Source organism: Oncorhynchus mykiss, chromosome 18, assembly GCF_057628025.1.
Source record: "Oncorhynchus mykiss isolate SJ-2025 chromosome 18, ASM5762802v1, whole genome shotgun sequence".
In the NCBI taxonomy this organism is placed as follows: domain Eukaryota; kingdom Metazoa; phylum Chordata; class Actinopteri; order Salmoniformes; family Salmonidae; genus Oncorhynchus; species Oncorhynchus mykiss.
In genome coordinates, this window is record NC_143039.1 from 66,401,039 (window position 1) to 66,543,638 (window position 142,600).

The following is a 142,600-nucleotide window of genomic DNA, read 5'->3' on the forward strand; positions in this document are numbered from 1 at the left end:
CTGATCCCTTTGTGGTTTCAGGGTGGGTGAAAACAGAGTTGGGTGCTGTGGAATCATTGGTGAGGGTAACCAAAAGTTTTCTTGTGATAATTTGTGTTTCTGCTGGTCAGACGGAGAAGGTGCTCTGCGTTAAACGAATGGGGGCATGAAATGTGAAAGGAGTGATTACTGGGGTAGCAGTAAATGTAAAAGTTGACCAACTGAAGGGGAAGATTCCCAGTGTTTGATGCAACACAGACAGTGTGGCCTGAGTGGTGAAAAAGAATAGTCATTTTCTGTTCTTTTGAGTTTTGATGTTGAGTCGTTGCCCGACAAATTGATTTTAGGATATATAAGTTATCCTGTACAAGCTTTTGTGCCAAATACATCACATTTTTGCAGGTGTCAAGCTTATGGGCATGTGGCAGCAGTGTGTAGGAGGGAGGTTCCTAGGTGTGAGAAGTGTGCAAAGGGCATGAGACAAAGGAATGTGTAACATTGAGGAAAGTAGTGGTATGTGTTAATTCTAGGGGTGCCTATGGGGCTGGGGATCAGAAATGTCCTGTGCAAGAGAGCCAGGTTGAGGTTTCAGGGTTAGAGTAGTGCAGAAGTTGTCATACGCTGAGGCAGTGAAGAAAGTAGAGGAAGATGGGTCAAGGGGTAGGGATTCTGAGAGAAGTGGTGTGAGTAGTAGATCTGTACCAGTACAGAGGGATAGTTCAACAAGTAAATATGTTTCAGTGAGATTGGATTTTTAGCATTTATAGCAATGGTTATTAACTGTACTGCAGGGATGGAACTGAAGTCGCAGAAAATGGAGGTGGTGGTGGCAGCTGCAGAGGTATGAGTGTGCGAGACATCAGAAGAGTGTTATGTGGTAGTTCCATTATTTCAGGTTGTTGGCCTGAGGTAGGACTAATTAGATTTAAATAGTGGAGTAGGGTGGTGTTTTTTTGTTGTGAGTGTTGTGTTAGATGGTAGGGTATTTGTTTATTTTTTTTCATGCAAAGTATAAGGGAGTTGTACTCCAATCTAGTAGGTGGCATTAATGCAACATTTATTGATGCCAACCACCGTTAAACCTCAACGAAGAAGACGCACCCAAGCTGTTGTGAGGCCAGAGCGCTCGGATCAACCCTACTCCTCATCCAGTGTGTGCTCTGAATTTACAAAACGAACAATCTAACAATGTACTGAATTTTTACAAATGCCCAGAGCACACTACACTAATTTACAAACGCACCCAGTGTACCAAGCAAAATGTGCAAAGAATGACCTTAGAATTCAGACATACATTTCTAAACATGATAACAGGCAGACACCAAAGTTGGAGGTAGATGTTTTTAAATATTATTTCTAAAAAGTGTTACATGCTTTTTTTAAATTCAAAACTGCATTATTTACAATGGTAATTCTTAATAAATATGCTCTCCCTAATTTTCATTGAGGGGTGAAACACCATTTTGTCAGCATCCCAAAAGGAGGACATTCTATGAATCCACCCATCTCCATTGCCCACCTAATGTGGCCAAACCCTCACATCTAAAGAAAAGATGAATTAAGAATGTTAACTGAAGTATAGTACTATAATATCAAATGTACTCAAATGAGAAACAAAATCATAGATAAACACATTTCATTCACTAGAGTGTTTCAACATGATCATCAATAAGGGTGCATTACAGGTAGGCCTTAACTATTTTAAGGCCCACCTGTCCATTAACTGTTTCAACTTGAGTTAACTGAACATCCATTGCCAGGAATAACCTGTACACAAGTTATTGGAGTGCCTCAGAGTGCAGATGAGGCACAGCAACACTGTATTTCACAAATTTAGCAGTTCATTTTCATCTCAAAATGTTATTTCCATCCCTTTATCAAAGTTTTGGCTGACCGAACTTCTTAAACACACCCCAGGTCACTTTATTACATGTTGTATTTCAAATATCTTGTCTTCATATAAAGTGATTTTTAAAGGGTACAGACTCACACCGGGCCTTGTGTTGGAATGAAAACAGTCCTATGTCCTGTAGATGCTAGAACACAGGCTGATACCACATTGACTCAGTGTCGGTACCCCCTGTATATAGTCTCATTATTTTACTGTTTTACTTCTTTATTTATTTACTTTAGTTTATTTAGTAAATCTTTTCTTAAAACTGCACTGTTGGTTAAGGGCTTGTAAGTAAAACATTTTACGGTAAGGTCTACACCTGGTGTATTCGGCGCGTGTGACAAATCAAATTTGATATGAGTAGTCTTAACACAGTGCCCCGTCACTCAGGCTAGAGAACTACAACTCAACTAGGCATCTCACTGAACAGGAGGACCCCACTGGGCCACAGCACTGGACACAGCCAAGAGTCTAGGTCAGAGTTCAAAGGATAAGACAGACAAGTACTGTACCAGAGATGGAGGAAGACAGATATTATTCCATTGAATAGTACAGACCACAAACAGAGACGATGATCTCTGAGACGTGTAGCGAGAGAGGAAGGGATAGTACAATGATATAAGAAAGGTGAGAACAGTCCTGGATGATGGGTAGATTAGGAGGAGTGTAAGAAGCGATTGAAGGCGTTGTAGGCTGACTCCAGGTCAAACAGCATCTGGCGAACCTGGGAGTCATCCAGCTCATCAGAGGCTGACATGCTGCTGAGAGTGGTCAACCTGAAGAGGAAAACATGCAACTCTTTACCTTCGGAATTACTATACTATTTTAGTGTTACACCTACTGTCATTGTTAGACAATAAGGGCCATTTTCCCAGGCACAGATTAAGCCTGGTCATATATTAAAAAGTATGGTCAATGAGGATTCTCCATTGAAAGTGCTTCTTAGTCCAAGACTAGGATCAAACTGTGTCTGGGAAACCAGCCCTAAATGTGTGTAAGTGAGGTATATCTTTACCAGAGGGTGACTTTGTCCTTGGCCTCATTGTCTGGGGGCATGTTGCTCATTCTGTTCATGGTCTCCATCAGCTCTCTCAAGTCTGGTTGGATCTGATAAATTCACACCACCCCATCAGTCAATGAAACATAGAAACAATACCGGACCCTAACCACTTTACCCGACAGGTTATATGGCTGCGTTTACACAGGCAGCCCAATTCTGATCTTTTGCCCAATTATTCATCTTCTGACCAATCAAATCAGATATTTTGCTAAAAAAAACAGCAAAATATCCAAATTGTCCTATGTAGCCTATAAATAGGGCCTCTGAGGCTTTCCAAGCCCTAATTACTTTAGAGGTGATATGTTGATGTTCATTGTCACTTGACCTCAGTCGGATCTATTTACCTCATCCATCGCCCGGATTTCCAGACGTAGCTTGTCCATCACCGTGATAAAGAGCTGGGGATAAGAGAGGAGAAACAGAAACGAAGGACAATAATGTGTAAGCTTAACTGACAATTTCACTGTCTGTCAGAAACCTGAAATTTACTGCAGAACAATCACACATTTTCAAATGTGTGGTCTGGCAAGGTAAAAATCTGTCCTTCTGCCCCTGAGCAAGGCAGTTAACCCACTGTTCACCGGGCGCCGATGAAGTGGATGTCGATTAAGGCAACCCCCCGCACCTCTCTGATTCAGAGGGGGTTAAATGTGGAAGACACAATTCAGTTTAAATCATTCATTGTACAACTGACTAGGTATCCCCCTTTCCTTTCCTACCAGTCTGATCTTATGAAAGAGTTTGAATTTGTGTGTTATATCTCTCCTATGCTGTTCCTCTCTGTTCAGCGGCCCTGCTGGATCTTGGCAGGGTTGATGTGGGATGCAATTTGCTGTGGCACTTAAGGGGGCACCAACAGCGTTCTGGGATGAGCCAGAACATGCGTAAAATTAAGAAAAAGACAGTGCCAGAACAGAACGCACTTTATTATTAAATCGATATTGGACCGCAAATGCTTCAATGTTGGCAAAAAATGTTGGTGATCCCAGCGTCTGAAATCACTTAAGTGTTTAATGTCATGAGCATAGCGAAGAGACCTACCGATACGATATCAGCAATGCAGCGATTCAGGTTGCCCTTGTCATCCTTGATGGTGATTGGTCGATCCTCTTTGATTCTCTCCATAGCTAGCGGACAGTCAAGCTGATATACAAGAGAAGGGAGAGGAGAACAATATGAAATACAAACCAATGTATTCATATTCAGATATTGTTCTCAAGTTCGGCAGCCAGCAGATGGCTAAAGCACGTACACATCTGGGATCAGCCACTTTACGTTACAGTGAGTGGATTCCATTAACTGCAAAAGCTGCACTCCACTCAAAGCAGTGTGACTGATATAAACTCACTCTGTACTTCCTACAGAAGTCGTCGATAGAACCCACGTCAGATCCCTGGACCTGTTTGAAAGCAGCCTTGTACTGCACCAGTAGCCTGGAGCAAGCAGCCGTGTACCTGATGGAAACACACAGTAATGGATCTCATTCTCTAATGTTGAAGCAACCTCATACAGTACTTTCAGAAAGTATTCATACGCCTTGACTTTTTCACATTTTATTGTGTTGCAGCCTGAATTTAAAATATAATTTGTGTCACTGGCCTACACACAATACCCCATAATGTCAAAGTGGAATTGTTTTTAGACATTTGTACAAATTAAAACTGAAAAGCTGAAATGTCGAGTCAATCCCTTTATTATGGCAAGCCCAAATCAGTTCAGTAGTATACATATGATCCTCTTAAGGATCCACCCCTTTTTTCAATTTTCACCTAAAATGACATACCCAAATATGCCTGTAGCTCAGGACCTGAAGCAAGGATATGCATATTCTTGATACAATTTCAAAGGAAACACTTTTTTTTTGTGGAAAGTAGGACAATATAACACATTAGATCTGGTAAAAGATAACAAAGAAAAACACCTTTTTGTACCATCATCTTTGAAATGCAAGAGAAAGGCCATAATGTCTTATTCCAGCCCAGACACATTTTAGATTTTGGCCACTCGATGGCAGCAGTGTATGTGCAAAGTTTTACACTGATCCAATGAGCCATTGCATATCTGTTAAAAATGTTGTATCAAGACTGCCCAAATGTGCCTAAATTGGTTAATTAATACATTTCCAAGTTCATAATTGTGCACTCTCCTCAAACAATAGCATGGTATTCTTTCACTGTAATAGCTACTGTAAATTGGACATTGCAGTTAGATTAACAAGAATTTAAGCTTTCGGCCTCCCGGGTGGCGCAGTGGTTAAGGGCGCTGTACTGCAGCGCCAGCTGTGTCATCGCCAGCTGGGTTCGCGCCCAGGCTCTGTCGTAACCGGCCGCGACCGGGAGGTCCGTGGGGCGACGCACAATTGGCCTAGCGTCGCCCGGGTTAGGGAGGGCTTGGTCGGTAGGGGTGTCCTTGTCTCATCGCGCACCAGCGACTCCTGTGGCGGGCTGGGCGCAGTGTACGCTAGCCAAGGTGGCCAGGTGCACGGTGTTTCCTCCGGCGCATTGGTGCGGCTGGCTTCCGGGTTGGATGTGCGCTGTGTTAAAGAAGCAGCGGCTTGGTTGGTTGTGTATCGGAGGACGCATGACTTTCAACCTTCGTCTCTCCCGAGCCCGTACGGGAGTTGTAGATGAGACAAGATAGTAGCTACTAACAATTGGATACTACGAAATTGGGGAGAAAAAGGGGTAAAATTCAAAAAAAAAATAAAAAGAAAAAAAAGAATTTAAGCTTTCTGCCCATATCAGATATGTCCATGTCCTGGGATTTTTTGTTTGTTACTTACAACCTCATGCTAATCACATTAGCCTACCTTAGCTCAACTCTCCCGCGGGGGGGGGGGGGGGGGGGACAACAACGATCTCGTAGAGGTTAACAAGTCACCAAAAAGTTTCATGGACTCACTGTGTGCAATAATACTGCAAAAATCACTGAAGCTGGAGACTCATATCTCCCTCACTAACTTTAAGCACCAGCTATCAGAGCAGCTCACAGATCACCGCACCTATACATAGCCCATCTGTAAATAGCCCATCCAACTACCTCATCCCCATACTGTTATTTATTTTATTAATTTAGCCTTTGCACCCCAGTATCTCTACTTGCACATTCATCTTCTGCACATCTATCACTCTAGTGTTTAATTGCTATATTGTAATTATTTTGCCACTATGGCCTTACCTCCCTTATCCTACCTCATTTGCACACACTGTATATATACTTTTTCTAGTGTATGTTTGTTTATTCTATGTGTAACACTGTGTTGTTGTTTGTGATGCACTGCTTTGCTTTATATTGGCCAGGTCACAGTTGTAAATGAGAACTTGTTCTCAACTAGCTTACCTGGTGAAATAAAGTTTTTTTTTTTTTTTTAATGGTGTTTAACGTGATTTTTGAATTACTACCTAATGTCTGTACCCCACACATACAATTAATTATCTGTTAGGTCCCTCAGTTGAGCAGTGCATTTGAAGCACAGATTCAACCGCAAAAATCAGGGAGGTTTTCCCAATTCCTTGCAAAGTGAGATAAAACAAATATTTTAAAAAGCAGACATTGAATATTCATTACACTTTGGATGGTTTATTAATTCACTCAGTCACTACAAAGACACAGGCGTGCTTCCTAACTCAGTTGCTTGAGAGGAAGGAAATCACTCAGGGATTTCACCATGAGGCCAATGGTGACTTTAAAAAATGTACAGTTTAATGGCTGTGATGGGAGAAAACTGAGGATGGGTCAACAACATTCTAGTTATACCGCAACACTAACCTAAATGACAGAGTGAAAAGAAGGAAGCCTGTACAGAATAAGGAAGCCTGTACAGAATAAAAATATTACAAAACATGCATCCCGTTTGCAATAAGGCAGTAAAGTAAAATAAATCTACTTCATGTCCTGAATAGAAAGTGTTATGTTTGGGGCAAATCCAACAAATGACTGAGAATCAACTCTTCATATTGTCAAGCATGGTGGTGGCTGCATCATGTTATGGGTATGTTTATCATTGGCAGATTAGGGAGATTTTTCAGATAAAAATAAACATTGATCTAATTAAAGGCAAAATCCTTGAGGAAACCCTGGATCAGTCTGCTTTCCAACAGACACTGGGACACAAATTCACCTTTCAGCAGGACAATAACCTAAAACACAAGGCCAGGTAGCCTAGTGATTAGAGCGTTGGACTAGTAACAGCAAGGTTGCAAGTTAAAATCCCCAAGCTGACAAGGTACAAATCTGACATTCTGCCCCTGAACAGGCAGTTAAACCCACTGTTCCTAGGCCGTCATTGAAAATAAGAATTTGTTATTAACTGACATGCCTAGTTAAATAAAGGTTAAAAAGTTTTAAAAAATTCAACATGTTTTTTATTTTTACAAAAGGATAGATTTGGAGTCACATAAACTTGGATTTTTGAGCAGGTACATATGCAGGATGCTACCCTCTACAGCATGGCCTTTTCTCCAGATCAAAACTCCAAACCTACAACTTAATTCTGACAAAAACCAGAGAGATTACTGCTTCCAAGGTATTATTTTCCCAAGCTATACAGAGGGTGCTGTAGCAAACAAACAGCAGAGACCTGAGGACAGCATTCCAACCTGGAACTGAGCCAGATTCAATTAACACTAAGGTGTGAAGTAAAAGGCCTTTGGCCCAACAAGTGTCGGGAGTCTTTGAAGCGTCCTCTGAAGCCCCCTCCTGCTGTTCAAAGACCATTCCCTGGCATTTTCTACAAGAAATAAGAAATAAAAGAAATAAAAGCTTCTACCAAGTGGGTGTGACACCTACTCCCGTTGCCTGCTGCACTGCTGCTTGGATTCCACCTGGTGATCTGTTCACCGTCTGCCCTGGCCTGTCTGCTACAGGTACCTCCACCACACTCCCCCCTCTCTGTTCAATGTCTGCCCTGGCCTGTCTCCCCCTGTCTGCTACAGGTACCTCCACCACACTCCCCCCTCTCTGTTCACTGTCTGCCCTGGCCTGTCTCCCCCTGTCTGCTACAGGTACCTCCACCACACTCCCCCCTCTCTGTTCAATGTCTGCTCTGGCCTGTCTCCCCCTGTCTGCTACAGGTACCTCCACCACACTCACCCCTCTCTGTTCACTGTCTGCCCTGGCCTGTCTCCCCCTGTCTGCTACAGGTACCTCCACCACACTCACCCCTCTCTGTTCAATGTCTGCCCTGGCCTGTCTCCCCCTGTCTGCTACAGGTACCTCCTCCACCACACTCACCTCTCCGTTCACTGTCTGCCCTGGCCTGTCTCCCCCTGTCTGCTACAAGTACCTCCACCGCCACACTCACCCCTCTCTGTTCACTGTCTGCCCTGGCCTGTCTCCCCCTGTCTGCTATAGGTACCTCCACCACACTCACCCCTCTCTGTTCACTGTCTGCCCTGGCCTGTCTCCCCCTGTCTGCTACAGGTACCTCCTCCACCACACTCACCTCTCCGTTCACTGTCTGCCCTGGCCTGTCTCCCCCTGTCTGCTACAGGTACCTCCTCCACCACACTCACCCCTCTCTGTTCACTGTCTGCCCTGGCCGGTCTCCCCCTGTCTGCTACAAGTACCTCCTCCACCACACTCACCCCTCTCTCCCGAGCTTTCGCTTGCCTCCAGCACACACACACACTGTTGGGTCGAGTGACTCTGAACTTACAATGGCTAGCCCCAAGTAGTTATATATTTAATATTTTTCTTGTGCATTTTGCCTCATGACTCCGGCATACTTTGTTGACTACAAACTTTCTTTACCCAACCGTGGGACAGGCTGTTTGTTCCCACACTCGGGACTTTGACTCTCTATTGGTGACACAGACTTTTGGCCTCCCATCCTATTCCATCCACCTCTCACCATTCATGTTACCTGATGAAATTGCTGTACAATATGATCTTGTTGCCACCTGATGCACATTCAGATGTCATAAATCAGCACTGCAGAGCTCTCCCTGTACTATACCGTGCTTCGATTGTATTACTGTGTATTACTGTTGATGATATCTGGAAATGTGCATGTACACCCTGGCCCATCATCTACAGTTGCTAGCCCCAATCCTGACTTGTGCTCTGATATCTGCATCACTGATTTCTGCTCTCTTAAAAGCCAGGGTTTTCTGCACGTTAACACGAGAAGCTTATTACCTAAAAATGGATCAATTGAAAGTGTGGGTTCACAGCTCCAATCCAGATGTGTTGGTCATTACTGAGACGTGGTTAAGAAAGAGTGTTTAGAATACTAATGTTAACCTTTCTCAGCAAGACAGATCTTCCAAAGTTGGAGGAGTGGCAATCTTTACCTAGGATCACCCTCAGTGCTCGGTTGTCTCCACCAAGTCTGTCCCCAAACAATTTGCTGGTTTTAAGCATTAAACTTTCAAATAGCTCTTTGTTGTCTGTTGTTGGGTGCTATCGTCCTTCATCAGCACCGGCCTGTACCCTACCTGCCTTAAGCGCTCTCCTGGCCCCTTACACTAAGTCTGAATTTGTCCTGCTAGGTGACCTAAATTGGAACATGCTTAAACCACCTGACCACGTCCTAAAGCAATGGAATTCCCTAAACCTTTCTCAGATTATCCCCAATCCCATAAGGTATGACTCCAAACACCCAGAAAAGGCTACTCGCCTCAATGTTATCCTCACAAATAATCCTGGTAGGTATCAGTCTGGTGTTTTCTGTAATGACCTTAGTGATCACTGTTTTACAGCCTGTGTTCTTAATGGCTGCTCAGTGAAACGACCTGTCCTGATTTGTCATAGATGCTTGCTGAAAAACTTTAATGATCAAGCCCTCCATCATGAACTGGCCTCTGTAAAACGGTATAGAATCAGCTTGATCACCTCTGTCGAAGACACTTGGACCTTCTTTTTTGATATTTTCAGTGGTATTGTTAACAAACACTTCCCCATAAAGAAAATGAGAATTAAAACAGGTTCAGCCCCTGGTTCGGGGGGCTGAGCATGGCTGAGCTCTTTAAATCACCACTTCATTAAGTCAGGATTCCTATCTGCCTCAGCCATGCCTCCTTGCCCATCCAATATTTTCTCCCACCCCTTCTAATGCGACCCCGATACTTCTCCCTCTTTTTCCCATGCCCCGCAACAAAGTTTCTCCCTGCAGGCAGTCACTGAGCCTGAGGTGCTAAAGGAGGTCCTTAAACTTGACCCCCAAAAAAACATCTGGGTCAGATGGTTTAGACCCTTTCTTCTTTAAGGTTGTTGCCCCTTTCATCGCCAAGCCAGTCTCTCCTTTCTGGGGAGTTTCCCATTGCTTGGAAGGGAAATGCTATTTTTATTGACTTTGCCAAAGCTTTTGATACGGTAGACTGTTCCATTCTTGTGGGCTGGTTAAGGAGTATTGGTGTCTCTGATGGGTCTTTGGCCTGGTTTGCTAACTACCTCTCTCAAAGAGTGCAGTGTATAAAGTCAGAAAAGCTGCTGTCTCAGCCACTGCCTGTCACCAAGTGAGTACCCCAAGGCTCGATCCTAGGCCTCACGCTCTTCTCAATTTACATCAACAACATAGCTCAGGCAGTAGGAAGCTCTCTTATCCATTCATATGCAGAGAATACAGTCTTATACTCAACTGGCCCCTGCCCGGATATTGTGTTAAATGCTCTACAACAATGCTTTCTAAGTGTCCAACAAGCTTTCTCTGCCGTTAACCTTGTTCTGAACACCTCCAAAACAAAGGTCATATCACGGGGCTTCCAAGTGGCGCAGGGGTCTAAGACACTACACTACAGACAACCTGGTTCGAATCCAGACTGTATCACAACCTGCCGGGATTGGGAGTCCCAATTGGCCCAGCGTCGTTAGTTTGGCCGGTGTAGGCTGTCATTGTAATTAAGAATTTGTTCTTAATTGACTTGCCTAGTTGAATAAAGGTTTAAAAAAAAAAATTATAATTTAAATAAATGTGGGTTGGTAAGAAGAATGCCGCTCTCCCCACATGTGCGATTACTACCTCTGATGGTTTAGAGCTTGAGGTAGTCACCTCATACAAGTATTTGCTAGTATGTAGTACTAGACGGTACACTGTCCTTCTTTCAGCACATATCAAAGCTGCAGGCTAAAGTTAAATCTAGACTTGGTCTCATAATTGTTCCTCTTTCACCTCAGCTACCAAACTAAGCCTGATTCAGATGACCATCCTACCCATGCTAGATTACAGAGACATAATTTAGAGATTGGCAGGTAAGGGTGCTCTCGAGCGGGCTAAATGTTCTTTACCCTTTGGCCATCAGATTTTCCACCAATGCTCCTTATAGGACACATCACTGCACTCTATACTCCTCTGTAAACTGGTCATCTCTATATACCCGTCAGAAGACACACTGGTTGATGCTCATTTATAAAACCCTCTTAGGATTCACCCCCTCCCCATCTGAGATATCTACTGCAGCCCTCATCCTCCACATACAACACCCGTTCTGCCAGTCACATTCTGGTCCCCAAAGCATACACATCCCTGGGTCTCTCCTCTTTTCAGTTCGCTGCAGCTAGCGACTGGAACAAGCTGCAACAAACACTCAAAGTGGACTGTTTTATCTCAATCTCTTCATTCAAAGACTCAATCATGGACACTCTTACTGACAGTTGTGGCTGCTTTGTGCGATGTATTGTTGTCTCTACCTTCTTGCCCTTTGTGCTGTTGACTGTGCCCAATAATGTTTGTACCATGTTTGTGCTGCTACCATGTTGTGTTGCTACCATGTTGTTATGTTGTGTTGCTACCATGCTGTGTTGTCATGTGTTGCTGCCTTGCTATGTTGTTGTCTTAGGTCTCTCTTTATGTAGTGTTGTCTCTCATTGTGATGTGTGTTTTGTCCTATATTTATATTGTATTTATTATTTTAATCCCAGGCCCCGTCCCCGCAGGAGGCCTTTTGCCTTTTGGTAGGTCGTCATTGTAAATAAGAATTTGTTCTTAACTCACATGCCTAGTTAAATAAAGGTTAAATAAAAAATATATATATTCAGTCAAGATTTTTAGTACACACACACACCTTTATTTTACAGTTTTTGACAGTGTTTCCCAACCCTGGTCCTTGAGTACCCCGAACAGTACACATTTTTGTTGTAGCCCTGGACAAACACGCCTCATTCAATGCTTAATGATTAGTTGACAAGTTGAATCAGGTGTGCTTGTCCAGGGTTACAATAAAAAAATGTGGGGATACTTGAGGACCAGGGTTGGGAAACACTGGTCTATGACAGACGTGCACACACACACAACCAGTCAGAGTATATAAACTCACTCATTAGGAGTCACACAGTCTTTGATGTAAGCTTTCTCCAGGGCCTGAAGGGTCTTCACCACAGCAAACAGCTCTGCCATGTTGTCAAACCTTGATAAATACAAGCACAACGCTCAATGTTAACATCTCACCTACATGGTTTGTGAATAGCGTTTATCATGAATTTACAGTCAATGTTCACTTACTTCTCTCTCTCTCTGGCATTCTTGTACAATTTTACTTCCTAAAAAACAAACTGCATTATTTCTTATTTTGGATTTTTTAAAACCTGGTAACAATGCGGGAAACTCAAAGCCAGAGCTCCACCAAATATGCCATAAATATGCCATTAAATTATGCAAACCCTACAAAACCCCACTTACCTCATACAATTCAGGTTTATTGACAGGAGCTATAATGAAGAGAAGTATAAAGGCATAACAGAGATGCTTTATAAGACCACATCTCTTTGATGATCACGTCTATAAGAGTTCTCTAAAAAAGCATGGGTCTTCTTACTTTCTTGTATTCTTCTTATTTCTATTTCTCGTGTGTTTTTTGTTCTACCTAGTGCTTCATTGATATTGATTGCTGCATTGTTAGTTTGGAGCTTGAAAGATAGGCATTTCACTGTACTTGAGCACGTGACATTAAAACTTGAAACTTGAGTACATTTGTGACTGTCAGGTAAAACTTACCTCCTCCCATACCTCCTGCGACAGGTATTCCGTGAAACATGGTGACTGCTGCCGTTTCACAACTTTATCTATTAAAAGTAATACATGTTACAGATGCCTTTCAAATATTTTAGCTATAACATCAAAGTTAATTAATTGACTGTAAACTGTGGCGATCTGTCACGTTAGTTAGCTAGCAAAGAGAAAATACAAGCAGGAAGTCCTCAATTGGCTAGCAAGTACGAAATGTAGCTTATCTAGCTAGCTACACTTTGATGAATTCACCACTCGTTGAACTAATTACAAAGGTTGGTAAGGGAAATTATTTGATAAATAGATGTCAACAACAACATTCAAAGATGATGACATTAGCTACTGTAGATATTTTATGAAAAATAAGCTAGTTAGCTAGCTAGCATTTCCTTTGTGATTTATCTAACCAAAACAATCACCCATTTGGCACAATATATTGGCTGGATAAGTTAGGCCACTTCACAATACACTACTATTACGTAAATTGAAATAATATACACATGTTATTCGACCAATACTTCAATAATAAATCAAAATGTTCTGGAAATATTTAACTCACCCCCTTGGCAAACTGAAGTGACGTCAGTGTAAACACACCCCTCGCGGAACCAAAGGACCCACAGACGTCGCAAAACATAAGGTGCCCTTCTGTGCCCCACTTAAAATAAGCAAAATTCTAAATAAGTGTTAAAATACTATTTAGAAACGTGTTACCACACGAGGAAATGTATATTTGAATTATATTTCGTACTGATACTTTTATAAAGTGAGTGGAGTTTCATGTGCAATATCTGGCAAGTGGAAGCCAAATTATTTTCTGGCGCGCGAGACTCAAAAAAGACACAACATCGCTTGGCTACATGGTAAGACTGAAAATTGAATTAGATAGCTTGTATTTTAGCTCAAATATGAAAAAGCTCTCACCTAGTACCGCTACAAAATATATCTGATATACTAACTAAAGCAGGTTTATGTTTTGACAAATGGCATGGTTGAAGCTCAGCTTGTTACATGACGGTAATTGTTTTGTCATCCAAAGCAACCGGGGGGTTTCAATGTAAATCGAAGGAGGCTAATTTCCAAACGTATCATTCGCAAGCCTGTCCTACATTACCATGAAAACCTCCAAAGCGCCATCTCAGGCTTCAACACAGGAGGAGTGTGGGGTTTGGCTGGACACTGTAGACCTCAAAGAAAAGGCTAAACAGGTACTGTGCTTTGGAAAATGTCGGACTCATTGGTTCTGACCCAGCTGAGTTTGTCATGAAAACAAGATGGTCCACTACTATGATTCTTTATCATAATATGCTATATGTTTTCCTTGCTCTGAACTTGTGGAGACAATGACTGAATACATTCCCTAATTGTCATTTTTTTAAACTGTTAATTTCTCATTCCAGAGAAGGCCATTGCGACCCATCTCAAAACAACTGAATCCTCTGGCTCGGTCTGGAGGTTACAGCTTAGCAGTGGCGCTGAATTTTACACAAACAAAAATCCAGATTCCTGTAAACAAACAGAGCTCTATATCCTCATTCTTTACCCCGCAGCGCAAAGGTAAGCTCAGGTGCAGAGGAAATGCTGCTTCGGGATTAAGCTGTACTTCAACAAATGTAATCATGTCAGCAATTGTTATTTACAGTAATTCATGTGTTGTTAGTGTAATATCCCAATAATGTTTTAGAGGCTCCCCATGTCACTCTCTTACAGTGGCCCAAAAGGCACCTGCGTCTCCAGAGCCAAGTACACCCTCCACCAGATGTGCCTCAACTTCACTCAGGCGTGTTAACATTGGGAGCGGAACCAAACGGAAACGTGCAGCGCGTTTAGAGTCAGGGGCACAGAGTACAGGAGCTCAACCCACCACCCTACAGATGAGCCCAGAGGGAGAGAATGCTACAGGCTATGAGTGGGACAGGCAGAGCTTCAGGGAAAGAGCATATTGGGAGGTTTCCCATATGCCCCATCTTAAAATGGACCGTCAGTCGGATGAGATGGAGGAACCAGACAAGAAGAGAAGGCTCTCTGTGAATTCCTCTCCCCCAGTAGAGACTGATACTCACGAGGAGGAGTGCAGTCAGGACCAATGGAGTGCCTGTAGCAGCCCACGGTATAGTGAAGATCTAAGTGAGCCAGATTCTGAGGGGCAGTGTGTTCTGACACACCAGGAACTCTTTGATGGAGTAAGACAGGCCAGGGACTCAGGCACTGCTTTCCCAGAGAGCCTGCAGAGTGAAGGTGGATTCAGGGCTTGGCTGGGTGCACAGGATAGAACCTCCACCCAGAAAAGGGCTGTCCCTTCTCATTTGATATCACAGCAGGTAGAAGGGAAAGAGAACGACTTACCACGATCAATGTCTTTGCCATCCCCAAACAAGATGTTTCCTCCTCTCAGCCCTGTTTCCACTCACAGATGGACGAAACCACATCTTCCATCACCACAGATACATGTTCTAGAACAACCATTGAGAGAGTGTGAGGGAGACACTCTTGCCATGCTGTTCACACAGGACTCTGAGGGCTTCAGGGTGATTGCACACCGTGCTCTGGTATCAAGAAGCCCAATAAAAGACCAGACTAATGTATTAGCTAGTGGTAGAGACAGTATATTTGCTGCTGATAAAACGCTGCTAGGAGAGGAGTTGCTCTTCACCCAAGACTCTCAGGGAAACAAGGTTATCAAACACTGACAATGTATGTATAATGGTGAAAACTAATGAATGAAATTAAGAACATTTTAGATGTTTTGTGTGTTGTAAATTGTATTGCAGGTTAAGGTTTCTAATCACTTGTTTGAAAACCACTTATGATCTTTACTTGAACACTTACAGTACCTGGATTGAAAATGTATCCAGTTTCTGGACATTTCTCTTTTCCATCTTTATGGCACTGAATAAAATGTAACACAAATAAGAGATTCTCAAGTCCAAATTAATGTCAAGGCATCACACAAGCACTAAAGTTTAGATTTTATTTTGAAAAACGATACATTTATGTACACTAAATTCACTGCTGTGTATGAATAAAGACATGTGAAAAGCACTAACAGTATTAACCCCATCTAAATGCATTAAAGAAATGAAGATGCTTAATTTAAGGTTACAGTGGTGTATTCAGACTAACAGGTATGCATATTGACAATAGTTCAGTAGACATTGAACATTATGAAAAACATTTCTCTATCTTGATTTGTATCTAAGCATATTAAGGCTTATGCAGTGCTGGTGACAGCAATCTATTGGTGATGCTACAACCATATATTTGGGTTAGGAAAAGTAATAAGATAACTAGTTTAAGATATATCTTGCTATTATCTTTCACTTTGTCAATTAAGTCTGCTGTCAATGCAATATAGGCTAGTATATATATATTTAAACGTGTTTTTAAAAACCCACTCCATCCTAATTCAGTGCTACCCCAGCTAGCACAAAGTTCTGAGAACCATTAGTTTGTTAAAGCTTGGCTTTAAACACTTGGAGTGTTGTTGCCCTATGGTTATTTTGCATACAACCTTCTCACAACATTCTAGGAATGGAGCAGGATACCCAGCTCACACATTTTTTGAGAGCTATATGTTTCTGTGGTGGGAAATGTAGTACTTTCAGCTCCATCCTGGTGGCGTAGTGGAATAATTCCATGGATAAAGAAGAGAAGATAATAGTTTTGAATTTCACTGACGCCATACCACAATAAAAAATACAATTGTATGATTAATGCCTAAGCAAATACATTTGAATTTGTTCTGTGTTTGGAGTTCAAACCAGTTAAACTAAGCTAGCGGTGTTATTAGAAGTCTTATTGAAACATGTTCTCAGAACATTATTTAATTACCTTCAAATTACATTACCATTCTCAGAACATTAATAAAACCTTTCCAGGAAAACTTTCAGGGAACCATAGTAAAATGTTCTCAGAACCTCACTGCAACCTAAAAATGTAAGTTCCCAGAACAGGCAACATTTTTACTTCCGTTCACAGAATGTTACAAAAAAAAAAATCAGTTCTACTGGTCAGGAAACTTATGGCTTCCTTCCCAGAAATGTGGAATCAAAAACATACGCTCCCACAACTTCCAAGGAACCAAATGTGCTAGCTGGGAGAACACTACCATGCAGTATAAACATGATACAACTGTTAACTGAACAGCTAGATGTGAATAGTTTAGTATCGCAGAGTATTAAAGCAAACCAAAACAGTATATGCTTCAGCATCTTGTGGAACATACTCTACAACTCCCTCTCAACTGACCATATAGTTTCAAACTGGCCATTCAATTTTATCCGTGGAACATTCTCTTCATCCTACATATCATACAAATCAAAAGTCAACTCGACCTCATTCTTCAATACTTTCTGCCTCTCAAATCAAGTCACAACAAAGCATAAAGCATAAAACAACAACATTACAATGCCAGTATGGAATCTGAAGGTTCTCTCCAATCAAAAGACACATCCATAATATATCCTAATACAAGGTTTGCCTTATCAGGGTAGGTCTTTCAGCTGTTAACTTGTAAAGAAGTAATTATGTTGTACACATAGCCTACTTGCATAAACACCTTTTATGTTATGGCACACACAAGTAAGTGCCAGATACTTGTTTGAGAGTCTTTACCTTATTTTGCATAAACAGATTTAACAGATTAACATAAAGGCTACACTTCCTCACTATTCCTCATTTTAATGCAACTTTATTTGCCAAACACAGAAGTTCTACACGAAGAAACCTGACAAAAATACTGCATGTTTAAATAGTAAGCTTACCATAACTCTGTGGATAGTACAGTAGTTTTGTGAAGGAGAGTGCTCTGCAACAAATAAGCTGAACAAACAGTTCAAGGACAATCTACAATTTCAAAGTGCAGAGGAAACAATATAATGTAATCTTAATGCATACAATCAGGCGTACAATCAACTGACCTACAGCACTACTAGCCAGTCAGTTACACTGTCTGGTTTGTGTGGTACAGGATCCCTTTTATTACCAGCCTATAAGGTTTGTGAAACCTCTGACGGAGAGGGAAAATAGATGAGGAATAAATGGGGGTGATAAGAGATCATCTCGATGAGGAGGAAGTATCAGCAATCAGCCAGCGATCTCTGTGGGTTCTGTCACCAGTTTGGACCCGTCCCAAACGGTCTTGAACTGCTCAGGAACTGGGAACTCCCTCTGTTAAACAGACAATGTTAAAAACAAAACCACACTCAGACATACTCTCACTAAGTCTCATCCTTACACTCTCTCTCACAGACAGACAGGCAGACAGACAGACAGGCAGACAGGCAGGCACGTTGGAAATGCAAGCCCTCAACACACACTTTAACACACACTCACATAGTCGTCATCCTGTGGTACCAGGATGTTCATCTCAGAGCTCTTGGCGCTGACGATCTCACAGTCCAGAGCGTCCTTACTCAGATAGACTTGGCATCCCTCTGTCTTGTTGATGGAGATGGTAGGAACTCTACTCATCACCTGGACAAAAGTGGGGCAGATACTTCCATCTTATAACTAGTCTAGGGACAGTCATTTTTCATGTCCGCGTCACCTGAAAAGTACAAAAAAAACTCATGGCCCTAACTCAGAGGCACCTAACTCATGGCCCAACATAACATATACAACTAAATGTGCCAGTACTATACATCTATGATAGGGTTATTGCAGGTACATTGAAGCTGAACTTCAGATGCCGAGAGGAAAGAGAACACATAATGTATGTTATCTGCTTGAACATGTATGAAATTTGAGCTGACCTGTAACTGAATGTCCTTTGAGTTGATTATTTCCACAATGCCAACGATGTTGTCAAACACCAGACCAAGCTTCTTACAGTTATCTGTCAGAGGTGAACGTCATAGGAAAGCATGAAATACGTGAGTGAGAGAGATACGGGAACGATGCTGTCAAAGATGACAAAGAAATTGTCCACTGTGTATTGCCACTCCTTTGTAAATGACGTCGCAGTATAAATGATCAAACCTTACTAACAGAAATACAGTATGATCAACTCAGAAGTAATACAACAGATGGCTGAACTCACCCACAATGATGGAGTTGATCTTTCCCTCTATATGTAGAGTAGAGTTGCTGCAGCAGAAGACATAGGCCACCTGTCTCAGCTCTGTCTCCTTGATAACCAGGTCATGAGCCTGGTCAAAGTACTCCTGTGGGGAGAAACAACAAACAAGACCTGTGACCGTCTGACCCTTCACCTTTGTATGACCTCATTGGGTGCAGCACCAGACATCACCATCGCCTCCGAAAGTGTACTGTCACACACTAACAGCAGTCTTGGTCATTGAATATGTGAGAAGCACCAAAATGTTCCTGACTCACTAGACATTCTTTAAGATCCTCCATGTCCTCCATTTTGATGATAGCAAAACTTAGAAGCCTGGCAGGCGAGGCAAGACACTAGGTAACGTACCACCCTCCATTTCTTCCCCTCCAGCTCCAGCAGTGGGGGTCGTTTCTGGGGAAGCGCTAGGTTGGAGGAGCTGCCAGGGTTCCGGCTCTTGGATGGGGAGGCGTGATTCTCACCTCCCTGGGAGCGAAGGGCGGGATTCTTATGGGTCATCTGGTCCTTTGAGACGTGCTTTAATGCTAGTGAACAGAGAGAGGATACTTCATTGTAATAAGTTATTGTTTTAGTACAAAAATGTATAAAAAAAATGACCTATCAAAAAATCTCAATTTGAGAAACTTTGACCCTAACTGTTGTTTAATAAACACAGCATAGAAATATAATGACTATTTCTATGTCCTCAACACAGCAACTCATCAATTCTCCCTCACTTTCTCCTTCTGTTTCTCCCCCTCCTTCTTCCTCGTCTTCTCTCCTGTCTTGGCTACCTTTGGATCCCTGGTTCAACTGGGCAAACAAGGCTGAGTGCTGGGCAGTGGTGCTTTCAGAACTCTGTAACTGTCGCTCCTTCTCGCTCCCTTTCTTCTCCTGTTTCTACTTCTTTTCCCTCCCTCCCTCCCCCCCTGCAGTTGGATCAGAGCTCTTCAACCCCTGGGTGACGGTGGCTTGGCTACCTTTAGTGATTGCTTCTCCTTGGTTCAGCTGGGCGAAGAGAGCCGAGTGCTGTGCCGTGGTGCTGTCGGCCTGTGGCAGTTCGCCTGTGAAGACTGGTGGGGGTCCAGGGGGTGGGGTTGGTGGAAGGGGGCTGGGACCGCCAGGGGCAGGAGCGAACAGAGAGGGAGGAGCAATGGGACCCTGTGTTGAGAGATAGAGAGAGGAGTGTTACTCTCTGTGAATCAAGACTAGATGATGGTGAAGAAGTCTGGAACTACAGTCCCCCTCTGTCGAAGATGCTTGGACCTTCTTTTTTATATATTTTCAGTGGTATTGTTAACAGACACGCCCCCAAAAAGAAAATGAGAGCTAAAAACAGGTTGAGCCCCTGGTTCGACCATGATCTTGCTGAGTTACTCCACCTCAAGAATTGCATTTGGCAAAAGGCTCGGCACACGCATACTCAGGCTGACTGGCACTCGGTTAGGCAAATGAGAAATAAGTGCACTCAGGCTATCTGGAAGGCCAAAGTTAGTTACTTTAAGGAGCAGTTCTCTCTCTGTGGGTCTAACGCCAAGAAGTTCTGGAAAATGGTTAAAAATCTGAAGAATAAACCCTCCTCCTCACAGCTGCCCATGTCCCTTAATGTTGTTGGTATGGTTGTTACTGACAATAAGCACATGGTTGAGCTCTTTAAATCACCACTTCATTAAGTCAGGATTCCTATTTCACTCAGCCATGCCTCCTTGCCCGTCCAACATTTCCTCATCTCCCACCCCTTCTAATGACTATTCCCGATACTTCTCCCTCTTTTTCCCCTGACCCGCAACAAAGTTTCTCCCTGCAGGCAGACACAGAGTCCGAGGTGCTAAAGGAGCTCCTGGAACTTGACCCCCAAAAAACATCTGGGTCAGATGGTTTAGACCCTTTCTTCTTTAAGGTTGCTGCCCCTATCAACGCCAAGCCTGTCTCTCCTTTCTGGGTAGTTTCCCATTGCTTGGAAGGCAGCCACGGTTCGTTCAAGCTTTTCCGAACTGTTACAGACCTATTTCTATTTTTCCCTGTTTATCAAAAGTGTTGGAAAAACTTGTCAAAAAATCAACTGACTGTCTTTCTTGATGTCTATAGTATTCTCTCTGGTATGCAATCTGGTTTCCGCTTAGGTTATGGATGTGTCACTGACACGCCCTTGATTCTAAGCAATATTGTGCTATTTTTATTGACTTGGCCAAAGCTTTTGATATGGTCGACCATTCCATTCTTGTGGGCCGGCTAAGGAGTATTGGTGTCTCTGAGGGGTCTTTGGCCTGGTTTGCTAACTACCTCTCTCAAAGAGTGCAGTGTATAAAGTCAGAAAATCTGCTGTCTCAGCCACTGCCTGTCAAGGCTCGATCCTAGGCCCCACACTCTTCTCAATTTACATCAACACAGCTCAGGCAGGCAGTAGGAAGCTCTCTCATCCATTTATATGCATATTATACAGTCTTATACTCAGCTGACCCTCCCCGGATTTTGTGTTAAATGCTCTACAACAACGCTTTCATAGTGTCCAACAAGCTTTCTCTACCCTTACCTTGTTCTGATCACCTCCAAAACAAGTGTCATGTAGTGTGGTAAGAAGAATGCCCCTCTCCCCTCAGGTGTGATTACTACCGCTGAGGGTTTAGAGCTTGAGGTAAGTCACCTCATACAAGTCCTTGGGAGTATGGCTAGATGATACACTGTCCTTCTCTCAGCACATATCAAAGCTGCAGGCTAAAGTTAAATCTAGACTTGGTATCCACTATCGTAAATCGGTCCTCTTTCACCCCAGCTGCCAAACTAACCCTGATTCAGATGACCATCATACCCATGCTAGATTACGGAGACATAATTTAGAGATTGGCAGGACATATCACTGCACTCCTTTTTGGACACATCACTGCACTCTATACTCCTCTGTAAACTGGTCATCTCTGTAAACCCGTCACAAGACCCACTGGTTGATGCTTATTTATAAAACCCTCTTAGGCCTCACCCCCCTATCTGAGATATCTACTGCAGCCCTCATCCTCCACATACAACACCCATTCTGCGAGTCACATTCTGTTAAAGGTCATCAAAGCATGCACATCCCTGGGTCGCTCCTCTTTTCAGTTCACTGTGGCTAGCGACTGGAACAAGCTGCAACAAACACTCAAACTGGACAGTTTTATCTCAATCTCTTCATTCAAAGCCTCAATCATGGATACTCTTACTGACAGTTGTGGTTGCTTCACGTGATGTATTGTTGTCTCTACCTTCTTGCCCTTTGTGCTGTTGTCTGTGCCCAATAATGTTTGTACCATGTTTTGTGCTGCTACCATGTTGTTGTCATGCTGTGTTGTCATGTGTTGCTGCCTTGCTATATTGTTGTCTTAGGTCTCTATGTAGTGTTGTCTCTCTTGTCGTGATGTGTGTACTTAAACATTTAAAAATGTTTCATCCCAGCCCCGCAGGAGGCCTTTTGCCTTTTGGTAGGCCATCATTGTAAATAATAATTTGTTCTTCACTGACTTACCTAGTTAAATAAAGGTTAAATCAAATAAAATACAGTTGTTGGCCGGCAGGTGGAGTATAGGACAAATAGTTGAGGGTCTTCATATTCAACTGGTTTCTTGTAGCAGATGTGGCCAACGTCAAAGCTGGGTTGGAACAAACGCCTGCAAACACTATCCCTCCAGCTCTCCAGGACCAGAGTGGTCCACCCTTGGCAAATAGGATCCTTAACTACCACTGTGTGCTGTTCTTGACATTTATATATGCATATGGTGAAAAGTGGAGACCTAAGGCAGGGATTCAATCCGACTGTATGTTGTGACAATGCAGCTTTTAAAGGCAATGTTCCCGCATTGATCATTCATGGTAAACGCTGCATATGTGGGGTCAATCAGAAATTACCTTTAATGTCAAGCGTGCTATAACACGGATCTAAGGCAGATTGGATTGAATCCCGGCCTAAGTCCTGCTGCGACAGGGACTCTGGTCAACCTTTACTCTAAATGCATTTTTTCTCACTGAGAGCCTTACTTACCAAGCTAATGAGCAGATGAATGTAGAGCCCCATGCACGCCAACTCCAGAAAAGACAGACAGAGAGAGAGAGAGAGAGAGTCTGTCTGTCTGTCTGACTGACTCTGACGACACAGCTGCCAAGGACAGTTACCCATGGTCCCCCTTCTACACTCAAACATGCCACAGCAACTGTACAACCCCCCCCCCCCCTCCCCTCCCTCCACACACACGCAGGCACACGCACGAACGCACACGCACACACACACCACGCAAGTACCGCTGCAGCCAGTGTGAGACTGATGTACTGGTGATTGGTGTTGCAGTTCATTGGGGGTTTAGCAGTCTATGAGGTCCAGCTGACAGTACTCAACCTCTGACCTGTGACACGTGTGGTACATATCATTACAAAACAACACAGTTGTATTAGTTGTCAGTTTAGCAAATGCCCAATGATTAAAGCTGAGTGCAATGAAATTAAGGGCTGGATTCACTCCATATCATGAAAGATCCGCATAAAAATTGAAAGGTAATTTCCGATTGAGCCTACATATGCAGCGTATACCGCGAACGTGGGAACGCAGTCTCCACGAACATTGCCTTTACATTTTAATCGAGCTATAACGCAGATTTTCCGTGATACTTCTGGGATACGGACTGAATCCAGAGCTGTGTGTGTGTAGTTTGTGTGAATACACAACGTGTGTGTGTCTGCATGTGTGACAGTGTGTCCCTGCCCCTCTGAACAGAAGCAGACAGATTAGATGAGAGAAAAGCCTGGTAATTTAAAGTAGGTTGTGGGGTGTGTTGGAGCAGGTGTGTAGGGCCTGAACTTCACAGGGCTTTGTTGCGGCTTTCTTTGGTGAAGAAAACCTCCATTCAAGTCCACCCTGAGGACCACCTGTCCAAGCCACACACTCCTTAACTCACACACACACAAACACACACACAAAACCCTGACACCTAACGGCAGGAGGGACACACACTCTCGCATGTGCACACACACGAGCACACACCTTCAGTCCACCAAATTGTGTGACAGTCTATATGCCTCAAAGGACCACACAGAGGATTCTGGAAGATCACTGAAACAGACAGTGGCCTTGAACTGAGTTCAACACTCTTTAGAGAAACGTGAAGTCTAAGGAGTTTTACTTTCAGTTATATTGTCATGTAAAAAGATAAACAAATAAACGTATCACTTCCACTGGATGCAGGAATATGATTTCTGATTGGAAACCTGCCAGAGAGAAAGGGAGAATGAGAAGGGGGAAGGGAGAGGGAGAAGGGGGGAAGGGAGAATGAGAAGGGGGGAAGGGAGAATGAGAAGGGGGGAAGGGAGAAGGGGGAAAGGGAGAATGAGAAGGGGGGAAGGGAGAAGGGGGAAGGGGGGAAGGGAGAAGGGGGGAAGGGAGAAAGGGGAAGGGGGGAAGGGAGAAGGGGGGAAGGGAGGAAAGGGAGAATGAGAAGGGGGGAAGGGAGAGGGAGGGAAGGGAGAGGGAGGGAAGGGAGAGGGAGGGAAGGGAGAAGGGGGGAAGGGAGAATGAGAAGGGGGGAAGGGAGAATGAGAAGGGGGGAAGGGAGAATGAGAAGGGGGGAAGGGAGAGGAAAAGGGGGAAGGGAGAGGAAGAAGGGAGAAGGGGGAAGGGAGAATGAGAAGGGGGGATGGGAAAGGGAGAAGGGGGGAAGGGAGAATGAGAAGGGGGAAGGGAGAATGAGAAGGGGGAAGGGAGAATGAGAAGGGGGGAAGGAAGAAGGGAGAAGGGAGAATGAGAAGGGGGGAAGGGAGAGGGAGAAGGGAGAAGGGGGGAAGGGAGAATGAGAAGGGGGGAAGGGAGAATGAGAAGGGGGGAAGGGAGAGGGAGAAGGGGGGAGGGAGAGAGAGAAGGGGGAAGGGAGAGGGTGAAGGGAGAAGGGGGGAAGGGAGAGAGAGAAGGGGGAAAGGGAGAATGAGAAGGGGGAAAGGGAAAGGGAGAGGGAGAAGGGAGAAGGGAGAAGGGAGAGAGAGAAGGGGGGAGGGAGAGAGAGAAGGGGGAAGGGAGAGAGAGAAGGGGGAAGGGAGAATGAGAAGGGGGAAGGGAGAGGGAGAAGGGAGAAGGGGGGAAGGGAGAATGAGAAGGGGGGAAGGGAGAATGAGAAGGGGGGAAGGGAGAATGAGAAGGGGGAAGGAAGAAGGGGGAAGGGAGAATGAGAAGGGGGGAAGGGAGAAGGGAGAAGGGAGAGGGGGGAAGGGAGAGGGAGAAGGGGGGGAAGGGAGAGGGAGAAGGGAGAAGGGGGAAGGGAGAGAGAGAAGGGGGAAGGAGAATGAGAAGGGGGAAGGGAGAATGAGAAGGGGGGAAGGGAGAATGAGAAGGGGGGAAGGGAGAATGAGAAGGGGGGAAGGGGAGAATGAGAAGGGGGGAAGGGAGAAGGGAGAAGGGGGGAAGGGAGAAGGGAGAAGGGGAGAAGGGAGAAGGGAGAAGGGAGAAGGGAGAAAGGGAGAATGAGAAGGGGGAAGGGAGAAGGGAGAAAGGGAGAATGAGAAGGGAGAAGGGAGAAGGGAGAAAGGGAGAATGAGAAGGGGGAAGGGAGAGGGAGGGAAGGGAGAGGGAGGGAAGGAGAGGGAGGGAAGGGAGAGGGGAAGGGGGAAGGAGAGGGAGAAGGGGGGAAGGGAGAATGAGAAGGGGGGAAGGGAGAATGAGAAGGGGGAAGGGAGAATGAGAAGGGGGAAGGGGAGAATGAGAAGGGGGGAAGGGAGAATGAGAAGGGGGGAAGGGAGAAGGGAGAAGGGGGGAAGGGAGAAGGGAGAAGGGGGGAAGGGAGAGGGAGAAGGGAGAAGGGGGGAAGGGAGAATGAGAAGGGGGGAAGGGAGAATGAGAAGGGGGGAAGGGAGAATGAGAAGGGGGGAAGGGAGAGGGAGAAGGGGGGAAGGGAGAGGGAGAAGGGGGGAAGGGAGAATGAGAAGGGGGGAAGGGAGAATGAGAAGGGGGGAAGGGAGAGGGAGAAGGGAGAAGGGGGGAAGGGAGAAGGGGGGAAGGGAGAGGGAGGGAAGGGAGAGGGAGGGAAGGGAGAGGGAGAAGGGGGGAAGGGAGAATGAGAAGGGGGGAAGGGAGAGGGGGAAGGGAGAGGGAGAAGGGAGAATGAGAAGGGGGGAAGGGAGAATGAGAAGGGGGAAGGGAGAATGAGAAGGGGGGAAGGGAGAGGGAGAAGGGGGGAAGGGAGAATGAGAAGGGGAGAAAGGAAAGGGAGAAGGGGGGAAGGGAGAATGAGAAGGGGGGATGGGAGAATGAGAAGGGGGGATGGGAGAATGAGAAGGGGGGAAGGGAGAATGAGAAGGGGGGAAGGGAGAATGAGAAGGGGGGAAGGAAGAAGGGGGAAGGGAGAATGAGAAGGGGGGAAGGGAGAGGGAGAAGGGAGAAGGGGGGGAAGGGAGAGAGAGAAGGGGGAAGGGAGAATGAGAAGGGGGGGAGAATGAGAAGGGGGGAGGGAGAGAGAGAAGGGGGGAGGGAGAGAGTGAAGGGGGAAGGGAGAGGGAGGGAAGGGAGAATGAGAAGGGAGAAGGGGGAGGGAGAAGGGAGAAGGGGGAAGGGAGAATGAGAAGGGGGAAGGGAGAATGAGAAGGGGAAGGGAGAATGAGAAGGGGGGAAGGGAGAATGAGAAGGGGGGAAGGAAGAAGGGGGAAGGGAGAATGAGAAGGGGGGAAGGGAGAGGGAGAAGGGAGAAGGGGGGAAGGGAGAGAGAGAAGGGGGGAAGGGAGAATGAGAAGGGGGGAAGGGAGAAGGGTCGAAGGGAGAAGGGTCGAAGGGAGAGGGAGAAGGGAGAAAGGGAGAAAGGGAGAAAGGGAGAATGAGAAGGGGGGAAGGGAGAGGGAGGGAAGGGAGAGGGAGAAGGGGGGAAGGGAGAATGAGAAGGGGGGAAGGGAGAATGAGAAGGGGGAAGGGAGAATGAGAAGGGGGGAAGGGAGAATGAGAAGGGGGGGAAGGGAGAGGGAGAAGGGGGGAAGGGAGAGGGAGAAGGGGGGAAGGGAGAGGGAGAAGGGGGGAAGGGAGAGGGAGAAGGGGGAAGGGAGAGGGCGAAGGGGGAAGGGAGAGGGCGAAGGGGGGAAGGGAGAGGGCGAAGGGGGAAGGGAGAGGGCGAAGGGGGGAAGGCGAAGGGGGGAAGGGAGAGGGCGAAGGGGGGAAGGCGAAGGGGGGAAGGGAGAGGGCGAAGGGGGGAAGAGAGAGGGAGAAGGGGGGAAGGGAGAGGGAGAAGGGGGGAAGGGAGAGGGAGAAGGGGGAAGGGAGAGGGAGAAGGGGGAAGGGAGAGGGAGAAGGGGGTAAGGGAGAATGAGAAGGGGGGAAGGGAGAGGGAGAAGGTGGAAAGGGTAAAAGCGAGAAGGGTGGAAGCGACAAGGGTGGAAGAGAGAGAAGACAGGCAATGTGCACACTGCCCACAAAATGAGGTGGAAACTAAAGTGCACTTCCTAACCTCCTGACAAATGTATGACCATATTAGAGACACATATTTCCCTCAGATTACACTGATCCACAAAGAATTCGAAAACAAAACCAATTTCGATAAATTCGATAAATTGGTGAAATACGTCAGTGTGCCATCACAGCAGCTAGATGTGTGACCTGTTGCTATAAGAAAAGGGCAACCAGTGAAGAACAAACACCATTGTAAATACAACCCATATTTTAGTTTATTTATTTTCCCTTTTGTACTTTAACTATTTGCATATCGCGACAACACTGTATATAGACATTTTAAATATATTCATTATTTTGAATGTAATGTTTACTGTTCATTTTTATTGTTTATTTCACTTTTGTTTATTATCTATTTCACTTGCTTTGGCAATGTTAACAAATGTTTCCCATGCCAATAAAGCCCTTGAATTGAACTGAGAGGGTGAAGGGGGAAGGGAGAAGGGAGAGAGAGGGAGAGAGAGGGAGAAGGGGGGAAGGAGAGAGAGTGAGAAGGGGGAAGGGAGAAGGGGGGAAGGGAGAGAGAGGGATAAGGGGGAAAGGGGGGAAGGGAGAGAGAGGGAGAAGGGGGAAGGAGAAGGGGGGAATGAGAGAAGGAGAAGGGGGGGGCGAGAGAGAGAGGGAGAAGGGGAAAGGGAGAAGGAGAAGGGGGGAATGAGAGAGGGAGAAGGGAGAGAGAGGGAGAAGGGGGGAAGGGAGAGAGAGGGAGAAGGGGGGAAGGGAGAGAGAGGGAGAAGGGGGGAAGGGAGAGAGAGGGAGAAGGGGGAAGGGAGAGAGAGGGAGAAGGGGGAAGGGAGAGAGAGGGAGAAGGGGGAAGGGAGAGAGAGGGAGAAGAGAGGAAGGGAGAAGGAGAAGGGGGAATGAGAGAGGGAGAAGGGGGGAATGAGAGAGGGAGAAGGGGGGAAGGGAGAGAGAGGGGGAAGGGGGGAAGGGAGAGGGAGAAGGGGGAAGGGGGAATGAGAGAAAGAGAAGGGGGGAATGAGAGAGGGAGAAGGGGGGAATGAGAGAGGGAGAAGGGGGGAAAGAGAGAGGGAGAAGGGGGGAAGAGAGAGGGAGAAGGGGGAAGAGAGAGGGAGAAGGGGGGAAGAGAGAGGGAGGGAGAAGGGGGAAAGGGAGAGGGAGGGAGAAGGGGGGATGGAGAGGGAGGGAGAAGGGGGAAGGGAGAGAGAGGGAGAAGGGGGAAGGGAGAGAGAGGGAGAAGGGGGAAGGGAGAGAGAGGGAGAAGGGGGAAGGGAGAGAGAGGGAGAAGAGAGGAAGGGAGAAGGAGAAAAGGAGAAGGGGGAATGAGAGAGGGAGAAGGGGGGAAGGGAGAGAGAGGGGGAAGGGGGGAAGGGAGAGGGAGAAGGGGGGAAGGGGGAATGAGAAGGGGGGAAGGGGGAATGAGAGAAAGAGAAGGGGGGAATGAGAGAGGGAGAAGGGGGGAATGAGAGAGGGAGAAGGGGGGAATGAGAGAGGGAGAAGGGGGGAAGAGAGAGGAAGAAGGGGGAAGAGAGAGGGAGAAGGGGGGAAGAGAGAGGGAGAATGGGGGAAGAGAGAGGGAGAAGGGGGGAAGAGAGAAGGAGAAGGGGGGAAGAGAGAGGGAGAAGGGGGGAAGAGAGAGGGAGAAGGGGGAAGAGAGAGGGAGAAGGGGGGAAGAGAGAGGGAGAAGGGGGGAAGAGAGAGGGGAGAAGGGGGGAAGAGAGAGGGAGAAGGGGGGAAGAGAGAGGGAGAAGGGGGGAAGAGAGAGGGAGAAGGGGGAAGAGAGAGGGAGAAGGGGGGAAGAGAGAGGGAGAAGGGGGGAAGAGAGAGGGAGAAGGGGGAAGAGAGAAGGAGAAGGGGGAAGAGAGAGGGAGAAGGGGGGAAGAGAGAGGGAGAAGGGGGGAAGAGAGAGGGAGAAGGGGGGAAGAGAGAGAGAGAAGGGGGGAAGGGAGAGAGAGGGAGAAGAGGGAAAGAGAGAGGGAGGGAGAAGGGGGGAAGGGAGAGGGAGGGAGAAGGGGGGATGGGAGAGGGAGGGAGAAGGGGGGAAGGGAGAGAGAGGGAGAAGGGGGAAGGGAGAGAGAGGGAGAAGGGGGAAGGGAGAGAGAGGGAGAAGAGAGGAAGGGAGAAGGAGAAGGGGGAATGAGAGAAGGAGAAGGGGGAATGAGAGAGGGAGAAGGGGGGAAGGGAGAGAGAGGGGGAAGGGGGAAGGGAGAGGGAGAAGGGGGGAAGGGGGAATGAGAAGGGGGGAAGGGGGAATGAGAGAAAGAGAAGGGGGGAATGAGAGAGGGAGAAGGGGGGAATGAGAGAGGGAGAAGGGGGGAATGAGAGAGGAGAAGGGGGGAAGAGAGAGGAAGAAGGGGGGAAGAGAGAGGAAGAAGGGGGGAAGAGAGAGGGAGAAGGGGGGAAGAGAGAGGGAGAAGGGGGGAAGAGAGAGGGAGAAGGGGGGAAGAGAGAAGGAGAAGGGGGGAAGAGAGATGGAGAAGGGGGGAAGAGAGATGGAGAAGGGGGGAAGAGAGAAGGAGAAGGGGGAAGAGAGAAGGAGAAGGGGGGAAGAGAGAGGGAGAAGGGGGGAAGAGAGAGGGAGAAGGGGGGAAGAGAGAGGGAGAAGGGGGGAAGAGAGAGGGAGAAGGGGGGAAGAGAGAGGGAGAAGGGGGGAAGAGAGAGGGAGAAGGGGGAAGAGAGAGGGAGAAGGGGGGAAGAGAGAGGGAGAAGGGGGGAAGAGAGAGGGAGAAGGGGGGAAGAGAGAGGGAGAAGGGGGGAAGAGAGAGGGAGAAGGGGGGAAGAGAGAGGGAGAATGGGGGAAGAGAGAGGGAGAAGGGGGGAAGAGAGAAGGAGAAGGGGGGAAGAGAGATGGAGAAGGGGGGAAGAGAGATGGAGAAGGGGGGAAGAGAGAGGGAGAAGGGGGAAGAGAGAAGGAGAAGGGGGGAAGAGAGAGGGAGAAGGGGGGAAGAGAGAGGGAGAAGGGGGGAAGAGAGAGAGAGAAGGGGGAAGGGAGAGAGAGGGAGAAGAGGGGAAGAGAGAGGGAGAAGAGGGGAAGGGAGAAGGAGAAGGGGGAAGAGAGAAGAAGGGGGAAGAGAGAAGAGAGAGGGAGAAGGGGGGAAGGGAGAGGGAGAAGGGGGGAAGGGAGAGGGAGAAGGGGGGAAGAGAGAATGAGAAGGGGGAAGGGAGAAGGAGAAGGGGGGAAGGGAGAGAGAGGGAGAAGGGAGGAAGAGAGAAGGAGAAGGGGGGAAGAGAAAAGGACAAAGAGTAGTAGAGGAAGAAAACAGAAAGCAGACGATAGAAGAAGAGCATGAATTCCCAGCAAACTCTACAATTGCTCAATTGAGAACCACAAAGCAGCCACCAGTACACCAGGGACCAAGTCATTCATACAAGCTGGTCCTTAAGCAACCAGCTGCCTGCCTGCATAACTACACATAAAAATATACACTGTGGGGTAATTAACATGAGAACGACATCCCAACTGGCACCATATTCCCTATATAGTGCACTACGTTTGGCCAGACCCTATGGGCTCCATGTAAGTAATATGGTGCCATTTGGACAGCAGCCCTGTACCACTGTAAAAAATAAGGAAACAGAAAACAACATCTGAGGCTCTGCTGCAGATGAAAACAACTGACTCCAACAGAGTCAGAGACAATTATTTCTCGAGGCGAGCTGTAATTCATTCAGTCTTGTTCCTGCCTGTTCAAACCTGCATGGCAAGCAAGGTTATAGTTCATCCATAGGGCCAGGAGCGTTTCCTGACCGTGTGACCTGATCACGGAAAAAGCCATGAATTCTGGGCCTATTTATCCAACCTCAGATGAAAGTCCTGAGAAGTCAGGCAGTGGTAACCAAGTTGTTCCTTCTCAGGTCACAGAGTCATGAAAAACTCCTGGCTCAGGGAGGAGCAGTGTTCAGGGCAGTGTTGAGGAGGTTGGATCAGGTTTTGCTGCTGTAACACATGGATAATAGAATGTGGAGGGAATGCCCCACTGGACGTTAGCTAGCTAGAGGACCGGAGTGCTGCTGAAGTGCTGTAGTATAAGACATTAAATATCCATTATATGTCTCATGTAACTGTTTTACAGGACAGCTACAACATGATGATGGTATACAGTGGAGTACGAAATGATTGATACCCTTAATACAGATGAGCAAAATGACTGTATAAAATACATCATACAAATATTTTTGCAATGGCCATCTCAGTCTCCAGACTTGAACCCTATTGAAAACCTGTGGTTTGAACCAAAGATCTGGAAGGATTCTGTATGGAGGAATGGTCTAAAATCCTCATAAAACATTGTAGAAAAAGTCTCAGTGTTATCTGTTATTATCCTAATGTGAGGTATTGAAAAGAGGGGTGTCAATCATTTGAACCATACCTTTAAAAAAAATGTATTACTTGTTAAACAAAATGTATTTCTCTGAGCAATTGTATTAGTATAAAATAATATAATTTCCAAATTTTTGTTGTTTTGTTCCATTTACTTCCGTTTAAGAAAAGTTTTTCAACAGAATCGGCAGAATGAATACACCCCTGATCACGCATAAACACAGTTCATTTTCATAGCACATTGTATTCCTTCTCGCATTTATGCGCTCTTCTCCTCTCACCTTTTCCCTTCGCTTGTGGACTTCAATGCACAACACATCAGCTGTATGTGACCAGGCGAAAAAACCTTTCCAAGCCAAACCGCTACACACGGCCTACATCGTTGTCATCGTATTGGACAAAGTAACATCATAGTCAACATAGCAAATAGAACTAACGCGTTAGTAAATCCGCCATTATCATGCAGTAACATTACAGTGTACAGTCAGTAAGCAGTTTGGCACTTAACCCAGCGGGCCCCGGTTGAAATAAATTAGTCAAACCAAAAGCTTGCCTTGACTTGGAAGAGTTCCAGTGTTGTGTTGGATAGACATAGCCAGCTAGCTAACATAGCATCCCTCTATTTGAGCAGGCTAAACTAGCTAGCTGCATTTGCTAGCTAAGTAAGCAAAACTGAAAGTTATTTTTTTAAACGAAATCTCTTACTTCTCCTTCATTTTGGAAGAAATTAATTTATTCAAAACTGTTCAACTAGTCTTTCTCTCTCTTCGAGTTTATTTTTTTTATTTTTTTTTATTTCACCTTTATTTAACCAGGTAGGCTAGTTGAGAACAAGTTCTCATTTGCAACTGCGACCTGGCCAAGATAAGGCATAGCAGTGTGAACAGACAACACAGAGTTACACATGGAGTAAACAATTAACAAGTCAATAACACAGTAGAAAAAAGGGGAGTCTATATATACATTGTGTGCAAAAGGCATGAGAAGGTAGGCAAATAATTACAATTATGCAGATTAACACTGGAGTGATAAATGATCAGATGGTTATGTACAGGTAGAGATATTGGTGTGCAAAAGAGCAGAAAAATAAATAAATAAAAACAGTATGGGGATGAGGTAGGTGAAAATGGGTGGGCTATTTACCAATAGACTATGTACAGCTGCAGCGATCGGTTAGCTGCTCAGATAGCAGATGTTTGAAGTTGGTGAGGGAGATAAAAGTCTCCAACTTCAGCGATTTTTGCAATTCGTTCCAGTCACAGGCAGCAGAGAACTGGAACGAAAGGCGGCCAAATGAGGTGTTGGCTTTAGGGATGATCAGTGAGATACACCTGCTGGAGCGTGTGCTACGGATGGGTGTTGCCATCGTAACCAGTGAACTGAGATAAGGCGGAGCTTTACCTAGCATGGACTTGTAGATGACCTGGAGCCAGTGGGTCTGGCGACGAATATGTAGCGAGGGCCAGCCGACTAGAGCATACAAGTCGCAGTGGTGGGTGGTATAAGGTGCTTTAGTGACAAAACGGATGGCACTGGGATAAACTGCATCCAGTTTGCTGAGTAGAGTGTTGGAAGCAATTTTGTAGATGACATCGCCGAAGTCGAGGATCGGTAGGATAGTCAGTTTTACTAGGGTAAGTTTGGCGGCGTGAGTGAAGGAGGCTTTGTTGCGGAATAGAAAGCCGACTCTTGATTTGATTTTCGATTGGAGATGTTTGATATGGGTCTGGAAGGAGAGTTTAGAGTCTAGCCAGACACCTAGGTACTTATAGATGTCCACATATTCAAGGTCGGAACCATCCAGGGTGGTGATGCTGGTCAGGCGTGCGGGTGCAGGCAGCGAACGGTTGAAAAGCATGCATTTGGTTTTACTAGCGTTTAAGAGCAGTTGGAGGCCACGGAAGGAGTGCTGTATGGCATTGAAGCTCGTTTGGAGGTTAAATAGCACAGTGTCCAAGGACGGGCCGGAAGTATATAGAATGGTGTCGTCTGCGTAGAGGTGGATCAGGGAATCGCCCGCAGCATGAGAAACATCATTGATATATACAGAGAAAAGAGTCGGCCCGAGAATTGAACCCTGTGGCACCCCCATAGAGACTGCCAGAGGACCGGACAGCATGCCCTCCGATTTGACACACTGAACTCTGTCTGCAAAGTAATTGGTGAACCAGGCAAGGCAGTCATCCGAAAAACCGAGGCTACTGAGTCTGCCGATAAGAATACGGTGATTGACAGAGTCGAAAGCCTTGGCAAGGTCTATGAAGACGGCTGCACAGTACTGTCTTTTATCGATGGCGGTTATGATATCGTTTAGTACCTTGAGCGTGGCTGAGGTACACCCGTGACCGGCTCGGAAACCAGATTGCACAGCGGAGAAGGTACGGTGGGATTCAAGATGGTCAGTGACCTGTTTGTTGACTTGGCTTTCGAAGACCTTAGATAGGCAGGGCAGGATGGATATAGGTCTGTAACAGTTTGGGTCCAGGGTGTCGCCCCCTTTGAAGAGGGGGATGACTGCGGCAGCTTTCCAATCCTTGGGGATCTCAGACGATATGAAAGAGAGGTTGAACAGGCTGGTAATAGGGGTTGCGACAATGGCGGCGGAAAGTTTCAGGAATAGAGGGTCCAGATTGTCAAGCCCAGCTGATTTGTACGGGTCCAGGTTTTGCAGCTCTTTCAGAACATCTGCTATCTGGATTTGGGTAAAGGAGAACCTGGAGAGGCTTGGGCGAGTAGCTGCGGGGGGGGGGAGCTGTTGGCCGAGGTTGGAGTAGCCAGGCGGAAGGCATGGCCAGCCGTTGAGAAATGCTTGTTGAAGTTTTCGATAATCATGGATTTATCGGTGGTGACCGTGTTACCTAGCCTCAGTGCAGTGGGCAGCTGGGAGGAGGTGCTCTTGTTCTCCATGGACTTCACAGTGTCCCAGAACTTTTTGGAGTTGGAGCTACAGGATGCAAACTTCTGCCTGAAGAAGTTGACTTTAGCTTTCCTGACTGACTGTGTGTATTGGTTCCTGACTTCCCTGAACAGTTGCATATCGCGGGGACTATTCGATGTTAGTGCAGTCCGCCACAGGATGTTTTTGTGCTGGTCGAGGGCAGTCAGGTCTGGAGTGAACCAGGGGCTATATCTGTTCTTAGTTCTGCATTTTTTGAACGGAGCATGCTTATCTAAAATGGTGAGGAAGTTACTTTTAAAGAAAGACCAGGCATCCTCAACTGACGGGATGAGGTCAATGTCCTTCCAGGATACCCGGGCCAGGTCGATTAGAAAGGCCTGCTCACAGAAGTGTTTTAGGGAGCGTTTGACAGTGATGAGGGGTGGTCGTTTGACTGCGGCTCCGTAGCAGATACAGGCAATGAGGCAGTGATCGCTGAGATCCTGGTTGTAGACAGCGGAGGTGTATTTGGAGGGCCAGTTGGTCAGGATGACGTCAATGAGGGTGCCCTTGTTTACAGAGTTAGGGTTGTACCTGGTGGGTTCCTTGATGATTTGAGTGAGATTGAGGGCATCTAGCTTAGATTGTAGGACTGCCGGGGTGTTAAGCATATCCCAGTTTAGGTCACCTAACAGAACAAACTCTGAAGCTAGATGGGGGGCGATCAATTCACAAATGGTGTCCAGGGCACAGCTGGGAGCTGAGGGGGGTCGGTAGCAGGCGGCAACAGTGAGAGACTTATTTCTGGAGAGAGTAATTTTCAAAATTAGTAGTTCGAACTGTTTGGGTATGGACCTGGAAAGTATGACATTACTTTGCAGGCTAACTCCTCCCCCTTTGGCAGTTCTATCTTGACGGAAGATGTTATAGTTGGGTATGGAAATCTCAGAATTTTTGGTGGCCTTCCTGAGCCAGGATTCAGACACGGCAAGGACATCAGGGTTAGCAGAGTGTGCTAGAGCAGTGAGTAAGACACACTTAGGGAGGAGGCTTCTGATGTTGACATGCATGAAACCAAGGCTTTTTCGATCACAGAAGTCAACAAATGAGGGTGCCTGGGGACATGCAGGGCCTGGGTTTACCTCCACATCACCCGCGGAACAGAGAAGGAGTAGTATGAGGGTGCGGCTGAAGGCTATCAAAACTGGTCGCCTAGGGCGTTGGGGACAGAGAATAAGAGGAGCAGGTTTCTGGGCATGGTAGAATATATTCAGGGCATAATGCGCAAACAGGGGTATGGTGGGGTGCGGGTACAGCGGAGGTAAGCCCAGGCACTGGGTGATGATGAGAGAGGTTGTATCTCTGGACATGCTGGTTGTAATGGGTGAGGTCACTGCATGTGTGGGGGGTGGGACAAAGGAGGTATCAGGGGTATAAAGAGTGGAACTAGGGGCTCCATTGTAAACTAAAACAATGATAACTAACCTGCACAACAGTATACAAGGCATATTGACATTTGAGAGAGACATACAGCGAGGCATACAGTGATCACAGGTGTTGAATTGGGAGAGCTAGCTAAAACAGTAGGTGAGACAACAACAGCTAATCAGCTAGCACAACAACAGCAGGTAGAATGGCGATTGATTAGGCAGAGAGGGTCGGATTAACTACACACAGAGCCTAAGTGCGGCTGGGGCCGACAGATAAAACATAAACAAGCAGAATGGATTACCGTGATTAATGGACAGTCCAGCATGCATCAGCTATGTAGCCAAGTGATCAGTGCCCAAGGGGCAGCGGTGGATGGGGCAGGGAAGCTGGACTGGCGAGTGTTATCCAGGTTAGAAAACTAACAATGACTAAATAGCTTGTAGCCAGTTAGCTGGTTAGCTTCTGGAGGTTCTTGAGTGTGTTCTAAAAATGTAAAGATAATAGCGGTTCCGTATCACATTGGGTGAGGCAGGTTACCGGAAGGTATAAACAAATTAAAAATCGAAAAGGGATAGAAAGTAAATATGGGTTCAGTGAGTGTTTGGGACGCGGCGATTCAGACGGTTAGCAGGCCTGTGCTAACAAGCTAACAGTTAGTAGACGGTGCTAAGCACGGTAGCAGTTAGCGGACCGGGCTAAACAAGCTAGCAGTTAGCAGGCCGAATTTGCAAGCAAGGAGATAGCAAGGGCTAGAGAGTTAGCCTTTGGGGACGTCGCGATGGGGGGAGTCTGTTTATTCCTCTTCATGCGGTGACATCGATGGACCGGTCGTGGGTCTGGATATTGTAGCCCAGGAGCTCAAAATGTTCCGTTTGCGATGGGAATCCGGGGATGAAAAATAAAAATAAAATATTAAATAGGTCCGTTATGCTCTGGTTAGAGTCGCGTTGTTCGAACTGGCGAGAGCTTTCCGAGCTAAAGGTTAGCTGATGACCGGTTAGCTGAAGACCGCTAGCAATGTTTTGCTGAAGCTGGTAGTTAGTTGGCTAGTTGGCTAGCTTCAGTTGAGGGGTTCCAGATCCGAAGTAAATATAAATACTTTAGGAAAAATAGCTACGTTGGGTGAGGCGGGTTGCAGGAGAGTATTTAGAAGAAGTTGAGGTTCAGCAAAAAGTTTTAAAGATATGTGAAGAAAAAAAAAAACGAAAACAAACGATATATACAAGGGACACGACACGACAACACGTCCTACTGCTACGCCATCTATAGCTGAGTCAACTACTCACTACATTTTGTGCTAGCTAGCTTATGCTTTCAGTACTAGATTCACTCTCTGATCCTTTGATTGGGTGGACAACGTCAGTTCATGCTGCAAGATATCTGATAGGTTGGATGACGCCCTCCGGAAGTTGTCATAATTACTGTGTAGGTCTGTGGAAGGGGGTGAGAACCATGAGCTCACTAGGTTTTGTATTGAAGTCAATGTACCCAGAGGAGGACAGAGGAGGACGGAAGCGAGCTGTCCTCCGGCTACACCATTGTGCTACCCTACAGAGCGATGCCGAGGCTACTGTAGACCTTCATTGCAAAATAGGGGTGACGTTTTGGGGTGACGTGATTATATTTAGTATGGTTTCATCTAAAAAGGATAACTTTTTTCATGTTTAAACATTTAAAAAAATATGAAATTCACAGAGGAGGATGGCCCTCCCCCTTCTCTTCTGAGGAGCCTCTGCTGGACTAGGTGATTATTTTTGTAAATCTTAAGTGTCGCTGCTACTCACAATCTTGCTCCAGACTAGGCCTGTTGTGTGATGCTGTTTGATGAAGGCCTGAAGCTCAGTCCAGATGGATAGGTAGGACCCCACCCACTCCACATGACGCTTGTCTCTATAGAGAAAGAGATCAACAGACAGACGGAGAGAAGGGGAGAGAGAGAGGGTGACAAGGAAAAAGGGGGATGGATTAGGACGAATACACAGAGAGAGAAAAAGACACAGACAGTTATTTTTACATACCAATAATAATCTGCAAAGTATCTAATAAGCTAAAGTTGATGTAATATACTAGCAGTCATACTCACAAGTCTTTATAGTCTTTCAGAACTCTGTTAGTGTAGAAAATGGCAGCATCATTCATCTCCTTCACATAGGGAACTGGCTTCTGGCTCTGGAAGAGAGAAGGAGCGAGAGAAAGAGAAAAAGAGAGAGAGAGAGGTAGTTAAACAAAGCTGACCCTATGTATGAATTTAGACATCTCTGCTCTGCATTCACAGAAACACAGTGAAGAAGATGTGAATGAGTGAGTTTTGTCTCCTCACCACGGCAACCCAGCCCAGTGCTGGGATGCTCTCGCTGACAGCTGATAGGTGGTTGAATTGGCTGCTGCCACGGTTACATTCCCGAAAGTTCTGAATCTCCTGGATTTTCTCTGAGATAGGCTTCAGCAGGTCAGACAGCTCCATCTGGGAGGGAGAGACAGGGGGAGGAGAGAAAGAGAGGGAAAATGAAAGAGAGAGAAAGATAGTGAGAGAGAGAATGCTTGTCAACAAAAACTGAACAATCTCACAGGTAGTGTCTTTTCTATATGACCGACAATATGCAAATAGCATTTATCAATGACTTAAGTATAACTCAACACCCATACATTCATCTGTAATAGTGCTCTGAGCAGCTCTCACAGTGCTCTCCAGAACCTGAGTGAGAGCACCAGTCTCAATGGGCCAGTTACCTCATGCTACCCGTTATATAGCAGTTTCACTTACTGCCTTGCCCACAAGCAACTCTGCCATGCATGCCAGCTAGTCGAAGGCACTGTGATTTTATAACTGGCCAACTGGAATTTTATTAGAAGGATCCATTTTCCATTGGAACTTCCAGATCCCTGCTAGCTTCCATCCCTCTTTCCCTCCCTCCTCCCTCTCCTCCCAGCATTCCTCTGTTCATTGGGAGATCCCTCTGGCCTTGTAAGGCACTGAGCAGGTCTAATGTTTACAGTTTACCTTCACACAACTGGGTAAAGGAACACATTGTTTCCCTAGTGACACTGTAGTACAGTTCTCTTATTTTGACCTGTACATAAGCCAATGTTGCTATGACATTTTAACTAAATATCGCAGTGTCGATATGCTGTGGGAAAGATAAATAAATATAATAATTTCTGTTTATTTATTTAGCTTTATTTTGAGAAAGGATGTGATTATTCTTCCATTGCTATGGCAACTGATTTAATTGCATTATGGGTTAAATACAGTGCATTCGGAAAGTAATCAGACCCCCGGACTTTTTACACATTTTGTTACGTTACAGCCTTATTCTAAAATGTATTAAATAAAAAATGTTCCTCTTCAATCTACACACAATACCCCATAATGACAAAGCAAAACCATGTTTTAGACATTTTTGCAAATGCATTAAAAATAAAAAACAGAAATACCAAAGGGTCTGAATACATAAGTTCAGACCCTTTGCTATGAGACTAAAAATTTAGCTCAGGTGCAACCTGTTTCCATTGATCATCCTTGAGATGTTTCTACATGTCACACCCTGATCTGTTTCACCTGTCCTTGTTATGGTCTCCACCCCCTCCAGGTGTTGCTCGTTTTCCACAGTGTATTTATCCCTGTGCTTGTATGTTCAAGTCAACCAGCGTTTTTTTCCCGTTCTCCTGCTTTTGAATTTCTCCTTTCTCTAGTCCTCCTGGTTTTGAACCTTGCCTGTTTCTGGACTGTGTACCCGCCTGCCTGACCACGAGCCTGTCTGCCACTCTGTACCTCCTGGACTCTGATCTGGTTTTGACCTTTTGCCTGTCCACGACCATTCTCCTGCCTACTCCTTTGGATTATTAAACATCTAAGATGTTAGATCATTAGTACACATTTTAAATGGCTTTTACAGATTTGATGTTTTTACAAGGAAAGTACTTTTATCCATGGTTGTTTTCATTGGTTTTAACAACATGTGCTTTTTAACAAATTTAAATGTAACTTTCAAATGCTGTGTTTTATGCTTTGTTGCCGTTTTTATGTGTATCAATGATGTAAAAAATGTATGAGCTGTTTTTAAAGGAAATGTGTCAATAAAACTTTTCCACAAAAAAAATAAAATAAATAAAAATTAAACATCTAAGACTCCAACCATCTGCATCTGGGTCTCGCCTTGAGTTATGATACTACAACTTTGTTGGAGTCCAACTGTGGTAAATTCAATTAATTGGACATGATTTGGAAAGGCACACACCTGTCAATATAAGGTCCCAAAGTTGACAGTGCATGTCAGAGCAAAAACCAAGTCATGAGATCAAAGGAATTGTCCGTAGAAACAGGATTGTGTCAAGGCACAAATCTGGGAAAGGGTACCAAAAAATGTCTGCAGCATTGAAGGTCCCCAAGAACACAGTGGCCTCCATCATTCTTAAATGGAAGAAGTTAAGAAGCACCAAGACTCTTCCTAGAGCTGGCCGCCCGGCCAAACTGAGCAATCGGGGGAGAAGGGCCTTGGTCAAAGAGGTGACCAAGAACCCAATGGTCACTCTGACAGAGCTCCAGAGTTCCTCTGTGGAGATGGGAGAACCTTCAAGAAGAACAGCAATCTTTGCAGCACTCTATCAATCAGGCCTTTATGGTAGAGTGGCCAGATGGAAGCCACTCCTCAGTAAAAGGCACAACAGCCCGCTTGGAATTCGCCAAAAAGCACCGTTAAGGACTGTCAAATTATGAGAAACATGATTCTCTGGTCTGATGAAACCAATATTGAACTCTTTGGCCTGAATGCCAAGCATCACATCTGAAGGAACCCTGGCACATTCCCTAGAATGAAGCATGGTGGTGGTGGCAGCATCATGCTGTGTGGATGTTTTTCAGTGGCAGGGACTGGGAGACTAATCAGGAGAGAGAAAGATGAACGGAGCAAAGTACAGAGAGATCCTTGATGAAAACAAGCTCCAGAGCGCTCAGGACTTCAGACTAGCGCGAAGGTTCACCTTCCAACAGGATAATGACCCTAAGCACACAGCCAAGACAACGCAGGAGTGGCTTTGGGACAAGTCTCTGAATGTCCTTGAGTGGCCCAGCTAGAGCCTGGACTTGAACAGCACACATTTTTGTTGTATCCCCGGACAATCATGCTTGATTCAACTCATTGAGGGCCTGATTATTAATTGACAAGTTGAATCAGGTGTGCTTGTCTGTGACTACAATAAAAATGCGTACTGTTGGGGGTACTCAAGGTCTGGAGTTGGGAACTACTTTCTTAGGTCATCCAATCAGTGGCTTAAATCCTCAAAGAGAGCCTCTCCTAGAAAATGTTTACAGGTGTGGAGAGGATGAAATGGTCAGAAGTACTATACAGCTCTATTCCTAAGTGTATCGGTTTGATTTGAATAAGAATCTTATACACTCCGACATAGTTTGCTGCATTTTACATACTACAGTTTCTCCTTGTGTGTCAGAGGGAGAGACAGAAAGAGCTAACTATTTTTTTTTTTAGCAAATTCTTGCCCAAATCAGATGCACATGATTTTCATAACATGAGATAGACAGTCCTTTCATAGGGAGGACCAACCTCGACTGTCTTACTTTCACTCTCTCCAGATCCCATCGAAAATAATTTGCCTGCTAGAGCATCCTTAAAAGAAAACAACTTCTCCATGAAATGGAGGAAATACCCACTGAGATAAAGTGATGCTATGACCAATTTATCTGTGATGATGATCTCCTGGGCCTAGTGACGATTAATCTGTGAGTTGTACATATCTTTCAGGCTAAAGATCTTCCTCCCTCCCTCCCCTCAACTCTTTCAGTTACTGTACCAGGGGTATCTGATGGCCCAAATCTTTTATTTCAGCCACATTGGTAAGACAGGAGCCCCAAATACCCCCCTCTCAATCATCCTCCACTTCCAATGAAGAGAGACATAAATAGCCAGGATATCTCCAGGCTATGAGTGGGTCAGGGGCCTACATTACACACCATTCACTGAGAAAGAATGTGTAATGAGAGAGAGACGGTAGAGAGACGGTAGAGAGAGTTAGAAAGAGAGGGAGAGAGACAGTAGAGAGAGTTAGAAAGAGAGGGAGAGAGACGGTAGAGAGAGTTAGACAGAAAGACGGAGAGAGATGGTAGAGAGAGTTAGACAGAAAGACGGAGAGAGACGGTAGAGAGAGTTAGACAGAAAAACAGGGAGAGAGACGGTAGAGAGAGTTAGAAAGAGAGGGAGAGAGACAGTAGAGAGAGTTAGACAGAAAGACAGAGAGACGGTAGAGAGAGTTAGACAAAGACAGGGAGAGAGACGGTAGAGAGAGTTAGACAGAAAGACAGGGAGAGAGATGGTAGAGAGAGTTAGACAGAAAGACAGGGAGAGAGACGGTAGAGAGTTAGACAGAAAGACAGGGAGAGAGACGGTAGAGAGAGTTAGACAGAGAGACGCTAGAGAGAGTTAGACAGAAAGACAGGGAGAGAGATGGCAGAGAGAGTTAGACAAAGACGGAGAGAGACGGTAGAGAGAGTTAGACAGAAAGACAGGGAGAGAGATGGTAGAGAGAGTTAGACAAAGACATGGAGAGAGACGGTAGAGAGAGTTAGACAAAGACATGGAGAAAGATGGTAGAGAGAGTTAGACAGAGAGACGGTAGAGAGAGTTAGACAGAAAGACAGGGAGAGAGATGGTAGAGAGTGTTAGACAGAGAGACGGTAGAGAGAGTTAGACAAAGACAGGGAGAGAGATGGTAGAGAGAGTTAGACAGAAAGACGGTAGAGAGAGTTAGACAAAGACAGGGAGAGAGACGGTAGAGAGAGTTAGACAAAGACAGGGAGAGAGATGGTAGAGAGAGAGGGAGAGAGAAAGTAGAAGAGAAAAAAAGGAACAAAGAGCAGCATCAAGTTATTTGATCTGTACCGTACAAGCACACTATCTGATACCATGGCTTGGCGTCCACTATGTTGATATTCACTGACTGGCCACGTCTGAGCTATAATGACCAGACTATGAGCTATAACGACCAGGCTATGAGTTATAATGCAAAACATGAGATCAAAGCTCCCAGTGGAAAGTGACCAAGGAGAAACCAACAGTGTGATTCTACAGTGTAAAGCCTCACAGAAGCGCAGAGGGCTGTCGAGGCGAGACAGCTATAGCGTGAGACACACACACACAGACACAGAGTGAAAAGCCTCACGTGAGCCCAGCATCACACACACACACACACACACACACACACACACACACAGAGGAGCAGGAGCAGCTCAAATATAGAACATGCCCATAAAAAGCCACAGAGCACAACTCCGGGCCGGAGCGGCGGAGAGAAAAGCCAGAGGTTTACCGGCGGCTCTGGGGTCCCTATGGGAGAGATGTACAGGGTCACAATCCCTGTTCCACCAAAGGCTGCTCCAAATGGAAGACAAAGGCCATGATTGAGGTTAATATAAAACTACTTATAAAACTACTGTGCCTTCAGAAACTATTCTGACCCCTTGACTTTTTCAACATTTTGTTACGTTACAGCCTTATTCTAAAATTGATTAAATAAAACATTATTCTCAGCAATCTACACACAATACCCCATAACGACAAAGTGAAAACAGGTTTTTAGAAATGTTTGCACATTTATTTAAAAAAAACTGAAATACCTTTTTTACATAACTATTCAGACCCGTTGCTAGGTGACTCGAAATTGAGCTCAGGTGCATCCTGTTCCCATTGACCATCCTTGAGATGTTTCTACAACTTGATTGGAGTCCACTTGTGGAAAATTGATTTGACATGATTTGGAAAGGCACACACCTGTATATATAAGGTCCCACAGTTGACAGTGTCAGAGCAAAAACCAAGCCACGAGGTCGAAGGAATTGTCCGTAGAGCTCTGAGACAGGATTGTGTCGAGGCACAGATCTGGGGAAGGGTACCAAAATATGTCTGCAGTATTGAAGGTTCACAAGAACACAGTGGCCTCCATCATTCTTAAATGGAAGAAGTTTGGAACCACCAAGACTCTTCCTAGAGCTGCCCGCCTGGCCAAACTGAGCAATCGGTGGAGAAGGACCTTGGTCAGGGAGGTGAACAAGAACTTGATGGTCACTCTGACAGAGCTCTAGAGTTCCTCTGTGGAGATGGGAGAACCTTCCAGAAAGACAACCATCTCCGCAGCACTCCACCAATCAGGCCTTTATGGTAGAGTGGCCAGACGGAAGCCACTCCTCAGTAAAACGCCCATGACAGCCCACTTGGAGTTTGCAAAAAGGCACCAAAAGGACTCTCAGACCCTGAGAAACCAGATGATCTGTTCTGATGAAACCAAGATTGAACTCGTTGGCCTGAATGCCACGTGTCACGTCTGGAGGAAACCTGGCACCATCCCTACGGTAAAGCATGGTGGTGGCAGCATCATGCTGCAGGGATGTTTTTCAGCGGCAGGGACTGGGAGACGAGTCAGGATCGAGGCAAAGATGAACGGAGGAAACTACAGAGAGATCCTTGATGAAAACCTGCTCCAGATCGCTCAGGACCTCAGATTGAGGCGAAGGTTCACCTTCCAACAGGACAACGACCCTAAGCACACAGCCAAGACAACGCAGGAGTGGCTTCGGGACAAGTCTCTGAATGTCCTTGAGTGGTCCAGCCAGAGCCCAGACTTGAACCCCATCGAACATCTCTGGAGAGACCTAAAAATAACTGTGCAGGAACGCCCCATCCAACATCTCAACAGGCTACAGTGTATCTACAGGATCTCTACCGGCTCTCTACAGGCTACAGGCTCTCTACAGGCTACAGGCTCTCTACAGGCTACAGTCTCTACAGGCTACAGTCTCTCTACAGGCTACAGTCTCTCTACAGGCTACAGTCTCTCTACAGGCTACAGTCTCTCTACAGGCTACAGTCTCTCTACAGGCTACAGTCTCTCTACAGGCTACAGTCTCTCTACAGGCTACAGTCTCTCTACAGGCTACAGTCTCTCTACAGGCTACAGTCTCTCTACAGGCTACAGTCTCTACAGGCTACAGTCTCTACAGGCTACAGGCTCTACAGGCTACAGGCTACAGGCTCTACAGGCTACAGGCTCTCTACAGGCTACAGGCTCTCTACAGGCTACAGGTTCTCTACAGGCTACAGGTTCTCTACAGGCTACAGGTTCTCTACAGGCTACAGGTTCTCTACAGGCTACAGCCTCTACATGCTAAAGTCTCTACAGGCTACAGTCTCTCTACAGGCTCTCTACAGGCTACAGTCTCTGCAGGCTACAGTCTCTACAGGCTACAGTCTCTACAGGCTACAGTCTCTCTACAGGCTCTCTACAGGCTACAGTCTCTACAGGCTACAGTCTCTACAGGCTACAGTCTCTACAGGCTACAGTCTCTACAGGCTATAGTCTCTACAGGCTATAGTCTCTCCAGGCTACAGGCTCTCTACAGCCTACAGTCTCTACAGGCTACAGTCTCTACAGGCTACAGGAAAGATACAGGACATGTCATTCCTCTCCCCTCCCCTTCTTTCCTCTCTTCCTCCACTATCTCTTATTCCCTTACTCTCCCTTCCCTCCCTCCGTTTAAACCCTTCTTCCTTGTTTGTTTATCAGACAATTGGTGAATTCTCTCTCACTGCCACTTGACCAATGACCTGCGAGATAGGAGTTAATCACTTCCTGTACAGCTCTGAGCTCCCGCCTGGTTCAATACAAACTGAAGGCTGACGGGATGATAACAGGTTAACCCCTCTTCCTCTCCTCTCTCTTCCCCCCCCCTTTTCCCCCCTCCCTTCCCCATACATGAATGCATTGGGAATGTGTTGTATTAGCGTTCTTTTTTAAAAGGGGTAATCCTATGTGAACAGAGCTCCGGGGCACCGCATGGCTGCCCACTGGCCCAGCAGCACAGGGAAACACAGAGAGGAAAGGTCTGCCACTAGAACTCTGGAAAAGGTGTTCCTGAAATGGCCGATACTGAAAAGGGCAATACTGAAATGAGTGATACTGAAATGGGCGATACTGAAATGGGCAATACTGAAATGGGCGATACTATGGTGTTGAATTCAAAATTCAAAATGATTCCATTCAAAATTTATAACTTCACCAATTTGGCCACTTGGGTACATTTGGGCTACTTCTGTGGGACACCTGGGTGACTTCATGATAAATGTCATGTAGCACACTCATTTTGGAAGTTATCATTCTGAAACTTTGCACAAGTACTGTTGCCCTATTATGTTTTTCACTGAAATTGTCCCCATCCTCCTATCTGAATGTTTGTTTTGTCTTGTTCATTTTAAAGATGATGATACAACAATAAAAATGAAAAAAACTTATGGTTTTTTCATTGTATTATCTAAACCAGATCTATTGTGTTATATTCTGCATATCCTTGGTCCTGGGCCTGAGCTACAGGCAGTTAGATTTGGGTATGTCTTCAGGCGGAAATTGAAAAACAGTAGGGGGGTAGCAGTAAGAGGTTTTAATAAATGGATCACTAGTCACTTTATACAATGCACTCTAAATACTGCCACTTTAATAAATGTTGACATATCTTACATTACTCATATCACATCTATATACTGTATTTTATACCATCTATTGCACCTTGCCTATGCCCCTCGGCCATTGCTCATCCATATACTTACATATTCTCATTCACCCCTTTAGATTTGTGTGTATTAGGTAGTTGTTGGGGAATTGTTAGATTACTTGTTAGATATTATTGCACTGTCAGGAGGTTGAATAAATGTGGCTTGTCACCTAAAACCCTCAAACTTTTACAGATGCACAAAAATTGAGAGCATCCTGTCGGGCTGTATCACCGCCTGGTACGGCAACTGCACCGCCAGAAACCGCAAGGCTCTCCAGAGGGTGGTGCGGTCTACACAATATATCAGCAGGGGCAATCTACCTGCCCTCCAGGACACCTGCAGCACCCAATGTCACAGGAAGGCCAAAAAGATCATCAAGGACAACAACCACCCGAGCCACTGCCTGTTCACATCGCTACCATCCAGAAGGCGAGGTCAGTACAGATGCATCAAAGCTGAGACCGAGAGACTGAAAAACAGCTTCTATCTCAAGGCCATTTTACTGTTAAACAGCCATCACCAACACAGAGAGGCTGCTGTCTACATACAGACTCAATCATTGGCCACTTTAATAAATGGATGACTAGTCACTTTAAATAATGCCACTTTAATAATGTTTACATATCTTACATACTCATCTCATATGTATATACTGTACCATCTATTGCATCTTGCCAATGCTGCTCGGCCATCGCTCAATAATATATTTTTATGTACATATTCTTAGTCCATCCCTTTACATTGCGTGTATAAGGCAGTTGTTGTGGAATTCCTAGATAACTTGTTAGATATTACTGCACTGTCAGAACTAGAAGCACAAGCATTTCGATACACTCGCATTAACATCTGCTAACCATGTGTTTGTGAAGAATAAAATTTGATTTGATTTGAGTATTTGCATTCAGAACAGTCCTCCAAGCCATTGCACATATCATCCTTACCTGAGCAGGCTCCTGGTGTGTGGTGGCCATTTTGAGGAAGCTTCTCTGAAGCTGTAGAGCGTTGTTCACCATCTCCGCCTGTCAAGCACAGCGGGAAAAGGTTAAAAGGCCAAATCTGAGGGCATTATAAGCCACATTTCCCTCTCTAACGAAACCTGCACTGCATCATGCTGATATAAAACTCTGCATTAGTCAGGTCCCATGAGGCATGTCCCATGTTTGGGAAAAGACCTCCAGAGGAACCCATAAAAGGAGCTTTCCTAACATAAAAACCCCTACCTCTAACCCAAATACCCCCTCCTCCTCTTCCCTCCTTCACTGTGATGGGAGAAGGAGATTCAGTGAATGTTGTCTTACGAGGGAAAGAACTGTGAAGGAATATCCTCGCCCTGTCCCCCAGTCCCATTTTCACCACAGATTGGGTCTATTTCTCTGTCATTCTGCTTTAACACGTACTCAGTTATTTCATTCCCATTGGTAATCATGTCTCCCTTGAGAAAGGGATTTTTTCAAATTGGACATCCTGTCAGTGCCTGGTATGAATAAAGGTAAAAAAAACATGTGTGCTCTATTTTGGGAGTCAAAAGAGAATTCATCAATGTGGTTGCCAACATGATTACTAGCCACAAACTACGCCCCATCTCTTTGTGGAAAACGGCCTGACATCAGGGAGGAAAAGGTGCTTGTGTTGCAGTTTAATATTGGAACTCAGGGTTAAAGTTCAAACACACTCCCGCCATTGGCTTTGTAGGGAACAGGAAACAGACTGTCATTTAAATCACTCTTCCTCTTCCCAGCTCTGGTGGTTTTCCCTGGCCAGCTCCCAAGCCAGGCAGACCTATAAGAGATAAAACAAGGGGAATCCTCCATGTCTTTATATAAAACTAGTCCCAATAACAGACAGCTGGCAGGGAAGTGAAGTGGTCACTAAGTGCTCAACATTCATCCATCCCTATGGTCACTGGTAGATCTAGAGAGAATCTCACTGTGTTAGAGAGAAATTACTATTACATGTTAGTGACGTTAGAGTTGGCTGTGTGACAACATATACATCAGGGATCATCAACTAGATTCCGCCGCGGAACAATTTTTTCTTGAGCGGATGGTCAGGGGACCGGTACATAATGACAAATAATCTGTAGACTTCAAATTGACCACAACAAGAACATATATACTATTTTAAACCTAGCTTACATTTGGATTCGATCACATGTCTCTCTATTATACGTGGGTATATACTTTGAAACAGATTTGATGGTGTTTTTACAGTCTTTTATGTCCAACAATAACATTTTGCTCAGAAAACTTGGGAGGGCAAATAAAATCACCCGTGGAACCCTGATATACAGTATCATGAATTAAAGTTACACACAGAGTTTCTCTCAATGGAAGTAGAATAGTAGCCTGTGAGAACAGAGTAGAAGTAGAATAGTAGCCTGTGAGAACAGAGTAGAAGTAGAATAGCAGCCTGTGAGAACAGAGTAGAAGTAGAATAGTAGCCTGTGAGAACAGAGTAGAAGTAGAATAGCAGCCTGTGAGAACAGAGTAGAAGTAGAATAGCAGCCTGTGAGAACAGAGTAGAAGTAGAATAGCAGCCTGTGAGAACAGAGTAGAAGTAGAATAGTAGCCTGTGAGAACAGAGTAGAAGTAGAATAGCAGCCTGTGAGAACAGAGTAGAAGTAGAATAGTAGCCTGTGAGAACAGAGTAGAAGTAGAATAGCAGCCTGTGAGAACAGAGTAGAAGTAGAATAGCAGCCTGTGAGAACAGAGTAGAAGTAGAATAGTAGCGTGTGAAAACAGAGTAGAAGTAGAATAGTAGCCTGTGAGAACAGAGTAGAAGTAGAATAGCAGCCTGTGAGAACAGAGTAGAAGTAGAATAGTAGAGTGTGAGAACAGAGTAGAAGTAGAATAGTAGCCTGTGAGAACAGAGTAGATGTAGAATAGTAGAGTGTGAGAACAGAGTAGATGTAGAATAGTAGAGTGTGAGAACAGAGTAGAAGTAGAATAGTAGCCTGTGAGAACAGAGTAGAAGTAGAATAGTAGAGTGTGAGAACAGAGTAGATGTAGAATAGTAGAGTGTGAGAACAGAGAGAGTAGAAGTAGAATAGTAGCCTGTGAGAACAGAGTAGAAGTAGAATAGTAGCCTGTGAGAACAGAATATAAGTAGAATAGCATCCTGTGAGAACAGAGTAGAAGTAGAATAGTAGAGTGTGAGAACAGAGTAGAAGTAGAATAGTAGCCTGTGAGAACAAGGTAGGTGACTTTCTTAGTTTCATATTTATTTATTTATATCATTCTGTGGTGATCTGTTCTTTCCTTCAACTCCCTTTCTTTACTTTTAGATGTTCTTGTCTCTCAGTTTATTGATTTAACTGTGTTTAACTGTGTTTCCTGGTATGTGCTATGGAATGTGCTAATGCTGTTCAGCTTGTAGCTGCCATAGTACCTTAAATAAAACTCAACTCAATTCAAATCCTAATGATCTTTTTTGTGTATTCTCAGCGCCTACTCTGTTACAAATATCACATACTTTGAGTTTCTGTCCGTTTTATTTTTATTTTACCTTTATTTAACCAGGCAGACCAGTTGAGAACAAGTTCTCATTTACAACTGCAACCTGGCCAAGATAAAGCAAAGCAGTGTGACAAAAACAACAACACAGAGTTACACATAAACAAACGTGCAGTCAATAACACAATAGAAAAGAAAAATAGAAAAATATATGTACAGTGTGTGCAAATGTAGAAGAGTCGGGAGATGTAGGTAACAAATAGGCCATAGAGGCAAAATAATTGATCATTAATACTGGAGTGATAGATGTGCAGATGATGATGTGCAAGTAGAGACACTGGCGTGCAAAAGAGCAAGAGCAAGAGCAAGTAATAATATGGGGATGAGGTAGGGTGTGCTATTTACACATCGGCTGTGTACAGGTACAGTAAGCTGCTCTGACAGATTAAACTTAGAGAGGGAGATACAAGGCTTCAGCCTTAGAGATTTTTGCAATTCGTTCCAGTCATTGGCAGCAGAGAATTGGAAGGAAAGGCAGCCAAAGGAAGTGTTGGCTTTGGGGGTGACCAGTGAAATATATCTGCTGGAGAGCGTGCTACCGGTGGGTGTTGCTATGGTGACCAGTGAGCTGAGATAAGGTGGAGCTTTACCTAGCAAAGACTTGTAGATGACCTGGAGCCAGTGGGTTTGGCAATGGATATGTAGTGAGGGCCAGCCAACGAGAGCATACAGGTCTCAGTGGTGGGTAGTATATGGGGCGTTTGTGACAAAACAGATGGCACTGTGATAGACTGCATCCAGTTTGCTGAGTAGAGTGTTGGAGGCTATTTTGTAAATGACATCGCCGAAGTCAAGGATCGGCAGGATAGTCCGTTTTACGGGGGTATGTTTGGCAACATGAGTGAAGGAGGCTTTGTTGCGAAATAGGAAGCCGATTCTAGATTTAATTTTTAGATTGGAGACGCTTAATGTGAGTCTGGAAGGAGAGTTTACAGTCTAGACAGACACCCAGGTATTTGTAGTTGTCCACATATTCTAGTAAAGGGAAAGGGACTGCTTCGTTTCACTTACTCTAGACTAACATTTTCAGATAAAGCCCAAATATAACACCAGTGTGTTAACCAAGACAGCAGCTGCGGACAGCCCCCTGTCTGAGACAGCTGGTGTGTGTGAGTGTGTTTGTGTAAGTGAGAACGTTTGAGGGATTTGGGGATTGAGGAGAAGACTTTGTGCTCTTAATGGCGCAGAGCCATTTCTCATTTGCAGCCTTTGCAAGACGCCACTCAAATACACTTAAGGAGAATCAGTCACACGCACACACACGCGCGCACGTACACACCACTCACATGGTTCTCCACATCGTCTCCTATGGCTCTGCTATTCTTCAGGTACTCTGACACTGGCCCCAACAGCAGCAGGTCAAAGGCATCCATACACTGGGACAGACCTGTAGAGACAGGAGGAGAGGAAGAAGCAGGATAAAACAATGACTATACTCTACTTTTACATACAGTATTATATGTTCAGAAATGTTCATTGCATAAAGTAGTTCCCAGTTGAACCTAGAACCTTAAACATTGAACCTCCTGGTTACTTTGCCTCACTAGCCAATGCTAAACACCGCTGTCGTAACCTGGACCATGAGAATTCTACTACTCACCTCCGTTGATCCCGTTACAGTCCCCGTTGGCCATGCCATTGGACACCTGCATGTTGACGGACACCTGCTCTAAGCGAATCACGGCCTGCTCCAGCCTCTGAACTAATTTTTCCATGGTGGCGGCCCTAGAAGGAAGTGGAGAAAGTCAGTCTGGGGCTGTAACCATGGCTGGTCCAATCAAAGAGACTTGAGCTGTAACCATGGTTGGTCCAATCAAAGAGACTTGAGCTGTAACCATGGCTGGTCCAATCAAAGAGACTTGAGCTGTAACCATGGCTGATCCTGTCAAAGAGCCTGGGGCTGTAACCATGGCTGATCCTGTCAAAGAGCCTGGGGCTGTAACCATGGCTGATCCTGTCAAAGAGCCTGGGGCTGTAACCATGGCTGGTCCAATCAAAGAGCCTGGGGCTGTAACCATGGCTGGTTCTGTCAAAGAGCCTGGGGCTGTAACCATGGCTGATCCTGTCAAAGAGCCTGGGGCTGTAACCATGGCTGGTCCAATCAAAGAGCCTGGGGCTATAACCATGGCTGATCCTGTCAAAGAACCTGGGGCTGTAACCATGGCTGATCCTGTCAAAGAGCCTGGGGCTGTAACCATGGCTGATCCTGTCAAAGAGCCTGGGGCTGTAACCATGGCTTCTCCAATCAAAGAGCCTGGGGCTGTAACCATGGCTGGTTCTGTCAAAGAGCCTGGGGCTGTAACCATGGCTGATCCTGTCAAAGAGCCTGGGGCTGTAACCATGGCTGATCCTGTCAAAGAGCCTGGGGCTGTAACCATGGCTGGTCCAATCAAAGAGCCTGGGGCTATAACCATGGCTGATCCTGTCAAAGAGCCTGGGGCTGTAACCATGGCTGATCCTGTCAAAGAGCCTGGGGCTGTAACCATGGCTGATCCTGTCAAAGAGCCTGGGGCTGTAACCATGGCTTCTCCAATCAAAGAGCCTGGGGCTGTAACCATGGCTGGTTCTGTCAAAGAGCCTGGGGCTGTAACCATGGCTAATCCTGTCAAAGAGCCTGGGGCTGTAGCCATGGCTGATCCTGTCAAAGAGCCTGGGGCTGTAACCATGGCTGATCCAATCAAAGAGCCTGGGGCTGTAACCATGGCTGGTCCAATCAAAGAGCCTGGGGCTGTAACCATGGCTGGTCCAACTAGCCTGGGGCTGTAACCATGGCTGATCCTGTCAAAGAGCCTGGGGCTGTAACCATGGATGGTTCAATCAAAGAGCCTGGGGCTGTAACCATGGCTGGTCCAATCAAAGACCCTGGGGCTGTAACCATGGCTGGTCCAATCAAAGAGCCTGGGGCTGTAACCATGGCTGGTCCAATCAAAGAGCCTGGGGCTGTAACCATGGCTGGTCCAATCAAAGAGCCTGGGGCTGTAACCATGGCTGATCCTGTCAAAGAGCCTGGGGCTGTAACCATGGCTGGTCCAATCAAAGAGCCTGGGGCTGTAGCCATGGCTGATCCTGTCAAAGAGCCTGGGGCTGTAACCATGGCAGGTCCAATCAAAGAGCCTGGGGCTGTAACCATGGCTGGTCCAATCAAAGAGCCTGGGGCTGTAACCATGGCTGGTCCAATCAAAGAGCCTGGGGCTGTAGCCATGGCTGATCCTGTCAAAGAGCCTGGGGCTGTAACCATGGCAGGTCCAATCAAAGAGCCTGGGGCTGTAACCATGGCTGGTCCAATCAAAGAGCCTGGGGCTGTAGCCATGGCTGGTCCTGTCAAAGAGCGTTAATATGTCCATCAGTGGGCCTGTAGACAGGCCTGGTCAATCAATCAATCAAATCAACAACATTTTATTTGCTTCGTAAACACCAGGTTTAGAACAAGAGTGAAAGGCTTACTTATTGGCCCTTCCCAACAATGCAGAGAGAAAAATAATTGAAATAATTGAAAAGTAAAACACAAATTAATAAAATAATAATAAATACACAATGAGTAACGATAACATGGCTATATACACACTACCGGTCAAACGGTTTAGAACACCTACTCATTCAAGGGTTTCTATATTGTAGAATAATAGTGGAGACAACAAAACTATGAAATAACACATCTAGAATCATGTAGTAACCAAAACATTGATAAACAAGTCAAAATATGTGTTATATTTGAGATCCTTCAAAATAGCCACCTTGATGCCAGCTTTGCACAGTCTTGGCATTCTCTCAACCAGCTTCATGGAGGTAATCACCTGGAATGCTTTTCAATTAAACAGGTGTGCCTTGTTAAAAGTACATTTGTGGAATTTCTTTCCTTCTTAATGTGTTTGAGCCAATCAGTTGTGTTGTGACAAGGTAGGGGTGGTATACAGAAGATAACCCTATTTGGTAAAAGTCCAAGTCTATATTTAGTCAAGAACAGGTCAAATAATCAAAGAGAAACAGTCCATTACTTTAAGACATGAAGGTCAGTCAATACGCAAAATTTCAAGAACTTTGAAAGTTTCTTCAAGTGCAGTCACAAAAACCATCAAGCACTAGGATGAAACTGGCTCTCATGAGGACCGCCACAGGAATGGAAGACCCAGAGGTATCTCTGCTGCAGAGGATAAGTTCATTAGAGTTACCAGCCTCAGAAATTGCAGCCCAAATAAATGCTTCACAGAGTTCAAGTAAGAGACACATCTCAACATCAACTGTTCAGATGAGACTGTGTGAATCAGGCCTTCATGGTCAAATTGCTGCAAAGATACCACTAACACCACTACTAAAGGACAACAATAATAAGAAGAGACTTGCTTGGGGCATTAGACCAGTGGAAATCTGTCCTTTGGTCTGGAGTCCAAATTTGAGATTTTTGGTTCAAACTGTTGTGTCTTTGTGAGACGAGGTGTGGGTGAACGGATGACCTCTGCATGTGTATTTCCCACCGCAAAGCATGGAGGAGGAGGTGTTACGGTGTGTGTGTGGGGGGGGGGGGGGTGGCTCTGATGATACTGTCTGTGATTTATTTAAAATTCAAGGCACACTTAACCAGCATGGCTACCACAGCATTCTGCAGCGATACACCATCCCATCACTTGTTTTTCAACAGGACAATGACACAACACACCTCCAGGCTGTGTAAGGGCTATTTGACAAATAAGGAGAGTGATGGAGTGCTGCATCAGACAACCTGGCCTCCACAATCCCCCAAACTCAACCCAATTGAGATGATTTAGGATGAGTCGGACCGCAGAGTGAAGGAAATGCAGCCAACAAGTGCTCAGCATATGTGGAAACTCCTTCAAGACTATTGGAAAAGCATTCCAGGTGAAGCTGGTTGAGAGAATACAAAGAGTGTGCGAAGCTGTCAACAATGCAAAAGGTTATTTGAAGAATCTCAAATATAAAATATATTTTATACACTTTTTTTTGGTTACTACATGATTCAATGTTATTTCATAGTTTTGATGTCTTCACTATTATTCTACAATGTAGAAAATAGTAAAAATAAAGAAATACCCTTGAATGAGTAGGTGTTCTAAAACTGTTGACCGGTAGTGTACATGGGGTATCAGTACCGAGTTGATGTGCAGGGGTACGTGGAAATTGAGGTAGATATTTATATATAACTAGGAATAAAGTGACTAGGCAAGAGGATAGATACTAAAAACAGTTAGAGCAGCGTATGTGATGAGTCAAAAAAGTTAGTACAAAAAGGGTCAATGCAAATAACCAAATAGCTACCCGGACTATTTAACTAACTAACTATTTAGCAGTCTTATGGCTTGGGGTTAGAAGCTGAAGGGTCCTGTTGGTTCCAGACTTGGTGTATCGGCTTGCCGTGTAGTAGCAGAGAAAACAGTCTATGACTTGGGTCGCTGGAGCTTTTTACTATTTTTAGGGCCTTCCTCTAACACCACCTGGTATGGAGGTCCTGGATGGCAGGGAGCTTGGCCCCAGTGATGTACTGGGCCTTACGCACTACCCTCTGTAGCACCTTGTGGTCGGATACCAAGCAGTTGACATACCAAGCGGTGATGCAGCCAGTCAATGGTGCAGCTGTAGAACTTTGAGGATCTGAGGGCCCATGACTAATCTTTTCAGCCACCTGCTGGGGATGAGGCATTGGCGTGCCCTCTTCACGACTATGTTGGTGTGTTTGAACCATGATAGATCCTTAGTGATGTGGACATCGAGGAACTTAAAGCCCGTCGATGTGAATGGGGCATGCTTGGCTCTCCGTTTCCTGTAGTGCACGATCAGCTCCTTTGCCTTGTTGACGTTGGTCCTGTCAATGAGCCTTGATCAATTCAGCACTGGAGCTGTAGCCAGGCCTGGTCCTGTCAATGATCCTTGATGTGTCCAGCACTGGAGCTGTTGCCAGGCCTGGTCCTGTCAATGAGCCTTGATGTGTCCAGCACTGGAGCTGTAGCCAGGCCTGGTCCTGTCAATGATCCTTGATAAATTCAGCACTGGAGCTGTAGCCAGGCCTGGTCCTGTCAATGATCCTTGATGTGTCCAGCACTGGAGCTGTAGCCAGGCCTGGTCCTGTCAATGAGCCTTGATGTGTCCAGCACTGGAGCTGTAGCCAGGCCTGGTCCTGTCAATGATCCTTGATGTGTCCAGCACTGGAGCTGTAGCCAGGCCTGGTCCTGTCAATGATCCTTGATAAATTTAGCACTGGAGCTGTAGCCAGGCCTGGTCCTGTCAATGATCCTTGATGTGTCCAGCACTGGAGCTGTAGCCAGGCCTGGTCCTGTCAATGATCCTTGATGTGTCCAGCACTGGAGCTGTAGCCAGGCCTGGTCCTGTCAATGAGCCTTGATGTGTCCAGCACTGGAGCTGTAGCCAGGCCTGGTCCTGTCAATGATCCTTGATAAATTCAGCACTGGAGCTGTAGCCAGGCCTGGTCCTTTCAATGAGCCTTATAAAGGAAATAAATTGAGAACCATTTGGGATGTAGTCAGAGTTTATCTTGGACTTCAAATTCTGCTACCCATCAATCATATCACATCATGCATACCATACCATAGGTGTATCATGACCAATGGTGGAAAACGTACCCAATTGTCATACTTGAGTAAAAGTTTAAAAAAACTTCATTTCAAATTCCTTATATTAAGCAAACCAGACAACACAATTTTCTTGTTTTTTTAAATTGACAGATGTACTCTCCAACACTCAAGACATAAATTACAAACAAAGCACCCCCTAAAAAATAAATATATATTTGTTTCAAATAAAGAAATATAAGAAAGTTATAATTACAAAAAAATAAAAAATAAAAATATTTTTAAAGCATTAGTGAGTCTGCCAGATCAGAGGCAGTAGGGATGACCAGGGATTTTCTCTTGATAAGTGCTTGACATGGACCATTTTCCTGTCCTGCTAAGCATTCAAAATGTAACGAGTACTTTTGGGTGTCAGGGAAAATGTATGGAGTAAAAAGTACATTATTTTATTTAGGAATGTAGTGAAGTAAAAGTAAACGTTGTCAAAAATATAAATAGTAAAGTAAAGTACAGATACCCCAAAAACTACATAGTCGTACTTTAGAGTATATTTACTTAAGTACTTTACACCACTGATCATGACATGGGTCATGGGTCATGGCTGAATCATGTTGATTGAGTATGCCTGAGTTAATGAACCAATATAATAGTAGCCTGTAAACTCCACCTATCCGGTACTCCAGGCAGGCTAGAGCAACAAACTCTCAAAAGTATTTGAAAGATTTCGAATAGAATTTGCACCCAGGTCTGAAGGAGGGTCAGTTCAGTTGTCAGGCCCCCAGCCACAGAGCCACACCTTCAGCTGGATGCTGCTCCATCTACTGGAATGTCACTAGCTATTAGATTATTCAGGGACAGGAACAAAGGCAGCGCTAAGATATCTGTTAGAGGGGTTCTGAAGAAATGAGAATCCCATTCCACTCGAGGTGTTTTATTCCAAACTTGTGTCATTCTCCAAGACTCAAGATGTTATAAATCAGGCATTGACCCCACTACAATAGGCTACACACAAAGGACAGCATTAAAAGCTGTGTGTGCTGTTCTGTTCTGTCTGTTTCAGCCTCACTGCTTTACGTAATCGATTGAATACATCAAGAGCTATTTCTAGTGCAGTTGACTCCATCCACGTCATTATTCATCAGAATGATATAATGCTCACAGAAACATATGATTTGTACAGATACAGAAGAGTGTTTGGGGTCAGGTTTTAGTGGAGAGCTAGGGTAAGGGTTTACTTTATTCTAAGGATGTAGCCATCTATCTGAACATTGTGTACATTACAAATATACGAGCCTTGTCCTAAATGGTAACCTGGTCAAAAGTAGTGCATTATACAGGTAGTAGGGAACCATTTGGGACACAGACAAAGATAAGGTAGAGGGAGATTGACAGGAGGCCAAGTGTAGAAGATGGATCTGTGACTTGATAGAATTGTTCAGCCAGCCCTGTCCAATTTACTTCTCCGCTGTATCAGTTTTCTGGATGAACAGGGGAAGTAAAAACTACGGTACACATTACTTCATCTTTCATTTCATTCTCTACTTTCATTCATTCAGGCTTCAAACACCAGTGATCAAGGAAGGTTAGAAGGAAAGAAGGATATAAGGAAAGAAGGGTGCATTTCAAGCGTTCTCAATCTATTACGTAAAGCAGTGAGGCTGAAATAAACAGAATATAACAGCACACACAGCTTTTAATAGTTTGTGTAGCCTACCGTAGTGGGGTAGTAGTGGGGTCTATGCTAGATGTATATAGTGCACTATTTTTGACCAGAACTCTATGGTCAAAAGTAGTGCACTATACAGGGGTCTGGGGATAGGGTGCCATTTGGGACTCATAGAAGTTCTTCCCTCTCTTGGTCGGGGAGAAACATTATCAAATTGGTCACCTGATCTGGTTGTTATCGGTGTAGATTGACCTCACTGGCCAGGCCATTCGCCTGACTGCGGTAGGAAGCCATCCCCATGCAGGGATCTGCACCAGTGATGTCACTGTCACACAGACTGGATTATTAGCCCTTCTAACACACACACAGACACACAGGGACACGAATGGAAGGACACATGCACGAGCACATGAACAAAGACAATTGCAAATACACACATTTCAAATCCAAATGTTATTTATCACATGCTTCATAAACAAGAGGGGTAGACTAACAGTGAAATGCTTACTTATGGGCCCTTCCCAACAATGCAGAGAGAAAAATAATATAAATAATAGAAAAAGAATAACACAAAGAATAACTACACAATGAGTAACGATAACTTGGCTATATACACAAGAGGCACCAGTACTGAGTTGATGATAACTTGGCTGTATACACGAGGCACCAGTACTGAGTTGATGATAACTTGGCTGTATACACGAGGCACCAGTACTGAGTTGATGATAACTTGGCTGTATACACGAGGTACCAGTACTGAGTTGATGATAACTTGGCTATATACACGAGGTACCAGTACAGTGTTGATGTGCAGGGGTATGAGGTAATTGAGGTAGATACACCACATGACCAAAAGTATGTGGACACCTGATAGATCATGGGCATTAATATGGAGTTGGTCCCCACTTTGCTGCTGTAACAGCCTCCACTCTTCAGGGAAGGCTTTCCACTAGATTTTGGAACATTCCTGCGGTGATATGCTCCATTCAGCCACAAGAGCATTAGTGAGGTCGGGCATTGATTGTGATTAGGCCTGGCTCGCAGTCAGCATTCCAATTCATCCCAAAGGTGTTCGGTGGGGATGAGGTCAGTGCTCTTTGCAGGCCAGTCAAGTTCTTCCACACCGATCTCGACAAACCATTTCTGTATGGACCTCGCTTTGTGCACTGGGACATTGTCAGGCTGAAACAGGAAAGGCCCTTCCCCAAACTGTTGTCACAAAGTTGGAAGCACAGAATCGTTTAGAATGTCATTCTATGCTGTAGCATCAAGCTTTTCCTTCACTGGAACTAAGGGGCCTAGCCCGAACCATGAAAAACAGCCCCAGACCATTATTCCTCCTCCACCAAATTTTACAGTTGGCACTATGGATTGGGGCAAGTAGCGTTCTCCTGGATTACGCCAAACCCCAATTTGTCCGTCGGACTGCCAGATGGTGACTATGGAGCGTTTCCACTGCTCCATAGTCTTTACACCACTCCAGGCAACGCTTGGCATTGCGCATGGTGAACTTAGGCTTGTGTGAGTGTTGCAACCGAGGACATATGATTTTTATGCGCTTCAGCACTTGGCGGTCCCTTTCTGTGAACTTGTGTGGCCTACTACTTCATGGCTGAGCGTTGTTGCTCCTAGATGTTTCCACTTCACAATAACAGCACTTACAGTTGACTGGGGCAGCTCTAGCAGGGCAGATATTTGACAAACTTACTGTTTGGAAAGGTGGCATCCTATGACGGTGCCACGTTAAAAGTCACTGAGCACTTCAGTAAGGCCATTCTACTGCCAATGTTTGTCTATGGAGATTGCATGGCTGTGTGCTCGATTTTATACACCTGTCAGCAACAGGTGTGGCTGAAATAGCCGAATCCACTAATTATGGGGTGTTCACACACTTTTGTTTATATAGAGCATGTATATATAGGATAAAGTGACTGACTAGGCAACAGGATAGATAATAAATTGTAGCAGCAGTGTATGTGATGAGTCAAAAGAGTTTGTGCAAAAATGGTCAATGCACACACAACAGAATGACAGACACACAAACACTCACACTTCGACACTTGTCACAGGACAGTCAAGTTCAGTCCAGATGAGCAAAGAAGGAGCTGTGCTGTGTCTCCCGACATCACCTGCACTTCAACATATTAACATCCCTCACCGGTACTTAAATAAGAAGCAGAACAGGGTTTTAGACCATAGTCTCGGCCTTCCTCCTAGCTAAAATCAAATCGTATTGGTCACATACATGTTGAGCAGATGCTCTTGCGGGTGTAGCAAAATGCTTGCGGTCCTAGCTCCAACAGTACAGTAATATCTAACAATACACAACGATACACACAAATTTAAAAGTAAAATAAAGAAATATTAGGACATCTGCTACAGTAGGACCTAGCGTTCATCAGTTTCTTTTACCTTTATTTACATTTACTTAATTTTGCACGCCCAATTTTTCAGTTTTTGATTTGTTAAAAAAGTTTGAAATATCCAATAAATGTTGTTCCACTTCATGATTGTGTCCCACTTCATGATTGTGTCCCACTTCTTGTTGATTTTTCACAAAAAAATACAGTTTTATATCTTTGCCTGAAATGTGGCAAAAGGTCGCAAAGTTCAAGGGGGCCGAATACTTTCGCAAGGAAAGTATATAGGAAAGTCAGTTAAGAACAAATTCTTATTTTCAATGACAGCCTAGGAACAGTGCCTTAGTCAGGGGCAGAGTGACAGATGTGTGTGCTTGATTTTATACACCTGTATTGTCAGCTTGGAGATTTGAACTTGCAACCTTTCGTTTACTAGTCCAACGCTCTAACCACTAGGCTACGCTGCCGCCCTATCAGTGAGCCTGCAGCAGGACTCAAACCGGCAGTCCTGTGAGTTCACGAACTCATTGGTGGTGGATGGGAGGTGCAGCCTGGGCGTAATCTGTTAATTACACTAGAGAATTCTCTCAGCAGTGCCAAATGTCTGACATGGGCTTCACTGTATATTTATGTGGGCTGCCAGACAGTACAGGGCCCAAAAGAGTCTGTTTAAGATTTGGTTTGAGGTCTTCAAACTGGATGTTTGAGAGATATTCATACACCCTTGGAAGACAGTGTAAATTGAAAGATATATATATATATGAAATAATCTGTTGTTATAGCAGCAAAGGGGGACACATTCGTTTTTTAACAAATATATATATATATATAACTATATATATTTGTTAAAAACAAATGTGTTATGGCAATGTACCTTCATCAAAGTGACTCCTTAAAATATACAGTTGAAGTCGGAAGTTTACATACACTTAGGTTGGAGTCATTAAAACTTGTTTTTCAACCACTCCACAAATTTCTTGTTAACAAACTATAGTTTTGGCAAGTCGGTTAGGTCATCTACTTTGTGCACGACACAAGTAATTTTTCCAAAAATTGTTTACAGACAGATTATTTCACTTATAATTCACTGTGTCACAATTCCAGTGGGTCAGAGGTTTACATACAATAAGTTGACTGTGCCTTTAAACAGCTTGGAAAATGTCAGAGAATGATGTCATGCCTTTATAAGCTTCTGATAGGCTAATTGACATTGTTTGAGTCAATTGGACGTGTATCTGTGGATGTATTTCAAGGCCTACCTTCAAACTCTGTGCCTCTTTGCTTGACATCATGGGAAAATCAAAAGAAATCAGCCAAGACCTCAGAAAAAAACTTGTATACCTCCACAAGTCTGGTTCATCCTTGGGAGCAATTTCCAAACACCTGAAGGTACCACGTTCATCTGTACAAACAATAGTACGCAAGTATAAACACCATGGGACCACGCAGGCGTCATACCGCTCAGGAAGGAGACACATTCTGTCTCCTAGAGATGAACGTACTTTGGTGAGAAAAGTGCAAATCAATCCCAGAACAACAGCAAAGGACCTCGTGAAGATGCTGGAGGAAACGGGTACAAAGGTATCTATATCCACAGTAAAATGAGTCCTATATCGACATAACCTGAAAGGCCGCTCAGCAAGGAAGAAGCCACTGCTCCAAAACCGCCATAAAAAAAGCCAGACTGTGGTTTGCAACTGGGGACATGGGGACAAAGATCGTACTTTTTGGAGAAATTTCCTCTGGTCTGAACTGTTTGGCCATAATGACTATTGTTATGTTTGGAGGAAAAAGGGGGAGGCTTGCAAGCCAAAAAACACCATCCCAAATGTGAAGCACAGGGTGGCAGCATCATGTTGTGGGGGTGCTTTGCTGCCGGAGGGACTGGTGCACTTCACAAAATAGCTGGCATCATGTGTAATAAAAATTATGTGGATATATTGAAGCAACATCTCAAGACATCAGTCAGTTAAAGCTTGGTCACAAATGGGTCTTCCAAATGGACAATGACCCAAAGCAAACTTCCAAAGTTGTGGCAAAATGGCTTAAGGTCATCAAAGTCAAGGTATTGGAGTGGCCATCACAAAGCCCTGACCTCAAACCTATAGAAAATTTGTGGGCAGAACTTAAAAAGCGTGTGCGAGAAAGGAGGCCTACAAACCTGACTCAGTTATACCAGCTCTCAGGAGATATGGGCCAAAATTCACCCAACTTATTGTGGGAAGCTTGTGGAAGGCTACCCAAAACGTTTGACCCAAGTTAAACAATTTGAAGGCAATGCTACCAAATATTAATTGAGTGTATGTAAACTTCTGACCCACTGGGAATGTGATGAAATAAATAAAAGCTGAAATAAATCACTCTCTCTCCTATTATTCTGACATTTCACATTCTTAAAATAAAGTGTGGATCTTAACTGACCTAGACAGGGAATTTTTACCAAGATTAAATGTCAGGAATTGTGAACCTGAGTTTAAATGTATTTAGCTAAGGTGTATGTAAACTTCCGACTTCAACTGTGTATATATATGGACTGTGTAGGGTAATGACTGATAGGTGGAGATGTTCTAAGTACTGATCTTGAGTCCGTTGTTGTGCTTGTGTTCCAATGGGTGAGATAAGGTCAAATGTAGGGAAAGCTGATCTTAGACCAGTGCTCACTGGCATACATAACACTGATCAAAGAGTGTACAGATGTAAGCTCTTAATTTAATGGACCATTTTCTCACATCAGGAAAATAATCCTTCAGCAACAGGAAATGTGAATTATGGATATTTGTTTAGGGGTTGACACGTTTATTGTTAGAGCAAATTAAGTTATACTTTTTTTTAAAGCTTAAAAACACTACAAGTTTGCACTTCTTGCAACAACATGGTGATCAAATTAAAATCCTATTTATTCCAAAATATCAAGATGTGCTTTGTTTTAAATAAAAACATTTGACAAGCCTTGCAACGTGCTATTGAACAGAGTACAGTCTGACACTCTTTTCCCAAGCCCTATTCATAATTAGTTTTCCCTGGAAGATATGTTGAAAACATTCAAATTGAAAATTGAGTGAAAGCAACAGCTAGAATCTGGCACAGTATGACTTGATTAGCATCTCTTCACCACTGTGAGTTGGCTAAAGAATCCATGGCGATCGAAATTGCATGGGAATGACATGTTTAGCTCTTTCGCTGTTGGACTCCAGCTATACAGTGTTACAATATGTTATTTGTATACAGTGATTGAGGGAGGAGAGCCAGCACAGAATTTGAACCCGCAACCCTGAGGTTAGAGATTTATAGAATTATATACTGGAGGCACCGTAAGGAATATTGTTTTCATAGCAAACAAAGCACCTAACAATTGTCTGACCAATGGGGTGGGATTTAGACCCAACAGCTGTGAAAGCAGACATTGGGGATGTGTTATTATTCTACTGAAATGAGAATGGCATTTTACTTCCAGATCCCCATGGGGTCTCATAACTCTATGCCCTGCATATCTGATCTCAGAGCTATATTGGGCCCCTGCTTCAAGTGAGTGGTGGTGATATACTGTCATCTATTCTAAGTCTGAAGGTTCTATGGTTGGTGCTTGATAGGCCCCAAAGGTCTCTGGGATAAGGACCATCTATTTCTTAGACATGATGATGGGCCTTCTACCTGGAGATCTGGAAACTCGTATAGTTATAGGGCTTATGAATAGTACATGTGAGAATATGAAAATAATCAGAAAGGCTTACATGTGAGAATTGAAAAATGGTCAATCAGTGAAATAATATTTCTAGACATCAATCTTTGTGAAGCTCATACTGTTTTGGACAGCATTAAACTGTGTCAACATTCATTGTGTTCCCGAAAAGGTTCATTCAAGGTTGTTGGTGTGACACAGGTGCACTGATTCTGTGTGAGAAGTATAGTATGGTGTGTTTATGTGTCCTCACATCACATAGAAAGTAGGTATGACATTAGCATCACCTAACATAGGCATACTAAAAGCGATTATGGACTCGGCGCCACACATTACACCATAATAATAATACAACTATGTTGATATGTCATCTTTCCAGTTTCATCCTGCGTCATTGGCATGCTACATTGTATAAGCTACCGTTGTCATCACATACACCAATTGCAATGACATCGACAAACATTTATGAAATAAAGTTAGAAATTATTATAGTCTTAACAGTAACGGTAGCCTATTTGACACCTCACCGGTTTTCTGGAAAACACTGAAACGCCGCGAATACGCAATGATGTAACTAGCCATAAAAAAAACACAAACACAAGACACACAGACCGCACACAAAGAATATGAAAAGGGCGATTGTTCAGACCTTTGTGGTTATCGGTGTCTTCTTTTCTCCTGCCAACACAGCGAATAGAATAACCGCACGCGTTTCAATGAGGCTGAGCCAGCTACAAACGTACTGCCCTGGCCCCCACCTCCCTCCCGTTCCCATCTCGTCAAAAACATTACAGTCGGTTGAAAACAAACTAACCAACAAAGTGACATATTTACCTTCGACTAGTCCCTATCAGATCCTGGCGTAGTGTTTTCTTTCGCTTTTGTAATATCCCGGCAAGATTTGTCCCTGGGTATTCCGCTGTACCCAGCCTCCCTGTCAGTCAATCGCGCAGCTAACTCTTGAGTTTCCGGGACTTCCAAATTAAGTAACATTGGTGAACCTGAGAAAACAGTGGATTAAGTGGACCAATGGCAAAGTACCAGTTGGTGACACCAATCTTTCCCTGCCCCACTGCCCGGTCTTGAGAAGCAGTAATGGGAGCCCCAGACACCTAAATATGGAATGTCTAATTGAAGTCTAATGTTGTGTAGGCAGGCTAACAATGGACTTGCCCATGACTCAAGGGAGAAAGCACTATAGCCTAGTTTCTCCATAGTGCTGGGTGGACAATCAAATTCTAAAAGCTTGTCATCATCATCACCACCACCACTACCATCATCATCACCACAACCACCACCGACGCCATCATCATTATCACCACAACCACCACCGACACCACCACCACTACCATCGTCATCATCATCACCACAACCACCACCAACACATCATCATCATCATCACCACAACCATCACCACCCCCACTACCATCGTCATCATCACCACAACCACCACCACTACTATAATCATCATTAGCACCACCACTACTATCATCATCACCACATCCACCACCACCACCATCATCATCACCACCACAACCCCAACTGACACCCTCATCATCACCACAACCCCAACTGACATCATCAACACCACAACAACCACCACCGACACCATCATCATCACCACCACCACTACTATCATAATCATCACCACCACCACTACTATCATCATCACCATATCCACCACCGACACCACCATCATCATCATCACCACAACCACCACCGACAACATCATCATCATCACCACCACAACCACCACCGACACCATCATCATTATCACCACAACCACCACCGACAACATCATCATCACCACAACCACCACCGACACATCATCATCACCACCACCACTACTATCATCATCACCACCACAACCACCACCGACACATCATCATCACCACAACCACCACCGACATCATCATCATCACCACCACCACCACCGACAACATCATCATCACCACCACCACCACCGACACATCATCATCACCACAACCACCACGACACATCATCATCACCACCACCACAACCGACAACATCATCATCACCACCACCACCACCGACAACATCATCATCATCACCACAACCACCACCGACATCATCATCATCACCACCACCACCACCACCGACACATCATCATCACCACAACCACCACGACACATCATCATCACCACCACCACAACCGACAACATCATCATCACCACCACCACCACCGACAACATCATCATCATCACCACAACCACCACCGACATCATCATCATCACCACCACCACCACCGACAACATCATCATCATCACCACAACCACCACCGACATCATCATCATCACCACCACCACTACTATCATCATCATCATCACCACAACCACCACCGACAACATCATCATCATCACCACAACCACCACCGACATCATCATCATCACCACCACCACCACCGACAACATCATCATCATCACCACAACCACCACCGACATCATCATCATCACCACCACCGACAACATCATCATAATGACCACCACAACCACCACCGACACATCATCATCACCACCACCACTACTATCATCATCACCACCACAACCACCACCGACACATCATCATCACCACCACCACTACTATCATCATCACCACCACAACCACCACATCATCATCACCACCACCACTACTATCATCATCACCACCACAACCACCACATCATCATCACCACCACCACTACTATCATCATCACCACAACCACCACCGACACATCATCATCACCACAACCACCACCGACATCATCATCACCACCACCACTACTATCATCATCACCACAACCACCACCGACACATCATCATCACCACCACCACTACTATCATCATCACCACCACAACCACCACCGACAACATCATCACCACCACAAACACCACCGACATCATCATCATCACCACCACCACCACCGACATCATCATCACCACCACCACTACTATCATCATCATCATCACCACAACCACCACCGACACATTATCATCACCACCACCATTACTATCATCATCACCACCACAACCACCACCGACACATCATCATCACCACAACCACCACCGACATCATCATCATCACCACAACCACCACCGACACATTATCATCACCACCACCATTACTATCATCATCACCACCACAACCACCACCGACACATCATCATCACCACAACCACCACCGACATCATCATCACCACCACAACCACCACCGACACATCATCATCACCACAACCACCACCGACACATCATCATCACCACAACCACCACCGACATCATCATCATCACCACAACCACCACCGACACATTATCATCACCACCACAACCACCACCGACATCATCATCATCACCACAACCACCACCGACATCATCATCATCACCACAACCACCACCGACAACATCATCATCACCACCACCATTACTATCATCATCACCACCACAACCACCACCGACACATCATCATCACCACAACCACCACCGACATCATCATCATCACCACAACCACCACCGACACATCATCATCACCACAACCACCACCGACAACATCATCATCACCACAACCACCACCGACAACATCATCACCACAACCACCACTACTACTATCATCATTACCACCACCATCATCATCGCCTCCAAAATCATAAGGCCGGGGATCATTCTGCACTGATATAATCAATGGTTATAGCTAGTTTGGTATTTGTTATTTTATTAGGATCCCCATTAGCTGTAGCAAAAGCTTCCTGGGGTCCACACAAAACATGAAACAATCACATAGAACAGAACATTAATAAACAACAACAGCTCAAGGACAGACCTACATACATTTTTTTAAAGGCACATGTAGCCTACATATCAATACATACACACAAACCATCTAGGTCAAATATGGGAGAGGCGTTGTGAGGTGTTGCTTTATCTGTTTTTTTAAACCAGGTTTGCTTTTTATTCGAGTAATATGAGATGGAACAGAGTTCCATGCAATAACGTCTCTATATAAGACTGTACTCTTTATTGAATTTGTTCTGGATTTGGGAACTGTGAAAAGACCCTTGGTGGTATGTTTGGTGGGGTAATTGTGTGTGTCAGAGCTGTGTGTAAATTGACTATGCAAACTATTTGGAATTTTCAAAACATTAATGTTTCTTATTAAAAGAAGTGATGCAGTCAGTCTCTCCTCAACTCTTAGCCAAGAGAGACTGGCATGCATAGTATTTATATCAGCCCTCTGATTACAATGAATAGCAAGACATGCCACTCTGTTCTGGGTCAGCTGCAGCTTAACTAGGTCTTTCCTTGCAGCACTGGACCCACGACGATAATCAAGTTTAGACAAAACCAGAGCCTTCTGAACTTGCTTTTTGGTGTGGTGTTAAAAAAGCAGAGCATCTCTTTATTACAGACAGACTTCTCCCCATCTTTACAACCATTGAATCTATATGTTTTGACCATGACAGTTTACAATCTAAGGTAACGCCAAGTAATTTAGTCTCCTCAACTTGTTCAACAGCCACACCATTAGTTCACATCAACCAAAATAAAAGTGAGAAGGAAATTTCAACAGGGCAATTCACCGTGACCCTGATCATGTTAACGGCTCCTTCTACTCCCTGACTGTCATATCCCAATTCACAACCTGCCTCTGAATTCCATCATGGCGGACGTCAGATGCCATGGAAGCCGTAGTGATGTCATGTGAAAGGCCTATCTCTGCTGTGTCATGGCAGCTGCCTGGGCCAGGCTGTCTGGCCAGCATCTAGTTACACTGCAGGCTGAAATAGACCATTTGTGTTCCAAATGGCAGCCTGTTCCCTATGCAGTGCACTACTTTGGTCAGGGCCCAATGGGACACAGCCCATGCTGCCTCCATGCTAGGTTAGGGGAGGAGAGGGTAGGGAGGCTTGGCAGCCAGCATCCAGGTCTCTTGGCATCTTTTATTGATTAGAAAGCCTCTGAATGATTCATTTGCTTTCCCAGAGGACTCCATTCTCTAACTCTCTGCTTCCAGACAGGTTTGTTTGAGTGTGAGGTCAATGCTTGTCCCATGTCATCGACGGCCCGGCTAAAATGGTGGAGAGGCCTTGGGTGACAGTGTTAGACAATGAAGAGCAGCAACACACCAGGCAGCGGACACCCGGCGGACATTTTGTGTGTAATCCCATAAGGCTCCTGACTACCTACTGGCCGCTCTGTGGTCACTCGCACGCACAACCACCCACACAGTGAAATGTACTCAGCTATCTAAACCAACTAAACTAAGAACATTGTTTTTAAACACCAGTCCCCCAAAAGGTTTTACAACCATATTAACAACTTTGGTTATGCTTTATGTTTATGTTTGCACAAAAAAACAGCAAGTCTGTTTATAGGTGTTTAATAGACATCAACAGCTTTGGCAGCTTCATACCTAATTTGCTCTGCAGACTATCAATGGTCTCAGGCCTCCATACGAAGGCCCACAAAAAGACACCCAACCTGAAGACAACATCAATTCAACATCAATTTAACATCAATTTGACATCAACTTAACATCAATTCAACATCCATCTTAAAAAAAACAACAGTATTCTTTTTAAATATAGAACCTTTTATTTCAATTTAGAGTAAATAGTGTTGAAATTCTGAAATACGGTTTTACTACCAACAGGACCTTTGCATTTAAATATAGTAAATAACACTGTACATGCCTTAATCCAGTGACAATAAAAAGCTTCCTTAAAATGTTTTTTTTTGTCATTTATTTTTCATATTTTCCCTTGTAAGAAATAGTTCAAGTATAAAAATTCCCAACAGTGTAAAATAGCTCATCTGATGTATATTAAAAGCAATAGAAGCACAACTATCCGAACCATGACAATAACTATACATTCTAATGTATAAAGCAGCAATTAGCTCATTTTTGTCAGGATTTTGTTTGTCTTTTCCAACCGTTCTAAACACAAAAGAGACAGAGTAACAGTCTGCACGCAAACAGGCCTGCATTTAAATAAGGTTTCATAGAAAAGGCATTCAACTAACCAATATTTATTCTAAGATTTCAAAAGGCAAAAAGTATAATTGTACAGTGCACATACAGAATTGTATCTTGTATAAATCCTACATTAACATTTTTGGTTGAGTATGTTAATAATAATTATAATACAACTAAATCTACCCAATAACTTATATACCTTGAGATGAATACATAATAAAATGAATACAGTACCACCACTAATTCTCTGTCCTTAGAGCGCATAGAACATAGTCCAATCTGAAAATAAATATTTTAAATAGTAGATCTCCTTTCTTACTCTCTTAAATAGTAGATCTCCTTTCTTACTCTCTTAAATAGTAGATCTCCTTTCTTACTCTCTTAAATAGTAGATCTCCTTTCTTACTCTCTTAAATAGCAATACAAATGTAAGGCACACTAAGAACCCATAGATTCATATGTCAAGCGCCTGCAGCCCCCCCCTTCTCTACATCCCCCATCACCACCCCAGGGTACAGGGCCAGGGGGTTGGTGAGGCTGTGAGGAGTGGGTACAGGGCCAGGGGATTGGTGAGGCTGTGAGGAGTGGGTACAGGGCCAGGGGGTTGGTGAGGCTGTGAGGAGTGGGTACAGGGCCAGGGGGTTGGTGAGGCTGTGAGGAGTGGGTACAGGGCCAGGGGATTGGTGAGGCTGTGAGGAGTGGGTACAGGGCCAGGGTACAGGGCCAGGGGATTGGTGAGGCTGTGAGGAGTGGGTACAGGGCCAGGGTACAGGGTCAGGGGGTTGGTGAGGCTGTGAGGAGTGGGTACAGGGCCAGGGGATTGGTGAGGCTGTGATGAGTGGGTACAGGGCCAGGGTACAGGGCCAGGGGATTGGTGAGGCTGTGAGGAGTGGGTACAGGGCCAGGGGATTGGTGAGGCTGTGAGGAGTGGGTACAGGGCCAGGGTACAGGGTCAGGGGGTTGGTGAGGCTGTGAGGAGTGGGTAGAGGGCCAGGGGATTGGTGAGGCTGTGATGAGTGGGTACAGGGCCAGGGTACAGGGCCAGGGGATTGGTGAGGCTGTGAGGAGTGGGTACAGGGCCAGGGGGTTGGTGAGGCTGTGAGGAGTGGGTACAGGGTCAGGGGGTTGGTGAGGCTGTGAGGAGTGGGTACATGGCCAGGGTACAGGGCCAGGGGATTGGTGAGGCTGTGAGGAGTGGGTACAGGGCCAGGGGGTTGGTGAGGGTTAGCATAGGAGGGAAGTGTGTGTGTACCTGACACCAGCCCAGCCGGTCGGCTCTAGGACAGAGGACAGAGGATAGAGGACAGAGGTGGAAGTGCTGACAGGGCCAGGCAGGCAGGACAGAGAAGAGACAGTTCCCAAATGGGCCCCGGGATTAAAATGTGACAGCTCAACAAATGAGGACAAGTGATGCGTTATTTCCAGAGTGATCCGTCTGTGTGGCGCTGGGCGAACTGTGCCAGCCCCCTCCTCAGCTGCTCCCTCTCTCTCTCTCCCTCTCCCTCCCTCTCTCTTTCTCTCTGACTAGATCCCATTGCACAGAGGCAGAGAGCACGACTGGTCCCATTGACCTTTACCACTATGTACGCAACTGTGTATGCGTGTGTGTGTGTGCGTGTGTTTGCATGCAGCCATGTGTTTGAGACTAACTGATTTGGTGCTTCTCATTGTCTGAAAACATGCTTTTCTTTCTCTCTCTGCGAGTTGCCTTCATATTGTTAGTGATGCCCTTTGAAGAGTTGACGGCATTTTCGGTTATTCCTGCAGTTTTTTTGTCTCCTGGTAAATTGTTTGCTTTGCATAGGTCAAGAGGTCAAGATACAGAGTCAAAAAAGGGACATTCAGCATCAGGAAGTTAAAAAGGTAGTTCTTAACGTGTGACACGAGCTACAAATCTTCTCCTTTTCTCCACAGTTATTTCAACTACTCCCTGACATGCAGAGGTTGTCTTTACTAACACACTGGAAACTGATACATTTCCCTGATTATCAGACAATTTACTTCAATGCACTTGAAAAGACAGAAGGACAAGAGCCCTCGAAATGTGATAGTAAATATAGGTTGCAAGGGCACTTCGGGACACGTCTAAGTGTCCCATAAAGAGAACGCTCTCTCTCTCCTATGTTAATGACAGCAATGGAACATAAAGTCATGTTTTACACCAAGCTACAACCACTGTGATTAGTTGTTGCATTTCTCCTCTAGAAATAAATACTCTACTACAATTATAATGATAGTAATAATTATATTAATAACAACAATAATAATCATAAGGATAAATCCACCTTCCTTACTTAGTTTTGTGAATTTATAAAGTTTTTGGTTTAAACACAGCAAGTTGGAAAGCTACTGTATGGAGTTCCCACCTCACCATCATCATCATCATCTTCACCCTCTTACCGACACGGCCCCTCTCTCTTCCTCTTCATCGTCCTCTCCTCTTCACAGCCAATCAGCCGAGGCCGGCCGCGGGCCTCCCATCCCATTGTGTCCAATGGCTGCAGTGGCTGCTATTGCATGCGGTCTGCTTGCAGCTGCTGAGGCTGGTACTGACCGAAGGCTGCGGCCGCAGCGACGGCTGAACCCGGTGCGGCCGTAGCCAGGGGCTGCTGAACATAGCCATATCCGGCTGCGGTTAGGTACCCGGCCGCCGCAGGGGAGGCGGCGTAGGGATACTGCTCGTAGGCTGCGGCGGCAGCAGCGCTAGCCGCGGCGGCAGAGTACTGAGCGTAGGCTGCTCCGGTGTAGTCGATGTACGGGGAGGAGGCGGTGGAGGCAGAGGCGGCACTGGGCTGCATGCCGTGAGGGATGACCATGGTGCTTGGCTGCATGAAGGCCTGAGGGTACACATAGTGAGCAGGGATCCTGCAGGACAGAGACAGACAGGGAGTTAGAGGTAGAGATCCCAGACCTGGCCTTACACAGCCACCGACAGACAGCAACAACCCCCCAGCCTGACAGCAGAACCAACCACAGCCAACCCAACCACACTGCGGCCAAGAGCCCCCCAATACGTCAAAACACCAGTCGGCAACACAACGGAGACACCTGCTAGTAGCTAATAGAGATATAGGGTTGCCAAAATAGAGATATCTCTGTGGAAAAATGGTGAGGTGTTCAAAGCTCAGAGGGGTTGTGTTCTCTGATAAGGGATATAAAGACATTTTGGGTTTTCAATGACCTTGCCTGCCTATCACGTTGTAAGAGATTTAGGCAAAGGAAGTGTTTGGTAGCATTGACGCCATCTTGGAGAGACAATCCATGTACACTAAGCTTAGCTGACTTTACAGGATTGAGTTTGGTTGATGGAGAGAGAAGAGAACATGATTTGTCATGTCGATTTGACCTTGGTGCCATTACTATTTAGGAGGGGATAGAGTAAGGGAGGGCGGGAGGGGGGAGGGGAGGATAGGGTAAAGGGGGAGGGAGGGGATGGGGTAAAGAGGGAGGGAGGGGGGAGGGGAGGATAGGGTAAAGGGGGAGGGAGGGGATGGGGTAAAGAGGGAGGGAGGGGAGGGAGGGAGGGAGGGAGGGAGGGAGGGAGGGAGGGAGGGAGGGAGGGAGGGAGGGAGGGAGGGAGGGAGGGAGGGAGGGAGGGAGGGAGGGAGGGGGGGGGGGCGGGAGGTCTATGAGATGAGGGGGGCATTGTGAAAATGTCACTGTCATTTTGACAGCTGGACAGCTTTCAAAAAGTACACTGCTGGCTGTTTCCACTTCTGTGCTGAGACAAAGAGCCCCGGGCGGGGTGCTAGGCTAGCTGCACTCAGGGGGACCTTTTGATTAAATAAGCAATCAGGAACAATGAGCACATTCTGCCTTTCATGACATATCCTGACCGTGAGGCTCGGCTCCCTAGGCTCTCTCTCGCGCTATCAGCTAGCATGATGATGGGAAAGTTATATTATTGTTTTGGTGGAGGAAACTCAAGTTGTTGACATGGATGGGGAAATCAAGAATCAAATTCCTCAAAATATTAGACAAAACTAAACTGTCAAGTTCATGATTCATGATTCAAAGGAATGAGTAACAATCAGTGTTATGACATCATGAGTGACACAATCACTTTAGAATTGGCTTATCACCATTTAATCAATTGTGAATGTTGGATTTAGATGAGTTCTGGTCTGGTGTGGATTTTTGACAGTCTGGAATATTGTGCATCAACAGCTCATTAAAATCTTTTGAGAAACAACCTAACATTTGATTGGACCTAAAATATACTGACATCAATTAAGCCAATAAGAAACAAGATGGCGAGATTAAGCTTTTTTTTTTACTGTCATTCAGTTTGAAATCTGGATGGAAGGAGGAGAAAAGAGAAATGAAAGACAAGATCTATCGTGGCAACCCTATTGTCAGGACTCCATTACCCAACCAATCACATCGCAAAACACTAGCCCCAAAGAGGAAGCAGGAAAAAACAACAGCAAGTCTATAAACACAGGCGTCAAAAAAAAGAAATGTCAACACAGTCCACATAGATCACCAACACACCACAACCACAACCACTCACTGAAAGAAACAAAAAGGAAATAAACTAAACGGGGTCAGAGGTTAGAGGTGCTCCTATGACATCACATCCTTGGCAGATGCCTGGCCTGCTAGCACGCTTCTGTCTCAGCACAGTGTTACAGTCACAACACAGGCTGGAGTCACACACACACACGTGCACACACACACACACACACACCACACACACACACACACACACACACACACACACACACACACACACACACACAGGCTTGACGACACAAAACAACACAACAAACACACACACAGTGGATGTACACAGACCACAACAAACTCACACAACATGAGACACAAGGGCGATTACAAAGAAAAACTCTCACACACAAACAGGCACGCAAAGGATGGTGACACAACAAAATATAAAATGCGGTATCCACCGCAAGACAACACAAACACCCAGACTGCCTTACCCATTCTAAACCGCAGAGAGAAGAATTTAAACACATTCAGACACTTTGGTAAATTCCTCAACTAACACCCTTGGCCTCCGTAGTTAAGTAGATATTGTTGTGCCTCCCCATTAACAGCTATATTAAGACATGGGATGCATTCCCATAGGGTTCGTGTTAAAAGTAGTGCACTATATAGGGAATAGAGTGCTACCCAGTCATGTTCTCCCGTGGGGTCAAACAGGTATTTCATAATGCTATTTTCGACACTATTATATTTTACAGTATGGAGAAAACTTACACAAAAAGAAGCTCTTTCACACCACATATGAAACATGTTATAGGCTATCAAATCAAAAAGGCATATTTTGACCAATGTGTTGCGTATTGTGTAGATAATCCTCTAAGAAAACCAATAGTGCAAACCTCATGTCTCTATCACAATCCGTTCAAACGTTAGAGGTTTTACCCTTGTGGGATGGCCAAAATGATGTTGAGTAAATCAATGGAGGCCAGAGATACTAAGTGGTAACAAATAAGGAAGATGTTTTCGCCTCAGCTAGGCTGGATGCTGTGCAAGAATGAAGGCTACCTGACAGGCTCACTTTCCCGTTGAACTCAACCCCTCCTGTCTCAGCCTCCAGTATTTATGCTGCAATAGTTTATGTGTCGGGGGGCTAGGGTCAGTCTGTTATATCTGGAGTATTTCTCATGTCTTATCCAGTGTCCTGTGTGAATTTAAGAATGCTCCCTCTAATTCTCTCTCTCTTCTCTCAGAGGACCTGAGCCCAAGGACCATGCCTCTGGACTACCTGGCCTGATGACTCCTTGCTGTCCCCAGTTCACCTGGTCGTGCTGCTGCTCCAGTTTCAACTGTTCTGCCTGCGGCTATGGAACCCTGACCTGTTCACCGGACGTGCTACCTGTCCCAGACCTGCTGTTTTTGACTCTCTTTCTACCCCACCTGCTGTCTAACTAAATGATCGGCTATGAAAAGCCAACTGACATTTACTCCTGAGGTGCTGAACTGTTGCACCGTCTACAACCACTGTGATTATTATTATCTGACCCTGCTGGTCATCTATGAACGTTTGAACATCTTGGCCATGTTCTGTTATAATCTCCAACCGGCACAGCCAGAAGAGGACTGGCCACCCCTCATAGCCTGGTTTCTCTCTAGGTTTCTTCCTAGGTTCCTGCCTTTCTAGGGAGTTTTTCCTAGCCACCGTGCTTCTACACCTGCATTGCTTGCTGTTTGGGGTTTTAGGCTGGGTTTCTGGATTAGAACTTTATGACATCGGCTGATGTAAAAAGGGCTTTATAAATCAAATTTGATTGAATTTGATTGATTATCGAATCGGCAGGGCATTAAACAATATAGAGGTAAGATAGATATTGATTTTGAGATATTACGTAGTATTTTAATCTTTTAGTATAAACTTCTCATATTAATGCGAAATTGCTGTTATTTTTCGATTATTTCTCACAAAAACAAGCGTATCTCTGTGAAATGTTAACGGAGCACTGAGATTACCGCAAGCTTTTTATTTTCAGAGACTTTTAAATTTAATTTAGCTCGTGTTATGCTAATTCTGCTTTTTGCGACCCACGGAAACAACTTTGCAGACATGCCACAACATGTTAAATCCTATGAAATGTTAGATAAAGACTGAACGATTCAGAGCATGAATAATCATATTTGTCTGGGTAAAATGTATTTTATAACATAATGGGTGAAATTTCATCACCAAAGCGGGTTTTCACCCACTCTGTGCAGAAAGGGTGGACACCCTACATGTTATGCAGAGCTACAACACACATTCAGGTGTTCTGTAGTAGCACATTCACAATTGTAGAGAATGAGCATTCAACAGCATTCAATTTGTATGTTTCAATGGTGGTGAAACATGCTGGTGTTGGATATAAAGCTTGCATCCCAAATGGCACGATATTCCCATTAAAGTGCACTACTTTTGACCGGGGCCCAACAGTAGTGTAATATATAGGGAATATGGTGCAATTTGGGCACATACAAAGATTGAAGAAGACACAGACGCTAAAATGGCCCATGCTCGTAAGCCTAAATTGGACTGTTAGAAGTGATCATTCTGCCCAAGAGAGAATCATCCCTGTTTGTTTTTTAGAAATATATCATAGTCCAGTATATGCAAGGTACAAACTAGTATGCTTCCATAAGTAGTCATGTAACTGCAGGAAGCCTTTCCTTTAATGTGGATCTGGTCTCAGACATGCTCTTTGTTGCCTGGCCTCATTTATGATTGACAGGAGAGACTGGAGGCTGGGCCCCAGCTATGTTCTGCTTGCCTATCATCCTACATACATTTTACTGTGGAATGTTCCCATCCCTAGAAGTAATCTGGGATTAAATCCCACCCTACCTTTATTCACTTTCTCTTTCTATCTATCCCATCCTCTCTCTCTCTCCCTCCATCGTTCCTACTATTTATCTCTCCCATTCAACCTTAGACGACCACAACCTGTTTCTCCATCTCCAACAGCATAAACCTCTTCTATGTTGGCAAATGCTGTGTCACCTAACACTCAAACACACACACACACACACACACACACACACACACACACACACACACACACACACACACACAAAATCATTTTTGTATCACTGTTGAGCATGGGAAGCACTGTCTACCATCTGACTCCCATTAAAATGACCTAGTTTCCCTATGGATACAAGTGAGGTAAAAAAATACTAAGGTTACTATGTTTCTCAATGCTCTATGTAAATATATTATCTTCCTGTGTTTGGACCGTTGCAGTCCTGCCGATCAGTGGTTGGTAAAGTTCAGGCTAAATAAAGGTCTGTTCCCATCACATGCCATGTGGGTGACATCATCGATTGGGGGGGGGCGGGGGGGGGTACACACCTGTTGTTCTCTGCCCCATTAAAACCGTTCTGCTATCTGAGGAGCCAGGCCTTAACTAAATGTGAGAAGTGTAGAGGGGTAGCATGGTGCTATAATAACAACTATGGACCGGGTTGGTGCTGTTACATGCTATAGTGTGGTGATAGCCAAGGAGCTGGTTGCTGCCCTCTCACAGCTGTTTCTATGGCTGTGTCCCATATGGCACCCAATTCTCTTCATAGTGCACTATGTTTCATTAGGGCACTGGTCAAAAGTAGTGCTCTACATAGGGAAAATGGTAGCATTGGGACATACCCTATGTCTCTGGCCTTGGGCTATAATGTATAGAAGTGGTTGACCTACCACAGCTGTATCTATGTATGCCTGTGGCCCTTCAAACCTCCCCGGGGCCTCTAGCCAGCATCTGTTGGGCTGTTTTTAAAGAGCGGACGATTTTGACATGACAGAGAGAGCCCTAGCCCCCTGCTCCCCAGCGCACACTTCATACGACTGCGCCGTCAGCACTCCAGCCTTTGTGTGGCACAATAGAGAAGCTTGTTTTCCTTAACGCTGCAGCCCATGTGACGAAAGCTTTTTCAGAGGCTGTGGCATCCAGACATTTGTTTGTGTCACAGTAGAGACTGTGGGGCACTGCTGTACCACTGCACTGGACTACACACAACAGGACACACACATACTTACACAAACACACGGTAAGGTAAGGTGTTTTGCATCAACTAAACTAGTAAAAATATATCCTTCAGTGTGGAGATACAGAGCCTTCGGAACGACTTCAGACCCCTTGACTTTTTCCACATTTTGTTACGTTACAGCATCATTCTAAAATGGATTAAATATGTTTTTTTCTCAGCAATCTACACACAATACCCCATAACGACATCACAATACCCCATAATGACATCACAATACCCCATAATGACATCACAATACCCCATAATGACATCACAATACCCCATAATGACATCACAATACCCCATAACGACATCACAATACCCCATAATGACATCACAATACCCCATAACGACAAAGCAAAAAACAGGTTTTTAGAAATGTTTGCAAATGCATTAAAAATAAAATCAGAAACACCTTATTTACATAACTATTCAGACCCTTTGCTATGAGACTCGAAATTGAGCTCAGGTGCATCCTGTTCCCATTGATCATCCTTGAGATGTTTCTACAACTTGATTGGAGTCCACTTGTGGAAAATTCAATTGATTGGACATGATTTGGAAAGGCACACACCTGTCTATATAAGGTCCCACAGTTGACAGTGCATGTCAGAGCAAAAACCAAGCCATGAGGTCGAAGGAATTGTCCATATAGCTGAGACAGGATTGTGTCGAGGCACAGATCTGGGAAAGGGTACCAAAAAATGTCTGCAACTTTGAAGGTCCCCAAGAACACAGTGGCCTCCATCATTCTTAAATTTAAAACTGAACAATTGGGGGAGAAGGGCCTTGGTCAGGGAGGTGACCAAGAACCTGATGGTCACTTTGACAGAGCTCTAGAGTTCCTCTGTGGAGATGGGAGAACCTTCCAGAAAGACAACCATCTCTGCAGCATTCCACCAATCAGGCCTTTATGGTAGAGTGGCCAGACGGAAGCCACTCCTCGGTAAAATGCAAATGACGGCCCACTTGGAGTTTGCCAAAAGGCACCTAAAGACTCTCAGACCATGAGAAACAAGATTCTCTGGTCTGATGAAACCAAGTTTGAACTCTTTGGCCTGAATGACAAGCATCACATCTGGAAGAAACCTGTCACATTCCCTACAGTGAAGCATGGTGGCAGCATCATGCTGTGGGGATGTTTTCAGTGGTGCTTGGACTTGGAGACTAGTCAGGATCGAGGCAAAGATTAACAGAGCAAAGTACAGAGAGATCCTTGATGAAAACCTGCTCGAGAGCGCTCAGGACCTCAGACTGGGGCGAAGGTTCACCTTCCAACAGGACAATGACCCCAAGCACACAGCCAAGACAACGCAGGAGTGGCTTCAGGACAAGTCTCTGAATGTCCTTGAGTGGCCCAGCCAGAACCGAGACTTGAACCCCATCGAAACATCTCTGGAGAGACCTGAAAATAGCTGTGCAGCAACGCTCCCCATCCAACCTGACAGAGCTTGAGAGGATCTGCAGAGAAGAATGGGAGAAACTCCCAAAATACAGGTGTGCCAAGCTTGTAACATGTTACCCAAGAAGACTTGAGGCTGGAATCTCTGCCAAAGGTACTTCAACAAAGTACTGAGTAAAGGGTCTGAATACATATGTAAATGTGATATTATTATTATTTTGTATGTATATATATAAATTGTCTATATTGCAGTATATATTGCAATATACATTTGGAAAAAAATTGTAAAAACCTGTTTTTGCTTTGTCATTATGGGGTATTGTGTGTAGATTGATGAGGAAATGTAATCAATTTTATAATAAGGCTGTAACCTAACAAAATGTGGAAAAAGTCAAGGGGTATGAATACTTTCCGAAGGCACTGTATATGTACTCATCCCATGTGCCTTGGTAGTCATTTTTCCAAAGATTACTTTCCTGTGAACAGACATCATTATCTCTGAATGAGACACAGCAGCTCTCCTGAGAGTCGTAAGGGCCTGAAGTATACCATATAGGGATAGATAGATGGAGGGAGAGAGAAATAATGAGAGAGTGAGAGAGGGATAGAGAGAGAGTGTGAGAGAGAATATGAGAATGAGAAAGACAGAGAGCGAGAGAGAGAGAGAGAGAGAGAGTGAATATGAGAATGAGAGAGAGAGAGAGAGTGAATATGAGAATGAGAAAGACAGAGAGCGAGAGAGAGAGAGAGAGAGAGAGAATATGAGAATGAGAGAGAGAGAGAGAGAGAGAGAAAGTGAATATGAGAATGAGAGAGAGAGAGATAGAGAGAGAGAATATGAGAATGAGAGAGAGAGAGAGAGAGAGAGAGAGAGAGGGAGGATATGAGAATGAGAGAGAGCGTGAATATGAGAATGAGAGAGAGAGAAAGAGAGAGAGAGAGAGAGAGAGAGAAAGGGAGAGAGAGAGAGAGAATATGAGAATGAGAATGAGAGAGAGAGAGAGAGAATACGAGAATGAGAAAGACAGAGCGAGAGAGAGAGAGAATACGAGGAATGAGAAAGACAGAGCGAGAGAGAGAGAGAGAGAGAGAGAGAGAGAGAGAGAGAGAGAGTGAATAAGAGAATGAGAGAGAAAGAGAGAGAGTGAATATGAGAATGAGAGAGAGAGAGAGAAAGAGAGAAAAGAGAGAGAGAGAATACAAGAATGTGAATACGAGAATGAGAGAGAAAGACAGAGAGACAGAGAGGGTGAGTTTGAGAGTTTAGGTGTTAATGCTAGAATTATTAAAAAAGACACATGCAAGCAATGAGTTGATGGGTTTTGGTGGGGTCAGTTTGGAGTAGGGGTGAGTGGTGGAAAGTATTTTTTTTAAAATCACACTGCAAATCATCACTCACTCCAACAAGACATCCAAAAACATATAAAGAACATCCTGTTACCAAAGGTCAACCACAAGCTACAGCACGAAAGCATCAAATCAAATAAAGAAATGTAAAAAAAACTTTTAAAACTTTCTCCCTACTGACGTCCACATTCTTCCAGAAAAATGGAAAAGAACACCCCCAAAAATCTTAAATTCATGTTTTTTTCATTAAATAGAAAACACACGGTTTAGCTATCAACACCACTTCATAACAGTAAAACAGCACACAAAGCTCTAATTGCTATTCAAAATAACAAATTTAAACTCAAAACCAAAATTTAAAATCAACATACATGCATCTATAATCACCATTTGAGCTTGTTTGTGTGTGTTTGAGATTACAGGTAATTCCCCTGGTCTGATCTGTGACATGCTCACAGCACTAATCCTGAAACCACCAGTTATCTTAACCCATATCGAGCCTGTCGGACCAGAGAGATAGATAACATTGAGTCATTGAGGCTGTAACTTTCCATCAGTTGTATTCAACAAATAACACACACACACACACACACACACATGCACACACACACACACTCATACTGTGAACGCACACTTTCTCTTTCACTCACACAAACCTTAATTGTACATTTTGGTCAACTGTAGTCAGTGATAAAAAGAAAGAGGATTTGTGAAATGTTTTGTTTCAACATAATTATCATGCAAGTATGGAGAAAAATCAGAGTAAGCACAAAACTTAAAATAAACAGATTATATAAACATACATGTCATTGTATGAACATGTCTAACAACGCTAGACTTTAGCCAAATGAGGAACATTGGGTCTTTAGATGTTGTGTAGTTACACCAGTGAGGTTTCATATACAGTAGCTCAATGATGATGAGGTCATTTGTAATGTATTCTCATCAACACCCAACCATCCCCTCAACACAAAGATGCTGCAGTACTTACCCATAAGGCCTTTGGATAAAGGCAGGATGAATTTGTGGAACACCAAAGGTGAAACCTGGATGGAGATGTGGAATGGTCAAAATGAAAGATGATCTTATTCATGTCATTGAGTGTGTCCCAAATGGCACCCTATTGCCCATTTTAGTACGCTACATTTTAGTGCACTACTTTTCATCAGGACAAATAGAAGTGCACTATATAGAGAAAAGGGGGTGCCATTTGGGACGCAGATATGCAGAACATTCTAGACACAAGTTATTTGAATAACATCCTGAATCATGTATTGAATGAACACATTAATTGTCCAAAATTATGCGACAGACGGATTAAAATAAACATTTAGCTCATCGTGATGGTATTCTGAACCAGACATGATGCATGTTCTTTAGGACACAGCCTCAATGTCCTCAGAACATTAAGATACTGGACAGGTGGCTGATAAAGTACTGTGTGTGTGTGGGCGGGGGCGGGGGTATTTTTTACCTGGCTGCATCACCCGTGGCTTGGCCCCCAGGTACGCCAGGTTGACGTTGGCTTTCCTGCCGTCGATGATGGGGTTCGGATCTTTACAGGCCCTGTCTGCAGCCGAGCGGTCAGCCATCGTCACCTGTATGGACACACAGAGAGGGAGAGTGCATAGGGAAGAAGCAGGTTAAGGTGGTGAAGAAGAAGTGTGAGGGGGATGGTTAAAGTATGATCAAAACTATCAGTATTCACCAATGATCACATTCATTAGCAAAGGGGAAAACATTTGAGAAAATATGGACATTACATTTCGGCCCAACTGTCACTCAATATTTATAAAATATAGGTAACCGTCATTCTTTATAGTAAGTTGAGATCTTAGGCCCTGCTGAGTTATTTCTTTGTTTTCCAGAAGAGATACTGGATAGAAGACTTCTGTATCCACAGATATTTATTTACTCTATATAATTTAACCTCTTGATGTCAGTACATAGTTTTTCACTGTACTTGGCTGAGGACAAGCTTACTTTATTAAGATCGTAACTGCTTCTGAGCTGATGACTATAAGAATGCTATTTGAGAGTAATTACTCTATGTAAGAGCTTTTGGGGCTGCGGTAGGTCTTTCTCAAATAAGTTGACCCAGAAACCCAAGGAAAACTTTTCAACTCAGATTCTACAGGATCATTTTTTACATAAATGTGTTTCAAACTAAATGGCATCAAAGAGGGGGGGACCATGGTCCTAAAACAGTTGTATAGTATAGCCTATCGTTCTCTCATCAATGCTCTTATCGTTGACATAATGATGACGTCATGCACATCGTCTTCCCAAGAGTCATATTCTGAACATACCAGGGCGCAACAAGTTGTAATGTAGCCTATCGGTTATCTTCAATGATAGAACGCTCCAAACTGAAAACACAGGCCTACTTATGAACAATAAAACACTTACACTTTTCAATGTCTATTAAATATTATGAAATTCCCTAGCCTAACCAACACCCACTTTAACGATGACATGTGATTTGCTGCCATTTGAAAGATTGCAGGCATTTGACAGACAGTGCAAGTGTCGTAAAGTTATGACAAATAAATACTATATTGATACTTACAAATCCATACCCCCTGGATTTGCCGGTCTGTCGATCGGTAATCACGACAGCTTCTTCAATTTCTCCGAACACTTCAAAATATTTCCTGAGACTGGAATCCGTTGTGTGATACGGAAGACCCCCGACAAAAATCTTCGTGTAGGTCGTGTCCTTCTGCGTGGTGTGCATCTTCACCAATATTTTAGTGCAAAATAGTAGAATACAAACAATTAAAAATATAGTGCAATGTTTCCTTATCACCTAGTTACGTTATTTTTAAGTATTTCTATAAAAATTAGCAATATGAGATTTACAACTGGAGAGGCTTCAGAGAAATAACACAAAACTCAACAAAAATCAAGATTCGAGGTAGATTATCTTTTAACACTTAAATGAGATATGGAGCGGATTGTCCAAGAGATCATCAGGTGTTTTCAACTCTTCTCCGTAACTGTCTTGACTAACTAAATATGTTTCGGACCCATTCCTAAAAGCGCTGCCCATAACTCCACCCCGTTCCAAGCACAAGGGCGGTACAGCGCGTGCATTGCTGCCCGCCCACATGCTCTGCTACACGCTCCAGCAAACAGCTGGGAAGCGCGCAGAATGAAAAAGATCCATTCCTGCAATGTGATGAGGAAGAATAGGCTATATTACCACATATTTAACCAACATGACGGTTATGGTCATCATGTTTTTCTTCATAACCCTAAAATGACCTGGTCTTACACCAACTGTATAGCTCAGAGGGAGGATGGTTGGGTACATTTTTGGCATTAACCCACAGTCTCACAGACAATACCCAATTATACTCCATAAAGGTATGACTTAAAAATGAACATATTGGTTCTCTCCCTGTCCCAAGGGATACCTTCCAGCAGGTGGTCGGCCCGAGCCGCCCATTATGCCCGGAGAGGATCAGTGGCCAGCCCAGGGACGCATGTGTTTAAGTGGCAGCAGCAGTGCAGCGTGACCAATGAAGACAGGTGTAATCTCTGGGCCCCAAAATGCCAATTAGATTGAGTTTCTTTATAGAATAATGCAGTACCGTCGTGTTTAGTTTGGTTTGGGACTATCAAACACGGGACACTGCTATACCAAGACCATTAGCCTATGTAGGCATATAGGACAATGGGTCGGGACAGCAATTTACAGTTTTCCGGTCCCCTGATGTCTCATATGAGGATACTGATGACTGAACTATGGTAAAACGCGTTTAGGAGTGAATACAACCGAGTGTTGATGGATCTTAGGCTGTTTATGATAACCTTTATATGTGACTTTCATGGAAGATCTGTGCGTGCGTAAAGACGCGGCCGAAGCAGTTGCGCACGCTTTGCACTGTCCATTCAAGATCATATATTCAGAAAAAACGTTTAATGCTTAAGCGTGTGGTTATAAATCATACAACATTTTTACATTGTATATTTTAGTACCGGAGTGCCTTGAGGTCAGATGAAAGTCCACTTGTGGGTCTTGAAGGGCTTGTAAATACAACATAGCCTAACGATAGGCCTAATGATAATGACAAGGATAATAAGACGTAAACTGGTGATTTTTATCTCGGTCGGAAATCATGGAGCAGACTTCTGTATTTCAATCAGTTTTTCATGACTGAATATATACAATTATGAGCCTCTCCTGCTTTCCACGACAACTGGTCTAAGACGGATAGTTTTTTTTCCTGTAATTTATACGGAGACATCTGATACGGAATTCTGTCTAAATCATTTATAAGGTTCCACCTTCATGGACTAAGTCAGCCATGGAGACACGCGGCCTACATAGGCCCTAATACCGGTATGTGTCCGGTTGCTTGTACTGTAATATGATAAGTTGCCAAATGTGATGTGACTGGCCAGCTGTCATTTTGTTCTCGGACTTGTCACCTCCTCCACTACCTGAACGTAATAGCGTGAATTGCCAATGAACTCTCCAGTCCCAAAAATACCATAGCCATCTCCTTGGTCACTATTACGGGCACCAACCTGATAGAGCGACTTTGCGGTGTCTCTGTGTGGATCACTCACTATTTTATTAATTTATGCCCACACGCCCTTTACAGCCTGGAGCGGAGCCGCCGTAGGGTCAGTTTCGGGTTTCAGCGGCCACACAATGGAGACGCTATCTGTTGAGTCCCCTTTTTGTCTCCGTTCTGTGCAGCATGCTGACTGATCAGAATCCCCTTACATGTTGACTAAGAAAACGTACAGGGTCTCTGGTAAATCCTCATCAATAGGTTGTCCTTAATCCCTTATGTCCACATCTCTGTGTTTATAGGCCTATATCATAAACCTAGGCTATACGTTTGGGAGTGTGCCAAATAGACCCAGAAAAATGTAATACATAAGCCTACATACACCGAGTGTACAAAACATTAGAAACACCTTCCTAATATTGAGTTGCACCCCCTTGTGCCCTCAGAAGAGCATCAGTTCGTTGGGGCATGGACTCTAGAAGGTGTCGAAAGCATTCAACAGGAATTTTGGCCCATGTTGACTCCAACGCTTCCCACGGCTGGATATCCTTTGGGTGGTGGACCATTCTTGAACACACGGAAAACTGTTGAGTGTGAAAAACTCAGCAGCGTTGCAGTTCTTGACACACCCAAACCAGTGCGCCTGGCACCTACTACCATACCCCATTCAAAGGCACTTAAATATTTTGTCTTGCTCATTCACCCTCTACATGGCACACACACAATCTGTCTCTCAGTTGACTCGAGGCTTAAAAATCCTTCATTAACCTGTGTCCTCCCCTTTATCTAATTTAACAGGTGACATCAATAAGGGATTATAGTGTTTACCTGGATTCACCTGGTCAGTCTGTCATTGAAAGAGTAGGTGTTCCTAATGTTTTGTACACTCAGTGTAGATACAGGTCCTATTATGAATGATGGATGTAGAAGTGTATGTAGCTTAAACTGAAAAACTATATAAACGCAACATGCAACAATTTCAAAGATTTGTGAGTTACAGTTAATAAGGAAATCAGTCAATAAAATACATTCATTAGGTCCTAATCTATGGATTTTACAACTGGAAATACCTTAACAGATACCTTAAAAAAGGTAAAGGGTAGGGGCGTGGATGAGAAAACCATTTGCCTCATGCAGTGTGACACATCTCCTTCGCATAGAGTTGATCAGGCTGTTGACTGTGGAATGTTGCCCAACAACAGCTAACTTCAATAGCTGTGCAAAATTGCTGGATATTGGCAGGAACTGGAACACTCTATCGTACATATCGATCCAGAGCATCCCAAATATTCTCAATGGATTACTTGTCTGATGAGTATGCAGGCCATGGAAGAACTGGGACATTTTCAGCTTCCAGGAATTGTTTACAGATCCGTGCGACATGAAACATGAGGTGATGGCGGCAGATGAATGGCACGACAATGGGCCTCAGAATCTCATCACAGTATCTCTGTGCATTCAAATTGCCATTGATAAAAATGCAATTGTGTTCGTTGTCAGTAGTTTACTCCTGCCCATACCATAACCCCACCACCACCATGGGGCACTCTTCACAACGTTGACATCAGCAAAGCGCTTGCCCACACAACGTCATACACACACAGTACAATTTGAACAGATTCATTTGTGAAGAGCACACTTCTCCAGCGTGCCAGTGGCCATCGAAGGTGAGCATTTGCCCACTGAAGTCAGTTAGGAAGTCGAACTGCAGCCAGGCCAAGAACCTGGTGAGGATGACGAGCACACAGATGAACTTCCCTGAGATGATTTGTGACAGTTAACGCAGAAATTCTTTGGTTATGCAAACCCACACCCACAGTTGGTCTCAAACAATCCCGCAGGTTAAGAAGCCGGTTGTGGAGGTCCTGGGCTGGCGTTGTTACAAGTGGTCTGCAGTTGTGTGGCTGGTTGTAAGTACTGCCAAATTATCTAAAACGGCATTGGAAAGCAGTTTATGGTAGAGAAATTAACATGAAATTATCTGGGACCAGCTCTGGTGGCTCCCTCAAAACTCGAGACATCTGTAGCATTGTGTTGTGTGACAAAACTGCACATTTAAGAGTGGACTTCAAAATCATGCTGTTTAATCAGCTTCTTGATATGCCACATCTGTCAGGTGGATGGATTATCTTGGCAAAGGAGAAATGCTCACTAACAGGGGTGTAAACACATTTATGCACATTTGAGAGAAATACGCTTTCTTTGCGTATGGAACATTTCTGGGATCTTTTATTTCAGCTCATGAAACATGGGACCACCACTTTACATGTTGTGTTTAAATTTTTCTTCAGTATAAATAACATTTGGGAATTCCATTACAAATTGTATTCAGCATTCTACTTAAAGTGCAGCATCATGATGGGCAACCCACTTGATTAAGCGCTATGGGGATGGTCATTGGTCATGTTTGGAAAATTGAAAAGTAACATTAGAAAACTGTTAAATACTTAACCTGCTGTGCAGGGTTGGGTAGGTTACTTTCTCAATGTAAGCTGTTACAGTTACCTGTACAAAATTGTAATCAGTAATGTAACTTTTGGATTACCCAAACTCATTAAAGTAATCTGATTACTTTCCCCTTAAGAGGCATTGGAAGAAGAGAAAAAAGAACCATCAAACAAATTTAATGTTATCATAGTTGTCTCTGACTTCTGGTCAAACTCGCTCAGGTGGAACAAACTTCAACTTTAGTCTTTTTCAATGCTGAATTGAATGTCATTGAGAAAACAGAAAGTTGTCCAAATGTATTATTTCGCAAACATCCTTTCTAAATTGAAAAGTGATTCAAGAAGTAATAATTTACTTAATCAAATGTATCCGTAATGATTACAATATTTTCTGCTGGTAACGTAACTGATTACAGTAGGCTGGGTTTCACAAAAGCATCGTAGCACTAAGATCATCTTTCGTCAATTTAGTTTCAATGGAATTAAGATGATCTTAACGCGGCAGGGAGCCTCGTTGGGCCAGTAACCGAAAGGTTGCTTGATCAAATCCCCAAGCTGACAAGGTAAAAATCTGTCGTTCTGCCCCCGAACAAGGCAGTTAACCCACTGTTCCTAGGCTGTCAGTGTAAATAAGAATTTGTTCTTAACAGACTTGCCTAGTTAAATAAAAATTGAATTAACACAAATTATTTTTCACCTGTTGAAAAACACAGCACACCTGTCAAGTATATAAAGCCCAAAGGTCATGGGTCATTTGAGAATAGCTGAATTCTACACACAGTCAAACCACGGTTGTCCTCAATCAAACACCTATTTCTCTCTCTCTTTCGGTCTCTCTCATATATACAGTCTTAGAGAGAGCAAGAAAGAGGGGGGGGGGGGACTTGAAATTCAAATTGACACACAACATATTACAACATTTTTATTTACATAAGAACAGATACAATTTAAACATTGAATATGACTGCCTGATGCATTGTACCACCACACCTTACATGCCAATTTACAGTGACTGTCTCATAATGAGCATTAAAAGTAATGACTCCGACTTTTTAGACACTATACTGGAAACACCAATACACTCTTACATTCACTGCCGGTCAAAAGTTTTAGAACACCTACTCATTCAAGGGTTTTTCTTTATTTTTACTATTTTCTACATTGTAGAATAGTGAAAACATTAAAACTATTATATAACACATACGGAATCATTTAGTAACCAGAAAGTGTTAAACAAATCAAAAAATAATTTTATATTCGAGATTCTTCAAATAGCCAGCCTTTGCCTTGACTCTTGGCATTCTCTCAACCGCTTCATGAGGTAGTCACCCGGAATGCATTTCAGTTAACAAGTGTGCCTTGTTAAAAGTTAATTTGTGGCCTCCCGGATGGCGCAGTGGTTAAGGGCGCTGTACTGCAGCGCCAGCTGTGCTGGGCGCGAACCAGAGCCTGGTTCTGTCGTAACCGGCCGCGACCGGGAGGTCCGTGGGGCGACGCACAATTGGCCTAGCGTCGCCCGGGTTAGGGAGGGCTTGGTCGGTAGGGGTGTCCTTGTCTCATCGCGCACCAGCGACTCCTGTGGCGGGCTGGGCGCAGTGTACGCTAACCAAGGTGGCCAGGTGCACGGTGTTTCCTCCGGCGCATTGGTGCGGCTGGCTTCCGGGTTGGATGTGCGCTGTGTTAAGAAGCAGTGCGGCTTGGTTGGGTTGTGTATCGGAGGACGCATGACTTTCAACTTTCGTCTCTCCCGAGCCCGTACGGGAATTGTAGCGATGAGACAAGATAGTAGCTACTACAACAATTGGATACCACGAAATTGGGGAGAAAAAGGAGTAAAATTCAAAAAAAAAAAAAAAAAAAAAAAAAAGTTAATTTGTGGAATTTCATTTTCCTTCCTTTCCTTCTTAAGCATTTGAGCCAAGATATCCCAATTTGGTAAAAATACCAAGTCCATATTATGGCAAGAACAGCTCAAATAAGCAAAGACAAATTACAGTCCATCATCACTTTAAAACCTCTTTGGGCTAGGTAGGACGCTAGCATCACACCTCGACAACATCCGATGAAATTGCAGAGCGCGAAATTCAAAATACAAAAATTGTAATACTAAACATTCATGAAAATACAAGTGTCTTGCATTGTTTAAAAGCTTAACTTCTTGTTAATCCAACCGTGTTATCAGATTTCAAAAAGGCGTTACGGCAAAGCATACCATGCGATTATCTGAGGACAGCGCCCCGCATACACCAGCATTAAAAACATTTTTCAAACCAGCAGAGGAGTCACAAAAATCAGAGATAGCGATAAAATAAATCCCTTACCTTTGAAGATCTTCCTCTGTTTGCAATCCCAAGGGTCCCAGCTACACAACAAATGGTTGTTTTGTTCGATAAAGTCCTTCTTTATATCTCAAAGAAGTCCGTTTAGTCGGCGCGTTTGATTTAGTAATCCACCATTCCACATGCAGACAAAGGAATCCCAAAAGTTAATGGTAAACTTTGTCAAAACAAGTCAAACAACGTTTCTAATCAATCCTCAGGTACCCTAATATGTCAATAAACTATACAATTTAAGACTACATTCCGTATGTTCAATACCAGAGACAAATAACGAAGTGTGCAGCCTCATCCACGGAACCACAAGACTACAGTCCTAATGAGAGACACCTTGAAAAACTAGAACTACTTGCTAATTTTTCAAAAAACAAGCCTGAAACTCTTTCAGAAGACTGTTGACATCTAGTGGAAGCCATAGAAACTGCAATCTGGGAGGAATTCCTTTGAATATTCCATAGACAAGCATTGAAATGGCCTGTGACCCCCCAAAAAAAAAAAATTCCGGATGAATTCTCCTCGGATTTTCACCTGCCATATCAGTTCTGTTATACTCAGACATTATTTTAACAGTTTGAAGTTTCTAAGAGTGTTTTCTATCCAATGGTACCAATTATATGCACATCCAAGCTTCTGGGCCTGAGTACTTTGGGCACGTCAGTCATCCGAACACTGCCCCCTAGCCCAAAGAGATTTAAGACATGAAGGTCAGTCAATACACAAAATTTCAAGAACTTCGAAATTTCTTCAAGTGCAGTCGCAAAAACCATCGAGCACTATGATGAAACTGGCTCTCATAAGGACCGCCACAGGAATGGAAGACCCAGAGTTACCTCTGCTACAGAGGATAAGTTCATTAGAGTTACCAGCCTCAGAAATTGCAGCCCAAATAACTGCTTCACAGAGTTCAAGTAACAGACACATCAACATCAACTGTTCAGAGGAGACTGCGTGAATCAGGCCTTCATGGTGGAATTGCTGCAAAGAAACCACTACTAAAGGACAGCAATAAGAAGAAGAGAATTGCTTGGGCCAAGAAACACGAGCAATAGACATTAGACTGGTGGAAATGTGTCTTTCGTTCTGGAGTTCAAATTTGAGATTTTTGGTCCTAACCTTTGTGAGATGCGGTGTGGGTGAACGGATGATCTCCGCATGTTTATTTCCCACCACAAAGCATGGAGGTGGTGTGATGGTGCTTTGCTGGTGACACCGTCTGTGATTTATTTAGAATTCAAAGTACACTAAACCAGCATGGCTACCACAGCATTCTGCAGCGATACGCAATCCCATCTGGTTTGGGCTACGTGGGACTATCATTTGTTTTTCAACAGGACAATGACCCAACACACCTCCAGGCTGTGTAAGGGCTACTTGACCAAGAAGGAGAGTGATGGAGTTCTGCATCAGATGACCTAGCCTCCACCATCACCCGACTTCATTCCAATTGAGATGGTTTGGGATGAGTCGGACCGCAGAGTGAATGAAAAGCAGCCAAGAAGTGCTCAGCATATGTGGGAACTCCTTCAATACTGTTGGAAAAGCATTCCAGGTGAAGCTGGTTGAGAGAATACCAAGAGTGCACAAAGCTGTCATCAAGGCAAAGGGTGGCTATTTGAAGAAACTCAAATATATTTTGATTTGTTTAACACTTTTTTGGTTATTTCATGAATCCATGTGTTATTTCATAGTGTTGATGTCTTCACTATTATTCTACAATGTAGAAAATATTACAAAAAAAAAAAAAACCCTTGAATGAGTAGGTGCTCTAAAACTTTTGACTGGTAGTGTATGACACCAAAAACCTGTAAATTTGTGATACTGAACAGTGCTGGAGAGTATTCCATAGAAACAACGCCATCTTGTGTTCAAAACAGCTTTCAATTCAACGTTCATCATGGCGACATGAAGTTGGGGGGGAAATCCCTTAAACTTTATAAATGATTGGAAAATAAATTTCATGATTTATTTTTTGGTTAATTTACAATATTTGTATTATAATAATGACCCTCTCCCTCCCCCTCTCTTCCTCTCATTCCCCCTTGCTCATTTTCTCTATCCTCTTCCTAGTACTTCACCCCTATGTGCCATTTTCTACTTCCCTCATTTTATCCATCCTTTCGTTCTCAGACACACTAGGCTCTAATAGATAAGATGCTCCCAGGCAGGTACGAGAACATCTCCACAGTTTGCTCAGTCTGTTGAAACGTGGAGTCATTTCTCCATCTCCAGATAGGCTAAGAGAAGCTGCCCACTGACCCCACTTCTGACTTCCACTCTCCCTGACCCCTCCACTCCCTCCATCCCCTCCTCCCTGGGTCTGATTGGGTCGGTGTCCAGGGGGTCCTGCTGGATCCCTGTCGGGCTGGGTGTGGTCTCAGAGGCCTGGAGGACCTCCACAGGGGTGACTACGTCCCCCTCTCCGGTTTTCCCTGCAGTGTCTGGGCCACGGACACCAGCTGACTTAGTCCTCGGGCTCACCTTCAGCTCCCCATCTTTGACCTGAAAGAGAAAACAAAGAAATGTGTTTAGTCTGAAGCTGGCTATGAGCACAGGTCATATTCAAGGCAAATGTAGTTCAAGTTGGTCCCAGTTTAACCCCCTAAAGCCAGTTTTCCCCTATTCCCTCACCTAACATTGATATTTTTCACTTCATAATCAGTAGCTAGCTCTTCATAGGCCACTTTTATCTTATTCCTCAGCTTGTTAATTCTCTCCTTGGCCTGCCTCATCCTCTCCTCCATGTCCTCTTTGCTGGTGACAGACTGGTCCCTCCTGACCTTCACAGACTCCAGGTGACAGTGTCTCTGTGTCAATCGGACAATACACACACACACACACACACAGCAATTAAACCATGAGTGAATACACACTGCAACAACAGATATTAGGCAGACACTCATGTACTGTAGTTAGTGTAATTAACAAAAAAATATCTTCAATAGTGTTACTGTCCTTTGCATATTCAATCAGCTATGCACTCACTTACCATAAGATGGCAGCAGTTTTATAAATAATCAGAACACTAATCAAGAGACTACCCAACCAAGCCCCAGTCTTAAAATGACAAGAGATGATGGAACTCATCCTCTCACTGAAGGTCCCCACTTTACTGGGGGCTGTACCCAGGAAATTACCGCCACTAGCAGGAGTGTGTGTTTGATTCTGACACCACTATAAAGATCTGAGGCTACAAAAGGCTACACTTTTCTCTGCCCCACCAGTAGCCCTGGCCGGTACCCACCATGTTGTATGCCTCCCCGCTGGCCCACTCCCTGGGCTGGGCAGGTATGATGCCTTGGCTAAGTAGCTGCTCCAGAATTTCACTGGACCTGGGTCTCTCACCACCCTCATGAACCAGGCTAGGGATGTGGGCTAGGAGTGGGAAACACACAAGGTCTCTGACAAGCATACACTCTTTCACTCTCTCTCTTTTACACACACACACACACGCTAGTGGTGGTAGTTTCCTGGGTACAGCCTTTGGTAAGGTGGGGACCTCTCCAGTGTACAGGACCACTCCACTGTCTGTGGTGAACTTTGACACTGCAGAGTCGCCCCTACTACCTTGTCTACTCCCTGTGTCATCCTGTTGGGAGGAATTACAAAGTCACCTATGAGTTAAATACACAGTGGCAATGTCCTAAATGAGCTTAAATATATACACTGAACAAAAATAATAACACAACATGCAACAATTAACGATTTAACTGAGTTACAGTTCATATAAGGAAATCAGTCAATTGAAATAGGCCCTAATCTATGGACTTCACATGACAGGTCAGTGTCGCAGCCATGGGTGTGCCAGGGAGGGAATAGGCCAACCCTCTGGAGAGCCAGGCCCAGCCAATCCGAATAAGTTTTTCCCCACAAAAGGGCTTTATTACAAACAGAAATACTCCTCAGTTTCATCAGCTGTCATCAGCTGGTCTAAGACTATCCTGCAGGTGAAGAAGCCAAATGTGGAGGTCCTGGGCTGGCATGGTTACACGTGGTCTGTGTGTTACCATGGCACGTTGCTACAATACATCTGACCCGGTTTAAGGCCAGTAGGTGTCAGGGTCACTGCAAAACAACAGCCAATCTATTGTCCTTAATATAAATCCCCTTCCAAGTCGTTATTAGTCCTTGTAGGGGCCCCTGTGCAAGCAGTTTGACTGCAACCAATTACTTAACATGAAATTTAAAATCACACATACAAGAAATAAAAATATTTAATATATGCTCTGGGAGGAGAAAGCAGAGCCAGGCGTTCCTGTGTTGGAAGTGACCATGGTGGTTCCACACGGGCAGGAGACACAGACAAACCTCCTGTCGATGTCCAACGCCTAGCTCTTAGCCTCATTTGCATGGCCTCCATAGTTTTCCTGTATGTCAGGTTACAGATAGCTATTGAGCATTTAAGTGTGTTATGTTGATGTAGTCAAGTCAACTTTTATCAAGACAAAAGAAAATCTCGATGGTCTTTCATACCCACAACCACAAGGAGGCGATATTGAGGTGTGCGGTGTTGCTCTCATAGAACAGTCACTGTTAGTTCCAGAGGAGGTACGTTTTAGCAGACTGATTTGTCTTCTTCACTACTGTCGAGGGATAACTCACAAAGAGGAGTAGTTTCTTCTCGAGTTCTTGGTCTCCTGCAGAAGACCAATGTGGGGCTGGAAGGGTAGAAGCACTGGGTCAGGGCAGCCACACATACATACTGACAACAATTAACATTGTATTGTTACCATGAAACAATTATAGGATGAGAGAAGGCAAGTGACATACAGACAAGACAGACAGGCAGGCTGACCAGCAGGCTAGACAGGGACAGACAGACAGACCTGATCCATGCAGAGCTCATAGTTGGCCCTTTGGGCCAGGACGTCCAGCTGGGTGTGGGTCAGCTGTTGCTCAGAGTTCATGACCCGTCTCTCCACCTTCTTTATCTCCTTGACCAGGCCCACCAGTGTCCGCCACCTGGGGACAGTTCAAAGGTCAGTCAACTTATATCATCAGCATCACTAAGGCTACTAAGCACAAGAAATATTGTTTTACATGACTATCCTTTTCAACATTCTGTTTTATAGCCCTTGCACAACGGAATTAAGTGGAATTCTTATGTAGAACTCTTTAGGTCTCTGTCAGGCTTACAGCACATTTCACAACGGTGTCAATATTTACAGAAATGCCAAGTGATCACAAGGCAGGTCCCAACTGTACGGCAGATGAATGATCAACACGGCTAGGATCAGGATATCTGAACACCTGCCGTTTCTCCCACTCCAGAGTATCCCTGTCCCCAGCACAAGGTGCACCTGTGTAATGATCATGCTGTTTAAACAGCTTCTTGATATGCCACACCTGTTAGGTGGTTGGACACGATCTTGGCAAAGGAGAAATGCAGACTAACAGGGATGTAAACACATTTGTGTGCAAAAATTGGAAGACAAATGAGCTTTTGTGCATATGGAATATTTCTGGGATGTTTTATTTCAGCTCATGAAAACACGGGACCCACACATTACATGTTGCATTTATATTTTGTTCAGTAATATCTTGCATTTTTCAAATTCTACCAACTGGACAATTTTTGACTTGTAGCTAAAAGGTTGTAATTTTTATGCAATTTGTACCAACACTGGCTTCTTAATGTCCACTTCTTAATGTCCACTTGAAATACATTATTTTTCATCAGATTTCACAGTCCGTGCCTAAAATTATATTAAGCCTTTACTAAACAGGAGAATGCATCAAACCACTTCCAAAATAAATCACTTACCACATGAATTCAAAATTATAAAAATGACAGAAGTATATAGCAAAGAGCTTGAACGTGGAGCAGCTTATTAGCAAAGAAAAAAGTGAAATGTGGCAAAATTCAAAACTCTTCAGAATCACTTGGAATCCTCCATTGGAACTATACCGTCTGTGACAAAACCATTTCTGACATCCCAAGTAAGCCAGTAAACATATTGTATGTTGAAAACAGAATGGTGCAAGGTCACAACAGAGTACAATGTTTGCATTTGTACTGGCACCTAATCAATGATTTTATAACATTGTCATGTTTTTCTCACTGCACGTGGTCAACTGTGTCAATGTAAGGAACACATGCAGCTGGTGGAGAATACAGGAGGGTTTGCATGCATGCAGTCAAAACGCTAAGGACACTAAATGTGATACCACAGTGCCTTGCGAAAGTATTCGGCCCCCTTGAACTTTGCGACCTTTTGCCACATTTCAGGCTTCAAACATAAAGATATAAAACTGTATTTTTTTGTGAAGAATCAACAACAAGTGGGACACAATCATGAAGTGGAACGACATTTATTGGATATTTCAAACTTTTTTAACAAATCAAAAACTGAAAAATTGGGCGTGCAAAATTATTCAGCTCCCTTAAGTTAATACTTTGTAGCGCCACCTTTTGCTGCGATTACAGCTGTAAGTGGCTTGGGGTATGTCTCTATCAGTTTTGCACAGCGAGAGGCTGAATTTTTTTTCCCATTCCTCCTTGCAAAACAGCTCGAGCTCAGTGAGGTTGGATGGAGAGCATTTGTGAACAGCAGTTTTCAGTTCTTTCCACAGATTCTCGATTGGATTCAGGTCTGGACTTTGACTTGGCCATTCTAACACCTGGATATGTTTATTTTTGAACCATTCCATTGTAGATTTTGCTTTATGTTTTGGATCATTGTCTTGTTGGAAGACACATCTTCGTCCCAGTCTCAGGTCTTTTGCAGACTCCATCAGGTTCTCTTCCAGAATGGTCCTGTATTTGGCTCCATCCATCTTCCCATCAATTTTAACCATCTTCCCTGTCCCTGCTGAAGAAAAGCAGGCCCAAACCATGATGCTGCCACCACCATGTTTGACAGTGGGGATGGTGTGTTCAGGGTGATGAGCTGTGTTGCTTTTACGCCAAACATAACATTTTGCATTGTTGCCAAAAAGTTCAATTTTGGTTTCATCTGACCAGAGCACCTTCTTCCACATGTTTGGTGTGTCTCCCAGGTGGCTTGTGGCATTCTTTAAACAACACTTTTTATGGATATCTTTAAGAAATGGCTTTCTTCTTGCCACTCTTCCATAAAGGCCAGATTTGTGCAATATACGACTGATTGTTGTCCTATGGACAGAGTCTCCCACCTCAGCTGTAGATCTCTGCAGTTCATCCAGAGTGATCATGGGCCTCTTGACTGCATCTCTGATCAGTCTTCTCCTTGTATGAGCTGAAAGTTGAGGGACGGCCAGGTCTTGGTAGATTTGCAGTGGTCTGATACCCCTTCCATTTCAATATTATCGCTTGCACAGTGCTCCTTGGGATGTTTAAAGCTTGGGAAATCTTTTTGTATCCAAATCCGGCTTTAAACTTCTTCACAACAGTATCTCGGACCTGCCTGGTGTGTTTCTTGTTCTTCATGATGCTCTCTGCGCTTTTAACGGACCTCTGAGACTATCACAGTGCAGGTGCATTTATACAGAGACTTGATTACACACAGGTGGATTGTATTTATCATCATTAGTCATTTAGGTCAACATTGGATCATTCAGAGATCCTCACTGAACTTCTGGAGAGAGTTTGCTGCACTGAAAGTAAAGGGGCTGAATAATTTTGCACACCCAATTTTTCAGTTTTGATTTGTTAAAAAAGTTTGAAATATCCAATAAATGTCGTTCCACTTCATGATTGTGTCCCACTTGTTGTTGATTCTTCACAAAAAAATACAGTTTTATATCTTCATGTTTGAAGCCTGAAATGTGGCAAAAGGTCACAAAGTTCAAGGGGGGGCGAATACTTTCGCAAGGCACTGTATGTTTCTGGCCAGACCTTAGTCTAGTCATCCTCCGTCTAGACATAATGAGGCTCCATGTACAGCTGCAAAACCAAATCAAGAAGATAACCATTGACCTTTAAAGTTTAAACCCTCAGGGCCTTATTGATCAATCTATTCATATAGCGGACATATCAACACATTTGCTGTAATAATCAGGAATTCCAGCACCAATGCACAGTTGAAGCATTTTCTACACAATGTTGGCTTTAAATGCATAAGACTATAGGTTATTGTTCATATAACTTTGAATTAAGGAGAATATGAATGTGAATTGACAAAAGGGACCACTGAAATCCGATTTGACCTGTTCTACCAAATTAAGCTACACAATATGGGCATAAAATAGTCCTACAGATATACATTTAAAATCTGCATACAAGCTTCCTCGTTTGGTGTACAGTGTTAAAAATCTGTGTTCAAACACTGCAGAACTATAAAGAGAGAGTATGGCAACAAACATAATTACCTTTAATTATCTGACAGACAGCTCAACCTCTACTCAAGTGTTGTTTGAAAAGGTTACTGTCAAAACAATAGCTGCACGTGGCAATGTTTACCACCTGGCTGGGGCCAGCCCCTTGGGACAGACACACTTCGCAAGCAAACCGCCCCTCCGACTAGACAGACAAGCTACATTCCTAAAATGTTTGCCCCGGGCCACTATAAATTGCTGGAATGCGTCCAGGCCACAAACATTATTGATGCAGAGTTCCAGACGCGTGTGCATGATTTCCGGAAAGGTTTCAACAATGCAAAGAAACCTAATGGCTGAGAGCAGCCTCGCCCCAACGCATGATTTCGACATGTGGCATGACTATATGAACCTAGGGAGGCTGCTGGAGAAACTGTGTGACGTCGCAGATCGGACAGCGACCACCTGTACCCAGCTAAAGGAGCACGTGCCGGACGCAGAAGACCACCAGACCGGTCGCCAGGAGCAACAATGGTTTCGTCTGAATTCGATCGGGACTGAGAGTCTGAGTTCTGCAAGCAGCATTTCAGGCAACACGAGCCACAGCCTGGGTTCCGGTGATTACTGCGGCTTCTGCAAGCAAAATGGAGAAACGGCAGAGATCTACCGGAGCCACAAACTGAAATCCAAAGACAGCAAAGTCATCTGCCCCATTCTGAGGAGCTACATTTGTCCTATGTGTGGCGGCACCGGAGACAAAGCTCACACGCGCCGGTACTGCCCACAGCGCAACGGCGTGGTGCCGAAATACCGGGGGACTGTGGAGTAGAAAACAGGAGGAAAATCAATCTGTACATATTTATGGAGAAAATATATCCAACGTTCTTGTTCAGTTAGGTAGACCTATTGTTAACATATATATTTTTTACAAAGTGGCTAATGCGCCTTTGATGTTCTGCTATGAAAAAAATAAACCTATTTTCGTACATAACTTAAATGGTTTTTGTTCACGTTCTCCTTCCTCAATTCTGGAATATGACATGTTATAAAACTAAATAATTTCATACTGAACCTGTTTAAATAGGCAAGTCAGTTAAGAACAAATTCTTATTTACAATTATGCCTACCGGGGAACAGTGGGTTAACTGCCTTGTTCAGTTGGCAGAATGACAGATTTTCACCTCGATCTAGCAACCTTTCGGTTACTGGCCCAACGCTCTAACCACTAGGCTACCTGCAGTCTTATTATTTTGTGGGAAAGAAATCACAACATGTTAATTACATATTATAGTTTTATTGACGGCAATTACCCATGGATCTTATTTTTATTACTAATCCAGTAACAATCATGGCTTTAAAATTAAATCGACTACCTTATTATCCAAAGTCACCCTAGTCCATTTAAACAAGCAATATAAAAATATATACTAATACTTTGTACAATACTGGTTTTGGTCCAAACAAAAGTGGATCAGAAATGCCAATATACCTTTAGTCTTCAAAGGATCCCAATATGCATTTATTTTTTTAATGGATTTCAGGCAACTTTGAATATAGGGATTTACATAATAAATTCTAATGACAAAATGCTGAATGTAGAGTTGGTTTAACACACAAATTCAACTTCACAGATAAAAAAAAGAAGCAAGTTACTATTTACAGGTTATAATGTTCAAAGGCCAATTAAGAGAGCGGCAGGAGGTGGTGAAGGGAGAGAACGTGAATAAGAAAAGGGAAGAGAAAGAGGGCACAAGAGAAAACATGAGAATAAAGGAGATGGAGCGACAAAGGGATTAAAAAAGTAGTAAGAACAGTGAACGAATGTGGAACTACAGATTTACAAAGTCCTAAGGATGATATTTCAGGAGTCGGTCTCCAGCCCCAATCTCCACAGTGCTGGGGTAACGGTCCTCTCTTCCCCACTCTCCTCTGCCTCCATTTAAACACATTCATAAGCTTCTCACCTACAACTGTCCGACAGCCTCAACCAGCCACTACCACACGACACTTTCGTCCAGTTTACACACACACACCTCAAATCTGTATACAGAAAACAAGCACGCGTCATTCAGTACACAGAAAACTGTACATACAGCTTACACGCCATTGACACTGTCTACGCCTCAAATAGTACCCTATTCCCGACCCAATGATGTGCACTGCTTCAAATTCACAAGTTAAACTAAAGTTCACTACATAGGGAGTAGGGTGCCATTTGGAATTCGCACCACAGTTCTTAATCTCTGCATTAACTTTCGCAGTTCATAACCTGATCACCCATACTAATCAACTTAACAGTACGATTTTTACACTGTCAACTTTCAATTTCAGTTTTTGCATTTGTATTTTAATTACAAAAAGTCACGACAATGTTCTAGCCAACATTTGGAGGTGTTGTTAAGCAGAAGTTTCTCGCTTGATTGTGTTGTTGTCGCCATCATACTGTAGGTTCATTTGCAGTTTATTTTTTAAGCCTGACACCTGCTCTGTACAAGGGTCCCGCTCTCTAGTTGCTCTGGGGTCTACCCCCCCCCCCCCATCAGTGTATCACCCATACATCTCCAAATGGGGGCTTCACCAGAGCTCTTTTACATGCTAAGTAGTTCAGTGTTTGTCCAGAGGAAGTAGTCCTGTCTATGCTTAAAGGGTCAAGTCTAGTCCGATGGATGTTTTACTTCTTACGCCGGACTGCTGTTTTGATCTTGCGTCTAGCGATTGAGTTCTGTCCTGCAGGGGCTGCAGTGAAGGTGGTGCTCTTTGTTGACCTGTAGGAGGGGATAAGACGTCATCAACACATAATTCAAACTAAGCGTGCGCACATCCAATAACTTGCAGATGTTCGGTACAAAAAGGCAACTATTTTTATTTAATTATCATCAACACCATCACAATTATACATTACATTTGTGTTAAATGCAATGACTTGAGACTAACACCTGAACCACTAAACCAGGAAAAGCAAAAATTCTGAGAGCATATAAATACCACTGTATTTACATAGGGACGGGTGAATTTGGGCCAATCCTTTTTTCAGGAGTTGGAGCTGTTGGACTCACCCAATAAAGTTAAAGCCACCTCCAGGTGCACTGGGTTGGGGTGCCATGGAGGGCGTGGCAGAAGAGGCGGGGGACCCTCCTGGTACCCCTCCGAAAGCAAACACCCCCGTGCTGTTACTGGACGTGCCGAACGCACCGACTCCTCCAAACTGGAAACCTCCACCTGGTAAAACCATGGACATCGGGTGAATCTTTGAAGTTGAATCTTTAATGTTGCGTGATAGGATGATTCAAAATGAATCTCGTTACTCAGACTTAGTAAAATGTTTTTTTTTTTTATCATATCAATCTTAAAAAGGGCATTTGTTTTTTTTATTGCCTTCAGAATATATTCATACCCCTTGAATTATTCCACATTGTGTTATAGCCTGAATTCAAAATATTTTTTCAGTCATCGACACTCAATACCTCAATGACAGAGAAAACATGTTAACATTTTTGCAAATAAAATGAAAATTAAATACAGAAATCTTATTTACATAAGTATTCACACTCCTGAGTCAATATTTTAGAAGCACATTTGGCAGCTTTTCCAGCTGTGTAAGTCTAAGCACTTCTCAACCCTGGATTGTGCAACAATGGTTGCTGATCATTGCTAGACAGAAATTTTCATGTCTTGCCATAGATTTTCAAGCTCATTTAAGTCTAAACTGTAACTAGGCCACTCAAGAACATTCACTGTTGTCTAGGTAAGCAACTTGTGTATATTTGGCCTTGTGTTTTCAGTTATTGTCCTGCTGAAATATGAATGTCTCCCAGTGTCTGTTGGAAAGATGACTAGGTTTTCCTCTAGGATTTAGCCTTTGCTGAGCTCTATTCCGTTTCTTTTCATCATAAAACACTCCTTAGCCCTTGCCAATGACAAGCAAACCCATAACATGTAGCCGCCACCACACTTGAAAATATGATGAGTGTCAGTGATGTGTTTAGGGCAAACACAAAATTTGATTTGAAATACAAAGCCTTATTTGTCACATGCGCCGAATACAACAGGTCTAATACATCTTACCACAAAATGCTTACTTACAAGACCTTAACCAACAGTGCAGTTAAAGAGTTAAGAAAATATTTACCAAATAACCTAAAGTAAAAAAATAAATAAAAACGAGGCTATATACAGGGAGGTATTGGTACCGAGTCTACAGCCCCGTTGATGTGAATGTGGGCTTGTTCAACCGGCCTTTTCCTGTAATCCACAATCAGCTCCTTTGTCTTGCTCACATTGAGGGAGAGGTTGTTGTCCTGGCACCACACTGCCTGGTCTCTGACCACCTCCCTATAGGCTGTTTCATCATTGTCAGTAATCAGGCTTAAGACTTGTGTTGTCAGCAAAGTTAGTGTTGGAGTAGTGTTTGGCCACACAGTCGTGGGTGAACAGGGAGTAAAGGAGGGGACTAAGCACACACCCTTGAGGGGCCAGAGTGTTGAGGGCCAGAGTGTTGAGGATCAGTGAGGCAGAGGAGTTGTTGCCTACCCTTACTACCTGGGGGCAGCCCATCAGGAAGTCCAGGATCCAGTAGCAGGGGGAGGTGTTTATCACTTCATGGCTACCGACGCGAGTGCTACGGGCAGTAATCATTTACACAGGTTACCTTTGCTTCCTTGGGCACAGGGACTATGGTGGTCTGCTTGAAACATGTAGGTATTAGACTCGGTCAGGGAAAGGTGAAAATGTCAGCGAAGACACTTGCTATTTGGTCCGTGCATGCTTTGAGTACACGTCCTGGTAATCAGTCTGTCCCCGCAGCCTTGTGAATGTTGACCTGTTTAAAGGTCTTGCTCACATCGGCTACCGAGAGTGTGATCACAGTCATCTGGAACAGCTGGTGCTCTCATGCATGCTTCAATGTTGCTTGCCTCAAAGTGAGCATTAAAAAGGAATTTAGCTCGCCTGGGCAGCTCGAGGCCGGGTTTCCCTTTGTAGTCCGTAAAAGTTTTCAAGCCCTGCCACATCCGACAAGCGTCAGAGCCGGTATAGTAGGATTCAATCGTAATCCTGTATTGACGCTTTGCCTGTTTGATGGTTAGTCGGAGGGCGTAGAGGGATTTCTTAGAAGCGTCCGGATTAGTGTCCCGCTCCTTGAAAGCGGCAGCTCTAGCCTTTAGCTAGATGCAGATTTTGCCTGCAATCCATGGCTTCTGGTTGGGATATGTGCATATGGTCACTGTGGGGACGACGTCATTGATGCACTTATTGATGAAGCCTGACTGAGGTGGTATACTCCTCAATGCCATTGGATGAAACCTGGAACATATTCCAGTCTGTGCTATCAAAACAGTCCTGTAGAGTAGCATCCGCATCATCTGACCACTTTTGTACTGAGCATGTCACCTCCTGCTTTCATTTTTGCTTGTAAGCAGGAATCAGGAGGAAGGAATTCTGGTCAGATTTGCCAAATGGAGGGCGAAGGATAGCTTTGTATGAGTCTGTGTGTGGTTTCACGTGACATGCTGGTAGAAACGAGGTAAAACGGATTTCAGTTTTGCCTGCATTAACGTCCCCGGCCACTAGGAGCGCCGCCTCGATGACCATTTTCTTGTTTGCTTATGGCCTTATATAGCTGGTTGAGTGCGGTCTTAGTGCCAGCATCGGTTTGTGGCGGCAAATAGACAGCTACGAATAATAGAGGACAAAGTCTATTTCTTTGCCACATTTTTAGCAGTTTTACTTTACTGCCTTATTGCAAAGAGGACACGTTTTGGAATATTTCTTATTCTGTATAGGCTTCCTTCTTTTCACTCTGTCATTTAGGTTAGTATTGTGGAGTAACTACAATGATGATCCATCCTCAGTTCTCTCCGATCACAGCCATTGAACTGTGTAACTGTTCTTCTTTGCGAAGCATTGGAAAACTTCCCTGGTCTTTGTAGTTGAATATGTTTCAAATTCACTGCTTGACTGAGGGAACTTCCATATATAATGTGTGGGGTTTGTATGTGTGGGGTAGAGATGAGGTAGTGATTCAAAAATCATGTTTATTATGTGACATGTTAAGCACATTTTTATTCTATGCTTGCCATAAAGTGCTTGAACACTTGACATTTCAGCTTTTCATTTTTAATTAATTTGTAAACATTTTAAATAACATTCCACTTTGACATTATGGAGTATTGTGTGTAGGCCAGTGACAAAATCAATTTAATCCATTTTAAATTCAGGCTGGAACAAAATGTGGAAAAAGTCAAAGGGTGTGAATGCTTTCTGAAGGCACTGTACATACACTAAACAACCCCAGAAAGTGAACGTAGCAACCCACCTGGTGCGGCGGGGGTGGATGAGCCAAAAGCGGGCGTGGAGTTGGCTTGGTGGTCGAACACAGGGACAGAGTTGGCCTTCCCCCCGAAGGCTGGGGGCTGGGAGGCCGTGGCAGAGAAGGGGGACGGGGCGGGAGAACCAAACGCAGGGGCATTGGGCTGGGAGGTACCCTGACCAAAGGTAGGAGCTTGTCCCGACCCAAAGCCAGAGGAGGAGGCAGGGCTGAATACAAACTGAGCAGGGGCTGCTGATGGAGCTGGAGAGACAAGTTGATTACATTTCAACCAACAGAAAAAGAGCACTTAAGTGGAAAAACATCTTGAGTAAACTATTGGTCAATGCAGTCAACAGCTACACATATTCAATCAAGAGAAGTGAACAGAAAAAGCCCAACACTATCAATTCACAGTAAAATAGTGCACTGGCATCATTCGGGATGAAAACAAACAATGTTCCTTGAAAATAAGTCCTAAAAAGAACCAACCTGTAGTTAAGGCAGTGGAGAGCGGTGCCGCTCCAAAAGCGAAGGAGGGAGCAGCAGTGTTAGGTCCAGACCCAAACAGGAATGGTTGAGCCGGGCCAGGGTTCAGGGAAGCTGCAGGGGCAGGCAGGCTGTCCTGGCTCTGCCCAAACAAGAAGGACTTGGCTGGGGTGGCCTCACTGGAGGCACTCTGCCCAAACAGGAAGGTACTGGGGTCTGGGATAGGGGCTGGGGTAGTGCTGCTGGTGGGCCCAAACAGCCTGGGGGCAGGGGTGGTGGAAGTAGAGGTGGTGGTGGTTGACATAAACCCCAACACTGGCTTTGAGGCTGCAGCATCTGCAAGAAAAACAACTGAATTAAAGAATGATTGGTTTAGGTGCAGACAGTGTGTACATTCACACAAAAAAAGTATCAATTTTATAGTAGAACATCCATTTAAAGAATTGACAAATACAAAATGAGTTAATAATAACATGAACTAACTATTGCAGGGTATCCCTCCCACCTGTAGCGCTTTGCCCAAAGCTGAATGAGGGCTTAGGGGCTTTTGCTGCTGGGGTCTCGCTGTCTGCCAGCTTCCCAAATGTGAAGGTAGGTGCTTTGGGCTGGTCTGCAGATGGATCTACCATAAAGAAGGAAAAGCCTCCAGAGGGAGCCGATGCCTCCGCCCCTTTACTAGCAGCACTGAACAGGAACCCAGACCCCATAGAGGCCTCCTTCTCAGGCTTCCCAAAGGTGAAAGGGTCCTTGTCTTTCTCTAGCAATTCCTCAAATATGCTGCCCCCTAGTGGTGTGGCCAGGGTAGGAGGCTCAGCCAGCTTCCCAAAAATAGGAGCTGATGCTGTTGTGGTGGTTTCGGTAGAAGCTCCACTGTCGTTCTCTGTAGAGACAGGAAGGCTTAAAGTAGAGGTGGTGGTTGTCGGTTTTGATAGTCCAAAGGAGAACCTTCCGTCCGAGGGTTTGCTCTCCGTGCTAGCAGCTGATGTAGTGCCGAACGTGATCCCACCGCTGATGCCAAATTTGAACCCGGCACCCATACTCAGGGCTTCAGCCTTCCTCCCCTCGTCCGCTGCAGGGGTGGAAGCAGTAGATGCTCCAAATTTGAAGCCCTCTGTGGAGCTGCCGAATTTGAAGCCTGCAGAGCTGCTGGTGTCTGTTGAGGTGGTGTCTGATGAGGCAGCTGCACCGAATTTGAAGCCCCCTGAAGAGGAGTCAGAGAGGGTGCCGCCGAATTTGAAGCCCCCAGAACCAGAGGCCGAGTCCGATGACACCCCCATGCCAAACTTGAATCCCCCTGAGCAGGTGTCAGACAAGGACTGGATACCAAATGACGAGGAACCGAATGCTGAAAGAGACGGAGGATCACATTAATTAACTACTTCAGTATTCTGTATAAATTTCTAGTTCAGGATTCACATCTCTCCTCACTAATATCAAAGCTCTTGCTACAATGACAACGCCCTCTAACGAAGCCTCTATAACACACAAAGATGGCAGTTGACAGCTGTACGTACCTTTAGGCTCTACTAAAGCCCCAGGCTTGGGGGTCTGACAGGCCACACACGCCTGGTCTACTCCCTTGTTCTGAACACAGCACACGTCACACTCCCACGCTCCATCTGGCTTCTTGAACTGGGCCCCAAAGCCTAGTAGAGGAGTGATGCTGACAGGGGCGGGAGTTAGAGACGGAGTCGCTGCCGTCACTCCTGTTAGGTAGATGAAGATATGAGCGATAAGCAAAAATGTAAACATCAATTTGCACCAGATTTCTTTAAAATACTTTCTTGAAGATCTTCTGATGCAAAATTAACAGTGGGCCAAGATAGCAGTACTGAGACAAACACTCTCAAAGGCAACTTCATGAGAAAAAAACATTACTAAGCCAAAAACTAAAAAAACAACCAGGTTGTTCCCTCTTCTCATTACCTGGCTTAGTGCTCATACAGGAAACACACTTGATGTCCTGCGCCTTGTTCTGCACCATGCACATGTCACACTCCCACGCTCCCTCCGGCTTCTTAAACTTGTCCCCGAAGCCCAAGAAGGGGGCAGCAGCGGGCAGAGTCTTAGCCTCCGAGAAGGCATGCAGAGTCAGTGTGGCTTTAACTCCAGTCCCAGGCTTGGCTGTCTCACAAGCTACACATTTGACTGCTTGAGGCTTGTTCTGAACCAGACAAGTGTCACAGTCCCAGCTTCCCGCAGACTTTGTGAACAGGGCTCCAAAACCAGCAGCGGTAGTAGTGGTGGAACCCTCCAGCCCGGACAACGTTGTGAAGTGTTCACTGTCAGTCTTCGCTAAAGTAGAGTTTGGATGTGGGGTCATACAGGCCACACACTTTGTGGCAGTGGGTTTGTTCCTAACCATGCAGACGTCACAGTCCCAGGAGCCTGTTGGCGCTTTGAACAAGTCCCCAAGGGAGGGGGCAGTGGACATGACTGGGGTCTCCTGGGGGGCTTTGGGGACAGGAGAGGTCTGAGTAACAGGAACGGCAAACCCTATGGGAAAGAGATGGGGTTAAAAACCACCCTAAATAAAACCAGAAAGGAATATAAAGACACTATTTGAAAATACACTCATTTAAACCCACCATTAAAAAGAGCCACAACACTGTCACGACAAATTACATAAGTAATGACAAATGATGGCAGATGACTTGTAAGTCGTATAAGAGAGAGATCAGGTAAAGCGTTACTAGAAACGTCAAGGTTCTGTATTCATGTTGCCGTCCTTCTCACCAGGTCCTTTGAGGAGCTCCAGCACACTGCCCTGTTTCAACATCTTGGCTGGTTTAAATGGCCCTTCAAACTCCTCCATGCTCTCACTGGCAGCATGCTTCACTACAGAGATACCAATGGAAACAGAAGACAACCATTAGGTATGAAATTGGTTTCCCTTTACATCAAGGCTTGGATCTTGTTCTCATCCCACTCTTACCTGCTGCCACTACTGGGGTGACCATCTTCCCGTTGGATAGTGACAGACCCGTTTTCACTACAGGTGCACTGAAGGTAAATCCAGACTAAGAGACAGAAGATGGTCAGCATCTCACCATTGTTGAATGTCAGAACAGAAACAATATTCTACGGGGGTCAAACTGTCATCATAGCAGGTATACTCAAGCTGCGGGACTTACAGACGGGGAAAAGGATGGTGGGCTAGCAGCAGTTGTCATCACAATAGGGGAGGAGAAAGTGAAAGGTGTGGAGGGAGGGGTGGAGGGTGCTGTAGTCAGTGGCACCTGAAAGAAAGACAGACTTCATTGTCATTAGGATGGACACAACACATTTGGATACATTGAAATAAAGCCAACTTAAGATATCAAAAGTCAATGGCCGTGTACCAAATGGCACCCTAAATAGTGCACTACTTTAAAGCAGGGCCCTATTGGGCCAAAAGTTGTGCACTTTTAAGGGAATAAGGTGCCCTATGGGACACAGTCAAATGGAGCTGGACGGACCTCGTTAGTGACGGGCTCCACCAGGACGGGTGTGGTAGTGACAACAGGCTTGGGGTTGGGGAAGCTGAAGCTGGGCAGACCGATTGAGGTGTTGGCCGGCAGGGCCGGTAGCTCAGCAATCTGAAGAGAGGGGTCAGAGTGTAGAAAACCATTAGCAGTACTATACATTAACCAGAATATCTATACTACACATGGCAATTATTGCCATTTGCTGCTTTGCACAATTAGACAATGGTTTCAACCCAACCACTCACTCAGAAACATTTCAGAACCAACCAATCATTTATTGCCTGGATCACAAACTTCTCGCCAGACAGAATAGAAGGGGTCATATAGATAAGAGATGTGTACCCACCTCGTCTTCAGGTCGTTTGGACGAGGGTCTTGTGCTGGTCCTCTCCCTCTTCATCTTCCCTCCTCCTGACCCTGTGCTGCTGGTTGCAGGAGTGCTGGACAGAGGGTAGGTGGGCAGGCTGCTGCTGCTTGTGCTTTGACAAGGATCTGCCACTGCTTCAGGAATCAGAGGGGATTGTCTTGTGGGCTGGAAAGGAAGGAGTAAAGGGTAGGGTTAAACATGAAGCATAAATACATCTGGTTCTATGGACTGGCTGTAATTTGGAAAGCAACTATCTGGAATAAAACAACTTCAGCTTGTTAAGGCTTCTACACATCTATCCAACTACAGCCAAACCAACAGTCTATGGATGCGTTTTAAAAGAATCAGCCGGTCTCAGTTGGTAGGGCTGGGCTATACAGCCTACAAATCATTTCTAGATTTTTTCAAACTAATGTGCGATGCACAATATAAAGTATAAATACTGTTTTTCTTCATATAAGCTTCGTTTCACAATCAAAGGTCAATAAACCGCAATTAAAAACAGCCAGGAATAATCAAATGTAAAATCATACCTAGACCAAATAAGCCTTCCACAAGTATAACTTAATTATTTATTTGATCAAAATAGTTTAATGTGCTTTTTTTGTTGTTGCAATAATCACTGATCTGGCTTTCAAGTATGTCTATGAAAATGTCATTTTTGAACAACGCACCACCACTAATGACGACACACTTCTGGTAGCAGGCATTTTTGAACATTAACACAGGTCTCAAACAATCAAGCCCACGTATTTAAAGTCTAGCCAACTTGGATCTAACTTGCTTGCTAAAAAACAAAACAGGACAGTTGAATTATGAACACACCCTTCTGTCCGTCACCAACTGTTTGAACAACAGCCTGTTCACTTTGTTTAGATGTTGAAATCCAGCGGCCTGCCTGGATAAGAAGATTTCTAAGAATGAGAACGAGTGGCCAATTCCTTACATAAAATGTGTCTTTTCATTCCCATTGCACATTGTGTTTTATCAGACTAGACAGCTAGCGAATAAGCCTGTGGCTAAGATGCTGCTAGAGGTATGTGGTACCGCAATAGCACGCATGACAAACTGAGCATTCATTTCCCACATGGTCATTGATGCTCTCGTTTTAGTAGGGTCTGCTCTGTTCTATTTTTCAGGAGTTGAGACATTTACAGACATCTCGTCCATTACAGTAAAATAACGTTTAAGTGTTTGTCTCCATATGACCTATTCTTTTGAACCAAACCTCAAATAGCGAGTTTAAAACTGCTCGGTGTCAGAGGAAGAAGTTATCGTGGTCGTTGTGATGAAGGGCAGGGGCTTAGTGTCTGTGTGAGTGGGAAGGTGTAGTGCACACAGCACAAAGGAGACCAGAACAAAAATACATAAAACAATTATAAAACCAAACTAAAAATGAATGCGATACAGGCATTTGGAACATGACAAACATATTCAAATGAATTAACTTGATATAATCGCCCAGCCTTAGTTGCTGGACATCATAATTGGTCCCAATTCAACATGTAGAAACAGCCATGGACAGTCTGAGTTGGGGGAAAAACTCAACACATCGATAGTTAGTTGGCTGTAGTTGTATGGATGCCTAGAAGCCATTAGGTGACTAATCTGGAAGTGGGGGTCCTCACCGTGCCTACGGGGGTCTGGGCCAGGCCCCCGGGGGTCAGAGAGGGCCTGAAGGACATTGAGCGGCTCCCAGACACCAACGCTGCAGCCGGGATAACCAACTTCTGGACTGGGGGGAGGGGAGAGTCCAGCTGGAGGGGAACACAGAAAAGTCATAAATACTCAAAACAATGTGTCCCAGGCACACACGAATACAAACATTTTAAAAGTCCATCACTGGCAGTGGGCAGCATTTGGTAAGCCAACACACCCCTCTCCATGCTCCGTTTTCACCTATTCTAGCAATGTGGGTCAACACACAAGTTAACCCGTTTCTACATACGCATTGCTTGCGGTTTGGGGTTTTAGGAAGGGTTTCTGTATAGCACTTCGGTGATGTAACAAGGGCTTTATAATACATTTGATTGACTGAACCTAGCGATCTCAGGTCATACATTACACATATTCTTAACTCCCTTCAGTAACAGTTTGGTATAAAGAATACGAAGACAGGCCTTGATATTTATTTTAAGTGACGTTTATTATACTTCGTTTTTTGAATCAGCACTGTTTCTTTCTGTTCCTCTCAGTCTCTGTAGCTTCCGGGTATGATGGAATAAGGACCCGAGCTATGGCAAACAGGGCTGGCTTTGTAGAGCCTGTCCATGTGAATGAGCGTATTGGAAGACAACCCCACCGCTACTGACAGGGTATGTAAATGTTTATATTTAAGCATAAGGGCCGAGAGGGGTGTGGTATATGGCGAATAGACCACGGCTAAGGGCCGTTCTTATGTTCTAGTGACCAGCTGCCACAGCTGGGACCATTTAACAGTTACTGACGACCATCCAGCCTTAACATGACTAAAAATGGACCCCGCTAGATAGCAGCGCACACTCAACACTCAAACAAATGCCCGCTTACTTTAACACACGCCAGATCACATACAGGACATAAACACGGCAGAGCAGAGGTGATCATCTGACCCAGGCTGACACACCTGTTAACTACTGCAGACACGCCACGCTAGCAGACGGCAATACTGGAAGGGTAGGAGAAGCTAGTGACAGCACTTTTCAAACCAACCAATAGTGTTTGGCTCAAGACCTTTCAGCTGCTGCTGTGCATGTTAGCTGTTGGGGATTTGTAACATTGCGGACTAACAGCTGGAGAACACTAACCCAGGTTTGAAATGCCCTAAGGTCAGCTGTCAGTGTCAAGAGATAATGTATTGGGGTTTCGAAGATGAACACTAGCTGCGCGATACAGACCAAAATCTATGTCACAATAAAATTACTGAATTATCACAATAAAAAGTTTATTTTTACTACCCATAAAACTACTTTAGCCCTAGTCACACGGGATTAGTATTACTACAGAACGTTGGTTATATAATTATTACTTCAGAATGTCCATTACTGCAGACGATTCGGAAGGGATTTGTCGTCGTTGTCACATTTCACATTTCTCTAGTTGGTTATTTACTGTAATGCAAAATGTCCATGATAAAGGGTCGGTGTCTCAAACACTTACCCGTTTTTTGGGGGCCTGGAAATGTGAAAGGTCCAGAGTGCTGCCATCAGGGAACTGCAGGACATAAGAAATGTGAACTGTGTGACAACAATTGAGAATAAAAAAAGAAAAATTTATTCACAACACTTACTTTTGACAAGGGAGAGGACACCGTAGAGGGGATTCTCTTGGCATCCTGTTACGACAAACACACAAATGATGCATTTGTTACCATAAATAACTTCCTACAGAGACAGAAATATTTACCATAGCTTAGTAGTCAAGTGGACACCACAGGAGGTTGGTGGCACCTTAATTGGGGAGGACAGACTCATGGTAGTGGATGGAGAGGAATGAGTGGAATACATCAAACATATGGTTTCCATTTGTTTGATGCCATTCTATTTGCGCCGTTCCAGCCATTATTATGAGCCGTTCTCACCTCAGCAGCCTCCACTGCTTGACACGTAAACATTATTTCCTTGTGAGGATTCACCACTACAAATGGCTTCCATAGAAATTACAGAAATGCCTAACAGCTGACACTAATACTACATACACAGAGGATCTATACAACACATTTCTATCAGATGGTTCTGTAGCCATTGTGCCAAAATAAAATGGCCCCTGTTCATGCGAATCTGAGGGTTCCATATTTAATTCAATGTAAACAACTTTATTGGTACACACAGCGAGGGGGCTGGACATGCGCTCCAGGGACTGTAAGATGCGTCGGGCAGTAGCGCTGGTCACCCCACAGGGCGGAGCCCCAGCAGGCTTGGCCTTGATCTGTCTCCGCAATGGAGCCTAGAGGGGAAATACACATCAATCAATCACATTCTATTTACATAGAGAAGCACTTCCTACAAACCCATTTGCCACAAAGTGTTTAACGCAAACATGGTTTGAATGAATGCCAGGTTAATGAAACAGCAGTGGTGGAAAGGCAGAGCTTTGGTCAAGTCGTGCCTGCAGGTTAATACCCTGTACCAAAAAGATCACGCATAAGAAATATATTGCTGTGTTTTAAAAACACAGATCTAAAATACTTCTTACTGTAATTTCTGCAAAGCATCAGACTAATTGTGTGCTTCAGTTGCACCTCTCCACTCGGATGAGAATTCACAAATGTGCATTCTGTCAGCAGACAGTGCTCAGTGTAGCCAGCCTAGTTCTGTGGTAAAATGCAAGATTAAGTCCAAGAAAAACATTATTTCTATGATAAACAGAAATATGATGGCCATGCATCATTTTTGCAAAAAAGCTATTTTACTTGTGTGGCTGCTAGCCAAATAGTGATGCACTTCTGTGGAGCCATTTTCTGCCGAATGTGTTGCATTAATGTGTTTTCTGTGAAGGAAATCTATAGTTGCACACCCCGATCACGCAATTGAGGCAACAAAATAACACTTCACTTTCAATATAAAACAGCAGATTTCTCAACTCTAACATGTCCCCTGCAGCTCCATTTCCCCTGACTAACATACTATTTCCTATCTGTTATTATTCAGATCATCACAGCTCTATTTCCCCTGACTAACATAATATCTATTATTATTCAGCACAGGGCATCACAGCTCTATTTCCCCTGACTAACATATCTCCTATCCGTTTGAAATTAAAATGTTGGTGCTGGCAGGCCAGAATATTGCTTTTGGGGGGAGGGGGGATATTTCTTGCCTAGGAGAAAATCAATAGGGAAAACACTTGTGAGTTGTAGTGGAGTGGGGAGCATTACCTGGTAAGGTGTGGCTGTGCGTGAGCGGGCTGTTCTAACAGCAGCTGCTCCCCCGTAGGTAGTCTTCCCTGGGTAGAAGGGGGAATCCCCCAACTGACTGGAGTTCAGCACTGAACTGTTCAACGTGGACTAGTGGAGAAGAAAAACATGGAGGCTGCATGTCAAACAATCATAACGGTGAAAAAGCAACAGTTTCCAAGCCACATGTATGTATGCAGGTTTTCCTGTAACGAATCGGTCATTATTGCAGCTGGTCAAAGTAAATCACCTTAACATCGATAGCTAAGCAAGTAAGGTTAGAGTTTGCTGACTCTTGACTGGCACTCACAGTGGAGGACTGACTTGACTGACTGACACTCACAGTGGAAGAAGTCCCAAAGACAGACAGGTTGAATGCAGGTTTCTTGAGACTGGACTGGGACTGCTGGGGCCGGTCCATCTCCGGAGAACAGAGCTGGGGTAGCGACGTGGTCTTAAAGTTTGGTACTTCTGGGTACAGAGAAGAGACATTGTGTGATTACTCAAACTTGTGTCATGCAAATATGTAACAAAGGACTGAATTTCAGTAGTACTGGCTATGGATGCTAAAATGTTATTTTCAAAATTTGGGAATTATTTCCCAAAGCCACTTTCAACCATTAAAATATATTGTTCTGACTCTAGAACTCAACAGGATTGTTCATGGTGAAAACGTACTCTTACCACACACAATCCACACTACCTTTTTCTGATGCGCGTGATGAGAAGCCACTGGTGGTGGAGATATTGTCATCCTCGTGCTGGGAGCTATTGTCCTTGAGCTCCTTGACTAGGGAGAAGCTTGTCGACGCCCCAGCGAAGGGGACCCCAGCGAAGGGGGCGGAGGAGGTGGAGGGCTGGGAGAAAAGGGAGCTTGGGCTCCCCAGGGCCGGGGTGGAGTCCAGGGAGGGGAAATGGAGGTGGGAGCGATTGAGGGGGGGCCTCGACAGAACATCCTGGAAGTTCAGGGATACCCTGCTTGTCGAAGGCTCTGGAGGGGTGGAGGAGAAATTACTAGGGTTAAGATGGGTTGATCCATATTTTGAGCTTCAAAATTGCAATGAAGGGGGCCCCTTCAATTTAAGCCTACTAGAAAGTGTGCGCCTTCAGGCCTGAAGGGAAGCAAAAGTCATTCCACTACCTAAGGATAGTTGAGCCCCCCTAACTGGCTCAAATAGCCAACCAATCAGCCTGTTACCAACCCTTAGTTTTCTGGAAAAAAATTGTGGTTTGACCAAATACAATGCTATTTTACAGTAAACAAATTGACAGACATTCAACAAGCACTGTACTTACATAAATGACTGATGACTGGATGAGAGGGATTCATGATAAAAAGATTGTGGGGGATGTTTTGTTGGACTCCAGTACAGCTTTTGACATTAACGATCATAGTCTGCTGCACAAAAATGGTGTTAAGGCTTTACACCTCCTATATTGTGGATAAAGAGCTGTCTAACAGAACACAGATGTTCTTTAATGGAAGCCTCTCCAACACAATCCAGGTAGAATCAGGAAGTCCCCAGGGCAGCTGTCTAGGCCCCTTATTTTTTTTCGGTCTTTATTAACGACATGCCAGTGTCTCTATGTATGCAGATGATTCAACACTATACATGTCAGCTACTACAGCAACTGAAATGACTGCAACACTTAAAAGAGCTGCAGTTCTATTCAGATTGGGTGGCAAGGAATAAGTTGGTCTTAAATATTTCAAACACTTAAAGTATGGTATTTGGGACAAATCATTCACTAAACCATAAACCTCAGAATCTTGTAATAAATAATGTGGAAGTTGAGCAAGTTGAGGTGACGAAACTGCTTGGAGTAACCCTGGATTGTAAAAATGTATTTTGACCATGACAGTTTACAACAGTAGCTAAGAAGGGGAGAAGTCTGTCCATAATAAAAGCGCTGCTCTACCTTAACAGCACTATCAACAAGGCAGGTCTTACAGACTATAGTTTTGTTGCACCTGGACTACTGATCAGTCCTGTGGTCAGGTGCCAGGAAGAGGGACTTATGAAAATTGCAATTGGCTCAGAACAGGGCAGCATGGCTGGCCCTTGGATGTACACAGAAAGCAAACAACAACATGAACGTAAATCTCTCCTGGCTCAAAGTAGAGGAGAGATTGACTTTATCACTACTTGTATTTGTGAAAGGTATTGATTGACATGTTGAAAGCCCCGAGCGGTCTGAAGTACTGGTGCACAACTCGGACACCCATGCATACCCCCCCAAGACATGCCATCCGAGGTCTCTTCACAGCCCCCAAGTCCAGTACAAACCATGGGAGGCACACAGTACTACATAGAGCCATGACTACATGGAACTCCACGTCAGGTAACTGATGCAAGCAGTAGAATCAGATATATATATTTTTAAATAGATAAAAATACATCTATGTAACAGCAGGGACTGTGAAGCAACACAAACATACGTGCTATAGACACACATACACATGGATATTGTGTGTTAGAAACAGTACAGGTCAAAAGTTTTAGAACACCTACTCATTCAAGGATGATTTATTTTTACTATTTTCTACATTGTAGAATAATAGTGAAGACATCAAAACTATGAAAACACACATATGGAATCATGTAGTAAGCAAAAAAAAGTGTTTTATATTTGAGATTCTTCAAATAGCCACCTTTTGCCTTGACAGCTTTGCACACTTGACAAATCCCACATATGCTGAGCACTTGTTGGCTGCTTAACCTTCACTCTGCGGTCCGACTCATCCCAAACCATCTCAATTTGGTTGAAGTCGGTGGATTGTGGAGGCTAGGTCATCTGATGCAGCACTCCATCACTCTCCTTCTTGGTAAAATAGCGCTTACACAGCCATTGTCCTGTTGAAAAACAATGGCAGTCCCACTAAGCGTAAACCAGATGGGATGGCGTATCGCTGCAGAATGCTGTGGTAGCCATGCTGGTTAAGTGTGCATTGAATTCTAAATAAATCATTGACAGTGTCACCAGCAAAGCACCCCCACACCACCCATGCTTCACTGTGGGAAATACACGTGGAGATCATCCGTTCACCCACACTGTCTCACAAAGACATGGCGGCTGGAACCAAAATCTCAAATTTGGACTCCAGACTAGAGGTCGACCGATTATTGGAGGACCAAAAAAGCTGATACCGATTAATCGGACGATTTTTTAAATGTATTTGTAATAATGACAATTACAATAATACTGAATGAACACTTATTTTAACTTAATATAATACATCAATAAAATCAATTTAGCCTCAAATAAATAATGAAACATCAATTTGGTTTAAATAATGCAAAAACAAAGTGTTGAAGAAAGTAAAAGTGCAATATGTGCCATGTAAAAAAGCTAACGTTTAAGTTCCTTGCTCAGAACATGAGAACATATGAAAGTTGGTGGTTCCTTTTAACATGAGACAATATGCCAAGGTAAGAAGTTTTAGGTTGAAGTTAATATAGTATTTATAGGACTATTTCTCTATATACCATTTGTATTTTATATACCTTTGACTATTGGATGTTCTTATAGGCACTTTAGTATTGCCAGTGTAACAGAATAGCTTCCGTCCCTCTCCTCATCCTCTACTTGGGCTCGAACCAGGAACACATCGACAACAGCCACCCTCGAAGCACCGTTACCCATCGCTCCACAAAAGCCGCGGCCCTTGCCGCTTGAAACGTTTGAAATGCTATTAGTGCGCACCCCGCTGACTAGCTAGCCATTTCACATCGGTTACACCAGCCTAATCTCGGGAGTTGATAGGCTTGAAGTCATAAACAGCGCAATGCTTGACGCACAACGAAGAGCTGCTGGCAAAACACACGAAAGTGCTGTTTGAATGAATGTTTACGAGCCTGCTGCTGCCTACCACCGCTCAGTCAGACAGCTCTATCAAATCATAGACTTAGTTATAACACAATAACACACAGAAATACAGGTCAATGTAGGTCATTAATATGGTCGAATCCGGAAACGATAATTTCGAAAACAAAACATTTATTATTTCAGTGAAATAGGGAACCTTTCCGTATTTTATCTAACGGGTGGCATCCTTAAGTCTAAATACTGCTGTTACATTGTACAACCTTCAATGTTATGTCATAATCACGTAAAATTCTGGCAAATTAGTTCGCAACAAGCCAGGCTGCCCAAACTGTTGCATATACCCAGACTCTGCATGCAATGAACGCAAGAGAAGTGACTAACCTGGATTTCTTTTAGCTAAATATGCACGTTTACAAATATATACTTCTGTGTATTGATTTTAAGAAAGGCATTGGTGTTTATGGTTAGGTACAGTCGTGCAACGATAATGCTTTTTTCGCAAATGTGCTTTTGTTAAATCATCCCCCTGCGTTGAATCGATTATATACAACGCAGGACACACTAGATAAACTAGTAATATCAACCATGTGTAGTTAACTAGTGATTAAGATTGATTGATTTTTTTTACAAGATAAGTTTAATGCTAGCTAGCAACTTACCTTGGCTTCTTACTGCATTTGCGTAACAGGCAGGCTCCTCGTGAGGCAGGTGGTTAGAGCTTTGGACAAGTTAACCATAAAGTTGCAAGATTGAATCCCTGAGCTGACAAAGTAAAAATCTGTTGTTCTGCCCCTGAACAAGGCAGTTAACCAACCGTTCCTAGGCCTTCATTGAAAATAATAATGTGTTCTTAAAAAACACAGATTTCAGATTATTGTGAAAACTTGGAAATCGGCCCTAATTAAATCGGCCATTCCGATTAAACGGTCGACCCCTACTCCAGACCAAAAGGACAAATTTCCACTGGTCTAAAGTACATTGCTTGTGCTTCTTGGCCCAAGCAAGTCTCTTCTTACTGGTGTCCTTTAGTAGTGGTTTGCAGCAATTAGGCCATGAAGGCCTGATTCACGCAGTCTCCTCTGAACAGTTGATGTGTCTGTTACTTGAACTCTGTGAAGCATTTATTTGGGCTGCAATTTCTGAGGCTGGTTACTCTAATGAGCTTATCCTCTGTAGCAGAGGGAACTCTGGGTCTTCAATTCCTGTGATAGCCAGTTTGATGGTTTTTGCAACTGCACTTGAAGAAATGTCAAAATTCTCCATATTGACTGACCATGTCTTAAAGTAATGGACTGTTGTTTCTCTTTGCTTATTTGAGCTGTACTTGCCATAATATGGACTTGTTATTTTATCAAATAGGGCCATCTTGGCTCAAACACATTAAGAAGGAATGAAATTCCACAAATTAACTTTTAATAAGGCACACCTGTTAACTGAAATGCATTCCAGGTGAAGCTGGTTGAGAGAATGCCAAGAGTGCAAAGCTGTCATTAAGGCAAAGGGTGGATATTTGAAGAATCTCAAATATAAAAATACTTTTTTGGTTACTACATGATTCCATGTGTGATTTCATAGTTTTGATGTCTTCACTATTACTCTACAATGCAGAAAATAATAAAAAATAAAAACCCTTGAATGAGGCGTCCTAAAACGTTTGACCTGTAGTGAAGTATGGGCCTGATGGCACAAAGTTAGTGTGTTGTGAATTCTGTAATGAAAGTATTGTAATGTTGTTATAATTGTATAACTGCCTTATATTTTGCCGTCCCCAGGAAGAGCGGGCAGCAGCTAATGGGGATCCATAATAAATACAACTACTGGAATTAGGCTACACAATCCAAAAACAAAGGATCAAATATGAAAAATATATTACGACACCAATGGGCCAGATCTTTGCCATATAGCATGAATATATTTGATATACTGTATAATATGCCATATCAGCTCACCTGTATTACTGGTAGCGGGCTCCGCAGAGTCCCGTCCATCAGGAAGGGGGTCTACCTCCTCACTGCCATTAGGAGGGGCCTGACTGTTCGGCTCCTCCCCCAACATGGCCACTCCCCCTTCTGTAGCCTCCCCGTTTGTGAAGTATTTCTGCATCCAGGAAGGAACGATGCTCTTGACTGTGTCTGTCACTCGACTAATCAGGCCCGACTGCTGCTGGTGAACAGAGACGAAAGAAGGGTAGAGATAGTGGGGGAGGGAGAGAAAAATGGGAAGGAGGAAGACTTTTAGGACAATAGGTTGATATTTAATGAGAAAATAAAAACCATAATGATGAACATCTACTGTTATGTGTTGAGGGGTATGTGTTACTTGGTATTGATCGAGAGACAGAGCAGTGGGTGCACGTCAAAGTCATTCCTCTCAAGCAAAGCCCTACTTAAAAGCTCTTAGTAGCCATGTTTCCATTACCTTGTCCAGTGATTATGTCAACATTTACTAAGTTTGCATTGAAAATAAATGCAACAATTATCTGCTACGGTGCGTTTCCATTTAAATGGTCTTCTTTCGATAGAAAAAGCTTTGTATTATGATGTCACAACAAATATTTTTTTTTTTGTTGCTAAAACCTAGTGTCTAATAAAAATGAAGTGGTTGAAGTGTTTCCATGAACCATTTAGGCAAATCGACATTAATAAATTGGCGACAGCCTGTATGCCCTCCCACCTATCTGTCTCATGTCTTAGGTAGCCTGCAAAAGCCAGCATGGATAGAATCAAATCTAATTGTATTTGTCACATGAGCCAAATACAACAGGTCTGACAGTGAAATGCGTACTCACAAGCCCTTATCCAACAATGCAGTTCAAGAAATAGTTCAAAAATATATTTATTGAAAAAAAAAAAAATGCTATATACAGGGGGTACCGGTACTGAGTCAATGTGCGGGGGTACATGTTAGTCAAAGTAATTTGTACATGTAGGTAGGAGTAAAGTGACTATGCATAGATAAATCAGTAAGCAGCAGGGTAAAAAAAAAAAAAACACTGGGGGGGGGGGGACAATGTAAACAGTCAGGTTGGCCATTGGATTAATTGTTCAGCAGTCTTATGGCTTGGGGTTAGGAGCTGTTAAGGAGCCTTTTGGACCTAGACTTGGCGCTCCAGTACTGCTTGACTTGCGGAAGGAGAGAACAATATGACTTAGGTGACTGGAGTCTGACAATATTTTGGGCCTTCCTCAGACACCCCCTAGTATAGAGGTCCTGGATACAGGAAGATTGGCACTAGTGATGTACTACGCAGTACGCACTGCCCCCTGTAGCACCTTACGGTCAGATGCTGAGCAGTTGCCATACCAGGCATAGAAAATTAAAAAAGGTAAAGCAGACATCCACCTCAAACCGGGCGTCAAACTGCATATAAACTCTTATTCCATAAATGAACTTGAAATGCTATCTGGCCATGAAATGAGTCCAGCTGTCGAACTTTGAGGATCTGGGGACCCATGCCAAATCCTTTCAGTCTCCTGAGGGGGAAAGGTGTTGTTGTGCCCTCTTCACAACTGTCTTGGTGTGACCACACAGTCGTGGGTGAACAGGGAGTACAGGAGGGGACTAAGCACACACCTCTGAGGGGCTCCCGCGTTGAGGATCAGCGTGGCAGATGTGTTGGTGCCTACCCTTATTACCTGGGGGCAGCCCGTCAGGAAGTCCAGGATCCAGTTGCAGAGAGAGGTGTTTAGTCCCAAGGTCCGTAGCTTAGTGATTAATAAAACTATGGAAGAAACTATGGTGTTGAACGCTGAGCTATAGTCAATGAACAGCATTCTCACATAGCTGTTATTTTGTCCTGGTGGGAAAGAGCAGTGTAATAGAGATTGCATCATCTGTGCATCATATGCGAATTGAAGTGGGTCTAGGGTATCTGGGATGATGCTGTTTATGTGAGCCATGACCAGCCTTACAAAGCACATCATGGCTACCAAACGCAAGAATTTACTAATACTTGAATTATTCTAATAATTCTCATCTGCAATGGTCAATGGAAACTTGACTAATGAACAGTGGGCCAGACAGGAGTCTGGTGCAGCACGGACCTGGTACTGGAGTTAATAATGCAATAACAGTACACCCATCTTCTACAGTAGATCTAAGTCTACGATGGACATGCTTCCGGTCTTTAAACCAATATCACAATACAAGATAGTCCCTAAGTGCTACCCAGCTCCATTAACGACACTAAAATGTCCTTTTAGAATGGTTCTGCAGAAACCTCAAGTCTGGGTACATTTTTGTTGCAGCAGTATAGAGCAAAACAGAGGACAAGGGATGTAAAAATGATGTTGCTAGCACCACTTCACATGTACATTGGCTAGTCTACTCGCTTGGTAGCTTTCTACTCCTGATAACGACCATATCCTCCACTCCACTTCTGCTTATCTGTAAAACGCACCAGTCGCGCAGCGCATCTGCTATTCAACCTGTCCACACTAAATCCAGTGTTTTACCAAAATCTGACCAGTGTAAACAATCACTCTAGATAAGTCTAACTAATTAATGTACCAGGCCCAGCCTCTCAGAGGGCCAGTTCGAGCTCGCAGGCCTTTGAACGCAGCTCTTGTGATTCTACGGAGTTAAGGACGCTGCATTTCTCCTGTGAATGTGGCCATGAGACCACAGGACCGTGCCAGAATGCTGCTCTTATTGTTCTCCCAGGAAGCACTTCTGTGTGCGGTTGAAACAGTGAGATGAGGGTGAATACGGTCTGGCGGTGTATAATTGACAGATTAAGTTCAAGTGAACCAGAGCTGCTAGCCTATACAACAAACTGGACAAAGCATCTGACTGACTGTAGGCTTTTCAAATACAAGAAAAGGCCAAGTTGTGTGTGCATTTCAAACCACTGCACAGTAATACAGAACAGCAGTTGAACTTACATCTGTCCTGTTACATGTGCCAGCACAACCATAACTCATAATTAAGGACCACTACTAAAGCTGCCTGATTTCAAACCCTCTGTTATAACACTAGCTCGCAGTGCCAGACAAACATATAAATGCAAGGTTTATGAGTTCCTATATGACTGGAAGAGCCTACAACACCACAATATGCCCTGGAGCTAGGGGTGGTTAGCTCCATGACTCACTTCCTGACTAGAGACCACACATGTTTAAACAAGATTACTAGGCCTTCCTATATCAGTACCAAAGGTGTGTGGGTGTGTGTGTGTGTGGGGGGGGGGGGGGGGGTAATCTACAAGGGAGGTCATGCACGGTCAAGGGAAGTCCAATCTATCTGCAAAGTTAAGAGAAGCTACATGGTTGGTCCACCACAGTTCAATATGGCAGACAAAGTGAGAGTGGGTATACTGGAAATCCCCCCCGCAACCCAAATTATTTGTGATTTCGCTCGTGTTTTTCCCTCCAGTAACCTGAAAAAAGCTGCTGTGATGACACCATTTCAAACATTTACATTTAAAAGTGAGTAGGTCTACTGCTTCCCTCTCAATCATTTCCCAGTTGATAGGAGAGAATTTATACTTGTGGGGTCCAATGAAACAAATGGGATAATCAGCTGACATGTAGGTCCAAACAAGCACAAACAAAACCCCAACCGGAAGTTTGAGTTCACTGGTCTAAAGTGAACTCCAAGTCAAATATTCCACTAGTTTGCTATGGCCTACACATGCTCTTTATTATTACTGCTGGCAGACTCTGCTTTCACTTTCCAATGACCAATCTACCAGGGATGCACAATATATCGGTGAACATATTGGAATGGGACGATATTTGCTAAAAATATCAACATCGGTATCAGCCTGATGTCAAAGCTGACATGCATACCTATATAACATCGGTACATGACATAATGACGCCACGCAACATTTTGCACTACACGTGGCACACGTGGCATTCCTATCCTAACCCAGAATGTTTGCTGTGTGGATCGAGCAGTAAACAAGTCGAGCAGTCATTTGAAAGAGTAAGAACATTTCAGCAAGGCAACTCAAAGGCAAAATTAATTAATGCCAAGATAATGTAATTAATTAGTGTTTCATTCAAAAAAGATACGTCAAATAACACAGCTCTATTATGGAATGTTGTGTGTTATGAATTTGCACGTGCAAACCCAGCACCACCCCTACTATCAGCAGCACTGTCAAAGCTGTACAAAAGTCTGCAAACACAGACCATGAAACAATGTGTTTACAATACCGCATTGGTAATAAAGCATTTTTTGTTCGACCACAACTTCTGGGGTACCTAGCTAGCACCAATACAACCAGCCTGAAAACAAATGACCAATAGAAACTAGTCATTTTCATAATTCTTAGCAATGATTTTGGAATCCTTGTGAATAAGTATTAGCTAGGTAGCCACTTGTTGTTCGCCTATTGAAAATTAACTTCATAAAAAAAAAAGAAATAGCTAGCCAGCCACTTAACCCTGTTGCCCAAAGCTAACATTATAAGCAGCCAGCTAGCTTAATCTGGCTAGTGAGGCTCAACCGGACCGGGTTGAGAAGCTAGCCACAATAAGGATTAGGCACAAGAGGAATTTGCAGTATGCCTTCAAAATAAAGGTATATCATTGACAGTCATGCAGACGGTTACTACAATTGGTGGAATCATGCCATATTTAGACTAGATAATGTTAAACAAGGTTGGAATGTGATGCAATGAAATGGGGTATCAGTCTACTCGATCTACACAGAACACAACTGCGAAGAGTTTACGCAAATATTAGCGTTGTAGCTCTTATTGCGGGACTGCGACTGTGTGAAATCCCCTCACCAGTCAGCTTATTGAGTGCATTGACATTCATATTGCACTGTACAGCTTTACCTAAGGATTGGGGATCAATGAAATGGGGTATCCGTCTACTCGATACCCAAGATATTTTCCCCCATGTCCTCCTCAGTTATCAGACTCCAAAACATCCACGCAGTATTGTTTTTCCTTGGGAATAGTGTTCAATACACATAGGTTGACAATAAATGTGGCTCAATTCACAGTTTTTTCAGAGATCTTCAATAAGAGCTACGACGCTAATGTTCTCTGGGTGTCACTGAGTATTTTATTTGATTTATTTCACCTTTATTTAACCTTTATTTAACCAGGTAGGCAAGTTGAGAACAAGTTCTAATTTACAACTGCGACCTGGCCCAGATAAAGCATAGCAGTGTGAACAGACAAAAACAGAGTTACACATGGAGTAAACAATAAACAAGTCAATAACACAGTAGAAAAAAGAGAAAAAGTCTATATACATTGTGTGCAAAAGGCATGAGGAGGTAGGCGAATAATTACAATTTTGCAGATTAACACTGGAGTGATAAATGATCAGATGGTCATGTGCAGGTAGAGATATTGGTGTGCAAAAGAGCAGAAAAGTAAAGAAATAAAAACAGTATGGGGATGAGGTAGGTAAATTGAGTGGGCTATTTACCGATGGACTATGTACAGCTGCAGCAATCGGTTAGCTGCTCAGATAGCAGATGTTTAAAGTTGGTGAGGGAGATAAAAGCCTCCAACTTCAGCGATTTTTGCAATTCGTTCCAGTCTCAGGCAGCAGAGAACTGGAAGGAAAGGCAGCCAAATGAGTGTGTTGGCTTTAGGGATGATCAGTGAGATACACCTGCTGGAGCACGTGCTACGGGTGGGTGTTGCCATTGTGACCAGCGAACGATTTTTTAAGGCGGAGCGTTACCTAGCATGGACTTGTAGATGACCTGGAGCCAGTGGGTCTGGCGACGAATATGTAGCGAGGGCCAGCCGACTAGAGCATACAGGTCACAGTGGCGGGTGGTATACGGTGCTTTAGTAACAAAACGGATTGCACTGTGATAAACTGCAGAGTAGAGTATTGGAAGCTATTTTGTAGATGACATCGCCGAAGTCGAGGATCGGTAGGATAGTCAGTTTTACTAGGGTAAGTTTGGCGGCGTGATTGAAGGAGGCTTTGTTGCGGAATAGAAAGCCGATTCTAGATTTGATTTTAGATTGGAGATGTTTGATATGAGTCTGGAAGGAGAGTTTACAGTCTAGCCAGACACCTAGGTACTTATAGATATCCACATATTCTAGGTCGGAACCATCCAGGGTGGTGATGCTAGTCGGGCGTGCGGGTGTTTTTTTTGGCAAGGAAAATATCAGATATGTATCAGTGCATCACTACAATGTAGCAGTTCCTGTCTTTGCCCAGGGACTATTAATACAATTAATTTATATGAAACTCCTAAATGGTGCAGTGTCCCTACCTGTCATCTGAAAATATATAAATATATTTACTGACATGTATTGAAGACAATGAAAATCTACTGTGGGATTTCATGTCAAGGTATTTAATGGTCCTGAAAATCTGGATAATGATAGGACTTAGAATGACCCTGTTCTAAACGACATGGACAGCCATGACCAGTCATTCTAAAATCCCATCCAACAGACTAGTTGCAAGTCAAATAAGTGGGACCTGTATTAAATTTACCTGCAAAAATCACAAAATCAGATGAACAGTCCAATAAATCCCAGTAACGTTACTTTTTGCAGTTCACTGCCGTTATCTAGCTAGATAAATAAGAAATTAGCTAGGTAGCTATATAAATATCAAGAACAGCGCAGGACAAGTTAGCTACTACTCACAGATATTCCAATTTCTAACTGTAGCGACACAACAACAAAATCGCCTACAACTAGCAAGCAGGACGACTAACGTAGAGGGATCGAGTGACACTGCTCGGTGCATATGTATCCCGCCTTTCTTGTGGTGTGTTCTCACCAGGCTACGACTGGTTACGTTTCCACACCGCCTCACATTTATGCCCCTTTCGAAATGAACAAAACCAGGTCATAATATTGCCTTGATTTCAAAAAATATAGTAACAGACTGAATAGCTACCATCACGGACTGATGTTGACAGTTAACGTTAGTTTACTGATTGTATGTGTGTTGCCTTTGCTTTGTAACGTTAGATTGTTACCACGTCGTAACGTTAACTAGCCTCTACTTGCTTAGCTAGCGGTCAACCATGTGGGTTGACTTAAAACAATACTGGAATTATTCACTAACGTTACCGAGCTCGTTAACTATCACAGTGCCCACTACACATTAACGTTAGCTAGCAACTAGTATCTAGGTAAACGGCTAAGAAACGGAAATATACCCCACTGACGACTGTATTTAAAAACATTGACAATATATAGTTAAATACTTTCATGATTAAAGTTAGATAATGTAAGCCACAAAGAACTGATATGATATGCCATAGCGAACGTTACATGACAATGACGTTGGCAGCGAGACAATGAAAAGCTAACAAATGATACCTAGCTTGTACATTTAGCTAGCTGTTAGCATCATAACCTAGATAACTACTTGCTAGTGCATAGCTACGCAGCAGGTACGCAAACTTGACAAGAAGCCAGTGTTACGTCTAACCTAGTAAAGTTCTATATTTCTACACGACAGCGTGTAGAGTATGGCTGCCGTTAGTCTTACAGTAACTGCCTTAAAAATTAACACACCTGTTAACAGATATTGGCTGGTAATATTAGCTTGTTCCCCGAACCAGCTAAATGTCTATCACTTTGCTAAATTAGCTAGTTAGCTAGCTTGACACAGCGTGGAGGCCATGAGCGCTAAGACTAGGCCGCACAAAAATGTCTCAAAGAAAACAATAACACACGAGCGAAAAGACAACTGTTAACAAACTACATGCTATCCTTCAATGTGGAACATCCATACGAATATGGTCATTTCATTTACCTGTTTGCTTTTGGCGTAAGGTTTAGAAGCGATATGATATCTTCTGCTTCTAATTTTCCCTCCACCCGTGGCAGCCATGGCTAGATCGAATCTCAACTAGCCGCCAGATAGTCGTCCTGTCATATCCTAGAGTTCAGCGCGCTCAGTCCTCCGACATACCCTAATGCCAGGAAGCTTCACCTAAATGAGAACTAGGGGAAATGTAGTTTAGGCATTAATCACGCGTGTGTTCCTCTACCAACCCTGAAATGTCAATTTTCAAAGGCCTTTGGTTTGACAAGGGTATTAATTTTGTATGTGATTTGTTAGACAACACAGGGGATTTTCTGCAGTTTGATGAGTTTATTGGTCAATTTCAGGTTAATATTACCCAGAGAGAATATATTAAGGTTTGCAAGGCAATTCCACTTCATATACTTGGACTTATTCAGAACACTTTGTTATATTGTCAGGTTGTTCCCACTTTTCCAAGTTTACAAATGAATGACTTGAACCTTTTGGATTTCAAAAAAATCAACAATAAGTGGATACGATTGTCAGTTTAGTCATTTTTTGGTGATTATAATTCAATATATTGCTATGGAATTGGCCAACCCATGCTATGGTCAAAAGAGACTACCTAATCGACTACCTAAGCGACTACCTACCTAACTACTTTTAGCTTAATTGTCCAGTTATCCCAAAAGTTAAAGGAACTTATTTTAAAATATTTTCTTCCATCTAGCCTGTTAAGGACTTATTGTACAAAAGGTTCAAATTTGACAAAGTACCTTGTGTTTTTGGTTCCTCTGATTCTGAATCTATAGAGCATTTATTTTTTTCATGCCACCATTCCAGTAAACTATGGTAGTGTATAAAATCTCCAAAATGACCTATGTTTTTTACCTTTGATGATGTTAAATGGCATTATGCTTATCCTTGTAATGCCGATCATAACTATTTTATTAACATTATTGTCTTGGCCAAATAATTATATTCACAAATGTAAACAGGGGTAGGAAAATTCCTTATTTAGTATTTTTTTCTTTCATTTAACTATTACAATTTTATAAAGTTGGAAAAATTAGAGGTCATGTCTCTGAATGTCTGTTAATGGCTCATTGCTTTGTCACATCTAAATGATGTCCACGCCTGGTGTTTTATTATATTTATTCATTGTATTCACAGGAATGTCCCTGTATTGATGTGTAATATACATTTTTTTACATAAATATCAGACATATCGGACATTGCCCTGAGTGACAAGTGAAATGAACAGGTTTAATGTCACGTTGCCTACATTTCCCAGTGAAAAATAAATAAATACCAGTTGCGTAAATTACTTTAGTAAAAATACTTTACAGTATTAAGTCGTTTTACTTCACTGCATTCTTAAAGAAAATGTACTTTTCATTCCATACATCATACTGTAAAGTATTTGTTACATTTTGAATGCCAAGCAGGACAGGAAAATTGTTTAATTCAAGAGAGCATCCCTGGTCATCCTTGAGTGTGCCCCTGGCTAGCTGTTAATGTAAAAAAATAATACATTTGTTTGGTCCGGTTTGCTTAATATACAGAATCACTTTTGATACTTCATTATATTTAAAACCAAGTAGTATTTTACTGAGTGACTTTCACTTGAGTCATTTTCTATTAAGTTATCTTTACTTTTACTAAAGTATGACAATTGGGTACTTTTTCCACCATTGATGAATACAAACAGTTGCACTAGAATAAAACCATCAAAACATGTGTATGCATGCATTCTTTTGTCATAGTGTAATTTGTTCAAGCCACAAAGCATAGGAAATTGATGGGAATATCTTTTTTTCAAACACTCCAGTAATAAATCCACTGACAACAATGAGATTACTTTTTTTTTTGGTAAGAATGAGTCTCTGCTGCCACCTACTGGTAGACATTGTTTGTACACAAAAGACCACAAAACAAAAACAATTCTTTGTCCTGTTTTAAATATTTATTAGAAAGCTATATTCATATAAATGATCTTGTAACAGTGTGCAGTTCACATAATTCATACAAAACAAATGCACTCTTAATGCTTGTATAAAAACAATGGTTAATCATATTACCTTTCACACACTCACTTAAACAAAGTGAGTCGTCATGACATAATCAACATTTTAAACATTTAAGGCCTGGAATTATCTTAAAAACAGATCTGTCCAAACAGGGTTGAGACCAATTCCATTTCAATACTAGTCAGTTGTAAAATGTATTTAAATTATCTTTGAAATTCTCATAGAAAAATGTGAACTCTGACTTTCAATATATATAGCTTGAACTGAATGAGTTAAAATAATTAGCAATAATAAACTCTGAATACAGAAAAGGGAAACCAGGCATCTAAAACATTCAGGCTTTAGCTTCACATAATTTAGATTTTCATTGTAAGTTAAATAAAATCCATCCTGTAATATTTATGGTCATCATTTGAACAAGAGGGGGAAGAGTGTGAAGAGTAAAAATGCATTCGGTACACCTTGGTGTTCAGTCAATTCTGTGAAGATTGTAAACTCAACAGTTGGTGCCTCCTCATCAAGTGGTAAATTCAACTTTTGTTGATTGGTTGTTGATCTCACAAACACAGTGAAGTGGGGGGTTGCTCTGGGTAAGAGCGTCTGCTAAATTACTAATGTAAATGTAGTAAAGCTCTCTGCTCAGCCTTCTCCATTCAGTTTATGCTTCATTTATCTCATCAATGTTCTTTAACCACCTTTCAACCAATGTAATATCCCCACCTCTTGAACCTCCTTACCCAAATTCTCTTCCTTCCATCTCCCCACAGAGTTGTTGGGTGCAGTAGGGATGTACCGTAGTCCCTTCATTGGCTCTCATTGCTTTTAATCTTCGTGTCCATTGACAGCTTTGGTTCTCGCAGAGCCTCTCCCTTGTTTAGATGGACTGGCTGAGTTATTCCGAGAGTCTCTCTCACCTACAAGAGGATACATATAGGAAATATGCTCCTTGACAAACACCAGCAAATATATACAGTTGATGTCGGAAGTTTACATACACCTTAGCCAAATACATTTCAACTCAGTTTCACAATTCCTGACATTTAATCCTAGTAAAAATTCCCTGTCTTAGGTCAGTTAGGATCACCACTTTATTTTAAGAATGTGAAATGTCAGAATAATAGTAGAGAGTAATTTATTTAATCTAATATTTCTTTCATTACATTCCCAGTGGGTCTGAAGTTCACATACCAAATACTAATTGAGTGTAGCATTGCCTTTGAATTGTTTAACTTGAGTCAAACGTTTCGGGTAACCTTCCACAAGCTTCCCACAATAAGTTGAGTGAATTTTGGCCCATTTCTCCTGACAGAGCTGGTGTAACTGAGTCAGGTTTGTAGGCCTCCTTGCTCACACACGCTTTTTCAGTTCTGCCCACAAATGTTCTATAGGATTGAGGTCAGAGCTTTTTGATGGCCACTCCAATACCTTGGCTTAAGGACAACAAAGTAAGTTTGCCACAACTTTGGAAGTATGCTTGGGGTCATTGTCCATTTGGAAGACCCATTTGCAACCAAGCTTTAACTTCCTGACTGATGTCTTGAGATGTTGCTTCAGTATATCCACATAATTTTCCATCCTCATGATGCCAGCTATTTTGTGAAGTGCACCAGTCCCTCCTGCAGCAAAGCACTCCCACAACATGATGCTGCCTCCCCCGTCCTTCACGGTTGGGATGGTGTTCTTCGGCTTGCAAGCTTCCCCCTTTTTCCTCCAAACATAACGATGGTCATTATGGCCAAACTGTTCTATTTTTGTTTCATCAGAACAGAGGACATTACTCCAAAAAGTAGGATCTTTGTCCTCATGTGCAGTTGCAAACCGTGGTCTGGCTTTTTTATGGCGGTTTTGGAGCAGTGGCTTCTTCCTTGCTGAGCGGCCTTTCAGGTTATGTCGATATAGGACTCGTTTTACTGTGGATATAGATACTTTTGTACCTGTTTCCTCCAGCATCTTCACAAGGTCCTTTGCTGTTGTTCTGGGATTGATTCACACTTTTCGCACCAAAGTACATTCATCACTAGGAGACAGAACGCGTCTCCTTCCTGTGCGGTATGACGGCTGCGTGGTCCCATGGTGTTTATACTTGAGTACCATTGTTTGTACAGATGAACGTGGTACCTTCAGGCGTTTGGAAATTGCTCCCAAGGATGAACCAGACTTGTGGAGGTCTACAATTTTTTTCTGAGGTCTTGGCTGATTTCTTTTGATTTTCCCATGATGTCAAGCAAAGAGGCACTGAGTTTGAAGGTAGGCCTTGAAATACATCCACAGGTACACCTCCAATTGACTCAAACGATGTCAATTAGCCTATCAGAAGCCATGACATAATTTTCTGGAATTTTCCAAGCTGTTTAAAAGCACAGTCAACTTACTGTATGTTAACTTCTGACCCACTGGAATTGTGATACAGTGAATTATAAGTGAAATAATCTGTAAACAATTGTTGGAAAAATGACTTGTGTCATGCACAAAGTAGATGTCCTAACCGACTTGCCAAAACTATAGTTTGTTAACAAGAAATTTGTGGAGTGGTTGAAAAACGAGTTTAAATGACTCCAATCTAAGTATATGTAAACTTCCGTATATTTGCTATATAAAAAGACCTCATTCAACTTAAGTCGAACGCTTACCTGTAATGTCATCAGGGCTGTAATCACATGACTCTATTAGGTTGCCATCATCACTCTCAGAGACACTCTAGAAAAGATGGTTCTTGATAGTCATTTACAGGCAAAAATAACAATTAGAAAGACAAAACTACACTAGACAAAGGCCAACATAGCCTTTCTGTACAATATAATGGAGACTGGCTGCAGACTTACCTTTAACTCAGGCTCATACTTCTGCTCATACCGCACCATCCCATACAGACAGAGAAGTGTGATGAAAGCCTACAGAGAGAGAGAGAGATGTAGAGAGCACTGACAACACAATGCGAGCACTTACAGTACCACCCACATAGAGGTCACATGCATACCAATGGAATTACACAGTCTAAATAACATGTCACTGTTATGGACACATGAGGTATGGTAATTGAAGCAGGGAGAATTGCTTTGGAGGTTATCACATGCGCACACATACACACACAGCGCGAGAGCGAGATAGAGAGACACACACACACACAGCCCTTACCACACACAGAAGCCACTGGAACACAGACCGAGCTTGTGTTTTAGAGAACACGTCCTGTCCAAACTTGACACACGCCAGGGCCTCCAGGAAGGCTATGGCCCTGTGGGTTAGATAGAGACCGTTAACGGGCCTCCAGGAAGGCTATGGCCCTGTGGGTTAGATAGAGACCGTTGTTAACGGACACTGACCACCAACAAACATTCACCTCTAACAATAATTACATTTTACAACAGGGATACTATTAGAAAATATCTATTTGTTTTTATTAAACAATGGCCCCATTTTTTGTTAATCACACTATGTTTTAAGACACACAAAAAAATAAAATCACAGAAAACAAATACATTTCCTCCTTAATTTTAGTCACCAGACTGCAGAGGGTACTTAGACTTTCGCTGAGCTTATAATATTGAAGGGGTGAAGCCAGGGGCATATAAGGGCCTCATTGTTTTGTATTTATAGTGAGAGAGCAAGAGAAAGTAAGTCTGGTCCCCATGGTTACCAAAGCCTAGTCGGGGAAATCACCAGCTTGGGACAGCGATGAGGTCAGCATCAATATTTTGAACAAAATTGGACGTGACCCAATTTGCCATCCACAGCATTTCTGAGACGTTTGTCAATGACGTGGTCCCAAATTTAGAGTGGAGTTCAGCAACAGCAGGAAATGGCCACTAGAGGATACAGGAAAGACTCACCCAAACATCCAGCATTGTGTTCCCACTCGTTTGCACTGTGTGTCTGTCAGATATGCATAATACTGTCTGAGAGAACAGGAAGACAAACATTCAATACAGTTTATCTACAGCCATCACAACAACAGAATGTTTGACAGAAATAATTGAAAACTTCTTCCAACTCAATTCCATCTATACGAAAAGAGACTGAGAGACTGCACGTGTCAAACTGTCATAATTCCCTTCTGCCTCTAGAATGTAGAGTACACGTGTGGAGTGGCGTGGTGGAAAAGGTCCCTACCGTACAGTAGGGGCTGTGATGATTCCAAGAAGGAGAATCCGGCACCAGCTGAGAGCGTGAGATGCCTGGAACACGAAGATGTGCTTCAGGAAGAATGTGTTCAACTCAGTCAGCTGTTTAGAGGACAGGAAGTAAAGACAGACAGGAAGTAAAGTCGTAGCATAGCAACATGTATATTAAAACGTCCCTGTACACACAGCTTAGATATCATACAATCTACCCCATAACCTTCAGGTATGTAGTAGGATCATAGAAAACATACCAACTGCTCAACTACAAAAAAACTCCACAAATTTTAGTAAATAGTTTAACTCCATTTGTTTCCCAAAAGAGTTCAATCACAAATTACTTTCAAGTCAATATACACAGAGTAACTACATAAAACTGGATTCTGAATTCTAACCCTGGCACTAAATACTATGTATCATTTCCAGATCAGAGGGTAGAGCTCACCTGCCAGAGAATCATAAAGACGTAGATCCCTGCCACCCTCTGGAAGGAGGACTTGGGGTCTAACCATCGTACGTAGGTCCAGCTTGCTGGGGTGAACTGGAGCACAACCCGCTTCAGCTTCCCTGTGGTCGTGTGGATGTCTCTGAAGACACAGCATAGATACAGATATACAGAGAGGCATACACTTACACACTGGGAAGTAACACCGATGGGTGTTGACAGACAGTTAGGCACACAAGGTTAAACACAGAGATACTGTACAGGCATTAAGAGACATACATTGATGAGAAAGCACACATGCACTAAATCAGAGCAGGCAGCAATTCCATAGAATAAATGTATTTTAATTGGGACTGGTGAACTGTATTGTGTCATCTGGGCTCCCGAGAGGCGCAGTGGTCTAAGGCAAGAGGCATCACTACAGTCCCTGGTTCAAATACAGGCTGTATCACATCCGGCCGTGATTGGGAGTCCCACAGGGCGGCGCACAATTGGCCCAGCGTCTTCCGGGTTTGGCCGGGGTAGGCCGTCATTGTAAATAAGAATTTGTTCTTAACTTAAATTAAAATCTGTCATGACACTACAGGAGAAGGGAGGAAACCAGTAGGAGGAGAACTTACTTGATGCTGGCCCATTGGTAGGTCCGCATCTCCAGGAAGCGACACACAGTCATGCCCAACCAGATGCCCCCTCCATTACACAGGAGGATGTCCAGGATCAACTGGTCCCACCAGCACTCAGCAAAGTTAGGCAGCAGGTGCATGAAGAACAGCTGAGGGAGGGAGAGACCGACAGGTAGAGACAAAGGTGAATGTGGACTTACAAACTGACTCAAAATGTGCCAATGCAACAGAATATTTCAAATCAATCAGATCCCAAAATGGGATCTGTTGATGGAAATCGAGCAGCACTTCACAAAGACACGTGTCCCAAACAGCACCCTATTCCCTTTATAGTGCACTGCTTTTGACCAAGGCTGTTGCTCTGCACAAAATAAGTGCACTGTACAGGGAATAGGGTGCCATTTGGGAAGCAGACACAGACTTCCTTGCACCTTTTATTTACCTCAGTGAGCTCCCAGGTGATGCTGATGGTCCAGCAGAGGGCGTAGCTGCGGATGAGCATTGCCTTCATGGCCCAGCCCCCGAAATGCCCAAACGCAAAGATGTCAAAGTGGCTCAGGATCCGCTCCCAGGTGATCACGTGACAGTTCACTGCATATTCCTGCAGCGGGAGAAAGGCCAGGTAAGACACGAACACGGAAGAGCCAGGTAAGACATGGACACGGAAGAGCCAGGTAAGACACGGACGAGCCAGGTAAGACACGGACGAGCCAGGTAAGACACGGACACGGACGAGCCAGGTAAGACACGGACGAGCCAGGTAAGACACGGACGAGCCAGGTAAGACACGGACACGGACGAGCCAGGTAAGACACGGACGAGACAGGTAAGACATGGACATGGAAGAGCCAGGTAAGACACGGACGAGCCAGGTAAGACACGGACACGGAAGAGCCAGGTAAGACACGGACGAGCCAGGTAAGACACGGACGAGCCAGGTAAGACACGGACACGGACGAGCCAGGTAAGACACGGACGAGACAGGTAAGACATGGACATGGAAGAGCCAGGTAAGACACGGACGAGCCAGGTAAGACACGGACACGGAAGAGCCAGGTAAGACACGGACGAGCCAGGTAAGACACGGAAGAGCCAGGTAAGACACGGACACGTGTATGTAGCCAAGTTATCCTTACTCATTGTGAATTTATTCCTCGTTATAATTGTTCTATTATTTCTCCCTGCATTGTTGGGAACGGGCCCGTAAGTAACAACTTCACTGATAGTCAAAACCAATCGTTTATAAAGCATTTGACAAATGAAATGTTATTTGAAGTGTAACAGCGATTTCATTTTCTTTATCTCACAGCTTTTGAATGATGAGATAACTTATCAATATTTAACAATACCTGTTTTACTAATAACATTTTGTGAAACTGCATGAGCAGAGCAGGCTGATACCAATTGTTTAAACCAACGCTGACTATAGGCTAAGTGGTAGCTCTGTCCTCAACGTCTTATGGTTCACCCCCTTACAGAAAGCTGGTATTATCTGCACAAATGTAATTGGATGACATTAACACATAGGGTGGAGTAGAGCGTAGAGTGGAGTAGAGAAACCAAACTATGATCACTTAATCAGCATCTAGGGCAACTTCACCCTACTCCCAAATATGGTGTCTGGCATGAGGTAGACACTGTAGCATACCGAGATCATAATGACTCACCATGACATCAGTCTCACGGGTAGCGTAGCGTAGGTTGGGGTCCACCCAGTACATGAGCCTCTTCACCTGGGCCCAGTTCAGGAAGATGAGGAAGACCAGGAACAGGAAGTACAGAACACTCAGACCTGACAACAACAGGAACGAACCAATCAGAGCGGAGTTCCATGGACATGGTTCCATAGAGGTGCTCCACTGACACTGACAATGTGACTTGTTGTACTCTGCAGTAGGACAACTCACCAAATACCATGCGCCAAATTGCAGGATGTGGTCTTGTGAATGGACCTGAAGTGGATAAATAACGCATTTACACGTTTCTACCATTATCAGAGTGGATCGACCAAAACCCTCATATACTGCAGTTCAAAATTTAACGTAGCATACCCACTAGCAGTAGGTGCACCATTCACTCGCACAGTCAAAACCAGAAAGACCTGAATGTCTATTATGTGACCATTGATTTACAACATTCCTCCCACCCATCAACATTCAGACACACCCTTTCCACCAGGTGCTGGGCAGGGTTATTGACAAGTACAAGGCAGTGACATTGAGTAACTACCATTGGGGAAGGCCAGGACACTGATGACGAGGAAGAAGGAGACAACCAACAGGAAACCCACTCGAAGGTTGTTGTCAACATCTGCATCATCCCTGGAAAAGAGAGCAGGGTTTGATGTCAAAAAGCATTGGCTGAGATTTGCAATTTGTACATTATTTTCAGAGGATAAAGTGAGGTTTACTATGATAAAGTAAATGTGACATTCAAATGTGACATTTAATAAAGTTTCTGTTCGATTATTGCATTTTCAGCATTGTATATATTATTACAATAAATAACATTAAAGGCCCAGTGCAATCAAAAACGTGATTTTCCTGTGTTTTATATATATTTCCACACTGAGGTTGGAATGATTCTGTGAAATTCTGAAAATGATGATAATTTTAGTGTGAAAGCTGTTTGAAAAGAGCTGCTGAAATTTCAGCCTGTTCTGGTGGGATGGAGTTTTGGCCTGCCTGGGTGACAACACCAGGCCGTAAATCATTTCATAGACCAATACGAAAGAGAGTTCCAAACCTCTCTGCCACTAACAGCTTGTTTTCAGTTCTCCCCTCCCCACTCAGACCACTCCCAGACAGTCATATAAACATTATTGCTTGAGAAATTGCTACCCACCAATGATTTTGAACAAAAAAAAACTGCTGCATTGGACTTTTAAAGATGTAATCAGCAGTTGAAACAATAACAATGTGTTTTCCACAGCCCTGTTTCAGTAAAAAGAAGAGAGATGGGACTGGAGAAATTAAACCACTCTCAAATTCATCAACAGAGCTATGGATGCAAGGATGGACCATCCATGATATCAAAAGTACACTTTAACCCATGTTGAGTCAATATAGTATTTGTTTACATTTACTTTGTTTACAAACATTGGAGTAAAACAAGCTTATCTTTTGGGTTCTGATGGGGTATGACAGTTGAACTAAGTTAATTAATAAGCATTTATAACTTATATATTCTTCAAGAATCAATGGGTACATATAATTAATTTATAAGTCCAAAAATGGATGTAGCAACTGCATATTGCCCCTTTAAATGTCTAATCATCTGTAGTTTAATTAAACAATTTAGGTTTACACTTGGGTTAGATAGCTACGCCAAGTTAGCACAACCACTAGGCCTACCGGCAAGTCAAATGAGCTGTCAACGACTATTGGGTTACCTGGAAAAGACGAAGTACATCAAGCTAGCCACAGTGAACGTCAAAAGCGTGAGAGTGTGAGGCTTGTAGAAAAAGTTAATGCTGATGCCCTCCACTTGTTGCTCGTTAATCATCCGAAAGTGTAACATGTCATTCACATCATCCGTGCTTAATTTATGGGATCCCAAAGCAGGCGCCATGGTTGAGTGATAAGGAGTTTCTTCCACAAAATTCCCTGTGTCAGCAGTTCTCGACAGGACAGGTTGATCTGCCTGTAAATAAATTGATGAGGACTGGGGATGGGCGGAGAGAAGACTGAACAAACCTGAAAACGGCCAATCAACTCAACAAACTATAGGGCTGTAGTAGGAATGCACATTCCAATACCAACACTCCCAATTAATTCCACTGCAATCTTCCTTTAGAAAGAGTTTATATTTTAATATTTATAACACCAGAAATTCACAATGAAAGGACAAGGGAGTTTTCTTTATTGGTCCTTCATATATTGTTTTAGGTTGAACTAGCTAATTCCCCTGCTGTATGCGTATTTTGGTACATCCCTTGGAGAGGACGCTTCCATAATACTTCCGTGAGAGCGCACACGTGAGTCGACTGACATTGGCGCTATCTATTGTTGTTTTTACGTCTGCTCAGCTGGCATATTCATGTTTTGACCCATTTTCTGTAATTTATTGCATGGTTTCATCCATTTTATACTTGCAAAAACGACTATTTCTGTCTGCTTGCTGGCTGCCCGTATGATTACTCTATGCAAGCCAGCTAGCGTTAGCTAGCTATCCATTAGCTCAATGAAACATGCCCCTCAATCAGTGTTTAATCTAGTGCTTCTCTACACAACAACAACATTATCCACCAGTCAAGCTCAAATAATACATATAATGGCTAAACAACGTGTGACTTGTGTGATATTTTATTCCAGTTAGCTGCATATATGTAATGTACAGACACCCGTGTCACAATGTACTCTGTGTTTCTATAACAGATCTCCATCGCTTCAACCTGTATCCAGCTGTGTCAGAGATGTACCTCATTACTGTCAAGGACTGTGGGTATCATCACCCTCCAGTATTCCACTGATGCCCAACATTGCCCTGCAGCCTTCTGGAATTATTTCAGTGTTCCAGTATTGCTTTCCATGCTCTAGAGAAGTCAGAACCCACCTCAGACGCAATAGAGGTGTAAACTATGAGTGCGGAGTTACTGTGAATCTCATGCCAAGGTCCAACCATTTCAAACGAAACGCAGGGATACCGATGGGACTGATATGGTGCCATATCAGAATCCTCTCTCCCATCAACTCAGAAATGTAGGGATGTCGCTGAAGGAGTGGCAGACTGCTTTAGGTACTAATGCTACCCCTTTGTACAAACACACACCCATACACACTGGTCACTTCTCCCTAAAGTTTTTGCCCTCTCCAGATTTGGACGATGCCCCAGGACACTGTATTAGAAGAGATCAGTGATGAGGAGGACATTTTTTTAAAAGTAAAAGCTAATTTACTGTGTTTCTATACAATAAAAAAAACACATTTAAATGCTATCAGTCCAGCAAAAACATCCAAAAATGACCCCATCCATTATCACCTTGGCTGCTGTAGGTTCATTCACCTCAGTCAATCTACAAACACATAGCCTGTTAGCTACAATTGTAATGTTATACCCCTGAAAGGGGGAACATATGAGAAACTATTCAAACTGACACGTAGCATCAGCAATGTCTCAGTAGCCTACTGTCTGTAAAGCAAAGTTATGAGAACTCAGTAGTGTATTTTTGACCGACAGACCTATCTATGTGCACTCAGAGTGTTGGTGTTTGTTTGTTTGGGGGATGTCTGTAGACACGGCAGCAGTCGCAGAACGGTTTTAAAATGGCCTTTTGTCCGGCATCTCGCAAACACACTCGGTATCGTTTCTGACTCTAGTTGTCTACTTGAGCCAAGTGCGAGCTGTCGTAGTTCGTTTCACGTCTCTGGCCCTTGGGCCTGTGCCGCAATAGGGAGAATTTAACCATGTGAGAAAGTGGTGTTCCTAAAAAGGCAAATGAACATAAGGAACAAACCCACTGTTCATGATTCAAGTCAGGAAATTAGAATTTTAACTATTAGAACTCAGTCATATCAAGAATAAGCGTTCTAATCATTGATCAATGCTGGCAGCAATATTTAGATGTTGACCCGTAATTCATTTTCTTTATTTTGTACAAAAAATATATATTTATGTTATTCATTTAAAAATATATATATATTAGGAAAAAAAATACAGAGGTCCGGACCTTGGTGTCCTCGTATGTAGTTAGGGGCATTTCAGAGTTTATTATTATTATTTTTTAGCTTGGTATATTAGTCTAGCAGCCAGATATCTAAACTTGTAGTAATCATGGTCGAATTACATACCGGGTGGCCCCCATTGATTTTGTTAGTCACTCTCACTCAGATGTCATATTAAAAAGGGCGAACATGTCTCTCTGCCCTATGGCAAATAATTGCATGAAATTTGTTATAAAATTCAAAAAGCTTCTCTCTGCCTCATGGCAAAGCAAACTTTCTTTAAAACTGCAACATTTTCTCTACGCTCCATGGCAAAATTTGTAGAATTGCAGGAAATTTGCTAAAAAATATATATGTTTTTATCTCCGCTGTCAAGACAAAATGCTAAGATGTTTTACTCGCAGGGTGGGGGTGCCCGCCCCAACAAAATGTTGCTTTGGGCACTTAAAAGCTCACAGAAGGCCCGGCTCTGACTGTATGTGTGTGTATGGATGTGGGTATGCAGACCCACGAGCCACTGCGGCCATTCATGAGTTCTGCTTTTTTTGTGGTCCCCACCCCCATCAGTGCCCATCCCTGGTCTAGTATGAAGTGAACCAGAGCAATAGATGTTCTGTATATCTACAGTGCCTTGCGAAAGTATTCGGCCCCCTTGAACTTTGCGACCTTTTGCCACATTTCAGGCTTCAAACATAAAGATATAAAACTGTATTTTTTTGTGAAGAATCAACAACAAGTGGGACACAATCATGAAGTGGAACGACATTTATTGGATATTTCAAACTTTTTTAACAAATCAAAAACTGAAAAATTGGGCGTGCAAAATTATTCAGCCCCTTTACTTTCAGTGCAGCAAACTCTCTCCAGAAGTTCAGTGAGGATCTCTGAATGATCCAATGTTGACCTAAATGACTAATGATGATAAATACAATCCACCTGTGTGTAATCAAGTCTCCGTATAAATGCACCTGCACTGTGATAGTCTCAGAGGTCCGTTAAAAGCGCAGAGAGCATCATGAAGAACAAGGAACACACCAGGCAGGTCCGAGATACTGTTGTGAAGAAGTTTAAAGCCGGATTTGGATACAAATTTTTTTCCCAAGCTTTAAACATCCCAAGGAGCACTGTGCAAGCGATAATATTGAAATGGAAGGAGTATCAGACCACTGCAAATCTACCAAGACCTGGCCGACCCTCTAAACTTTCAGCTCATACAAGGAGAAGACTGATCAGAGATGCAGCCAAGAGGCCCATGATCACTCTGGATGAACTGCAGAGATCTACAGCTGAGGTGGGAGACTCTGTCCACAGGACAACAATCGTATATTGCACAAATCTGGCCTTTATGGAAGAGTGGCAAGAAAGCCATTTCTTAAAGATATCCATAAAAAGTGTTGTTTAAAGTTTGCCACAAGCCACCTGGGAGACACACCACACATGTGGAAGAAGGTGCTCTGGTCAGATGAAACCAAAATTGAATTTTTTGGCAACAATGCAAAATGTTATGTTTGGTGTAAAAGCAACACAGCTGAACACACCATCCCCACTGTCAAACATGGTGGTGGCAGCATCATGGTTTGGGCCTGCTTTTCTTCAGCAGGGACAGGGAAGATGGTTAAAATTGATGGGTAGATGGATGGAGCCAAATACAGGACCATTCTGGAA

At 43.9% G+C, this 142,600-nt stretch overlaps 7 protein-coding genes and 1 long non-coding RNA gene across 15 annotated transcripts; 3 read left to right on the plus strand and 5 right to left on the minus strand.

Annotated features, from left to right (window-relative positions):
• Positions 1–1,306: 1,306 nt before the first annotated feature.
• Positions 1,307–13,516, minus strand: LOC110496611 (vacuolar protein sorting-associated protein 28 homolog). The gene is made up of 10 exons (XM_021572607.3): positions 13,436–13,516; positions 12,865–12,932; positions 12,550–12,578; positions 12,373–12,410; positions 12,188–12,277; positions 4,282–4,387; positions 3,975–4,076; positions 3,278–3,331; positions 2,889–2,980; positions 1,307–2,649 (listed from the first exon to the last, which is right to left on the minus strand). Exons 2-10 carry the CDS (start codon positions 12,902–12,904, stop codon positions 2,529–2,531), a joined length of 672 nt encoding a protein of 223 aa, XP_021428282.1. The 5' UTR covers positions 12,905–12,932; positions 13,436–13,516; the 3' UTR covers positions 1,307–2,528.
• An 81-nt stretch (positions 13,517–13,597) lies between these two features.
• On the plus strand, positions 13,598–15,789 carry aunip (aurora kinase A and ninein interacting protein). The gene is made up of 4 exons (XM_021572605.3): positions 13,598–13,739; positions 13,916–14,084; positions 14,277–14,433; positions 14,587–15,789. Exons 2-4 carry the CDS (start codon positions 13,992–13,994, stop codon positions 15,564–15,566), a joined length of 1,230 nt encoding a protein of 409 aa, XP_021428280.3. The 5' UTR covers positions 13,598–13,739; positions 13,916–13,991; the 3' UTR covers positions 15,567–15,789.
• A 44-nt stretch (positions 15,790–15,833) lies between these two features.
• On the minus strand, positions 15,834–65,421 carry LOC110496609 (adenylyl cyclase-associated protein 2). Of its 3 annotated transcripts, XM_036953360.2 has the most exons (14): positions 65,106–65,343; positions 64,921–64,949; positions 51,628–51,752; positions 51,314–51,414; positions 47,457–47,534; positions 38,283–38,426; positions 38,046–38,131; positions 37,747–37,852; positions 19,915–20,095; positions 19,304–19,479; positions 18,917–19,040; positions 18,630–18,712; positions 18,211–18,351; positions 15,834–18,045 (listed from the first exon to the last, which is right to left on the minus strand). In XM_036953360.2, the coding sequence occupies exons 3-14, from the start codon at positions 51,740–51,742 to the stop codon at positions 17,962–17,964; spliced, it is 1,419 nt and encodes a 472-aa protein (XP_036809255.2). In that variant the 5' UTR covers positions 51,743–51,752; positions 64,921–64,949; positions 65,106–65,343; the 3' UTR covers positions 15,834–17,961. The 3 variants fall into 3 exon arrangements, with proteins under 3 accessions (XP_036809255.2, XP_021428278.3, XP_090065280.1); XM_021572603.3 differs by lacking the exon at positions 64,921–64,949 and having other exon boundaries at positions 65,106–65,421; XM_090209154.1 differs by lacking the exon at positions 65,106–65,343 and having other exon boundaries at positions 64,921–65,044.
• Positions 65,422–69,626: 4,205 nt separating this feature from the next.
• Positions 69,627–84,557, minus strand: rbm24a (RNA binding motif protein 24a). Of its 2 annotated transcripts, XR_016488597.1 has the most exons (5): positions 84,053–84,493; positions 82,958–83,081; positions 82,475–82,529; positions 81,871–81,983; positions 72,461–73,100 (listed from the first exon to the last, which is right to left on the minus strand). XR_016488597.1 is itself a non-coding variant. In XM_036953381.2 (4 exons), the coding sequence occupies exons 1-4, from the start codon at positions 84,218–84,220 to the stop codon at positions 72,746–72,748; spliced, it is 702 nt and encodes a 233-aa protein (XP_036809276.1). In that variant the 5' UTR covers positions 84,221–84,557; the 3' UTR covers positions 69,627–72,745. The 2 variants fall into 2 exon arrangements, 1 of the variants encoding a protein (XP_036809276.1); XM_036953381.2 differs by lacking the exon at positions 81,871–81,983 and having other exon boundaries at positions 69,627–73,100; positions 84,053–84,557.
• A 14,731-nt stretch (positions 84,558–99,288) lies between these two features.
• On the plus strand, positions 99,289–100,015 carry nanos2 (nanos homolog 2). Its single transcript, XM_021572954.3, has one exon. It carries the CDS (start codon positions 99,314–99,316, stop codon positions 99,851–99,853), a length of 540 nt encoding a protein of 179 aa, XP_021428629.3. The 5' UTR covers positions 99,289–99,313; the 3' UTR covers positions 99,854–100,015.
• Positions 100,016–100,302: 287 nt separating this feature from the next.
• On the minus strand, positions 100,303–128,244 carry LOC110496613 (nuclear pore complex protein Nup153). Of its 4 annotated transcripts, none has more exons than XM_036953390.2 (21): positions 128,063–128,244; positions 120,302–120,512; positions 115,228–115,515; positions 114,868–114,995; positions 114,507–114,635; positions 113,459–113,575; positions 112,920–112,964; positions 112,790–112,843; positions 111,280–111,408; positions 109,631–109,816; positions 109,276–109,395; positions 108,952–109,056; positions 108,753–108,837; positions 108,554–108,655; positions 107,744–108,313; positions 107,332–107,523; positions 106,323–107,162; positions 105,821–106,153; positions 105,338–105,592; positions 102,081–102,243; positions 100,303–101,789 (listed from the first exon to the last, which is right to left on the minus strand). In XM_036953390.2, the coding sequence occupies exons 1-21, from the start codon at positions 128,138–128,140 to the stop codon at positions 101,696–101,698; spliced, it is 4,224 nt and encodes a 1,407-aa protein (XP_036809285.2). In that variant the 5' UTR covers positions 128,141–128,244; the 3' UTR covers positions 100,303–101,695. The 4 variants fall into 4 exon arrangements, with proteins under 4 accessions (XP_036809285.2, XP_036809284.2, XP_021428284.3 ...); XM_036953389.2 differs by having other exon boundaries at positions 120,302–120,515; XM_021572609.3 differs by having other exon boundaries at positions 114,835–114,995; positions 120,302–120,515.
• Positions 128,245–130,003: 1,759 nt separating this feature from the next.
• On the minus strand, positions 130,004–138,958 carry ptdss1b (phosphatidylserine synthase 1b). 2 transcript variants are annotated; one of them, XR_016488598.1, is made up of 13 exons: positions 138,664–138,957; positions 137,502–137,593; positions 137,180–137,224; positions 136,940–137,064; positions 135,715–135,873; positions 135,270–135,421; positions 134,650–134,791; positions 134,197–134,309; positions 133,917–133,982; positions 133,222–133,370; positions 132,909–132,977; positions 132,717–132,783; positions 130,004–131,000 (listed from the first exon to the last, which is right to left on the minus strand). XR_016488598.1 is itself a non-coding variant. In XM_090209159.1 (13 exons), exons 1-13 carry the CDS (start codon positions 138,840–138,842, stop codon positions 130,909–130,911), a joined length of 1,401 nt encoding a protein of 466 aa, XP_090065285.1. In that variant the 5' UTR covers positions 138,843–138,958; the 3' UTR covers positions 130,004–130,908. The 2 variants fall into 2 exon arrangements, 1 of the variants encoding a protein (XP_090065285.1); XM_090209159.1 differs by having other exon boundaries at positions 133,222–133,321; positions 138,664–138,958.
• A 30-nt stretch (positions 138,959–138,988) lies between these two features.
• On the plus strand, positions 138,989–140,207 carry LOC149975625 (uncharacterized). Its single transcript, XR_016488599.1, has 2 exons — positions 138,989–139,248; positions 139,649–140,207. It is a non-coding gene; the product is annotated as an uncharacterized LOC149975625 (long non-coding RNA).
• Positions 140,208–142,600: the final 2,393 nt, after the last annotated feature.

What these genes read in the sequence shown, in the direction of transcription:
- LOC110496613 (XM_021572609.3), bottom strand. Translation starts at nt 128,140, where the DNA reads ATGGCTGCCACGGGTGGAGGGAAAATTAGAAGCAGAAGATATCATATC. An exon ending in GGAGCTCCTCAAAGGACCTG is followed by an intron (nt 108,314 to 108,553) that starts GTGAGAAGGACG and finishes TCTTTCCCATAG; the next exon opens with GGTTTGCCGTTCCTGTTACT. An exon ending in CTTTGGGCAAAGCGCTACAG is followed by an intron (nt 106,154 to 106,322) that starts GTGGGAGGGATA and finishes TTTTTCTTGCAG; the next exon opens with ATGCTGCAGCCTCAAAGCCA.
- LOC110496611 (XM_021572607.3), bottom strand. Translation starts at nt 12,904, where the DNA reads ATGTTTCACGGAATACCTGTCGCAGGAGGTATGGGAGGAG. An exon ending in ATAAACCTGAATTGTATGAG is followed by an intron (nt 12,411 to 12,549) that starts GTAAGTGGGGTT and finishes TTTGTTTTTTAG; the next exon opens with GAAGTAAAATTGTACAAGAA. An exon ending in ACTTCTGTAGGAAGTACAGA is followed by an intron (nt 4,077 to 4,281) that starts GTGAGTTTATAT and finishes CTTGTATATCAG; the next exon opens with CTTGACTGTCCGCTAGCTAT.
- LOC110496609 (XM_021572603.3), bottom strand. Translation starts at nt 51,742, where the DNA reads ATGGAAAAATTAGTTCAGAGGCTGGAGCAGGCCGTGATTCGCTTAGAG. An exon ending in CTGAAAGACTATAAAGACTT is followed by an intron (nt 37,853 to 38,045) that starts GTGAGTATGACT and finishes CTTTCTCTATAG; the next exon opens with AGACAAGCGTCATGTGGAGT. An exon ending in AGGAGAAGCAATCACTAAAG is followed by an intron (nt 19,480 to 19,914) that starts GTAGCCAAGCCA and finishes TCTGTTCACTAG; the next exon opens with CATTAAAGCACGTCTCAAAG.
- aunip (XM_021572605.3), top strand. Translation starts at nt 13,992, where the DNA reads ATGAAAACCTCCAAAGCGCCATCTCAGGCTTCAACACAGGAGGAGTGT. An exon ending in TCAAAGAAAAGGCTAAACAG is followed by an intron (nt 14,085 to 14,276) that starts GTACTGTGCTTT and finishes TTCTCATTCCAG; the next exon opens with AGAAGGCCATTGCGACCCAT. An exon ending in CTTTACCCCGCAGCGCAAAG is followed by an intron (nt 14,434 to 14,586) that starts GTAAGCTCAGGT and finishes ACTCTCTTACAG; the next exon opens with TGGCCCAAAAGGCACCTGCG.
- ptdss1b (XM_090209159.1), bottom strand. Translation starts at nt 138,842, where the DNA reads ATGGCGCCTGCTTTGGGATCCCATAAATTAAGCACGGATGATGTGAAT. An exon ending in TCACCTGGGAGCTCACTGAG is followed by an intron (nt 135,422 to 135,714) that starts GTAAATAAAAGG and finishes TCCCTCCCTCAG; the next exon opens with CTGTTCTTCATGCACCTGCT. An exon ending in CAGCCCTGATGACATTACAG is followed by an intron (nt 131,001 to 132,716) that starts GTAAGCGTTCGA and finishes ATCCTCTTGTAG; the next exon opens with GTGAGAGAGACTCTCGGAAT.
- rbm24a (XM_036953381.2), bottom strand. Translation starts at nt 84,220, where the DNA reads ATGCACACCACGCAGAAGGACACGACCTACACGAAGATTTTTGTCGGG. An exon ending in GCCACGGGTGATGCAGCCAG is followed by an intron (nt 82,530 to 82,957) that starts GTAAAAAATACC and finishes ATCTCCATCCAG; the next exon opens with GTTTCACCTTTGGTGTTCCA. An exon ending in TTTATCCAAAGGCCTTATGG is followed by an intron (nt 73,101 to 82,474) that starts GTAAGTACTGCA and finishes TCTGTCCTGCAG; the next exon opens with GATCCCTGCTCACTATGTGT.
- nanos2 (XM_021572954.3), top strand. Translation starts at nt 99,314, where the DNA reads ATGCAGAGTTCCAGACGCGTGTGCATGATTTCCGGAAAGGTTTCAACA.